Source organism: Lycium barbarum, chromosome 1, assembly GCF_019175385.1.
Source record: "Lycium barbarum isolate Lr01 chromosome 1, ASM1917538v2, whole genome shotgun sequence".
Taxonomy (NCBI): Eukaryota; Viridiplantae; Streptophyta; class Magnoliopsida; order Solanales; family Solanaceae; genus Lycium; species Lycium barbarum.
Genome location: NC_083337.1, coordinates 3,725,956 through 3,867,143, shown reverse-complemented (window position 1 = coordinate 3,867,143; position 141,188 = coordinate 3,725,956). Strand labels below are relative to the sequence as shown.

General features: G+C 34.6%; 14 protein-coding genes and 1 non-coding gene across 19 annotated transcripts; 9 read left to right on the top strand and 6 right to left on the bottom strand.

Annotated features, from left to right (window-relative positions):
- The first annotated feature begins 6,551 nt into the window (after nt 1-6,551).
- LOC132604563 (PLASMODESMATA CALLOSE-BINDING PROTEIN 1-like) lies at nt 6,552-9,899 on the top strand. The gene is made up of 5 exons (XM_060318314.1): nt 6,552-6,685; nt 7,406-7,644; nt 8,200-8,389; nt 9,199-9,229; nt 9,319-9,899. The coding sequence occupies exons 1-5, from the start codon at nt 6,586-6,588 to the stop codon at nt 9,473-9,475; spliced, it is 717 nt and encodes a 238-aa protein (XP_060174297.1). The 5' UTR covers nt 6,552-6,585; the 3' UTR covers nt 9,476-9,899.
- Nucleotides 9,900-11,221: 1,322 nt separating this feature from the next.
- LOC132629604 (uncharacterized) lies at nt 11,222-21,638 on the top strand. Of its 3 annotated transcripts, XM_060345098.1 has the most exons (10): nt 11,222-11,455; nt 12,551-12,635; nt 13,742-13,978; nt 14,410-14,830; nt 16,616-16,804; nt 17,201-17,292; nt 18,252-18,311; nt 18,414-18,483; nt 19,350-19,553; nt 21,002-21,638. In XM_060345098.1, exons 3-10 carry the CDS (start codon nt 13,782-13,784, stop codon nt 21,386-21,388), a joined length of 1,620 nt encoding a protein of 539 aa, XP_060201081.1. In that variant the 5' UTR covers nt 11,222-11,455; nt 12,551-12,635; nt 13,742-13,781; the 3' UTR covers nt 21,389-21,638. The 3 variants fall into 3 exon arrangements, with proteins under 3 accessions (XP_060201081.1, XP_060201082.1, XP_060201080.1); XM_060345099.1 differs by lacking the exon at nt 12,551-12,635 and having other exon boundaries at nt 13,756-13,978; XM_060345097.1 differs by lacking the exon at nt 12,551-12,635 and having other exon boundaries at nt 11,223-11,455.
- A 1,543-nt stretch (nt 21,639-23,181) lies between these two features.
- On the bottom strand, nt 23,182-27,645 carry LOC132629588 (uncharacterized). The gene is made up of 4 exons (XM_060345096.1): nt 27,431-27,645; nt 25,284-25,483; nt 24,193-24,668; nt 23,182-23,591 (listed from the first exon to the last, which is right to left on the bottom strand). Exons 1-4 carry the CDS (start codon nt 27,585-27,587, stop codon nt 23,552-23,554), a joined length of 873 nt encoding a protein of 290 aa, XP_060201079.1. The 5' UTR covers nt 27,588-27,645; the 3' UTR covers nt 23,182-23,551.
- A 24,790-nt stretch (nt 27,646-52,435) lies between these two features.
- On the top strand, nt 52,436-60,005 carry LOC132629572 (conserved oligomeric Golgi complex subunit 5). The gene is made up of 4 exons (XM_060345094.1): nt 52,436-53,558; nt 55,153-55,626; nt 58,041-58,440; nt 59,163-60,005. The coding sequence occupies exons 1-4, from the start codon at nt 52,491-52,493 to the stop codon at nt 59,684-59,686; spliced, it is 2,466 nt and encodes an 821-aa protein (XP_060201077.1). The 5' UTR covers nt 52,436-52,490; the 3' UTR covers nt 59,687-60,005.
- Nucleotides 60,006-62,755: 2,750 nt separating this feature from the next.
- Nucleotides 62,756-62,828, top strand: TRNAR-ACG (transfer RNA arginine (anticodon ACG)). Its single transcript has one exon. It is a non-coding gene; the product is annotated as a tRNA-Arg (tRNA).
- Nucleotides 62,829-63,266: 438 nt separating this feature from the next.
- On the bottom strand, nt 63,267-67,683 carry LOC132629546 (GDSL esterase/lipase At4g10955-like). 2 transcript variants are annotated; one of them, XM_060345092.1, is made up of 2 exons: nt 67,258-67,683; nt 63,267-64,522 (listed from the first exon to the last, which is right to left on the bottom strand). In XM_060345092.1, exons 1-2 carry the CDS (start codon nt 67,431-67,433, stop codon nt 63,523-63,525), a joined length of 1,176 nt encoding a protein of 391 aa, XP_060201075.1. In that variant the 5' UTR covers nt 67,434-67,683; the 3' UTR covers nt 63,267-63,522. The 2 variants fall into 2 exon arrangements, with proteins under 2 accessions (XP_060201075.1, XP_060201076.1); XM_060345093.1 differs by lacking the exon at nt 67,258-67,683 and adding an exon at nt 66,596-66,859.
- Nucleotides 67,684-70,410: 2,727 nt separating this feature from the next.
- LOC132603792 (heavy metal-associated isoprenylated plant protein 47-like) lies at nt 70,411-72,414 on the top strand. The gene is made up of 3 exons (XM_060317375.1): nt 70,411-70,492; nt 70,767-70,938; nt 71,748-72,414. The coding sequence occupies exons 1-3, from the start codon at nt 70,487-70,489 to the stop codon at nt 71,978-71,980; spliced, it is 411 nt and encodes a 136-aa protein (XP_060173358.1). The 5' UTR covers nt 70,411-70,486; the 3' UTR covers nt 71,981-72,414.
- Nucleotides 72,415-77,054: 4,640 nt separating this feature from the next.
- LOC132603161 (uncharacterized) lies at nt 77,055-78,894 on the top strand. The gene is made up of 3 exons (XM_060316387.1): nt 77,055-77,348; nt 77,485-77,569; nt 78,474-78,894. Exons 1-3 carry the CDS (start codon nt 77,058-77,060, stop codon nt 78,746-78,748), a joined length of 651 nt encoding a protein of 216 aa, XP_060172370.1. The 5' UTR covers nt 77,055-77,057; the 3' UTR covers nt 78,749-78,894.
- Nucleotides 78,895-85,008: 6,114 nt separating this feature from the next.
- Nucleotides 85,009-90,271, top strand: LOC132629520 (ras-related protein RABB1c-like). 2 transcript variants are annotated; one of them, XM_060345090.1, is made up of 6 exons: nt 85,009-85,156; nt 87,125-87,264; nt 87,475-87,557; nt 88,223-88,427; nt 88,550-88,618; nt 89,966-90,271. In XM_060345090.1, the coding sequence occupies exons 1-6, from the start codon at nt 85,111-85,113 to the stop codon at nt 90,056-90,058; spliced, it is 636 nt and encodes a 211-aa protein (XP_060201073.1). In that variant the 5' UTR covers nt 85,009-85,110; the 3' UTR covers nt 90,059-90,271. The 2 variants fall into 2 exon arrangements, with proteins under 2 accessions (XP_060201073.1, XP_060201074.1); XM_060345091.1 differs by lacking the exon at nt 85,009-85,156 and adding an exon at nt 85,488-85,636.
- Nucleotides 90,272-92,177: 1,906 nt separating this feature from the next.
- LOC132629504 (chlorophyll a-b binding protein 8, chloroplastic) lies at nt 92,178-94,313 on the bottom strand. The gene is made up of 3 exons (XM_060345089.1): nt 94,115-94,313; nt 93,413-93,474; nt 92,178-92,951 (listed from the first exon to the last, which is right to left on the bottom strand). The coding sequence occupies exons 1-3, from the start codon at nt 94,256-94,258 to the stop codon at nt 92,336-92,338; spliced, it is 822 nt and encodes a 273-aa protein (XP_060201072.1). The 5' UTR covers nt 94,259-94,313; the 3' UTR covers nt 92,178-92,335.
- Nucleotides 94,314-98,543: 4,230 nt separating this feature from the next.
- Nucleotides 98,544-104,077, top strand: LOC132629471 (uncharacterized). The gene is made up of 4 exons (XM_060345086.1): nt 98,544-99,028; nt 102,364-102,580; nt 102,767-103,058; nt 103,404-104,077. The coding sequence occupies exons 1-4, from the start codon at nt 98,727-98,729 to the stop codon at nt 103,886-103,888; spliced, it is 1,296 nt and encodes a 431-aa protein (XP_060201069.1). The 5' UTR covers nt 98,544-98,726; the 3' UTR covers nt 103,889-104,077.
- A 1,894-nt stretch (nt 104,078-105,971) lies between these two features.
- On the bottom strand, nt 105,972-108,767 carry LOC132629488 (probable 2-oxoglutarate-dependent dioxygenase AOP1). The gene is made up of 3 exons (XM_060345088.1): nt 108,292-108,767; nt 106,969-107,299; nt 105,972-106,358 (listed from the first exon to the last, which is right to left on the bottom strand). The coding sequence occupies exons 1-3, from the start codon at nt 108,666-108,668 to the stop codon at nt 106,107-106,109; spliced, it is 960 nt and encodes a 319-aa protein (XP_060201071.1). The 5' UTR covers nt 108,669-108,767; the 3' UTR covers nt 105,972-106,106.
- A 2,379-nt stretch (nt 108,768-111,146) lies between these two features.
- LOC132629459 (uncharacterized) lies at nt 111,147-113,349 on the bottom strand. The gene is made up of 4 exons (XM_060345083.1): nt 113,016-113,349; nt 112,443-112,479; nt 111,658-111,779; nt 111,147-111,557 (listed from the first exon to the last, which is right to left on the bottom strand). The coding sequence occupies exons 1-4, from the start codon at nt 113,265-113,267 to the stop codon at nt 111,495-111,497; spliced, it is 474 nt and encodes a 157-aa protein (XP_060201066.1). The 5' UTR covers nt 113,268-113,349; the 3' UTR covers nt 111,147-111,494.
- A 2,895-nt stretch (nt 113,350-116,244) lies between these two features.
- Nucleotides 116,245-118,550, top strand: LOC132602256 (CASP-like protein 2A1). The gene is made up of 3 exons (XM_060315428.1): nt 116,245-116,532; nt 117,126-117,243; nt 118,141-118,550. The coding sequence occupies exons 1-3, from the start codon at nt 116,345-116,347 to the stop codon at nt 118,411-118,413; spliced, it is 579 nt and encodes a 192-aa protein (XP_060171411.1). The 5' UTR covers nt 116,245-116,344; the 3' UTR covers nt 118,414-118,550.
- Nucleotides 118,551-119,382: 832 nt separating this feature from the next.
- On the bottom strand, nt 119,383-124,014 carry LOC132629446 (DNA-directed RNA polymerases II, IV and V subunit 12). Its single transcript, XM_060345080.1, has 3 exons — nt 123,856-124,014; nt 123,665-123,757; nt 119,383-119,754 (listed from the first exon to the last, which is right to left on the bottom strand). Exons 1-3 carry the CDS (start codon nt 123,896-123,898, stop codon nt 119,732-119,734), a joined length of 159 nt encoding a protein of 52 aa, XP_060201063.1. The 5' UTR covers nt 123,899-124,014; the 3' UTR covers nt 119,383-119,731.
- Nucleotides 124,015-141,188: the final 17,174 nt, after the last annotated feature.

Genomic DNA, 141,188 nt, shown 5'->3' with positions numbered 1-141,188 from the left:
CAGTTGTTTTGATTCTTAGATGGTCAAAGACACTTTAGTCTTTTGTTGGCTCAGTTAATTGCTGTACAGTTGATTGGATAAAATCAACACATCACTTGCTCTTTTAAATGATGATTATATTACATTTTCTACGTAGCAGAGATATACTCCCTTCTTCATTTTCATTTGTATTCTTGATTAGATATATAGTTTAATAGTTACATGCTAAACTGTAAGTTAACGCACTAATTTGATTGCTCAATTTTGCTATTTCAAATTAAACAAGATGGTTGATCACTAAAATTGAATAGTACGTATATATTTTCAAGTAGCTAAATTAAAATCTGTAACTTTTAGATCAAATTGAGGTGAATATCAAGTGATTTTGTCAAAAAATTCATGACCCATTCATCACTACATGTTAAATGATTACTCGAGCAGCTATTCGAATTATATTATCTGAAAAACTTCGTCGAATGTATAATTGTAGATTATTGCTTAAGCTAGCAAACTAAATGCTTCTTGAGGTGTTCATTGACAAACATAGAATAAATATGAAAAAGAAGAGAATAAACCAAGTTATTGAAGAGAATAGCTATATTGCTTTTGTTAGCACAAAAAAAAAAATCACTTTGATCGAACTTTGATCAAAAAGTATATAATTTTTATCATATTGACATGAAAATAAATGCAACTTATAGTACTTTTCAAATAGTTTCTGAGTATGCAAATGTTAATTTTAAAATATTGAGTTGATATAATCTAATTTAGGTTTAAAAATTAGTTAAATTGACTCTCAAGAAATAAAAAGTGTCACATAAATTAAAAAGAAAATAACTATATTGCTTTTGAGATTCTTCTTTTCTTCACAAAAGCCTCATAAGACATTTTGAACTAGAGGTAATATTATACAAATTGTTGGGCCCGTGCTAGCATGGGCTACTATCATCTAGTATATTACTATTATATATACAAGGGAACGACGAGATTTGGTTGTACTCACGGGGTTAGTTTCGTAATTTTGAGTTTTTCTGTAAAGTTGCCACACGTCGTCCTCACTCACTTTCTTAGGGCATTCACACCTGGCCATCAGTTAAATCTCATTAATTGTTGTGTCTTTACTTTAATAGAAAGCCAACTTTTTTAGAAAATGGAGAGAGAAAGACTTTGAAAATCGGATTTAACAAAACCAATGTCGATTTTAATCCCTTTAAAATAGTTTTAGTCTTTGTAATTAGTTATCTCTCTTTCTCAAATTATTTGTGGTGATTTCTAAAAATGGTTATTTTAATATTCGTCATTTTAAAAGTCAAGGATAAAATTAGTTATGTATTTTTTTCTCCATTTCACTCTTAATAGTAATTGTTCTTGAAGACTACAAAATACCTCAATTATGGGTATACAAGACATATATATGGTAAATATTTAATAAAGAGGGATTAATCTTAAAACATAAACAAGGGTAAAATAGTTTAAACTCCTCTTAATCAATATTTTCTTAAGAAGCGTGTAAAAGAAAATTGTATAAATATTATCTAATAATATCCTTATAAGGTTATTAAGTTAATTTAGGTAAAGAGACTAAACGAAAATTGTATAAATAATTTCTTATTATGCTTTTTTGATTAAAATTATTATATTTATTTTTTGAGTAAACCCGGGCCTTCTGCAACTAGTCTATAAAATAAGGGACAATGCAAAGATTTTGTAGTCCTTAATTGGATCTCAACCATTTAGTTGTGTGCTTGCTAGCTAAAATGATTTTTTTCTTCCAAGTCTACCTTTGTACTTGTTATTTATTGCAAGATATACTAAAGTATGTTCCAAATAAATAGACAATATCCAAGTCTACCATTCATAGTGTAGTTATAATTCAGTTAAATTGTTTCTAAATGTAGAAAAATGACATTCTTTTTTGGACAGACGAAAAAAAAAAGTGTGCCACATAAATTGTACATAGGGAATGGTAACTTTGAAGAGCTCATTTGCTATTGAGAGAGAACTCTGTAAATGATATTTTCACTTTGTAAATTTTAGGATTATAGTTAGATTCATCCTGATCTTATCTCTTAATAATCTTTTTATTTTGCAAATATAAATTAGGTATGATATTTTAACATAATTTTGTATAGTCAAGAAAATCAAAATTTATCCTTCAGAAAAATAAAAGCGAGAAGGAACAAAATTATTAGATACGTCAGTTGCATTGAGACATGATTTACTTATTAAAATTTAGTTGATATTTATTTTATTATGACTTAAATAATGGTCCTGCAAGTGGCAATATGTGCACTTGCCCCTTTCAAAACCATATATCAAATTTATGTGGGTCATTTGCACGATTGCCCTTCAAAGGCAGTGGTCTTTAATTTTTGCCCTTTGCTAATTTTTTTTTTATTTCGGATTCGAATGCCCCGCTCAGTCAAAATTCAAAAATTAAAAAAAAAATCACAAGGTAGAGTTTGGATTCGCAAGGCAGATGCAAAATCTGCCTTGTGCCTTGCGAATCCAAACCTCTGTCTTTCGATTTTTTTACTGAGCTAGCGTTAGAACCCAAAATCTCGGAGTATTAGGCGAAGGACAAAAATTAAAGACCACCAATTTGAGAAGCAAAAATTAGAGATCAGTGCCTTTGAAGGACAATCCGCACAAAAAAAAAAAGAATTTATGTTGGTGTCCTTTGAAAGGGTCGCATTTAATTTTTGGCCCGACTAATTTTAGATTCTTGCCAGATCTCTTCCTTCTTCGCATATTCTTCTTCATCATTCTTCCAATCGATCCAACATATGCTTATTTGTGGCTATGTTGGATTGGTATGATTGAAGAAATTTGAGGAACAACATTGTTGGATTTTATTTAGCGTGATTATTGAAGAAGATAAAATGGGGTCTATTGATTTTTGAGGGTTTGAGAACAATCTAATAGTTGAAAATTGCTGTGATTAGTATTAGAAAACTAGATTTCAAATTAGAGTCATTTGAAGTTGCTTTGGAACAATTTGAGTCAATTTAAGGTGAAAATATGTTACTGAAATTTCTACACAACAAGTTTATGACATATCATAATATGACAAGTTTAGTGGTCAATTTCTAGCTGATCGTCCAGACGTATGATAAGATAACCTAACAAATTCAACTGTAATCTGCCAGAATCGTCAAGATTTGGTTGTTAATTTGTGATGATCTTTCATTGGTAATATGTTTTTGTAAAACCTTTTAAAACGAGGTCAAAATTTAAATAGGAGCAATGAGAGATCTTATTTGTGCAATATCACCCTAACCATAGAAGTCTAATTCACCTTTCGGCCTATTTTTTTGACCCAAAACTCGAGACATGTGCCTTCCCACTTGGATCAAGATTTTTAATTGGGAAAAAAGAAGTGTAACGGCTTATCATTAATCATTAAACAATAGTCATTAACCACTTGGTTCAAATTTAAGTCATTTGTGGTCTCATTTACAATAATTAAAAATGTCAAGGACTCACTTTCTTGCAAAGGAGCCCCACAAAAACATTTTTTTATACATGGACCCTAAGAACTTTGAGATTGATTTATCAAAAGTACTTCCCTTTAACTAGGATTTAGGAAGATACTCATCATTAGCTCTCAATAGTTTATTTCACTGTGGGGGCAGTTGCAGACTTGAATTTTGTTTTTTTTAAGGTAAAAGTCGTAAATAGCCTTAAATTTTGACACATTTTTCTCATGGCTATCTAAATCTAATCTTGTTTCAATTTGATACCTAAGCCACTTCAAATTTATACGTATTGAATACTTTTTGCTGATGTGGCAATGTGTGTGTAATATACAAAAAAATAGGGGCGTAAAGATTATTATTTTTAATAAATATTTTTTTTGGCTCATCTTCTCCACCGGTGACTGTCATTGCCGCCGCTGCTCGTTGCTGTAAAACACACCAATCACACTTTTTAACTCAGTCTAATGCCGTTGATGTCTCCCACTAAATTCGAATAAGAAACTTTGGATTTGGGTGTCAAAAATATTTCTGATAAAACTCCATTTTTATGCCCATGCTGGTTCTGTCAGAATATGTTAATATATCTATGTAATCTAATAACAATAGATCATCAAAGTTGAAAGGATCAAAACAAAAGAAAAGAAGTTCTTCAAGAGAAGAAATCAGATCTGGATTTCTAGAAAATTTCCGGCAATATTTCAATTTTTCCGGTGACGTTCATATGGATTTGTTAATACTTCAGGTGAATCTAAAGCTAATGACAGGTGGAGGGAAAGAGGGTGGAGTGGGTGGTGGCTAATGGGAGGGGAAGAAAGTTGAACGTAGGGGTGGCTAATGGGATGGCGGGGAATGTAGGTTGAAGGTTGAAGAAGGTTGAACGTGGCTGGGTACTGGGTAGGGGCTTTCTTCAAGAATATATTTTTTATTTTTTTGTTATTATTAAATTATATTTTTTAATTAATTCAATATATTTTAAATAGTTTTTTTTTCTCTTCTTATAATTAATTTTTGAGCCAAATGCCACGTGTCATTATTTAATTCGTCACATTACCATGTCATTCGCGAGTGTAGCACACACATTCTATACTTTTGGATGATTGTCAAAAAAATATTCAATAGGTACAAATTTGAAGTGGCTTAGGTATCAAATTGGAACAAGCTTGGATTTAGATAGTCATGAGGAAAATGTGGCAAAATTTAGGGGACTATCTATGACTTTTGCCTTTTTTAAAATAAAAATATCTTCCTTGATATAGCATAAAAAGCCATAAACAGAGCCGCAACTATTGCAAAAGATCATATTTACAATTTATTATATATCTTTAAGATTGACATTTCCCTAATAACATATGTTTCAAATTAATTTAAATAGTTGTGTGCAACTTTTTCCAATGTATAGAAGAAAAATATGAGATCAGAGGCGGAACTAAGATTTTATTGTTAAGAGTTTTGTGTTCTAAAAAAGCAGTTTATTGGATTCTAAAAAAATCATTTATACATGCTACGCTAATTTTAAACACAAAAACATGGTCTAGGCTAAAGCTATTGAATTATGTCGAATCCGTAAGCAGACATGTAGCTTCGCCCCTATCTGGGACAATATTGGATGATAGGTTTAGCATGGATTTCTACAAAGATGCATATCAAATTTTAAGTTTATGAGTTCAGGACCATAACTTTTTTGTTTACTGATTCTGGATGGTTAGATATTTTATACAAATTAAGTAAAGTTCTTAATAGTTAATACTAATATAAGGTTTGGTTGAAACTGTTAGAATTCGGCCGAACTCGTAATCTCAACTGTAAATCCGTCCCTCAATAGGTTTCTTCTGTGAGAAAGCAAGAAGTGGTAGGGTGGAAATTGGACTTGAGTGTCCTAACAAGAATCCACAAGAGCAGTTATATCAGATAGCCCAGTGTTCAACAGAACAGGCTACATGTTCCATCTGAGAAAAGGAAGTAACATATGATTAACAAAGTAATATAGTGTATATATAAAAAAAAATTAAAATCTAAATGGTGTAATTTTTTTAACAAATTGACATCTCTTGGATAAGGATTTTCGCGCCACTTCTTCCTATTAAATGAACTTTGTATGATAAGATGGTCTGGCTGATGCAGGAAAAGAGAAATTTGTTTTTTTAACTCATGTTTATATATCACTTTTTTTCCCTGATAGAGATGAAGTTTAGAGGATTCATCATAGTTAACTATTTAAGTTAATCAGCAACCTATTATGATCAATAAGAATCATTCTCTTTAAAAGAAAAAGAAACAAAAGATAAGTAAGTTTAAACAAATCATAAGGTACTTAATTTGGTCCTATGAAACAGTGAAAAGCTAGTGTCCCAAAAAGAGAAGAAAAAAATGCACATATCATCATTACCATTATCACTAACTTCAATTAACAACCCCACACTTAAATTCCAATTAATTCCCTCTTTCACTTTCTTGTCTTCTCCTTATCCCACTTCCCCTTTCTCTTTTTCTGGTAATATTTATCCATATTCCACATTTACCTGAAATCATATTGAATTATGGTTAAGTAATGAAAGTGTATATAAAGACATGTGTCATTATTTTTATTAAGTTGGTGTAAATATAGGATGCGAGTAAGATTATACTTCTTTGTCTTGCTTCCCTACCCTTATAGCCCTAATTCAAGTGAAGATTGGTGATAAAGTTATTCAGTACTTAAGATTGATGTGCGAAATAACAAGTACAATATTAGATAAAATAGTTAAGATGCGCACCGGGAAGAAGGGGTTAGATTTAGGGACCTTCATCAAAAAATTATATTGTGTGAATAAGCTAAAAACAAATTCTGTTTGTTAAATATAACTATTGAATGTCCTTGACGTAAAGAAATATTTTAGTATAGTGGCAAAGAAGGATAAAAAATAACTTTATGTCCCAGATGTGACATTGCAATATTTTCTTGAATTTTCCCTTATTTGAATTTTTTATTTGTTGCTCAAGTTAATCCGAACACCACCATTATAAAAAAAAAAAAAAGATTGTATTACTTTGGATATATATACACAAAATCATCTGCTTTCCCAAGAAGGTCATCATGGTTTCTTGTTTTTTGACATGAAAATGAGTGCAGTACTTGATTAAGGAGAATATGAAGATGAAAGTTAGAATTTTTGGAACAATGAGTACAAAGATATTCAGCAATCTTATATTTATTCAACTCAGTTCTCTTTGTATTATTATCTGTTCAGGTGAATGAAACTTTGTCTCTATCATCATAATTTTCATATACCGGATCTCCTATAATGACTGCATAAGGTTCTTCTACAACAATATTCTCTGTTATATTCTTCTTTTCTTCCTCTGCTTCACTTACTTTGAAATTTTGTTTTTTTTTTGGTTTGTCGTCTGGTGTTTGATATCTGCTTGCGCTCCCTATCAAAGACGATTCTATATTCAGGGCTCGAACTCGAGACTTAAAGATGGAGAGTACTTACCACTCCACATCAACATTTGGTGGTTAAAATTTTTGTTTTAGTATTTCGTTGGTCTATTTACGATTGAATTGCTCACATGTAGATCAATTAATCAAATCATCTAAAATTGTTACGTCTCTTTTGGTATATCTGTCTTTGTTATCTTATTTTATCATTGTCTGACTTTGTTAGCTTCCATATGATACCTGATAATTTCGATCCTAACAATAACTACATGAACAGAAACTTCATCCTCATAAACTATGTTGCTGAGAGTCTTCAAAAATGTTGAGGAGTGCATCTTGGTTCTTTCAAAAGTAGTGTATTTTGGAAAGATTTAACATAGATCTAGTATCATTTTTGAAGAGTACGAGCAACATATCCCATAGGTTGTTCATTGCAAATCACTCCACTACATAAAAGGAATCTTATTTCTTTCAAGTTGTAAAATCTTGTCCCCAAGTTTGAATTTTAATGCTCATTTGCTCCTTTCAGGTTTAAATGCAACCCCAAGAGAATTCATAGTGCAGCAGAAAATGGTAAATCAAAAGGATATAACAACACCTATAACAACAGTACCAACAGGAAATCCTACCATATCAACCCCTGTGCTGAATCCAACTATCTCTGGCCCAACTAATCCAGTTTCGACACCAGCAATAACCAATTCTCCAGTGTCTTCCGGTGCGAGCTGGTGTGTTGCTAGCCGAGCTGCTTCACAAACCTCCCTGCAGGTCAGTTGCGGATCTAGACTAGATGCAATGAAGGGTGTTCATGGTTTGAATTGAGTCGATCTTTTCGAAATTAAGTCAGTTTTTCCATTATATTAGAACCAGATCAAACCAATTGCGTCGACTTTTTATTGCTTTTTTTTTTTTTGGTCGTTTATTTTAATATGTGATGAGAGTGCAAGAGACTAATATGTACCATAAAAAATTTATATGAAAATTACACATATATGTGTATAATTCGTAAAGTGCTATTTATATAGTCAAGTTTGGTTCCTTTTTTTTTATTGTTATTTTTTATTTAAAACCAAAACCAAATCAAAATTAAAAAATCAAAACCAAATCAAACAAGAAAAATAACAATTATTCCTGGTTAGATTCAATTTTCGAGTTGGTTTAGTTTTTCAGTTTCCAGTAAACACCCCTAGATGCAACAAGTTCAAAGGAATACCTGGCGTCTAGCCCGGACTCTATATATGTGTGCGTGAGTTAAAAAAAAATGGCACATATATAAAAAACGTAATATACTGACTTTAAATTTTGAATTCGCATCTGCTGCAGGTTGCTTTGGACTATGCTTGTGGCAATGGTGGCGCTGATTGCTCGGCGATTCAGCCACATGGCAGCTGCTACAACCCGAACACTCTTCGCGATCACGCTTCGTATGCATTCAACAACTATTACCAGAAAAACCCAATTCCAAATAGCTGCAATTTTGCGGGCTCTGCTATTACTACCAACACTAACCCAAGTAAGCTGCATTTGTTATTAGTCATGTTTCATGTAATATGTCCGGGGTGAATTACACCTATTGTCACTGAACTTTATCCGCCATAACAGTAAAGTTACACAACTATTTTTCGGTCATATTAAAATAACAGAACTATATCTGACTTGCTAAGATTGACATATATCCCACATTTTGTATCTCCAATTACAGTATGATGGATTTGCAAATTTTCTAGAATGAAGGACTTTTATATTGTTATCCATATTTCTTCTATTTTCTTGTTGCATTGTGGATTTTCTTAGTTGTGTTTTGTTTTATAAAATGAGGAATTTGTCAATATTTCTGATTAAATCTTCTTGTTACTAGATCCTCTATAGGATAAACTATAGGAAAAAAACTGTTATTCCTTTTCTAATTCTCGTGTCGAAACCGGAACAAGCTCTTCTTTAGCAGCCTCGCTTTGTAGACCCGATAAACTTTGATTTTCGGCTAACTCAGCACCAATTCTTCAATAGATTTCTTGCCGGAGTTCCGTCCTTTAAGCCGGGGAAAGTGCATCTACTTTAGTTGATGATTTATCACATTTTCTATCGTGGAATTTATAGAGTGACAAAGCACTAAAATAGCGAGTGACTTGTCAAACCCCAACCGAAAATTTGATCTTCCGGTTTTTTTCTTTCTGAGCAGTTCACACAGTTCAGTTATTTTGATGTGATAAAAGAAAGCTTTGTGACTTTACTGTTATAGTGGATAAAGTTCCGTGAACCATACGTGAAATTAACCTTCGTATGTAGTTGATGACATGTTATTAAATGCTTATATGTCTGCAGGTAGTGGATCATGCCAATATCCATCAACAAGGTGAACTAACAACTCCAGTGTTAGTATCTTTTTTTAACTTAACCCTGTTAGAAGCAGAAAACTTGACTAATTTATGTGACTGATTGCAGCACAAGTGCATCTATTTTGAACACAACTAATGCAGGAAGATCAAGAACATTTGGTGCTGGACCAACCACACCATCAACCTCACCAGCAGTAGCAGCAAGTAGCTCTTTAAGTTATATATTCCACATCTTAACATACCTTGTGATACTGCTGGCCTAGCTACAGACTCTATTTGACAGAGGCGGATTCAGGATTTGAAGTTTATGGATTCTACAGTGATATCGAGTTAATATACAATATAGTAACTGAGCTCACTATCAAATATTTATCGTTACATATGTAGAGTTTGGACAAAAATTACTAGGTTCACACGTAAACCTATATGTTACATGCTAGATTCGTCTCTCCTGAGTTATCGATCAATGGTTACTTTCTGTGAAGCTGCCACACGCTGCATGATCATGTTGAGAGTTTGTGATAGGAGTTTACAAGCTCAAGATTTATTATAATTTAGTGAGTGATGGCAATTAGGTTGAGTTGCTTTGTTTTTCCAAAATGGAATCTTACCTGTTAGGAGAGGAGAGGAGGATTTCCATCTATAGTTTGTAAATGGAGGAAACTGACCAATTAATCTTGGTATTGTAGGTATTGCTCGCAAGAAACTCTACTTAATGCAATTATTTGGAAAGTTAGTTTGTTAAGTGGTACCACTCAACTATTAGAACTAGGTAAATAAAGTCTTTTTTTAATCATAGAAATCACTTATCTTTTATTATTTCACTTAAAAGTCACTCAACCCGAAAACTTTTTGTTAAGTGACACTTGAGTTTTACGCCAAAAATAAAAAGCATTAAATCCATATCATTTTATCCAAAACATATCCGAATATTAAGATGTTGAATTAAGATCTGAATGTTATACATAATTAAAATTATTTATTCTCTTAAGATTTGAATATATTAAACTTGTCTTTATTTAAAAATTAATAAATATAAAATTTAAATAAAATACTAAATTAATCCAATACTATATTAGTATTCTTTAAAAAATTTGCGGAGTTTGTGGTAATAATGACTAGCCGTGGTGATTGTGAGTGCTGATTGGTGATTCTGTTGAATGATGGTTGTTGGTTGTTGATCTTGATCACGCTAGTTGGTGGTGACATTTAATAATTGTGATGGGTGATATTGATAACTAATGGTAGTGGTAATTACATGGGCGAATCTATGCATTAAAATTGGGTTACGTGAACCCATAGTCACCCGACTAAACTCGGTATATTGTGTATATAATCCTTAAAATATACTAATATTAACTGAAGGAACACATACTTAAATTGGCCTCAATGGAGCACTGGTTAAGCGTTTGGTTTAATCCCTCAAGGTTGCGGGATCGAAACCCACTAAATGCATTTTTGCGTCTTTTTTAAAACAAAAATTGGCTGAAGATGAGTTGATGACATCCTTTAGCGGTGAAAAGAGATGGAGTTGTACAAATCCTTGAATGAACATCTCATAGGGTATTAGTCTTTTTTATAAATGTTAATTATTTAGATCGGTTTATAAAATTTTAAAAACAAACACACTTATTAATAAAAATTTGAATTATTAAGATTAAACCTTCATAATTTAATACTCTCATACATTCTATATTTATAAATAATTTAACTTATAACTTCTTGTTTTATCCTTAATAAAATGATTTACAACCACACATATATGACTTGTTTTAGATCATAAGTTGATATTTCTTTTTTTCTTAAACTCCATACGACGAAGGAAATACTATTTACATATTTTATATTAATAATAAATAAATGAGGTCTGACATAACCATTTTTTGTCTTTTGTTCATAAAATAAAATTGAGTGTGAGTGTGAGTGTGAGACCCTTTGAATTGACTACTGATTTACACAGTTTATTTATTAAGTAAATAAACGGTTTAATATTTAACTGACTTCCACATGTCAGCACCCAAATACTTGGGTATCAGCAATTTGTCTAAAGCACACTGAAACACTTATTCTTTGCCACTTGCACTATGTAGAATAAGCATTTTTAAGGTTTTTATTGAAATCAAGAAACATTTTTTATCCTAACCATTTGAATCTTTGGTCTTAAGAATTCTGGAAAGTTCAAGGAACAATTGATTTTTCTTTCATTTGGGGCCAATTGGTGTTCACTGTTACTCTTACTACTTGTAAGTTTCCCTAAACGTTTATGTATTAAAAATGAAATGAGTTATGTTCAAGAAGACTGTATGTGTATTGATTACTTGGGTGATTCGAAAGAAACTTTTTTTTTTTTTTTTTTTTTTTTTTAATCCCACTGAGGTATAAATTGGTTTAGTGTTTTGATGAACTTTTTGATTGTTAAAGATTTGATGATATGAAAGAATTTCCCTTTTTGGTTCAAACAATACCCTGTACTTTCACTGTGTTACTTCCACTGAGGTCTTAGCATGAAGGAAATTGATGGTTTTTAGGAAAATAGGTGGTGTTCTTCAATTCGAGCCGTGGAAACAGCCTCTTGTAGAAATGCAAGGTAAGACTGCGTACAATAGACCCTTGTGGTCCCGCCCTTAGCGGGAGCTTAGTGCACCGGGCTGCTTTTTTTTAGGTGGTGTTCTTCAGGGCCGTCTTAACAACATTGGGGGCCTAAAGCCAGACGCCCTTTATCGTCATATATATTTTTATTTAAAGTCTACATTACTAACTTTTTTGATGCAAAGTCATTGATTATTGTTTTATAATCAATTTGTTCTAACAATTCCTTCTCAATTGATAATATAGCTAATTCATTTAATCTATCTTGAGAAATTGTTGATTTTAGATAAGATTTTATCAATTTTAATTTTGGAAAACTTCTTTAGGCAGAAGCAACAATTATATATATATATATATATATATATATATATATAAGGAAAAAATGGGGCCCCAAGCGATTGCTTTATTGGCCTTATAGTCGAGCCACCCCTGGTTTTCTTAACTTATTTGTTGGTGAATGGACAATATAGATAATAATGTCAGCAAATTGGATAGTGTTTTGATGAAATTTTTGAGTGTTAAATATTTGATGATATGAAAGAATTTTCCTTTTTTGGTTCCGTCAATACGCTATAACTTCACAGTGTTACTTCCACTGAGGTGTTTAACATGAAGGAGATTGCTGGATAAGAATTTCAGCAAATTGGATAGTGTTTTGATGTACTTTTTGAGTGTTAAAAGATTGATGATATGAAAGAATTTTCCTTTTTGGTTCTGACAATACCCTGTACCTTCGTGGTGTTATCCAGTGAGGAGTTTAGCAAGAAGGAAATTAATGGCTTTCAGGAAAATAGGTGGTGTTTTTACTGATTTGTTGGTGAATGGACAGTATAGGTAATAATTTCAGCAAATTGGGTAGTGCTTTGATGAACTCTTTGAGTGTTAAAGATTGATGATGTGAAAGAATTTTCCTTTTTGGTTCCGAAAAGACCCTGTACCTTAGCCGTGTACTTAGGCGTTTAGCATGACTGGAATTGTTTTCCATGAATTTTTTTCCTTTTTCGGAGAAAATAGGTGGTGTTCTCACTTATTTGTTGTTGGAGTGGTCAATATAGATAATAATTTTCAGCAAATTGGTTAGTGTTTTGATGAACTCTTTGAGTGTTAATGATTGATAATAATATTTAAGTATTGGTTGGAGCAAGTAATATGAAGTTAGAAATGTACATCTGAAGGAACATGACTTCCTCAAACATCATAAATGGCTTTTTCTTTAAGAAATCAAACACCAGAAAATGACTTCTTCATAGAGTCGTTATGGTCATACCCCACACAACCCTTTTTTTCTATCCTATGTTTTCATTGTTGCCTTGTAAAACATATCTACTAAGATTGTAACTTTAGATGTTAAATGCACCAATATACTTTCCTAGTGTACCACTTCAGTGGATTTCAGGACTACTACACATGAGCTTCAATATTTGACTGTTAAATGTGCAAATTAGTTCCTTACTATATACCTTTAATTTTTTGACATAATTGTACAACCTTTGTTTTTGCTCGAAACGGTTAGACAACGACCCAAGTTATTTGTTGAATGGTTTCATGAGATCATAGCACAGATCTGACCTGATCTTGGCAAAATGTTACTCCCTCAGTCCCAATTTGTATGACACTCTTTCCTTTTTAGTTGGTCCCAAAAAGAATGACACCTTTCTATATTTAGGAAAAATTCAACTTTAAAATTACCTTTTGACCTTTAGTGAAATGATTTCTAGCCACACATATTTTTGTACTTTGTTTTAGACTACAAGCTTCAAAAGTCTTCCTTTATTTCTTAAATTTCGTCAGCTCAAAGACCTTCACATAAAATGGGACGGAGGGAGTAACATTCACAATCCTCATATAATACTACTTTTTTGAGATTCTTTTTTTGTTGTCTTCCTTCATCTTGTAACCTTTTCAACAAATTTGGGTCCACCAATGGCTGATTATTTCAGGAATGCTGGCTAAGTTGAAACAGGAAAAAGGGAAAGCAACATGAGTAGTGTAACTCATGAGAGTGCAGAAACAAACAATGGTATGAAGACGAATCTAGAGAATCATAAACAGCAACTGTCCAGAGATGTCATGCTGGGTAGTGAGCTATGGACAGATGGCCTTCTTTGTGCCTTTGAATTTGTCCGTGGCAAACGTAAGAGAAATGGCTCGAGATTGACTGAATGTTATGCTGCCAGGTAGGGATGTCAAATGGGCGGGTTGGGCTGAATTTTTTGGGCGGGTCAAAATGGGCAGAGTAATAAATGGGTGGGTTGTTGACCTGCCCAAAAGTTACTTGGGATGAAATGGGCCTAAAAAGCGGGTCATAACCAAACCCATCCAATTCTTACTAAGTTTTAATTTCTGTGTTCTCTTTTAATCTTTTAGTACCTAATAAAACTATTTTTTTTCAATTATTATAGCTACATATCAAACGAAAAAAAAAAGACTTTTTGAAAATATTTTGACAAGACTTCACATCGGTCAATTTGGACGACATATCAGCCCAATTTTTTGATGGGCCGAAATGGGTTGAGTTAATGAATGAGAGGGTCAATGACCAGCCCAAACTTGGGCAGGTTACGCAGGTCATGTTATCATGGGCTAATTTTGATATCTCTACTGCCAGGAAACCTACAAAACCACCATTATCTAAATATGGAGAGAGTAATTTCTCACTCCAAGATGTTGACGAGGATCTCTTTATAGAACCTTATGGTAACACAGAAAGGTTTCCTGGTAATTACTGGATACCGATAGGCTGGGCTAGAATATCTGAGCTGCTTCAGACAGTGCATATTGATAGTGGTTGGGCGTCTCAGCCTGTTGATTTTACGGATGAGGAAGATGATGATGTCACTGTAGCAGATGTTGCGGCTCCATACTGGCAACGTGCGGTGGGACCAACTTGGTGGTGTCATGTAGCTGCAGGTCACCCTTCCGTTAATGCATGGTTGAACAATGCTCAGTGGCTACATCCCGCCATAAGTATTGCCTTGCGAGATGAAAGCAAGCTGATCAGTGAACGTATGAAGCACCTTCTCTATGAGGTACTTCTCTTCTACTCCCTCCATCCCAATATATGTGAAGGTGTTGACCGGGCACGGAGTTTAAGAATGAGAGGATGACTTTTGAAACATGTGGTCTAAAGTAAGCAATAGATATATGTGTGGCTATAAATAATCTTATTGGTAAAACGAGAAGTTTAAAACTACTACTAAATATAGAAAGGTGTCATTTTTTTGGGACTGACTAAAAAGGGAAGAGTGTTACATAAATTGGAACTTAGGGATTATAAGTTTAGACACGAGCAATTCCTTACTGCTTTAACAACTTTGGGAAGACTAAACCTACTAACCTATTGCATAACCTACCAGGTTATTGTGGTACTTTTCCTTTCTTTTAGTTTTTAGGATGTGCAAGTTTATAAGGATCTACGAATAGGCTATTGTTCCTGAAAATGACCTAAAGGATGGTTGACTCTTGGTAATTGTGAAAAGCTTCGGTAAAGACATGCAAGTAATCGTGTTTTATGTTATAAATTATTTGCCTCACCAGCTACTTACTTCTATGCCTTCTAGAAGTTGCTTAATAGAAGCAGCAAAAGATGCTAACACAAGCCCAATGTTACTGGACTTCGTTGGTTGGTCTGACATATTCCATTTAGATAATAGGTCTTCCTGAGATTGCAAAAAGGAGATAAGGGGAGGAATGAGTACAGACAGTAAGTTGAACTTTCTTGCTAAATAGCATGCTTAAGTTTCTGCAAAACCGATTTTGACAGAAAACCATTGAGGTTGCAGTTTGTCTGTTAACTTGGTGACCGGTCATTTGATCTTTTAAACTGTTTTCTCTACCGATTTTGACAGAAAACCATTGAGGTTGCAGTTTGTCTGTTAACTTGGTGACCGGTCATTTGATCTTTTAAACTGTTTTCTCTCCGCAGTTTGACCTGCGTTACTTAGCTGTTACTTCTCTCGCAAGAACATCATTTATGGTCTGTTGCCAAGCTTCTAAAATTGGCTTATTTTGAAAAGTTCTTTTCAAAAAAGTACTTTTGGTGAGAAGCAGTTTATATTTAGCTAATCAATTTGAAAATCACTTTTGAGCAACAATTAGTGTTTGGCCAAGCTTTTAAAAAGTGCTTCTAAGTGTATTTTCTCAAAAGTGTTTTTCAAAAAAGTACTTTTGGGGAGAAGTACTTTTCAGCTTCCCAAAAAGAGCTTCTGCTTCTACTTACGTTTTCTTCAGCTAAAAGCTTGGCCACCTCAACTTTGAGAAAAAAAAAATTGAGAAAAAAAAAAGCATTTTTAGCCTTGGAGAAGCTTGGCCAAACAGGCTATTAGAGCCAATGGCTTTATCAACTTATATAGCATGTTCCACAAAAGTATTTTGTGCTGTGTCCAGGGACTGCATGATTTTCTTTGATGCTTCTCAATTTTATTTTGTGAACTCTGATAAGAACACCAGAGACACAAATAGACTGTAGTTTGAACAAAAATATGAAGGAAAAGGGAGGAAAAGTCAAACTATGAGAGACTGCATTTGCTTTTTCTAAACGGTTGTTCTAACTTTTATGCATGCTCTTAGTTGAGGTCTAACTTTGGCCCTGAAAACTTTGGTGGCTTAAAAAACACTTCCTCTGCAGAGCATCATAGATCATTCTGCATCATGGATCATCTTAGGATAATGAATATTTCCTTTGTGACAAATCATCGAAGGACATAACATTAAAGAATTGTCTCTCTACTACAATGATAGTTATATTTCCGTGTGAAAACTACGTTCACAAATTTGAGTTGTATAACCTTCACTTCTTGTTGCTTTGAGTGCAGGTGCCAGTTAGAGTTGCTGGTGGATTACTGTTTGAGCTCTTGGGGCAGTCAGTAGGTGATCCTTATGTTGCAGAAGATGATATTCCAGCTGTTTTACGATCGTGGCAAGCACAGAATTTCTTGTTAACTGCATTGCATCTTAAAGGATCTGCGCCAAATATCAATGTGATCGGCATTTCAGAAGTCCAGGTTTGTCAATGATCATGTATTAAGCTATCCTACTGTCTATGCTTCATTTGACATTACTAGAGAGAGGAATACGAAGCAGCCAAGGGTGTGGTTCTCAATGGGAGGAGAACAATGAGGTCTCATATTCAAATCCAGCTAAGACAAAAATACTAGGTGATCCAGCTAAGACAAAAATACTAGGTGATTTCTTCTCATGTCTAGGCCTTGGTGGACAGAGTTACCTGGTACCTATTGTTGGTGGGATGTAGCAGGTATCCCGTGAAATTAGTCGAGGTGTGCGTAAGCTAGACTGGACACCATAATTATTTAAAAAAAAAAAAGCAATTGAGTAATAACAGTCTTGAGGCTTGGATTTTTTATGTGATAGAATCTCATAATTTAATGATGTGTTTGTAGGAATTACTCGCTGCGGGTTCTTGTAATGTCCCACGAACAATTCATGAGGTAGTAGCACTCTTAGCTTGTCGCCTGGCCCGGTGGGACGACAGGTATCAGTTTTCCCTTGTTTTCATTCGATCCATTTCTTTTATGACTGCATGTTCTAGGAAACAAATCCCATGTTTATCATTTCTTAATTTGCCAAAAACTTTTGAATTCATCCTCCTTGTCAAAAAAAAAAAAAAAACGAAAAGCTTGAAGCAGCTCGAAAAGGGTGATAATTACTGATAAGCATGTAGTGTTGACTCAACAAATTATAATTTTTCTTTATTTTCTTGGTCTATTTGTTGTTTTCCTTCCTTTCCACTTTTTATCTCTTGCTTTTGTGACTTTTGCACAGAATTATGTTACTGATAATGTTTTAGACTTTCAGTTATTACAAGTTCCTCTGGATATTAAAGAATCATCTCTTCATGTTTCCTACAATTCATGCCTTGTGATTTTTTCCATCTTTGGGAAATGATGGATTTTCTTGCTCTTTTTCTTTCTTTAGATGGTATCGATTATACTAAAGGTCATCAGGAAATTAAGTTGTTTTTAGTAATTAGAAGTTGATCAATATGTGAACTTAGTGCTTTGGTGGGAATAGGTCCCACCATCTGAGCAATCGTGTTCATACCATAACCTTAACGAGTACTTGTGTAAATTGTAGGTGGACTGCCTTAATGGACTACTAATCAGGACCATTCTTTTTGTCGTTTTCTTGTTATGATATATTAAGCTATTGTAAAAATATCATTCTTTTGCTTTCTGCTCCACCCCGTTCCAGTCTTTGACCAATCTTTACATTTCAGGCTACTTAACTTTGTCAGAAGTTGTAGCTTTGACTGTTAATTTCCAATTTCTCAATATGCCGTGAGCATGATAGAAATTTATACAATACCGATAGCTTTTGATTTGTCATTTATTGTGCACGGCTGAATTCACCTATAATTTTTGTCACTTTGGATCAATGTCGCTTGGGATTATGATTGTGAATTCAATTAATAGTATAATACACATTTTTTAGGTTATATCGGAAGAATATTTTTGGGGCAGCTGATGAAGCTGAACTGAAGTTCATGAACAGGTTTTTCGACTTATGATTTTGTGATGAAATTGAGATTCCGCTGCCTTTGGTTTGGCTAGTGACATCCATTAGAAACTTATGAAGTGTATCCCTGTTGGACAGGAGAACCCATGAAGATGTGCAGCTGTTCAGTGTAATTTTGAATCAAGAGATTAGAAGGCTGTCAACACAGGTACCTCTAGTTTTCACGGTTGCAGGAAATGATCCCTCAGAGCATAAAAACCGTGCTTATTACAGTTGACACTAAACCCAATGAGAAAAAGAGAAATGTAGGAAAGAAACTAAGAGGGTGTTTGGTGAAGCTTATAAGTACTTTTTAGCTTATCTACATGTTTGGTAGACCCCAAGTGCTTATAAGCCAAAAACAGCCAAAAGTCATAAAGCCGGTCATCCCCAACTTATGGCTTTTCAATTATTAGTGCTTTTGGTTTGACCAAGTATTTTACTATTTTATCCTTAATATTTTTTCTAATTCTCAAAATATCTTTCCCAAAACAAAACCCTAACTTCCTTTTCACTCTGTGTCTGTCGCTCCTCCTTTTCTTTAACACTGGTACTAATAAATTTATAATTTTTTACAAAAAATTGAAGGGTATTTTAGTCATTCTAACAAAAGAACAGCTCATCAGCATTTTATACCAAACACATCAACTGCGTATCAACAGTTTCAGCACTTAAAGCTTATAAGCTATTTACAATAAGCTAATCCAAACAGGCTCGAATTTCACATTCTAAGAAAGCTTATCATAAGCTGAGACTCTTCCTCCTTGGTCATATGCAAAGCATGCTGATTAATAGTGAAAACTGAAAAGTCAAGAAGACCAATTTGAACTTTTGAACAAAAGTATAACACTATTTGTCATCCAAGTAACACTATTTGTCATCCAAGTTTTACCTACTAGTTCCCTTGACTTTTGCATGATATAGGAGTATCCCTAAACTTCCTCTCATCTTTGAGAGGATTTTTCTATTTCAGGCTAGTGTTTAAAAGCATGTTATATGTCAGAGTTGAACCAGCATTCTCTCTTTTTCTGCAAGGTTATAAGAGTAAAATGGGCTTTACATGCAAGAGAAGAGATCGTATTCGAGCTTCTCCAACATCTTAGGGGAAATGCTGCAAGGAGTTTGCTTCAAGGAATAGTAAAAAGTACAAGACAAATGATTGAAGAGCAAGAAGCGGTTCGTGGCCGCTTATTTACAATTCAAGATGTCATGCAGAGTACTGTCCGTGCGACATTACAGGTGCCATAAGTTTATTCACATATGATAAATTCTATTCTGAATAAGTGATTTAAGTTAAAAACTTCCTTGTCTATATCTTTAACTAGTAAAGGCGCTTGATAAGAAGTAATTAGCTATATCAGGTATCAGTCTAACGTTCCACAGCACATCTAGGTGATCTTATTCGTGACAAAGAGTAAATATATTCTTGAACTAAAACATCTACTCCCTCCGTTGTAATTCGTTTGTCGAAGTTCGACTCAGCACAAAGTTTAAGAAAATAAAGAAAACCTTTGAATTTTGTGGTCTTAAATGCCCTTTGAATCTTGGTGCTCTTAGATATGCCATGTAGGATGTTGGAAGTAGAAAGTTACTAAATATAAAAAGTGACATTCAACAAGCTGACTAAATAGGAAAGTAATATGAACAAATTGAGACGGAGGGAGTATATGTTAACCAGTAAAACTGGTGTCACTTGGCAGGTCTCCCTCAGAAATTTGATGCTAGGGAATGAATATAACATGTCTTGGTATAAGCAAATAGAGACTATTTAAAGTTTTAAGATTTTAAAGCGAAAGCGTTTGTTTCTGCTGATTTTGCATAACAAAAGAATTAATTTTCCATGTGCTTCTATTGGGGCTCTATTCCGAAAAATTTCAAAAGTTAAGTTTGTAACCTTTAAAACAAACACTACCCTCATTCTTCATTGCTATTAGAAAAGTTTTAGCCTACCAGGAATCTGCCAAATGAGCTCATTGGACAGTGGTCTGCTTACACGTGTGACATTTCTTGCATTTATTAGGAGTTTTCATGAGAAATGACAAAAATGGTCCTTTATGTTTGAGGGTAGGTTCAAAATAGTTCCATAAGTATGTCTTTAACAGATTTGGTCCTTTAAGTTTGTCAAAACTGACACTTTTAATCTCCATAAAATATTTGCCGCATTCTATTTGTTACATTTCCCCACTTTGTGGGATCACGCTAGATATGTTGTTGTATTCTATTTGTTAGATTTGGCGGAACAGTGGAATTTTTTTAAACTACAAATACCAAAAAAGTCATCAAAATCTAGAAGATGCAACACAAAAAACTACTCTAGACACTAATAAGCTATTAAAAAAAAAAAATTACACTTTAAAAAGTTGCACCACACTATAGAAATAAATTTAAAATAGCAAAGCTACAAAATGTGTACCGCTAAATGTGAGTTCCTGCTAATTTTCTTTCGCTCATAGTTTCGTCAAATCTAGCAGATAGAGTTCGGTAAATTTTTTAGAGAGAGTAGAAGTGTTAACTTCAACAAACTTAAAGGTCCAAAACTATTAAGTGCATACTTGAGGGACTATTTTAAATCTAACTTCAAACATAAGGGACCATTTTTGTCATTTCTTCGAGTTTTCATCTTTATTTGACAGTAACTTCCATTGTCACTCCTCTTGAGCTTTTATTCCGAAAATCTTTAACTTCAGGATCGGAGCCTTCGAGTCCAACATAATCTAGGAGTTTTTGGGGGCTGTGGACTTGTTCTTTCTATTATCACCGGACTCTTTGGGATAAACGTCGATGGAATTCCTGGAAACGAGGGATCCCCATATGCATTTGCCTTTTTTTCTCTTGCCCTCGTCTTGCTAGGAGCTTGTTTAATTGCTATAGGATTGATCTATCTTGGACTGAAAAGACCATTCGTTGAGGAGCAGGTCCAGGTGAGAAAACTAGAGTTACAAGAACTCGTCAAGATGTTCCAGCACGAGGCCGAATCGCATGCTCAGGTTCGAAAGGATGGTTCAGGAGCCAAGAACCCAGTTGTTCCTGCAGGCATAATGTCAGATGGAGACAAATATGTTTTCATTAGTTGATAAAACCATAGAGATGCCAAGTCTTCCAATACTGCATTTTGTATCTTGTTACAACTGTTAGAAGGAAAAGAAAAGTAGCACAACTGTTAACTGCATGGATAGAATACTTCTGCTGCTTCATAAGTGAATGTACAGGGACATCCTTAGTTGTTCTGTTTATATGACAAAAGGCAGAAAGCAGATGTAGTTCCAGACACAAAATCCACCAAATTATTCACAAGAGGTATCAATCTTTGTGGTTCCGGATTTACTCACATTTTGCTGATGAGCTGGTTAAATATGTTCTTGCTAGTCTAGGCAATGGGAAAAAATCACTAGTTATTTTTCAGCTCGTGTAATTGGAAAAACAGTCATTGTTGAGTTCCAAATTTCACAAGTTTAACTCCAGGACATCAGTTGTGAAATTTGAACTTCCAAGACAACGGTTATTTCTTAAAGATGGGACCAGAAAATGGCCAGTGGGTGCTACTTCTACTCGAGGCAATTGCTTAAAACAAGATTAATATCTTGGAGTTTTACTTGTCAAATTTGAAACTCCAGGACAATGGTTATTTTTCAAAGATGGGTCGAAAGTGACCGATGAACGCCCTTTCCACTCGACCCAAATGCTTGAAACAAGATCGAAAAAATATTATGATAAGTCTCATCAGTTACAACTAATGCAGATTACGCCTTTTCAATATATAGGAAAGGCGTTTTATGGTTACTTGGCTATCATTAGTTTTTCTTTGATAACATTGAAGCTGCATGCTTGTCGACTATTTCACTGGTTATGGAAAGAAATCACAAAACATTTTTGACTTTAAACCTTGGTCTTTCATGGTTTTTATCCACTTTGTTGATGGATAAGTCACACCCTATTCAGTGAAGGGTATACAAGAAACTTCAGTATCTTAAACAAACAAAAGAAACTTGTATAGGATCTTAAGCAAACTTGTAATGGACACACATTCAGCTACTTTATGTGCATTTATCATGGATATCCAGAACGTGGATTCACAGACAACTAATCATACCAGGTTTCTGCATGAACTACACCGATAACGTTTATCAAGTGACAACGTTTTGCTATCCCCAACAAATTCTCAGGAAAAAACTAACCAAACTTTCATCAGTAACAGGATGAAACATGGTCAATGAGGATTCACATAGCCGACCCGAACTTGTTTGGGAGGAGTATTTGTTTTATGTAGTGTCCTCAGAGCACAACAATCGTGCTAAGTAATGTACATCATATCCAAGCTCAAGCAGATGAGGAAAATAACAAAAAATGATATTCTGTAAATCAGCAATCAGTATGATATCTTGCACATCAGCAATTGTTGAAAACTTACTGCCTGCAGACCCCTCAGATGAATGGTCGATGACAAATTGATTTCTCAGGTATAAGAACGGGGGAATATCGTGATCTTATCCTTGCAGAAGGACCTTACAACCTGGGATAATTCATTCCAAAAGAATGGAGAAAGGAATTGTAGTGCTACCTTTATCTGAAGGACAGTATTGAGAAAAAAATTTGGATAGTAAAACTATATAGAAACAAAAAAAAAAAGAAAAACCGGTACGTCCTCCGGGATACTGCTTTCTAAAAACCAGCTAAAAGCAGTACAATGCAAGGACTGTCTAAGTGAGTGAAGAAAATTGCCACATAAATTCTGCATAAGATTTTCATCTCTGTCCTCTCAAAATGTAATTAAGGGTCACATTGTTTGGGCAACATAAGCACAGCAAGCAACTGACATTATAAAATAGGTAATAGACAAGATGCATCACGGAAAATAGAGAGCCTTAACTTGTAGGAGAATAAATGCCAATAAAAGATTGAATTCAAGAATCAAAGACTGCAACTTTGTAAAAATCCAGCTACAAATTTGAACCGCCTCATAGAGCACGTAGTGAAAGGATACTTCAGATATAATTTCTTGAAAGTACAATTGGAAAAGAGAAATTTGACAGAGTTGGTACAGTGCGAAATATATTACAAATGAACATGATAAACTATCCATCAGTGAAAGAAGGCTGTTGTAATCTCCTGTTATTCACAAAGCAATCTTGTTATCTTGCAGTAATTTGGTTCTTTGAGAGAGCGCTTTAGAGGCAAAGTCCCACCACAAACAGGAACCACAAAAAAATGACACGAATTGCATACAGTGCAAATATCCTTCAATGTACACCTGCTTTTTTCTGCACTATGCTTTCGATTCTGCAAAAAGAAGTTCAAATTTGTATCAGACAAGTTTCCACACAACTAGGGGTGGCAAAATTAGCCAACACGCCCAATTTTGGGCTGGTCATTGACCCGCCCATTTCAGCCCAACCCATTTCAGCCGATTAAAAAGTCGGGATGATATGTAACCCAAATTGACCCATGAGAAATCTTGTCAAATATTTTCAAAAAGACAACTTTTATTTGATATGTTATCTATAGCCATCATAAAGAACACAAAAAGTTTTATTAGCTGCTAAAAAAATATAAAAGAGCAGCAACAACAACAACAAACCCAGTGTGGTCCCACAAGGGGGGGTTGGGGAGGGTAGGAAACAAAGAAATTATAAAAGAGCAAACAATGAAATTAAAACGTAGTAAGAATTGGGCAGGTAGGGTTATGACCGACCTTTTAGCCCATTTCAGCCTGAGTAACTTTTGGACAGATCAATAACCCACCCATTTATTAACTCAGCCCATTTCGACCCGCCCATATTCAGCCCTACCTGCCCATTTGACACCCCTACACAAAATCACCCAAAAAGTGTGGCAATGAGAAGTAAAAGGGCACTTGCTTCTGGATATGCTTATACATTACCTCCCTCTAAGCTGATGAACACCCTCAAGAACGTCCAGTGCTTGCTGTACCTTTGAGTTTTCTAGTTTCTCTTTGCTTTCAAGTATTAAGGATGAAAATCTCAAAAAGGTGACAAGTTCTACTTCAATGTCTCTAAGTTGTTGGTCTATATGTTCCAAAAACTCCTCATATGAAGATACCCCCTTTAAACTATTGATCCTGTCGGCTTCCTTGGACATGTTCCCACTTGTTGATGCCTCAAGATTTTTCAATTCATCATCAGTTACAAGGTTGGCATTACCATCATTGGGAGCTTGCGATTCTTGGCTATCATCTAATTTTATAGTTTCCTGGTTAAAGTCTTCATTTTCATCTGAACTATCTGGATTTTCATCCTTCGGAGATACGATTCGAACGGGACTTGGAGCGTCATCTGTAGTAATCTCAAGGTCTAAAGCGACATCTCCAATCAACTGCTTCTCCCTCATAGATATCGCCTGAAAATAGATGACATCATGAAAAGGGAGAAGAAAGTTATATATTTGAGTAGCTTTGACAGAAATTTTGTTCCATGATTAATGGGAGTAGCTCTTTCATCTGAACTTTTTAATTGAAAACCTATTCATCCTTTTGAAACTTGATTTATCCTCTGGAATAACACTCAACTCACTAAACATAGACTCGCTGCATTTCACATGACTGTCTCAAGTAGTTCACCTTTCTCTACACAAGCGACTTCATTAAAGATCAAAAAGCAGGTCAAATCACTAAGCTAGATTTACTTGTGTACTCTAGTTTTTCAATTTTAGGCTTCATCCACATTACTAGAGAGAGAAGAGCAAAATTGAGTTAAGATTTTACAGATCCTGTTTTCGTTCAAAATAAACACGGTACTGATTCTGTTTTAAATTTTTAATCAGACATGGTAGAACAAACAAAAGGTAGTAAGGCACCATGTTGAGCAGGAATTTGAATCCATGAAGTGTGGTGATTGAAGTAATTTAGTTTTGTTAAGTTTCATAATGATTTTAGATCTTTGATATCATATAAACTTCCTCAGCTGAAGGAAAGCAACTACCCAAAGGAGAAAACTAAAAGATAGTCAAGTATACCTCATTAAGCTTTGCTGCAAGTTCATCAAGCAATTCAATGCGACTCTTTGACTTCTCCATGGCTTGCATTATCTTCTTCTTTTGAAAAAGTAGCTCCCTGGCATCATTTTCCTTTCCAGTTCGAACATTAATGGCTGCCTGTCGCCGAAATTTCTCTGCTGCTTCAGACAATCGAAGTAGCCTCGATCTTGCATTATTCGCTGAACAGCCAGGATTCTGATCAGTAAGAATTCAAACTGTTCAATAAATATTATGCTGTCCATAGAACCAATGAGTAAATAACCAAGGAAACAGAAACAGATAAAAACAATATTGGATAAAAGTGATCCAAGACGAAGTTGTAATATAGTTTTTCAAATTTTTTCATGCGAAATAATAAGAAACATAACAGTTACAAACTTTGTAGCATCTTACATAACAGGCTTGTAAAATCTCACGTGTAAATCCTCATACAAGTAATTAGCAAAACATAAAGGCAAATTCAAACAGAATCTGCCACTAAATTTGACAAACAAACAAGAGAAATCAATCAAAGGTACAAACTTTTGCAACATCTTACACAGCAATGCTTGTAAAATCTCACATGTAAATCCTCAGATAAGTAATTTGCTAAACCTAAAGCCAAATTGAAACAGAACCCACCACAAAATTTGACACCCAATAAAAGAGAAATCAATCAAAGGTAGAAACTTTGCAGCATCTTATACATCAAGTTCGCGAAACCTCACATATAAATCCTCAAATAAGTAATTTTGCATAAGCCAAATCCAAATAGAACCATTAAAAGGGCAGAGATTTGCTTGATCATGCCAACTAACTCCATCAATCAACTTATCAAAATTCAAAACGAACACTAATATACTAAATTTGACACCCAATAAAGGAGATATCCATCAAGCCTTTGCAACATCTTACACAACATGGTAAAATCTCACATGTAAATCCTCAGCTAAGTAATTTGCAAAACATAAAGCCAAATTCAAACAGAAAACCACTAAATTTGGCACCCAATAAAGGAGAAATCAATCAAAGGTACAAACTTTGCAACATCTTATAAGCAAGTTCACAAAATCTCACAAATAAATCCTCAAATAAGTAAATTGCAACACATAAAGGCAAATTCAAACAGAACCCACCGCTAAATTTTACACCCAATGAATACGAACTTGGCAACATCTTTTACACCAAGTTCGCAAAATATACCACATAAATCCTCAGATAAGTAATTTGCAAAACATAAAGCCAAACTCAAACAGAACCCACCACTAAACTTAACACCCAATAAAGGATAAATCAATCAAAGATACAAACTTTGCAACATCTTGTACACCAAGTTCGCAAAATATGACATATAAATCCTCAAATAAGTAATTCTTGCACATAAAGCCAAATCCAAACAGACCCATGAAAAGTTCAGAGATTTACTTAGTCAATCCAACTAACTTCATTGATAAACTTATCAAAACAACAACAAAAAAAATATTAATTTACATGAACTTATCATAAATACAACAACAACAACAACCCAGTGAAATCCCACATCGTGGGGTCTGGGGAGGGTAGAGTGTACACAGACCTTACTCCTACCAAGGTAGGACGGCTGTTTCCGAAAGACCCTCGGCTCAAAACTTATCATAAATAAAGAAGAAGAAAAAAAAAACCCATTCATATAAATACCTTTGTTTTTTCTGCTTTGTGATTCTATATGGAAATATAAGTCAATTTAAACTGAACCCACCACTATATTTGAAACCTAATAAAGGATAAATCAATGAAAGGTACAAACTTTGCAACATCTTGTACTCCCTAGATAAACTTATCAAAACAACAACAAATACAGTATATAAATTTAAATGAATTTATTATTAAAAATGAAGGGGTAAAAAAAAAAAACATTTATATAATTACCTTTGTTTCTTGTGCTTTCTGAAGATGGTCAAACACAAAAAGGAGAAACCAATCAAAGGTACAAACTTTACAACATCATGTACACCATGTTCAAGAAATCTCACATATAAATCCTCAAATAAAGCCAAATCCAAAAAGACCCATGACAAACTTATTAAAACAACAACAAATACAGTATATAAATTTACATGAACTTATCATAAATAAAGAAGAAGAAAAAAAACCATTTATATAATTACCTTTGTTTCTTGTGCTTTGTGCTTCTTTGTGAAGATGGTCTAATTGTTCTCTAAGCTTCTCTGTGTTTAAATTATTAGTAGCAGAAGTAGCAAAATGTACCATTTTCTTTGGATTTTTCCATTGAACAAACACAGAAAAAGCAGAATTCAGTATCATTTTCTTCTCTTCTCTATTCTTAGAATACAGAATTTTCTTGTAATAGAATTTTCTTGTACTAAAATTAAAGGGAAAAGGTTAAAAATACCCTCAACTATGGAATATAATACCAATTTTATCCTTGCCATCTTTTTTTGTTTATCCTACCTGGTTAATAAACTTCCATCTCAATTGACGTGATATGCTTTCCTTTTTAGTTTGTCTCAAAAATAATATTATATTTTTATATTTGGAAATAATTTAATTTAATCAGATGATTTATAAGTTACATAAATATTTAAAATTTGTTTTGGATCACAAATTTCAAAAATCTTCCTTTTTTCTTAAGTTTTGTAGTAAGTCAAATGGTGCTACATAAACTAGAACAAACGGAGTAGTATTTTTTTTGGTTGACATGGAGCTTCAGGTCGGACAACCCCTCTCAACGCCAGTTATTTTTTATAAAAATATTATTTCTCAGTTGAAATTCCAGTTCTTGCTTCTCCAATATCAAAAAATAATCTAAAAAATATTGTTGAAGGGGTTACTATTTTTTCAATCAATAAGTGCTCGTTTGGTACGAGGGATAAGGGATAATTAATTAGGAGATTAGGTTTGGGATGAGTTTATTTCATGATTGGTTGGGATAAAATCCTGTAATAACTAATCTCGAGATTAATTATTCTAAGATTGTAGCATTATTTTTATCTCACATTGAGGGTAGAATAATAATTTCGGAATAACTAATTCCGGAATAACTTGTTCCCCAACCAAACGAGCCTTGAAGGTTCAGAGGGTAAAGTGGAACTTGTTCTAAAAGGTCTGTGCATGATCTGAAATCTTGATTTCTTACTTCTACATTATCAAAAAGATAATCTAAAAAAATGTTGTTCAGGGAATTATCGGTCTCGTTCAAAAGCTGGTGGTGTATTTTTTCCCAACCATTAAAGGTTAAGAGAGTAAAGTGAAACTTGCTCAAAAGCTATATGCAAGATCTAAATGATTCAAATCTTTTTAAGAGCTAATAAATGGCTGTAAAAAACAACAACATACCAAGTGTAACCTCACAAGTAGAGTCTAAGGAGAGTGAGAATGTATGCAAATCTTACCGCCGCATTTGTGAGGTAGAGAGGTTGTTTATGATAGACCCTTAACTCATAATAAATTGTTGTAGAAGTTTTAAAGAATGTACATAATACAATGACATTTAGATAGATTTATATGTATCCATTAAGTGTAAATAAATATGATCGAATATTTAGTTCCAAGTTTTCAATTTTAAATTTTATATTTCTGAACCTCTAATAGAACTTTTCCTAATATTTTAAGGCCTTAAATTAAACTATTGAAATCTTCATAATAACACATAATATTTTTAACAACAAAATCCACGATAGTATATGTAAACATATTCCTGCCATCTCATTAACTTGAATTATTTTTTCATTATAAATAAATGAGAAAAGACATCATTTAACCCTTGAACTTGGTACGAAAACTCACTTTAGCAACTAAACTTAAGTTGTATTTATATACCCCCCTTAACAACTTTCATTTCAATTATTTTCCACCCTAAAAAAATAATATCACTCTCACAATGTGAGGTGTATTAACTCGCGCCATGTCATTGCCACGTCAATGCCACCTCATTGCCACGTCGTTGCCACATTGTTGCCACGTCAAAATTACCAACACTTCATTTTTTATTTTTCTTTTATTATTTTTTCTCTTTCTCTTTCTTCTTTTTTCTCCTCATCCTCACCCTACTTTTATCAACTACTACGCCGCCGCTACCGCCGCCGCCACCGCCGCCGCTACCGCCGCCGTAAAAAAAAATCATTATTATTATCAGTCCAAATTGGACAAACTGCCATTCAAAAAAAATCATCAAATCTTCACTAATACGCCGTTGTACTTCATCGATTACGTGATTAAGTCTCCTTGAGACTTCAGCAACTTCAAATGCAGTACTGCACAAATCAATTGCATCATGTAACTCCCAACTGAAATCTGCCATGGTAGAAACACTAGGTAATACAGAGAAATAGTAACAGAGAGTTCAGAGATTTATTTGATGAAAAGGATTAAACTTACATACGGGATATTAGTATTTATAGGAGTTAAATGACGGTTAGCGGAGGGAGCTGTTATTGGAAGGAGCCCCCGGGTGGGGGGCGGCCACCACCACCACCACCATCTCCCACCAAATTTCATCAAACTTCTTCTCAAATTAGTCCCACTTAGACTCAAATTCGTCCAAATTGATTGTTTTGATTGTTATTGTTGGCCATCATTAGTTTGGACGAAATGTCGTTAAAAGAAAAAAAATCACCACCGTCATCTTTAACCCACATCCACAACCACCACCATCATCTCCCCCAACAAATTTCATCCAACTCCTTCTCAAATTAGTTCCACTTACACTTAAATTCGTCCAAATTGGTTGTTTTGGTTGTTATTGTTGGCCATTATTAGTATTATTATTAGCAAACCCATTTCTTGTATAACCATTATTCCATAACTTTATTTTTGAAAGAAAATAAAAATCAAAATCAAGAAACAAAAAAATGGTGAAAATGAAAAGAAAAGAATGATGAGAATATAGAGAGAAAGAGGGATTTGTGAAGAAGAAGAAGAAGGACGAAGGTGGTGGGGGCGGGGCTGCGGGGTGGGGTGGGGGTTGTGAAGAAGAAGAAGGTGGTGGGAGCGGGGCTGTGGGGTGAAGAAGAAGAAAGTGGTGGGGGCGGGGCTATGGGGTGAAGAAGAAGAAGCTGGGGCGGGGCTGTGGAGTGGGAAGAAGATGGTGCGTGGGGCTGTGAAATGGGAGGGAGATTGTGAAGAAGATGGTTTTTATTTTTATTTTATTTTTTAATTGTATAATGTTTATTTTATTTTTTAATTGTATAACTTTTATTTTATTTTTTAATTTATAATATATATATATATATATGAGCGGGTCCACTTTTTTTGTTTTTCACTCTTTTTTTTTTTTTGCCACGTCAGCATTTGGGGTGGAAAATAATTGAAATAAAAGTTGTTAAGGGGGGTATATAAATACAACTTAAGTTTAGTTGCTAAAGTGAGTTTTCGTGCCAAGTTCAGGGGTTAAATGATGTCTTTTCTCTAAATAAATATTACTAATAGATGTTTGGTGTAGTAGCCTAGCAAAGGAAAATGTCCGAAGGTTGCACCATACATATCAATGGTTAAACATGGTTCAAACCCTTTTCAGGATATATTGATAAAGGTTAAAGATGGTTCAAATATATAGATAAAGGAGTCCAAGCCATTTTTATTGACGATGATTATTGTGGACATATAACTAAGAACTTTACATCCATGGATAAAGACCTTCGTGCTAGCTTTGCTTCTGTTTCTCTTTCAATTCTACTTGTAATTTCACGGCGCTTGCAGCGAATGAGGCAGAATTTTTGGGTGTAGATGCTGAGCTCCAAAAGTTAGAAAGGATGATCCTTAGCTCCAAAACGGCTACACACTTACTTTACTCTATACTTTATCGCTTTATTTCATCATCTATTTTACCTGCTTTAACGACTTTACCTTAAATTCCGCAGATATCATTTATCATCGAGTCCCGGAAGACAGCCGGAGGCCTCATTAGCATTTAAAGTCTTCAAATACAACTGGAGATATTCAGCATAAACATCGCGCATTCATTCAAGTCCTGGAAGACAACCAGAGACAACATTTGGCCACACTGCTTCATTAAAAGCCACACAGCTTCATCTTCATTCCCACACTCATATTTACTATCATTTTACACTCTTTATAATTTTACACTTCCAACTTTACTACTAATTTTGACATGAATTTCAGTTTTGACAGAAAATACATACAGAGACAAAGTGCAACGTGGAACTATTTCTTCTGCAGCGAACTGGGGCAATTTGTCGGGAAGGATAATCAGACTTCCCGACACGGGTCAAAGATCTACCTCGAACACTCGTCTCTAATCACAAATATTCTTTGCATTCCAGCAATTCAATTTTCAGAATTCTCAAGTTCTATCATGATACCCAGTGTCATCATAATTCAACACTGGGATAATATTTTGCAAGATTCGCGCCAATCGGGGTTCATTAGTCATAAGGCGTCGTAGTTGTCCCAGAACTACACTTGACCTGATTCTCGTACAGCCCGAGATATGTAGGCAACTCAGAGGCCGGAGTTCGGTCATAATCCTCTCAAGTTTCCTTCAGCCGGGACAAAATAGGCTACTGAGTCAACGTCTTTGCCCGACAACTCTTTTCATCATTACCGGGCAAAGAGGGACAAGTTGTTGACACCCAATTTTGTCCCGCCTCTCCCCCGAAATACCTAGTTATGCTTCTAACATTTTTGGAAAATTAGAAAAAATATATATTATATTTTACTATAATTATTAATGCCAGCGTTTCACTATTCTATTACAATACTAATTATTATTATTATTTTTTATTATTATTATTATTATTATTATTCAAAATTTTATCATTTCGGCATTTTTGCCAGCTTACGCACACGCATCGCATTTATCTTTGCATAATTAAATAATAGTGTTTATTTACTGTGGATTTTCGAAATATTATTGACGCCATTTTTTATCTGAACACTAATAATTGCATATTTTATATTAAGTAATATTTTAACACAAGTTATTTAAATGGATCTTTTATTTAAATGTAGTAGCCCAATCAACTCATACTATTTTCGGACCAATGCACAAAACCAGTCCACATTTTAATTCACCTGGCATCATTCTAATTTACCAGCCCAATTTAATTCACCCCAACCCAAATAATTAACCAACATTTTCGGACCAGCCCATTCTTTTAATTTTTGCCCAGCCCATATTTTAGCCAATCCAGCCCATACCCGTTTAAACATGACCCGGCCCATCCATTTCAAATAAGGGAAACCCTAAAAGAGTTTCCCTTTCTTCTCCTTCGCCGCATCCCCCCCCCCCCCCCCTGTTCTCTCTCTCTCCCTTCCTCTCTTCTCCCTCTCTTTCATCCTCATCGTCATCTCGCCTCCACCTCTTCCTGTCCCCCACGCCACTGCCACCCCCACTACTTCCTGTTCCCCCACGCTCACTGTCATCTCCACGTCCCTCTGTCCCCACGCTCCTCTCTCTCTTCTTCACACGAAAACCCTAACAATCCCCTATAAATAATTGTTTACCAGTCGTTGAAGAGAGGATTTTTGGATTGAAAAAACTCCCCCCAAGAACCCGGATGATTTTTTTTTCAGTTCATGAAATTCCCCAAGAACAGATTTTTTCGGTTCATGAAATGACCCCAAGAAATAAGGGATTTTGAACGGAGAAATCCCCTGGAAAGAAAAATCTCGGAGTCGCACGAAATCCCCTGAAAATTGAGTCCTTTAGTCTTAAAATCCCATAGAAATCAAGAACAAGTGGTTTAGCCGTAGAAACCCTCCCCTAGGATTAAAGCTGAAAACCCCAATTTTTATTTTTTTTTCAAATATCAAATTCGTAGTTCTTCGTGATAGTTCAAAAATATCGAATAAAAAAAGATTCAAACAATTTTCCTTCTGTTCTATTGGTGGCTGTTGAACCTGAGTCTCGCAACCTCGGATTCGGTAATTTTCGAGGTATATCGGAGACTCGAAACTCGCACCCTAGTTCGTTGCACCCCAAAAAGGTCTGCAATTCCCCTTTCTTCTCACTTTTGCATTTTTGTTCTGTCTTTTTGGTTATTTGTGGTCGATTATGTATTAAGTTAGCATGTTTTATGTGTTGTTTAGTTTAGTTACTGCATGGCATGATTTAGATGTTATTAGTCTTAAATTTTATATAAGTACATGATTGGTTCTATTTCTGCCTATCGCTTTCTCAGGCATTTGCTATATTCCTATTACGATCCTATTAGCATATTGGTTTACTTGTGTAAGTGATTAATTTGATCATATTGTGCTAGCTTGAATATCTTGTTTAGTCAGAATCGTTGAAAATGCTTATGTAGTATGTTTGATGGTTTACCTGATCCCTTTGTAACTTGTCAGTAGCTGTTTGGTATTTGGAAGCATAAAGTAATCTTTAAGCATGCATATGTCTGGTTGCTAGTCAATATAGAGCTGTTATTTCAAATGATGTTTGGCTTTAGGAAGTTTAAATTTTGTTGTATGTTAAACCCTGATGATAAGTTGTGTACCAATTTGTATAAGTTTGCTTAGATCTAAAACTACGTTCATAGAGACTAAAAGACATGTAACTTGAGTTATTGAACTGACCAAGACCTTTGTAAACTCCTTTCCTTTGGTTTTAAGTTCCAGCATTCTGTATGTTTGTGTGTGTATAATATACTGTGTGTTTATAGGTGTATCAGTCTAGTCTTATTTAGTTGAGGTTTTAGGCTAATATGTTGATCAAACTATATATGATCTACTTAGTCCTCAGTATGGATTTCTGTTCAGTCTTGCTTATGTTTAGTTTATCACATCTGTTTATGCTTCGCTTAGTTAATGGTTTGATCAGGTGATTCACCTGTAGGATAGCTCAAACCCATTTTTATCTCTCTTCCTGTACTTGCATGTGTCTGTTTTCTCTGAAAGTGTCTGTCTCAAACACATTGTATGAAACTGGGAATATGTCATCCTCTCAGAAAGCTATCTGAATCTTATTAAACAAGGCATTTAGTTAGTTCCCCTATTTGTATGCATTTAACTGATTGCACTAAATACTTATGATCTTAACGTCAAGCGCTTGTCACAATGACACCCCCTTTGCCTCAACTTGTTTGCTGCTAGTGACTGCAACCATGTAATGAATAGGAAGCATCATCACTGATTAATTGAAACTTGGAAGATCCATTTGATTGAACCTATTAAAATTTACTTACCAAGTAAACTGTATGCGTGATAAGTACATTAGAGCATAGGCAGTAAGGTCTGTGTGACATATTGAAGATGTTTGAGGCCCTTCTTAAAATCATATGGTTCAGATATACACTTAATTACTTTCTTGGGTTACTTGTCTTAGTATCCTAATTCTGGGTTTCTCTCTTGAAGTGAATATATACTGATATACATAGAATATATGATTCATGAAGGCACTCGCATTCTATAAACCTCTGTTCGTGTTGTTGTTGTGCATAATATTTTTCTTAGTGCATTGTGCTTGCTTGACTGCTTTGCTGTTCCATCTCCTCATGCCTACTGTATTTTGAGATTGAATCTGGTATATTCTAAAGGACTGGTGGCTGCTGTTGTGTAGATAAACAATCGATGGCTACTTTGTCCTTGAGAAAAAGGGATACTAGGATTGTTGTAGTTATGAGTCAATTTACTACAGTATTCTTGGACTGCCACTTTTTTGTTATACCTGCCATAGCGGCCACTGCTTATGGCTGCTTAACAGTGTTCTTAGTTACTTCATTTTGCTGCTATCTAGCAGTTGCTTCGGGATTAAATTCACTACGTTCTTTTATACTGAATATATTCTTTCATAATATGATCCTTGTTTGTTGTTCTTTTCCTGTCATTTGGTTTAAGAGATTTCGAAATACAAGCATGAACCGGCTTAATTTATTTCACAGCTTTGCTTTTCAATTCTGTCCAAGTTTAGCATAAAAGTCTTAGTTCTATTTGTTTTTGAATTGGATACTTGGTCCTTTTCGTATTTGAAACATGATTTAGATGAGAATTGCTGGTTCTATTTCCCCTTCACTAGAATTAGGTTGAACTATTTTATTTCGATAATTAAGAGTCGATTCGTCATTTTTACCTATTTGCGGGTTTTGAAGCAAGTTATTACATTTTCAAAGAATAGAACATCTGGTCTGACCCTTCCTTTATTAAGATTCTTTGAATTATATACTAATTATTTTCTTTTGTTTCATGCATGAACATCGTATACGAGTCCGAGGGACTCGTTCCTCTTCCGCATTTGGTGCTGGGTCAAAGCCCAACAAAAATCTTCTTCTCGAGTCAGCCCTCCGCAGCCAAATAAAAAAAAAAAAAACAAATTCTGGGCCGAGGCCCATCACATTGGCAGCGAACAGCAGCAGTCCAAAAATGATTGGGCCAAAATCCAACAGTAGCTTAGTCACAACAGTCCTAAAATGGGTTGAGCCCATTTAACTTCTTTGCTCTTCTATGTTATCTTTGTGTATTTAATTTGTGTTGTATGACTAACTCTCTTGTTTGTTAATCTAGATGAACTTTAGTAAATTAGTGGAGTTTAGTTTAGTAATGGGTAGTTAATTCCATAAATTACATTCACTTCTATTTTTAAAACTATTTATAGTATCTATAACATTTATTTGAGTAATTGATTTTCAAAATAGCATGACTATACCTTTTGGCTAAGGGAATCGTGATTTATGTTTACTATCTTAGAAGTTTAAAATGTCTCAAATCTTATACTAACGTTAGCTTATTCTAAGAAATAAAAAGCAAATTAGTTTCAATGGATAACTTTTTCACTTTAGTTCCTTTCTAACACTTGAAATACATATTTGCTTAAAACAACCTTCGCACAATATATGTTAAACTAATAGTCTTTCTATGAAATTTTTAAAGTTTATTTAATGTTACATTAACTCTTTTAATTTGTGAGTCGGCATAACTCACTTTTTCCAAATACATATAAACATTATATGTTTCGCTTCTTTAGTTTATTTTAACTAAACTCTCTATGCAATTACCAATTTTACTTTAAACAACTTTATCAATAATTCACAAAAAAAAATCATTTTTCTTTCTATAATATTACATTTACATTTAGCCTAATTAAATCTTAGTCCGGTCGGTTAACCATTGTTAATGGGTCTTAAAGGATGCCTAATACCTTCCCTTTAGACTAATTGAACCCTTACCTAGAATCTTAAGTTTCGCAGACCTTAAACAGAGTTAACTTTAGAAAATAACTTTAATAAACTTTAGGTGTCTTAATTCACCATAAATAATTAGGTGGCGACTCCTTAAAATAAACAGAAAATAGGAATCACCAATATGTCGTACTTCTAATTTAACCCGGTTAAAATGGGGTATAACAATTACCAAAACTAGCTTTTACTTATAATATAAGCTTTTTACCTTAGCTTTTTATTTAATTAATTTATTTTCGAATTGAGTTAGGCCCAACATTAATTTCTTTGCAAAGTATTAGTGCAAGACACATCTCACCCAATATTGGTCCCCCATATTTAATAGCCTACGCTCCAAATTGTTTCTTGTGCATTGTGCTTCTTTGTGAAGATGGTCAAGTTGTTCTCTAAGGTTCTCCGTGTTTTAATTTTTATTAGGAGGAGAAGCAATGAAATGTAACATTTTCTTTGGATTTCTCTATTGAACAAATGCAGAAAAAGCGAAATTCAGTATCATTTTCTTGTCTACTCTGTATTTTCACAACGACCGAGTTGGATTACATAAAAAATTCCTCTAATAAAATGAAAGATACTCCCCCAGTCACAATGTAAGTGGCTTAGTTCGACTAGACACTCCCTTAGTCACAAAATAAAAAGAGCCTTTTGAATCTTGATCCTAAATTAAAGGTGTGTATAATGTAATAAAATATCATTTGAATCTTGTGGTTTTAAATTGTCATGTAAGATATTTGAATTGTCAACTTACTAAATATAGAAAAAGTCGCTCTTTTTTAAATAGACCAAGAAGAAAAATAAGACACTCAAATTGGACGGAGAGAGTATTATTTAAAGTTTTTCCTTTTCTTTTTTCACAGTTCCTCTTAAATCTAACAACCAAAATTTGTCAAATGATGACAAAACTATTTGGTTTTGATAAATTTAAAGACTAAAACTAGGGGTATTCAAAATTGAACAATGTGTTATTGGATTATTAATATCAGGTTATCAGATTAACGATTTGGGAGTGATTTATATAAATAACGTATTATTGATTCGGGAGCTGATTATCTAAATCTTATATCGGAAAACCGATAGCCCATTAAGATAGTACAGATCTATACAATAAGTTGGATTCCATGTATTGAAAAGACTTGAGCTGATAAGCTAATAAAATCTACACCATATGTATCAATTTATGTGCATCATTTGTCTAGGCACGAAGTTTAAAAAGGAAAGTAAGAATTTTGAAATTTTTGGTTCATAACAAGACTTAAATATTTGTGTGGCTGTAAATCATCTCATAAAGTTAAATTATTTTTAAATATAGAAATGTAACATTCTCTTTCAGACATATGAAAAAGAAAAATGTGCCACATAAATTGAGGCAGAGGTAGTACCATTTACTCTTATCCTTATAATAATAAACCATATATTGCTGGATTTTGATACCATCTACCTATGTTTGGATGTGCATTCTCTAGAATGTTGCCTATTTTGTCTCTGCTGTCATTAAATTGGCTGTTCACTAGGTCTTTTACATTTTGATGGAAATTTTCTACTCTCAATTTTGTCAATTGTATATGGAATGCCACCACAATAACATTGTTTTATTAGGAATTACTATTGCGGATTCGGCAAGATGGCTCAATTCTGAAAGTCTCACAATCAATATGTATCTATCAATTATCAATGGATAATCGTTTAGCCGAACCGAATTAACAGATATCTTCTTGTTTCGGTAGCGATTTAGCACATATAAAAATCCATAACCGATAAATGAAATTGTTAAGTGCAAATATCAAATCTAACCACCCGATAAGCACCCCTAGACTCTGATAAAGCTCAGTAATATATTTAAGAATTTACACTAAACTTACTCCAAGCAATTAAAAGTTTATTTCTATAATAGTTTTTCAATTGTTTAAGGAATTTTATTTTTTCTTTTAAACTTATTTTTTTAAACTGTTTAACGAAAAGCACATAAAAATAAAAATAAAACAAAAAAAATTAAAATATTTTCCAACCATAATCTAAAACGAAGTTTTTGCACGGATTTACTTCAAAGGCACTGGTTTTTAATTTTGGCCCTCATATTTATGGTCTTTAATTTTTGCCCTTGCTATTCATTTAATGAAAATATCTACAATATTTATCTTCGGAAACAGAACATTTGCCTCGCTCGGAATAAGTTATATAAGAATTAAGTTATGCGGCATAAGTTATGTAGTATTTTTCAGATTTTGTTGGAGGTGGAAAGTTTTATCGTTTCCGGCACAACTTGTGAGATCTTATGATACATATGCCCAACAAAATCTAGACTTATACCGAACGATATAAAAACTTATGGGGTAATTTGCAGGATTTCCCTTTGCTGGGGTTGGTCTTTAATGTTTGCCCTTCAAATTAGTGGTCTTTAACTTTTGGCCTTCACTAAAAATCCCTTGATTTCGGGTTCGAACCCCTGCTCAATCAAAAATTTTAAAAAAATTCGCAAGGCAGAGTTTTGCAAATTCTGCCTTATGATTTTTTTTTTAATTAAGCTGGGGTTCAAACTCACAATCTCGGAGTATTAGGCGAAGGACAAAACTTAAAGACCACCTACTTGAAGGGCAAACATTAAAGACCACCCAAATGAAGGACAATCTGCGCAAAAAAAACATGAAACTTATGCCTTGCGAAATCAAGACCGGTGCTCGAGTTTCCTTAATGGTTTTCTCTCCTGCCAGTCGTCTTTACATTTGCAGTGACCTTTCCCTCTTTGACAACAATAATGGTTTGCTGGAAAAGTTCAATATTGATGAACTTATATTATTGAAGGAACAATTGGAGAAGAAGAGAGATAAACTCGTTTCGAAGATGGAGTCGGAGTTTGTTGATTCACTGTTTGTTCATTCAGATACTTAATTGTTTAATTTTTGTGCAAATGTTAGAGCTGTAAGTGTATAAAGAATTTTGTAAATTGTTGTAAACGAGTTCAATAAAAACACAAGTATTCTTGGGATTCAAGATTTTATGGTTTATGGTTATTTTGGTTCTGGTTAGTTTGAAGTGATATTTGACAGTACCATTTTTTTTTTTCATGAGTCCAGATTGTGTATCCTGTATGAATGTATGTATGTTTAGTCATTACTTTCGTTCTTTATCCAAAGTGAGATTTCCCGACAAATCCAGATTTGTTGAGTACAAAACGGGTACAGAATAACGGGTGAAAAAAGAAGAAAAATACTAATTTTGTTTCATTGTATTAGTTCTGTATTCTTCTCTTCATAAAATTTCATGTCACCCTTTTCCATAAGACTATGAGATTACTGCAAATAAACAGATTCTCCCTTCAAGTTACACCATCTTGGGTAGAATTAGTTAAACACACACTATTAAATATTTTATTAGTGTAAGAAATTTACACTATCATTTTATTTTTACATATATTAGCACGTCTTATTTCATTATAAAGTCTGCTGTTTTAGAATTTTAAGTTCAGAATCATATACTAAAATGATTTTATATGTTGTCTCTTTGAATTTACAGAATCATCTAGAATAATGTTTGATGATTTGAGGTCATGATGTATGAAGCTCTGGTGTGCCAGATTATGAAGATGCTCCATCCCTCGACCAACATCTAGAGCAATATTGAGTCTCTTTGTCCATGATAAAGTCTTTAAGTTCAGGCTCTTTCAGCGGAAACAAATTTTTACTCAGCACAGACGGCTCAATGGAATTGGTGGCCTAAAGCCAAATCTTAATAAGAGGTCTCAAGTATCTTCGATAAAACTAGCTTTGGCGTGCATCTCGTGCACCGCACGTGCATCTGGTGCGCGACACGTGCATCCTATGTCAATTAGTAAAAATATTTTAAAAGCACAACTATTCTTCCTGAAATTCATCCAATGCCTTGCTATTGACAATCGCAGATACCATTCTCTTCATTGCAATTTGAATTTCATCTTCAATTACACCTCTGTAAACAACTCCAAAGTCACCTTGACCAAGCTCATTCTTCGGTGCAAAATTATTAGTTACCCTCCGAAGGTCCTAAGTTGAAATGACATGGTTTCCAATCTCAATCACTCGACTACCTTCTTTTCTTTTGCACCTCTACTTGTAGTTGTACCACTCTTAGCAGAGTACATCATGAGATCTTCTAAGACAATGATCTCAACAATGTTATCTTGATCGAACAGATCTTTGGGTTGGATAACAGTAGTAATCGAGTCCTTCTCTCGTTTTCTCCTGCCCTTGAAAGACACAAAAAAAAAAAGAAGCAAGAAGTTAAGACCATATAGACTGCACACACAACTATAATGATCATGGTCTTCTCTTGGTTCTCTGATGCGGTTTGCTCTTTGGTTCCATTAGGAGTAGTCTATGAGCCTGAACTTAGAACTTTTCTCCGGCATAATGTTGGCTGATTATCACCGGGTGATGGGTTTTGTAATGGTAACTCCTTGCTTGGATAAAAACTGGGCTCAGTGGGGGAAATGGGCCAATACTTGAAGGAGGAGCCTCCACAATTACATTAGCAACAAGATGAGCAGTTCCATCTGTAATGACTTTCACACCATCCCGAAATTTTGACAATAGTGGATCAAAATTGTTCCCACTTAAGTCCAACAATCTCAAGAATGTGAACTTTGTTAAGTGTGCTGGAACTGAACAGTGCAAACTATTACCTTTTAAGTGAACTTCAAGCGGTGAATCCAAGTTTGCAAGTGAAGGACTAAGTGTATCATTAAGGTTCTTGTTTCTGTAGATTAACAACCACCTTTAGGATTGCAACAGATTCAAATTAAAGGGATTCTTATCCAAAGCTAAAACTTGAACATTGCTAAGACCATTAAAGAAATCTGCTGGGATCATATAGAATTGATATTCATCAAAATATGCATATTTTAAATTAGATAATCCATTGAAAGTAGGTAATTTCCATTAAAACCATTCCTCTAAAGGTTAAGATGTTGAAGCTTATCTAGTAGTTCTGAGGTAAAGGACCCCTTAAACCCGAATTCTGAACTGAAGCTTATCTCTTTGAATTTTCGTTTAGGTCTAGTACAATAATAGACAATAGTTAAATGTGTAACTTCCAGAGTAGATAAAAAAAAATTAATTGTGCCAATTGCTTGTACAAAAGGCACCAGAATTAAAGCTAGTTGCTTTATTTTCTTAACTTGAAAGGGTATATATTTATCTTTATCCTTTAAGAATGAAATTATAAATAAAAATAGCGTGTATTGATCATTTTTTGATCGTGTTTTTCCACAAATAATGATGCTATTGGGTTTTCAAGTTATACAAGTAAAACTTCAAATTATTATCTCGGAGTTTCCTTTTGATTTTTAAATCCAGAGCAATGACTACTTTTCAATTATATGAGTTGAAAAGTGGTCATTTAAAATTTTCCCCCATTTATAAGCCAATAAATTATATAGGTCAACATGTTTTCTCCCACATGTATATATTAACTAGTGTATCTGCGCGGTGAAAAAAATATATTAAAATATCATTTAATGTTAATTTCATTTTTTTTTATAAAAGTAATTTAATATTTATTAAACAAAAATCTGTTTTTTATGCCATGACTAAGTTGAAGAAAAGTTTGAGTTACAGAAATGATAAAGAAAAGGAAAACATTTGAGAAAAAAAAGAAAGAAAAACATCTTTTAACAAATTTGAATTTGTACAAGAGTCATAATCCTCAAATTCCAACTTTTGGGAAAAATGTTTGCTACTTATGTTATAAACAAAACACTTGTCATTTAACTCTAAAGAGAAGTGTTTCTGTAAAAAACGAAAATAAGAACAATTTGTGATACAAGCAAACTATTAGTTGATGCACGAGATGACTTAATGAGATTGCTATTAGGCAAAAAGGAAGAAGCGTTTAGTTGGAATCAATGTTACCTGTCTTAAATTTTATTGTGGGAATGGGATATGACTCCTCTACATATTTGTGTATCATATTTGGAAGGAGCAAAATAGGAGATGCTTTGAAGAAATGCCTGTCTTGAGTTTAGTTGGAATTTTCCTTGTCGCTTTATTTTTCTGTGTAACATATGCAGAAAGCAACATGATCTTTCAACATTCCTATTGTCATTTTATATATTGACATTGATAATCGGAAAAATCACAAACAATACTGTTGACACCCAATTTTGTCCCGCCTTTCTTCACAAAATAGTTACCTGCGCTTCTAATATTTGATAATTTAAGAACGATTATTTATATTTTATTACAATTTAGCTTTCATTAATGTCGTTGTTTCCATTATCCAACTACAGTCATTGGTTATTATCACTATTATTACCGCCATCATTATTATTGATATTATTATTATCATCATCATCATCATCATCATCATCATTATTATTATTATTATTATTATTATTATTATTATTATTATTATTATTATTATTATTATTACGACTGTTATTATTATTATTAGCATCATTTTCATCATATTGCCCTCGCTTAATGCTATGATCGTCATGATCATTTTTAGCTTTCCTATTTAAGCATCTTACGCGAAAACGCATCACATTTATTTTTACTACTTATTTTCGGACTTTATAAATGTTATCGCACGACTATTACGATATCGTGTAATTTTATTTTTAGCACACGGTAATATATGATTAACTAAAGAATGTAGACCAGCCCATTACCAGTCAACTTATCTAATTACCCACAAATGTTTTCGGAGCAGCCCATTACCAGTCAGCCCATCTAATTACCCCAAAATATTCAACAACCCGACCCAGCCCATATTCTTTCAACTCAGCAGCCCACTAGTCCACTAACCCTTTAAACGACCCGACCCGGCCTATTACCCGAACTGACCCGGCCCAAATTGCTCTTATTCATCACCCAACCCTAACCTAATTCAATCAGCGGCCCCCTCTCTTCTCTCTCTCTCTCTCTCTCCTCAACAAAAATGGTGAAATCGCAGAGCCCTTTCGCTCCCGCAGGCCATGCACAGTTAATTCGGGAAAGATAATTAATGCTCCGTCAGGGTTCAACGTTGAAGAGGGCGTTTCTTCCTCTTTCTTGTTTTTGTTTCGATCTGAAGCCTTAATGAGTTTTGTCCATTTGTAAGATTCAAATCCTGTCTTTTATCAGTTCCTTTTGCATTTTTCATGGTACAAGTTTAATGGGTTTTGTCTCCTTCTCCCTTTTTCTGATCCGATGACATAACAAAGCCTCCTAACGTTTTGATTTGAAAGGAATTCGACTTAAAATTCCGCCCAAATTTTTGAACCCGAGCAAAACCCTAGATGTTTTCCTATAAATAATCGCTTCTTAAGTCATTTGGGGGAGTTTTTTTTTTTTAGCTGCCTCAATCCCCCTAGAAAATATTAATCTTCATCAATCTCGCCGCTTCTTGATATTGATTCGAAGTACCAAATCATTTTTATTCTCTTTTTCCCCTGTTAGTGTTTCGAATCGGAGTGCATGCAAACTCGAGATTGTAGTGTTTCGAGTGTATATCGGAGATTCGAAGCCCCTGTTCACTGCCTCCGAAAAAGGTAAAATTCTTCCCTTTAAGTATTCTTTTCTAGTATTTTATTTGCATTTTGCATGTTAAGCTACTAGTCTAGTCATGGTGTTTATTAGTTTGAATTAGACTTGTGTGTGATATGTATTAGTTTGTTTATTATGTTTTTTTCTCATTTTCTAAGTTTAGTCATGTGCTTATATGTTAGCTTAGGTCTTATTCAGTCAAGATTCAGCAGGTTGAGTAATTAGTCTAATTAATACTATGCCTACTTTAGCTCTTGTTTAGTATACTCTTAGTTTAAATCCTGTTTAGCTGCATCTTCTATTGTGTTTAATGATTCAATCCCTATTATGTTGAGAATATAGTATTAGTTGTAGTATCTTCCCTGTTAGACTCTGTTTGTGCTGTTAATCCATTAGTATAGACTATTGTTGCATGCTAAATGATCAGTATTAGTGTATCCATTGTTGGTAACCATTGTAGGTTGGATTTGTGATTGTTAAAGGGCTGTGAGCCATCATGTATCTAGCATAAGGTCTGTTTTTGGACCAGTTGATTTTATGAGATATGCCACATTTCTGTCTAATTTGAGTTTGAACTTGAAGTTTGTCAACTAGTAATGACACATGATATGTTAAACTGTAGCATGATCTTGTATGCTTAAATATTAGTTTAAAGCAAGATTTGAGTCATCTAGATTGGGTCTGATATATTTTTAGGGTGTTTATTATGAATATTTGGGTAAAGATGCTTAGATTTGGTTATGTGTTAGTATGATAAACCTGTTTCAAGCTTAGATGTGGAGTTTGTTAACTTGAGAATTTGGTGTATATGTATGAACTATGCTAAATATGGTATAATGAGCTAGCCCTCTGTATTTGAACTTGGTATCCCATCTCTGTACTTCTTAAATGTGACCATTTGCGAATATGAATGTCCTTGTTGAATGCTACTGCTTTGTGTGAATCTGTGTTGAGTCTCAAATAGTTCTGATGCTCTTAATAAACTTGGTCATCGGCTTCCTAAACATATCACATAAGGATTATTACTAGACTTTACTTGTTGTCTGAACATAGTCATTTGGCTTACATAATACTGCATCTGTCTTTCTTCATTTTGTAACTTGTTGATACTTGGCTGGACTTGATGTTTGTCTCACTAGAATAATTTAGATATTTTAGGTATATAGTCATGTTAAGTTTCATTTATGTGTCACTGCATCCTATTAGTATCTGAATCTTTAATACTGTGTATATCACTTGTATTTTTTTTTTTTAAAACTACTTCTTGTCCTTTCTAAATGTGTCGTGACATGATAAGTAGATAGAACTAGGTTTATTGTAAGTTTACATAGTTGTTTTGCTTGAATACAAGTTGTGTATACTAAAGGTATACCAAAATATATTAAGCATATACAAAAGCTCTGTATACCCGTGGTATATATGAACTTGTATATCCGGCATATATATGGCATATCCTTCGGTTATAATCAGAATTGGGTCAGATCTGTAAGGCCTGTTGTGTTTCTGCCTATTCAATCTTTATGTTTCTTATATTGCAAGTGTATTGTGTTTGATTATGTATATGTATATATATGACCAGTATACCTTAGTTAATACATTTATGGAGAGATTAGTTGGTCATTATGGATTAAGCTTGAACCCTCCCCGATGTTAGTCATGCCTGGGATTCATAGAAATCCCTTGGAACTTGTGCAATGTCGGGAAAACGGGGGCAAAAGCTTTCCAATATTAACCTTCTAAGTATCCTTATGAATGTGTATATACAAAGTATACTTAAATATACATAATGTATACATAAATCACTTGTTTGTCTCGAGTGTTGAAATTGCTCTATTAATTTGGCATGTCAAGGTTCTGCTCTTGTTTATTATTTACGTGATGTTTTTATTTTGTTTCGGCCATTTCTTTTCTTTTTATTTGAAGTATAGGTCTTGTAAATCCCCGCTGTACTAATCATTTTTCTTTCATTTTTATGCATGACCATCTCGTATGAGTCCAAGGGGCTCGTCTTCTTCCGCATTCGGTATTGGGCTAAAGCCCAACGTGATATCTCTCTTGAGTCAACCCCTATCCGCAGTGTAGGAAAAAAAGGATTTTGGGCCAAAGCCCATATGGCAGAAACAGATCGCGACAGCATAAAATGGGCCAAACCCAAACTTACATAAACAGCTACCTTTTAATAGCTTCTAACAATTTATAGCTACTTTTTCTATATTTACAAATTGTAGCTAGTTTTTGTTGTATTTGGTTGTATTTCGCGTTTTTGAAATACAGGGAAATACACGGAAATACAAAATCTGAGAGAGTTCGCATTTTTGAAATACACTGAAATACAAAATCTGGCAGAGTAAAAATAGGTTGTATTTATGGAATAAATTCTTTTCTTTCATTTTAAATGGTAAGTCAAATTAAATCAACCATGTATGATGCATAACTGTTGAAGTTCCATAACAACCCACGTTTCTCTCTCCAAATTACTCCATTCCAAACTTTTAGAAGTACTTCCAAATACAGAAAAATATACACTGAAATACAATGAAATATGGTTGATTGTTTAAGAAATATAAAATTGTAGTATATGTATGTACAATGGAATACAATGAAATATATCAGAAACTGTTTCATAAATTAGAAATACATTGAAATACAACGAAATATACTGAAATACATTGATCTGCATTTCTCTAAATAACTCCAATGCAAAGTTCATTTCACTATTTCTAACCACCATCAATCATAGCTGTCCAGCCAACATTATCCTTGGTAGAAACCAGACGAAATTCATCCATTGCCTTATTCACCAACCCATGATCAAGATAACATGATATCGTAACAGTAGAGGCAACAATATATCTTTGAGGCATTTCATCAAACACCTTCTTCGCATCATTAAAATCTCCGCATTTTTCATAAAGTTCCATTAGCTTTAACCTCACGAACCTGTCTGAAGCTTTACGATTGTGATGTTCATTATTCCAAATCCGATCAACTTGTGTGAAGGGAGCTCGATCTCAACCGATCCGGATCCGGTGAGAAGAACTCGATCTTAATCGATTGTGTAGGGTTGGAGAACTCGACAACCGTTCAGATATGAGAAGAAGCCATGGATTCTGGCATCACCGACGGCAAGAGGAGAGAGAATTTTTTTCTGGCATCACCGACGGCAAGAGCAGCCTTAGCTGCGGTGGCGCTAAGGAGATGTCGGAGCCGAGGCGGCAGTGAGGGGAAAGGGAAAGAGGAGATTTTTTTTTTTTAGGGTTTGGAGAAGATGATAAATCTTAAATGTGTAGTGAGGGAGAATAAAGAGGTACATGTATTTCAAAAGTAACTGGACTAGTTATGAAATGTAATTTTGGAAAAATAAAGCTACAAAAATTAAATAAAAAAATAAGGTAGTTATGACAGGTAAATTTTCCTTAATTATATTTGTCTCCTCTACTCTATTTTCCTTGTGTATTTGATTCGCATTGCTTGACTAACATTTTACCTTATTTTGTTTTCTTAGCTTAGATGAATCCTAGCGAAATTAGTGGGGATAGTTTTAGTGATAATGGGTAGTTAGAGTTTGAGTTTGTCTTCGAAATAACATATTTAAAGGTTTAATAATTTAGCCTATTTCATCGGTTCAAGGTTTCTTTTAATTACTCTTTTACAAGTTTAAAATGGGTTGAGTGATCCAATTAAGAATTAAGTCAGATTTCAAATTATCCACCTACTTCAAATTATAGCCTAACGTCATCTTATAAGCTTTTTTTGTTTTTTGTTTTAATTTTTATGGTTAATTCTATATATAAAGGCAATAAATGATCATTTCTAGTAGTGATTGGAGATGAATCTTTTTCCAAATTTAAGTTAAATCCTTACTTTCCAAAAAAGGCCCAACAACAACAACAACAACAACAACAAGCCCAGTATAATCCCACTATGTGGGGTCTGGGGAGGGTAGAGTGTACGCAGACCTAACCCCCACCTTGAAAGGTAGGGCGGCTGTTTCCGAAAGACCCTCGGCTCAAGAGAGGAGAGAAAGAAAGACAAGACAAGACAAAAAGTTAGATATGCTCAAGCGTATCGAAAACAATATGAAAGCAAGGAATAACAAAGCAAGAAAGTCATGGTAAAAGGAGAATTAACTGCTATAAATAACTATGAAAATGAAAACAATGAAGGTAAATAAGTCATTATAAACCAACAGATACTCGCAGATTCCAAACAAGGCCCAATTTTTCATAAAAGAGGATAGTTATAATTTTAAACTACTTTTCACATAATAGTAGGGAGCTAATTTGTTTATTGCCTTCTTGATCTTATTTTGTCACTTAATAAATTTAAGCAGTTAAAATCAATTGATACTCAATCATTGAATTGTTTCAAATGCCTATTAGCATATTGACTAATCCAGCACATTTTTTAGTATAATATGGCTAAAGTCTTTTCTATAAATTACTATCTTATTTAATTTAAATAACAGTCTTATATTCTCCATTTTTTGAAATCTTGATAATATTTACAAACTATTTTCCTAAACATTTAAAATGTTATATTTGTATTTTTTTAGTCTTAATTAAATAACCTGAGTTTTGACCGGTTAATCGTAATTAACGAATCTTAAAGGATGCCTAACCCCTTCCCTTTAGGATAACCAAGAACTCTTACCTAGAATCACATTAATTAAGCAGACCATTAACGGAGGTTTAGTTTAGCTTTACCTTAGTTAATAATTAGGTGTCCTAATTCACCGTTAAAATAGTTAGGTGGCGACTCCTTAAGTTAAATAATTTGGGAATCATCAATATGTTGTACTCCGATTTGACCCGTTTAAAATAGGGTATAACAAATACAATGAGGCTATACAATTAATCAAGTAGGAACCAATGACTCCAAATATTTAATCAACTACAATTTACACATTTCTTTAGTTATAAAGCAAACAACACGAAAATGCTGATAATGTGATAAAAAGATCAAATTTTATATTACTCTTTTTTTATACCTCTAACAATACCCTGCACTATAAAATGAGAATCATGAGTTTAATCGATTGATGGTAAAAAGTTATTGACGGTAGTTATTGTAAAATGAGGTTAAAGGCGTACCTGTGGTGTACATTAGAGCGATAAAGGACATGTATGATGGAGCTAAGACCAGGGTAAGGACGGTAGGAGGAGACTCGGAGCACTTCCTTGTTATGATGGGGTTGTACCAGGGATCAGCGCTTAGCCCGTTTTTATTCGCTCTGGTGATGGATGAATTGACGCGACAAATACAAGGTGAGGTGCCTTGGTGTATGTTGTTCGCGGATGACATAGTCGTGATTGACGAGACTCGCAACGGAGTTAACGATAAACTGGATGGCTGGAGACAGACGTTGGAGTCTAAAGGATTTAAATTGAGTAGGACCAAGACATAATACTTGGAGTGCAAGTTCAGTGGCCTACCGCGTGAGGCTGACGAGGAAGTGAGGCTTGGTACCCAGGCCATTCAAAAGAAAGGAAGTTTCAAGTATCTTGGGTCTATTATACAGGGAGATGGGGATATCGACGACGATGTTTCACATCGTATTGGTGCAGAGTGGATGAAATGGAGGCTCGCCTCCGGAGTGTTGTGTGATAATAAAGTGCCACCAAAACTTAAAGGCAAGTTCTACAAAGTGGTGGTTAGACCGACCCTATTGTACGAGGCGGAGTGTTGGCCAGTCAAGAAATTTCACGTCCAGAAGATGAAAGTCGCGGGAATGCGAATGCTGCGGTGGATGTGTGGGCACACTAGGAGGGATAGAATTAGGAATGAAGATATCCGAGACAAGGTGGGAGTGGCATCGGTGGAAGACAAGATGCGGGAAGCGAGACTGAGATGGTTTGGGCACGTGAAGAGGAGAGACACAGATGCCCCAGTGCGGAGGTGTGAGAGGTTGGCTATGGACGGTTTCAGGAGAGGCAAAGGGAGGCCAAAGAAGTATTGGGGAGAGGTGATTAGACAGAATATGACACAGTTTCAGCTCACCGAGGACATGACCTTAGATAGGAGGTTGTGGAGGACTCAGATTAGGATAGAAGGCTAGGTGGCCAATCCTTTCACCTTAGTAGTGGTAGTTTTGCTCATTTGTTTATTGCCATTTGATTTTTGCATTTGATTGCTGCTTATATTTGTTGGGTCGTTGTACTTTGGTGGCCTTAGTTATCTATAGTAGTTAATGCTCCTTTCTTTCCGGACTGTTCTAACATGACTTTCTCGCTTTTGTTATTCCTTGATTTCATATTGGTTTTCGATATGCTTGATCCTATCTAACCTTTTGTCTTGTTTTTCCTCTCTTGTTCTCCTCTCTTGAGCCGAGAGTCTTTCGGAAACAGCCGCCCTACCTTTCAAGGTGGGGGTTAGGTCTGCGTACACTCTACCTTCCCCAGACCCCACATGGTGGGATTATATTGGGCTTATTGTTGTTGTTGTTGTTGTTATTGTATTGTAAAATGAGGAAAAGTCGACAATAATTGCAACTTTTCATTACCCACTCTAATCGCAGAATAATACCGAAAGGTCAAAAACCAAATAATTGAGAGAAAAAGGCCAAAATAGAAATATTAAAGTTAAATAGTTTTTCCTTGTTTAAGAGAGATGCCACATCATCTCTTCTTATACCACATAAGAAGGCGTACGTAGCATTGAGCATAATTCGCAAGGCAGATGAGCAATAATTTAGCTTGTAAACCGGCTTTTAAATGTCGTGCTTTGGTAGTTGTTTAATTGCTAAGGGGATGCTAAGGCTATGGTAGAGATAGTGAAATTTCAAATACGATTTATATTTCAATAGACATAACCATTTTTGGCATAAGTAGAGACCTGAAAATAATCCTCAAGGAGATATCACAAAAGATGAGGCCTCCAATCATTTGAATGCAAAGAAATTATACCACAATACTTTATTCTGGAACTTAAAACTGGTAGTATATCTAATCTTTATTACAGTATATAAAAATTCTTTTTTTCATGGACTGTAAAAAGTAACTTACGGAGCGAAAACTATCTTTTCATCCATTTAGGCTGGGGTAGTTTATAAACATAACGGATCCGAAACTTTTTTAACCCAAAAAATAACTTTTGGAACCAAACTAACCCTTTAAAAAAAAAAAAAAACTAGGCTTCTCGCACAAAATCTGTGCGTGAAAGGATCAAACTGTAACTTTTTCAGTTTAGCCTTTCACGCACAAATTCTGTGCGTGAAAGAGGGTACCTTTTTTTTCTTCTTTTTTTAAGCTATTAAAATCACGTTTTTTCATACTTTGGCAAAGATTAGTCATGTTTTAAAATCCCGAAATATCAATATTTTATATAGAATTTAATATATTTTTTTGCGTACAATAACGTCGGTTCATAACATCAAGTATACCTAAATGTTCGGATCGTCGTTTTAGGGGTTGTAAAGTGCCCCGAAGTAAGTTTTGTTTGTTTGGAAATTTGTCATCTTTGTTCTTTGGAAATCAAACTCAAAATTAAGCTTTTTTCCGTACTTTAATCGAAGATTAGTTACTTTTCAAAACACCGGAATATAAATATTTTATATAGAACTTCATTTTTTTTTTTAGCGTAAAATAATATCGGCTCATTACATCAAGTATACATATATGTTTGAATCGTCGTTTTAGGAGTTATAAAATGTCTCGAACTAAGTTTGGAAACTTGTTATCTTTAAGTTTTTTTTCGTACTTTGACCGAAGATTAGTCACGTTTCAAAATGTCGGAATATAAATATTTTATATAGAACTTAATATTTTTTTTAACGTACAATAATATCGGCTCATTACATCAAATATACATATGCCTTTTCACTCACGTAAATAAAAATAAGGACAGGAGCATAGGTAGAAAACTAGTTGTAAATTATTGAAACTTTAAACGGTCATAACTTTATGCTTGAACATCCGATTTACGCGATTTTTTTTTTTTTAATTTTGGGTATTTTTTTGAGATCTAGCCGGCCAAATTGCCGAAGAATTGTTTCCCAAAATGGAACAGAGAATTACAGAGAAATATGACAAAAATGGTCCCTTAGTTTTCGTAGTAGCTTCAAAATAATTCCTTATAGCATTTTGGTCCTTTAAGTTTGCAACAAATAGCGACTTTTGGTCCTTTAGATTTGCAAAAAATAAACACATCAGATATTTGCCAAATTCTATTTCATCGGAATTCTCAAAATAAAAAATATTTAATGAAAACTCATATTTGAAAATACATATTTTGTAGTATATATTATTTTTGGTCTTTTTTAAAAGTTTGGCGAGACCTTTTAAGTTACAATTTCTGTTATTTTTTGTCTATTCTTTGAGTTTTTGGTGTAGTTTTTAAAATTGCAGTTTTTGAAATTTTGACCAGTAGTTTTGGTGTCTTTGGTTAAATTCTTCTTTTCACAGTCCCAATTAAATTTAACAGTCAGGGTTCCGTCAACAAATTTAAAGAACTAAAACAACTTAATTAATACTTTCAAAAAGACTAATTTACCCCTACTACCAAAAATATTAGATCTCTTCAATCCCATCTAATACCATTTGTTAATAAATCAAATCTTCAATTTTCACTCGCCGGAATCCATGGCTTCTCCGGCGATCCAACGCCTCTCAACCTTTAAAGACCGTTCTACCCCTACCGGAACCCTAACTCCCACCCCCACCACCCCACTATCTTCCTTCACATCCGATCCAATTTTCTCTTCATTCCTCACTTCCGATTTCGACTCCACGCGCTTCTCCTCCCACGCGCTCTCCTCCGGTTCCGCCGCGTCACGCATCGAGAAACTCCAAGAAGGTCTCAATCTCCTCAACACACAGCTCCGCACTGAAGTGCTTACACGTCATCAGGATTTACTCAATCAACTCACTTCCTTACGCGCTGCTGAACACGCGCTCTCCACGCTCCGTTCTTCTGTTACTTCACTTCAATCCTCACTTAAACGTACCCGAACCGAACTCTCCGATCCGCACCAAGTAATTTACGTAAATACCCTTAGGTTAAACAATTTACATTCCACAATTGAATTGCTTCAGTGTACAATTAGGGTTATTCGTTTATCGAAAAAGTTACGTGATTTAATCGGGTCGGGTCAGGACAACCCGGAAAAAGAATCGAAATTGGATCTTTCGAAAGCTGCACAGTTACATTTTGAGATATTGTCTGTTTATAATGAGTATAATTTAGTTGGGATTGATGTGGTTGATTTGGAGCTAAAATGGGTTGTTGAAATCGGAGGGAAATTACGTTTCGAAGGAATGAAATTGTTGGAGAAAGGACTTGAGGGTTTGAATCAAGCTGAAGTTGGTGCTGGATTACAAGTTTTTTATAATATGGGTGAGTTGAGAGGAACTGTTGATGGTTTGGTTAGTAAGTATAAGGGAATGGGAGTTAAGAGTGTAACAAACGCGTTGGATATGAAGGCGATATCTGTTGGCGGTGGGTTTGGTGGGGGGCCGGGTGGGGTGCAGAGAAGTGGGACACCGCAATTTGGAGGGAGTTGGAAAGCGAAGGACGCGTTGTGGGGAAGGATGAATGGATGTATGGATCAGTTGCATTCGATTGTTGTTGCTGTTTGGCATTTGCAAAGAGTTTTGTCGAAGAAAAGAGATCCGTTTACGCATGTTTTGTTGCTCGATGAAGTCATGCAGGTGTGTGTGTGTGTGTGTGTGAATGTATTTAGTTTCGAGCTGATATATGAATGTTTTGATGGAGTTATATTATATGATGCCTTTGTTATTATGAGTTATTTGTGAGTCTAAAATGTCATGATTGCATTGAGCTTGTTATCTGTTGTCCTGTGTTGGAAACTTAGTATTAGTAATCTAGAGATTAGTGATTCATGTATTCGTTGTTTAACCTTCTATCCGGCATAAAATAATATATTTCTATTGGATATGAATTGTTTTGAAGAAGTGATATTATGTGATGCCTCTCTTATTATGAGTTAATTGTAGTCTAAAAAATTATGATTGCATTGAGCTTGAAACAGTCGTCAGTATTGGAAAGTTAGGGGTCGTTTGGTTCGAAGACAAGTTATGCTGGGATTAGTAATGCTCGCATTGTTTCTTATCAACTGTCTTGAAGAAGTTATATTATATGGTGCCTTTCTTATTTTGAGTTATTTGTAGTAGAAAATGTCATGATTGCATTGAGCTTGAATCTGTTGCCCTTGCCCTATGTTGGAAACCTAGTATTGGTAAAACTGCATATTAAAGGGTTCGTTTGGTTGCTGGTAGAGTTATGTGGGTATTGGTTATGTAGGGATTAGTTGTACAGATGCAGTCATTCATGTATTAATTACTTAAGTTTCTATCTTGCATAAAATAATACATTTACGCATGTTTTGCTGATTGATGAGGTCATGCAGGTGTGTGAATGTATTTGAAGAAGTTATATTATATGATGCCTTTGTTATTGTTAGTTATTTGTAGTATAAAATGTCATGATTGCATTGAGCTTGAATTTGTTGCTCCGTGTTGGAAACTTAGATAGAATCATAGGAAGTACTGATAGACTGTCTTTACTACTGTGCATTATGTATTTTGTTTTGATGATGTGGATATCCTTTTGTCGTGATCCTGATCCTGTGTTTTGGGGTGAGTAATGTGGCAATTAAAAGGAAAAAAAGTCGTCAATATTAGGTTTATTAGTAGGTTGAAATGGTTTTCTGCTACCAAAGTTACAGTATGATGAGTAGCTTATAGTATGGTGACTACTACTTATTAAGGAATGGTTGAATCTGATAGCAAGTAAAGGGATAGTTTCTTCTTTTGGCTACCCCCAGGGAGTGCTTTCCCGAAGTTTCATGACCCATCGTAGCATTGACCTTCAATCTGGTGCCCCTTTTTGGAAACTTAGGTTTAGTAAAACTTGAATATAACTTTATACCTTTCTACGACAAACGAGGACCAAATTTTAGCGATTTTAAAGGGAGATTAGCTATGTCCTTTGTTTTGCTGTGCATACTCAGAGTCAGCACTAACTTAGTGATTTTCTTGTAATACCTTTAACCAATTTTAGAATTTCTTTTGAAGAGGTAAGTATTATAAATGTAAAATAATCAGCACAAACTACAAAGAGAGTGCTGCCATTACATCCAAAAGAGAGAAGGAGAAAAAACAACCCAAGGGTTTGGCATATTGCTGAAAAAACAGCTTTTCATGTTTGTTTTTTCATTCTTATAAATTGATTTGTTGATTTTTTTTTTCCTTGTGGTTGTTTACATTGCTACATTTTTATCAGGAAGGTGATCCGATATTGACAGATCGCGTTTGGGAGGCATTGGTTAAGTCTTTTGCTAACCAAATGAAGTCCACTTTCACCACATCAAGCTTTGTTAAGGAGATATTCACTATTGGGTATCCAAAACTCTTCTCTATGTTAGAAAACTTGCTTGAAAGAATTTCACGTGATACAGATGTCAAAGGAGTTCCACCAGCTCTCAGTCCAGAAGCAAAGGACCAAATGTTATCTTCCATTGATATATTCCAGACTGCTTTCCTAACCCTCTGTCTGAGTCGTCTTTCGGAACTTGTTAATACTGTATTCCCAGTGTCTAGTCGTGGAAGTGTTCCCTCAAAAGAACATATCTCAAGGATTATATCACGAATTCAAGAAGAAATAGAAGCCGTCCAGATGGATGCTCGGTTAACTCTTCTTGTCTTGCGTGAGATCAACAAAGTTCTGCTTCTGCTTTCAGAAAGAACAGAATACCAGGTACCTTTTTTCTCAAAATTTGTATGACAGAACGTTCTTTGAACTTTGAAGAAAACACTCTGTGTATAATTAAGAAGCAAAATTGTATATCATGAGCTCACTTCCTATCTTTCTTCACGATTTTTATGTGATAGTTGCAATTCGAGGTATGCTGAACATTTAAAGGAGCCATTTTACGCTTGAATAATACAATTCATTTTGTTTGTCGAGTGGTTGTGTGGAAGAGTTGCCAGTTCGGTCATGAAGAACGTAGAGATAGGTCTGCATTTCCAGAAATTTAGAATCAAGTTCATTCATACATCAACTAGAAAGTGCTGCAATCAGGGGAAAGGAGCAGGTGTTAATTTTAGACCTAGGGGTGGGAGTTCCTCTATTTAGCATGCTGATACAGGAGTATAGAGTAAGACCAGTATATTTTAGCCTAGCTGGACCCAAAAAAAAAAAAGAGTTTGCTGCTCGTTATAGGAAAAGAAAAAGATAGATAAGGGATACATTTATGCAAGTTCCTATTAAGTACTGCAGATCATTTTCCACGAACCTAGGAAGAATCTTTTAATTTTTGATCAAGAAAAAAAAGAATTTATGATGCATTCACTGGTTGCAATATTACAACGTCAGGTTGACTTCTGCAAAAAAACTTGAAGAGCCAACAAAATCAAAAACTTGAACCCCCTCCTATCAGATTGTCTTGCCTAAGGCTAGATTCATGTATCAATATCCATCTAAAGCAAGCCAATTTATTAGGATTAGTTCTCCATATCAACTTCCATGATCTTCTTTCAATCATATTACCAGTTCTCACCAACGCTTCATATCCTGTTTTGTCTTTGAACACTAATGTGAATTACCCATCTTATTTTGTCATCTCTTTGAGAATTGATATTAGCTTGTTGGTTATAAAAAAGCTTGTTCATTAGGGCCATTAGAGATTCCAACTCCCAGTCTTGACAATTACTCCTAAGTTGTATGTCCCAATAATTATTATCTCTATGTTCTCCATGTTGGCACTTGGTAATGAGTCAATCTGAGAGAGACTTGGAAATTCCTCTCTAAGGGTATTATACCAGTCCAAGGTCTTGCCACATTCTGTTTTTTTAAACATTCCCCACCTCAAACCTAATATGGTTGCTGAATATTCCCCACTGTTAGCATATATGTTTCCACGACCCTACACTGTGTTGAAACAAGATACCTTAGTGCTCCATTGAGTTAATGTTTCATGCTTGGCATTTATAACTTTCCTCTAGAAAGCCGCATTTTCACTATTGTATCTCCAGTTTGGCCATGTTTATGAATATTTACTTGATTAAAAAATTTTTACTGTGAGTCTGCCTCCAAGAGAGAGGAGTAGCTTCTTCCAAGTAGCCAACCTCCTCTCAAATCTTTCTATAACCCCTTGCCAAACATTTGTTGCTTTAAATTTCTACCTCAAATAAAAGAAAATCTTGAATAATTTGTTCTATCCTGCTAAAGTTTTCATGAACCAAACATAAAAAAATAAGATACTTATCAAAACAAAAAAAATAAAAGAAAAAAGAAATGAAGTTTATTCAAGGACCTACACAACTACCCCAATTTGAATTAGTTTAGAGTACCATTTTTTTATCTGATAACTTTCTCCTCGATTTAAATTGGATGAAATTACGACTCAAAAAAATGGAAAATAATTATTTTTGCGTTGCGGACTATTAGTTCTCAATGTTCATAATTATGGTGTGAAGGGGAAAAGTAATTTTGTATAGTGATGCTTTGAAAGGAATAGTTGAAGTTCTTGAAACTGGAAAAGTTACATAAAAGAAACTGATTGCTAACCGATAATTACGCCACCCCAAACACAAAAGGCAAAAGCTTAAGATTTAAAAATGCATACACGGACCAAGAAACTTTTACTTTTGTTTCGTTTATTTTTCTTCTTTCCATCTTGTTCTTGCTCTTTCTCGTCCTATTCTGCGTTTTAATAAAACTGTTTTTTGAGGTTCTACATTTTCTCTTTAGTCTTTTGACTCAACTCCAACTCACCTAAAAAGAAAGTATTGTAAGATTAACAGAGGAAACATCTAAATTCGAGTAGATTATCTTTGTATGCTACTGGTACTCTAAGCTTGATGTCTGGAATGAGTAGAATTCCTGCTATTACTATAACTAGAAATGCTTGGTATTCTTTTGAGTTTGTTACACTGAAATTCTGTACCAACTGGTAAATACCACCTTTGGTTGTATTCTTCTTCGTTTTGGGGGAAACATGGAAGTTTGCGCTGGTGATATTAATGATGTTTCCCATTCCCGATCAATTGGTTTTTGAGAATTATTATGTTATCATTGGAGTAATTGGATTAATGGATTAACTTAGATAAATGAATTTAGTTTCTGGATGCAAACTTTACTCGAATTTCATAGATTTACTTTGTCTACAGATATCTACTGGGCCTGAGTCACGGCAAATAACAGGTCCTGCGACTCCAGCACAGGTGAAGAACTTTGCATTATGCCAGCATCTGCAAGAAATCCATACCCGCATATCATCTATGGTGTCAGGATTACCAGCTATTGCAACCGATATTCTGTCTCCTTCACTGGGAGCTATCTATGGGGTTGCAGGTGATTCAGTAACACCACTATTCCAATCAATGCTTGATCGACTCGAGTCATGCATCTTGCAAATTCATGATCAAAATTTCGGTAGTCTCGGTATGGATGCTGCTATGGACAATAATGCATCGCCTTATATGGAAGAGTTGCAGAACAGTATTCTCCATTTCCGTAGCGAATTCCTGTCCAGGCTGTTGCCTTCTTCGTCAAGTAGCATTACTAGAGGTATGGGTGTCAAATGGGCAGGTTGGGTTTAATTTGGGCAGGTCAAAGTGGGCTGAGTTAAGCCCAAAAGTTACTTGGGCTGAAACGTGTTTGGCTAAAATGGGCTAAAAAGCAGGCATAACCCAATCCGCCCAATTCTTACTAAGCACCCGTTTGGCCATAAAAATTATTCATTTTTTTCCGGAATAATTTTTCACTTTATTTGAAAATCATTGTTTGGCCATGAAAATTCCAAAATTCAACTTGGAAGTTGTATTTCAAATATAAGTTGTTTTCAACTCATTTTTCACTTTTGAAGTTGTATATAAGTACATTCAAACATGAACATTATTCCAAATATTCTTTGCTAAAAGTATAACCAAAACACAACTCCATATTCTACTCCAAATCTGTAAATTCCAAATAAACTGAAAAATATTTGTAATCTATGGCTAAATGCCTATGTGGTTTCTTTGTTTGTTTGTTTTTTTTTTTTTTTTTTTTTTTAAAGCACCTAATAAAACTATTTTTTCTTTATTATGGCTATATATAACATATCAAGTAAAAAAATGTTATTTTGATAAGGTTTATATGGGTCAATTTGGGTTACATATAACCCATTTTTTAGATAGACGGAAATAAGTTGGGTTAAAATGGGCTGAGCTAATAAATGTCTCGCTCAAACTTGAGCGGGTTGGGCGGGTCATGTTTTCATGGGCTAATTTTGTTACCCCTAATTACAGGTTCAGAAACTATTTGTACCAGACTCGTGAGGAGCATGGCGTCTAGAGTTTTGATATTTTTCATCAGACATGCTTCACTTGTTAGACCTCTCTCGGAATCAGGCAAGTTGAGATTGGCCCGGGACATGGCTGAGCTGGAATTAGCGGTTGGCCAAAACTTGTTTCCAGTAGAACAGCTCGGTGCACCATATCGAGCACTTAGAGCATTTCGTCCTGTTATATTCCTTGAAACATCTCAACTTGCATCATCACCCCTTCGTCAAGATTTACCACCAAGTGTTATACTGCACCATCTTTACTCACGCGGGCCCGAAGAACTTCAATCACCTTTGCAAAGGAATAGACTTACTCCGATGCAGTATTCACTGTGGATGGATTCACAAGGGGAGGACCAGATATGGAAAGGGATTAAAGCTACTCTGGACGATTATGCTGCTAAGGTACGGTCAAGAGGGGATAAGGAATTTAGTCCTGTCTATCCTTTGATGCTAGAAATCGGTTCCTCTTTATCTGGGAATCGTTAAGAGGAACATTGAGAAAATGCACAGCTCGAATATTCTTTTCTTGGTATACACCTTTCGTCGCATTTTTGTTTGAATAATGTTGTTACAGATGAACTCACAGAAGACCATTTATTATGTTTCATTTCCCTTAGCCATGCTTTTAATATTTTACTTTAGTCCATTGTAATCTTTATTTTCACTTTTGTAGTATTGCCCTGATAGTAGTGCACAGATTCAAAGAGATGGATTGTAGTAGTTCAATGCCTCAGTTTGGTCAAACATGAAGAATGTTGTATTGAATCTTTTGACCATCTTAATGTTTTGAGATGCTCTTACTTTGTCTTCCTGCTCATCGGTCAATAGTCATATAATGACACTGGGTTTTAAAATTTTGGGTTTTCCCTTCGATCGTGTAATTTCTCTGTTTCTGTATTTCTGGAGTATGTGGTCGACATTTTTGCCATTTTACCAAATGCAGCTTAGATTTCGAGTGGTAATTGAAATGATCCTTGTTGATACAGAAGAGAGCTTGCACTCGGTGTTTACACGAAACTAATGAATGCAAGACACCCGTTCTGCACAAACTTTTTATCTCTTAACCATTTAACTAAAGGATAAATGACAAATATATTGAACATTTTGTTGCGTGCCTTCGCGGTTCTTCTACGTGATCCAAACATTATTGTTTTATATTAAATTTACCTTTTCACAAATATCCTTTTCTACTGAAAACTATAGAAATAGACTAACATCTACATTTAACTGCCTAATAATACTTTAAAAAGAAACTACTAATCCATGTAACTACAATTCTAGGAATATTCTTGATAAACGACTGCTCAAGAGTAGAATGGACTCTAATTTTCATACCTTAGTGTAGAATGAAACATTTTCTCAGCATCTTTTATTTAATATCCAATCACCAATCTTCTTTTGTTAATTAAATATGCATCTTAGTTTCTTTCAAGAGCCTTCAAAATTTTTCATATTAATACCTCTTAGGATCCCTTCGATAAGAGCAAAGAAAGTGAAAGCCAAAATAGTTACCTAGTTCTTAGTTCTAGGCAAGAAACATGGGGAAAAGAGCCATGAGTAGTCAAGTTTCCCAATTATCACAAAAGATAAACAAGAACAATAATATTCCTTGCAACAAGACACAACTCAACAACTTGATAAAGTTTTTGCGACCCAAAGTTTATATCACTAGTTCTTCAAATTTCAAGACCCTTGTTCAACAACTCACGGGCAAGGGATCAATTAGTCCAACTTCCATTCATCACGAGTCTGTGAAAGAATCTGAGCATCCAACTCAGAACTTTAAAGCAATGGATGAAGTGAGCCAGGATATTATGACCCCCTTTGAAAATTCTGACACGATCAATGAGGGACAAGTGTATTTTCTGACAAAATCACGTCAAGAAAGTATCAACCAAGAATTGTCAGTAGATTCATCAGAAGGAGGTATATCGTCATCTTTTATTGTGCATGAGCCTTCAATCCATAAATCGTCTGTTACAGTGTTAGATAGTTCCATCCAGAACACTATGAACCCCTTTCCAAATTCTGATACGATCAAAAAGGGACAAGTCTATTTTCTGTCAGAGTCACATCAAGAAAGTATCAACCAAGAACTGTCTGTTGATTCATGGAAAGGAAATATGTTGTCATCTTTTACTGCACATGAGCCCTCTGTTCAAAAATCATCGGTGACCGTGTTGGATAATTCCATCCAGGATATTATGTACCCCTTTGAAAATTCTGACACGACCGACGAGGGGCAAGTGTATTCACTGACAAAGTCTCATCAAGAAAGTATTAGCCAAGAATTATCCGTAGATTCATTGGAAGGGGGTACACCACCATCTTTTACTACACATGAACCTTTCATCCAAAAATCACCGATTACAGTGTTGGATAGTTCCATACCATGCCAAGAAATGGACTTTTCAGCAGAATATAGGAAAATGGAATCATGGCTATTGGAGATAGAATCATGTTCTAATCATCATCATCATCATCATCAAGAACAAATCTCTATCTGTGATAATTATGATTCTTATTCGTCCAATATTTTGTAATACTAGCATTACAGTGGCATAATTTCGACGTTGTGAGTTCTGAGTTGAGATCTAACTCCATATATAATTGTTATAGAGCTCAATGTCAACTCACCACGAACCCATTGTTAGATCCACCACTGTAATTTTAGATCCTTATATCTTTTGTATGAATCCATGAGAGGCTAAAAAAGTCTCCTGTGCATGATCAAGATTGTTCAAATCAAGCTATAAAGTTGTACATGGTTCTTGTAATCTTTATTACCTTTTCATTCTCTGTCTCTCATAAATAAACAGAAAAATTGTAATAAGTTGTAGAGTTTATAAGATTGATGGATAGTTTTGTATATAGAAGATGCAACTATTCTATTTATTAATATGTGGTAGATTTTGCTTCTAAATCAACATTTTTGTAATTTAAAAATTATCGGCCGTTTTCCTGACCCCGCGCATAGCGGAAGCTTAGTGCACCGGATTACCCTTATCTTAGTGAGCTCAACTTTAAAAAATCCATTTAGTCATTTAGCAAAACTTTTATTGCCTATTGGACACAAGTTTTAGTTGCAATGTGCACATACATTAGTTTTGCCTACCTATTGAGTAGATGGTGATCCGCCATTGCAGCGCGTCTTTATAGAGGCTAATGGAATTGGTGATCTTATGGCAAGAATGGAAGTAATCTAGTTGTTTTTGGGAGCTTAATGACTTGTCCTGCTTCACCTACTTTTTGTTGTTTCTATTTAGGAAAAGAACAGATTAGGAACTATTTTTCCTAGTCTAGTCCCAATTTGTAATGACTCTTAGTATACTTTAATAAATATCCTTATCACCACAAAACAAAAGTTACGAGGCATGACTGAAAAACAAATTTTGCTTAGTAAATTTTTCTTAAGCGGAGATCATTTTACAAAAATTATGTGAAGTAGGGCCAGAAGTTCAAGACTTCAACTTTTAGAGGTCATTCTTGCAAGTCATTGATTTATTTAGATGTCACTATAATTTTTATAATATTGTTCGTCAGCATATCAACAAGGACTCTGTGGCCCAATGGATAAGGCGCTGGTCTACGAAACCAGAGATTCTGGGTTCGATCCCCAGCAGAGTCGGTCAATTTTTTTCTTGTTTGCAACGGTCACTTGAATTTTCTCTTGAGCTTGTTATTTGTTTTATTTGGACAAACTTTAACCCAATCCCTGGTTGAGAGAAGGAAGATTATGATTTTTATGATTAAAGAGACTAAACAGATTGTGCTCTTACAAAATCTAGCTAATCATAAACTAAATTCCATAAATTGTGGTTCTTATGGCTCCTCATTTATATAAGATTTCAAAATATAAATTCTTAGGGGTGTTTAGTAGATGGTTTGGAATCATTAATTCAAGCACAAAATCTCGCATAAGATAATATAAGAAAAAAGGAATAATCGCCGTTTGGTTGACAGTATTAAATTATACATGCATTGAGATATGCTCCTATGAATTATTTTATGCGGAATACAGTGTGGAATAAGAATGCATGTATTAATAAAAAATGCGCTTTTAAAGTAAGTAAATTCATGTATAACAATCTCATCATTATTAGTCACTGCATAAACAATCCATAATCTTGTACAGAAAAAATGAACACAAACATGGTGAGTTGGGAAACAATGGGAGTGAAAATGAGTTATTTAGGGGATGGATGACTATACTGCCCGGACTCTCCAAACTTGCGCCCCACACAGTGTCGGGTCTTCCAGAAATGCACTACTTTTGAAGGATCCAACACGCACTCGATGATGAGAAGTCCCAGCAATTCCATTCATTGGCGCTTCGCTTGTGTTAGTTGAGAAGCAGGAAGAGTGTACAAGGATTTCAACTGCTGACTAATAAGTTTGCTGTTACTAATAGCCATTTGGAGTTCCAAATTATCAGACCACCATTGCTCCAATCCATGTGCCTCAAGAAACTTCTGTTTCCCTTTATTAGATGACAAGAAAAGCTTTGCACCAGCAGCAACTTGTTGACCGTTATTTCTTGGTTTTGCATTCTCCTTATCGGCCTCATTGTTGTCTTGTACACCATTATTTTCTTGATCAGTATAAGAGCAACATATATAATCACTATTGTTAATGTACAAATGAGGCACCCATTGCTTTAGACCTATCCGAAAAGGTGGTGCATTTTCCTCGTAGCTCGTTTGATCATCCGTTTTCGAAGGGATCATTGATTTTAGCCTTTTCCACGCGAATCCAGCTTTTTCGCCTATGTTTCTTAAGCTCATAGCAAGTGATACTGAGGGCGGATTGAATAAATGTGCCTCTACATGTACCCCTTCTTTCGCTAAAGCTTTTCCCACTTGGAGAGCAAATCCAGCTCCAAGTGAATGGCCTACAATACATACATTGTTGCTGCCATACTTTGTGGCAACTGATTTTAGAGAATTGAGGGCTGCACTGAATCTCACAGAACCTTTCAGACTTTCCCAAGCTAGGAAACGGAGATCGTCTTCGATATCCCTTCTCATCGTTTGGCTTTTGAGAAGCGTTCCTCTTAAGGCCACGACAGCCCTTGGCGCACCACTAGGTCTGATGAATATGAAATCTGATAATGCTGCTGATCTGTCCCATTCTAAGATTGCACCGAAAATAGATCCATCTCTTTCGTCGTTTAAAGTCTCAACTAACTTGTACTTGAAAGGTATTAACCATTTTGGAGCAAGCGCATTTTCTTCTGTCCTGTTTTCTTGTCTGTCGATTTCGAGAAGGTAAACTACTTGGACAAAGCAGGCCATGACAGTTCTTTTGTAGTTAGCATCCTTCCTGTCAATTTGAATTACGTATTTAGCATCAAAGTCAATGTCTAACAATACAGAAGAAAAGACTTATAAGTTGATGGTAGTTGCACATTGAGAATGAAAAGGGATGACTCAACTAACTTAAGGAAAAACCAGTGAGTCTTCCTCATTCTTGACACTAAACAATGGAAATTTTAGCCCAAAAACAAGATTTTCCAGTGATTGAGTTAACATATATCAATATCAAGACACCAGTGAAATACTGAAATAAACAAAAAGGCATACATCAACATCATAATATGACCTCAACCAATCCCCCACCCCACCACCACACCCCCTCGCTCCCCTTCAACTATGAGTGAGGCATTAAAGTATAAATAACATAAACAAGGTTCTTGAAATTACATGGAAAAAACAAAGAACACCAAGAAAAATTACCAATTGAGCAAGTGATAAAACTAATGCAGAGTGATTTCACATGTTGGTAGCGACTTAGGTAATATCATGTTTATTACCATAAGGAGTGCCATAAGCAGGTTGATTTCTTATTCACATTTATATATTCAGTTTCACAAAAATAATCACCATGGCAAGATTTGTATCCTGAAGAAGTTAACTTCTACCTCCTTAGGCTATAGATAGAATAGTAGAAAGTATTAGCTACACTCATTGGCTTGAACTCCCACAAAAGTTTTGCAATCTCAAAATGACAATTTGATGGAACTTATTGGGTCTTTTATCAATGCATCTACTAAAGAATCAGTCAGATTTGCTGTCGATTTACCCCAAAAGACCTATTTCACTCAACATGTCATGACTAAAACTTGAAGGAAACCAAAGTGGAATTCAACAATATCACTCGAAGGGGTGGAACTAGATATTGTAAAGCTGCAAAATAGTCTCTTGTTTCTAGTTTGCTTTTGGTGTTCCCATGAGACCCCTGTTTGTATAGAAAATTGGGTCTCCTTTTTTGAGAATCATGTTTTGATGTAGGTTCTCTGTTTTTGGTATACGGCTTTGTATACGGGGTCTTTTTCCCCCAACTGTTAATAAAATTATTACCTTATCAAAAAAAAACATTCTCCTCCAAAGGTTTGAGATAGTCAAAACTTTTGCAATGAAAAATCACCTAGAGGTCTAAAGCCAAAACAACAGATTTAAGCACCCTCCTACAGTCTACAGATGTGATAGAATTTAGACCCTAGATAAGCTGATGGAGAAATTTTAATACCTTAAAGTGTTATCCTATCAAAACTTAACCTGCCCTAATTAAGTAGTTGGAAAGAGGTGTTAGTTAGCTAGTGGAGAGAGGGGAGAACACCATTTTCCATGCTTATTTTTTGAAATCCCCAAGCACTGAAACAAGCATACAAACACTGAAACAAGAACTCTATGATCAGCTACAGGGCTAAAGCTTTGAAACTTTGAAAGCAAATTGAGAATTTCGGATCTAAAGAAAACGTACTAACATGACTAAAACAAATCTCAGCTGATAGTATCACCTGTATCGATTTTCTTTTTCGCGATGTATGCATGAATTCTAAAAGATTGTAGGTCAGGAGAAATAGTGGTCAGCTAGACGAAAAAAAAAGATTGCTCACTGTCTATAATTTCAGAGATAACAGGAGACTTGGCTGAGCAACACCAACTAACTTCAATTCTAATACCTCAAGGGTTAGTTTGGTTAGGAACAAGGATATCCTGGGATTGTAATACAATATTATAAATTTATACCGATTTTAGCAAATACATTACCAATAACCAAACATGGGATAAATCTAATACCAAATTTTATACGGAGATTATTATCCTAATCTCCAGTAACCAAACGACCCCTAAAATGTTATCCTATCTGAAAATTGAACTATCCTTCAACTGGGAGCCTAAGCCATGAATCAGTTCAGTTAAACCACAAGATGAACCAAATCAAAACCTAAAACACACAATTAAATCTAAAATCAAGAAAAGGGTCTCAAATCCACTATTCAAAATCCCCAAACACTGAAAAACACACACTCAATCATCAGCTACAAAACTAAGCTTGAAACTTTAAAATCAAATCAAGAAAATAAACATAGAGATAGAATAAAACACTAACCAACTAGAATTAATAAGATCTCTCCAATTTGGAGAAGCAACATTTCTTGGACCAGATACATGAAATGCATAAGGATGAGATTCAACAACATCACCCTCTTTAAAAGTTTCCATTTTTGTCTCTTCTTTAGCTGCCACCATTTCATTTCTCATCTCCTCCCAAATAAACACACTCTATAGTCTATATGATAAGCTACAGGATTAAATCTTGAAACTTTGAAAGCAAATTGAGAAGATGAACACCAACCAACTAGAATTAGCTTTAGTTAGTTCAGTTAAACCACAAGATGAACCAAATCAAAACCTAATAAAACAATGAAGTATGAAATCAAGCAAGGGGCTTCAAATCCACTGTTCAAAATCCCCAAACACTGAAAAAAGCACACTACAACATACCCAGTGTATTCATACAAGTGGAGTCTGGGGAGGGTAGGGTGTACGCAGACCTTACCCCTACCTTTGTGAGGTCGGGAGGCTGTTTCCGGTAGATTTCAGTTAAACCTTAAAAATAATGAAATTTGAAATCAAGAAAGGGTCTCAAATTCAAAATCCACAAGCACTGAAACAAGCAAATTCTATATGATCAGCTACAGGACTAATTAAAGCTTGAAACTTTGAAAGCAAATCAAGAAAATAAACATAGAGATAGAATAAAACACTAACCAACTGGAATTAATAAGATCTCTCCAATTTGGAGAAGCAACATTTCTTGGACCAGATACATGAAATGCATAAGGATGAGATTCAACAACATCACCCTCTTTTAAATTCTCCATTTTTATCTCTCCTTCAGCTCCCATTAATTCATTTTTCATCTCATCCGAACCCCTTTTCGCCATTTATAAAACAACCCCACTTCTTCAATCGAACAAGGTAACGAGTCTAAGCGAAAAAAAAATTGAACTTTAAATTAATAGCCCTTTTTTTTTCACCTGAAAAAAATGGAAGTTTTGAGGATGAAGAAGTGAAGTGTGTTTGCCTTTTTTTTTTTTTCTTTTCCTTTTTTGATTTGTACTACATGGTATTGGATTTTGTTGACATTAATGAGGAATCCAATTCTTGGATTAGATAGTAGTAATGATTATTAATGGTAAAATTTGAATTATGTCTGGCTTTTGTTTTAAGGTGTTTCTAACGGTCATATTTTTCATATCTTTGGATTCCCTCTCTGTTTCAAAGGGTCACTAAATATTTTATTGGGAAAATAATACTCTATGTCTATTTGGTGAAAATATTTACCCGAAATAGCCTTTTTACACATTATTATATACTTTTATATAAGGTTTATACGTTATCTACAGTAAGTTTATAATTTTGTATAATGTTGTAAGCTGGCTATGCGGATGTAAATTAAAAATATAGCTACATGAATGTAATATTTTATACTGAGTTGTATATAATTGAAATTATCCCTTTATTGGGGAAGTTACACATTAGATATATCCATTAAAAATATTTATATGCGCTAATTAATACTTCATTTTTACTTGTCATGTATTAATTTGGCAAGCCCCTAAAGAATCCATAAATAGAATGACAATTTTATTATATGATCCTTAATTATTACTTAGTCATTTAATGGTTGTCTTATCTGTGTATTGCAATGTGTTACTCCATTTATTTTCTATCTTGATATTTTATTGTTCTATTTTTCTTACAATCCTACATTGACTATGTTTCTTTTTGAGTCGAGGGTTTATCGGAAACAGGCTCTCTACCCCACAAAGGTTGAGGTAAGGTCTGCGTACATCTTATTTTCCCCTGACCCCACTTTGTGGGATTACACTGGGTTGTTGTTGTTGTTAGTAATTTAATGATTGAAATCAATCAAACACACTATAAAAGTTGTGCAAACATTAATAATTCTTTGAAATTTCCAACTCAATAATTAATAATAAGGGTAAAATAGGTATGAAACAGTAAATTAAATTATCTCTTGATTTTTCAAACTGGACAAGTAAAAATGGAGGAGGGAGTATATAAAAATACACAGTAATTAAACATATATTATATATTTATCGACTATTTTTTTGAGTCGGTAGTTATTTAAGTTAATTTTTCTTTTCTTTTATTGGCCATATTGAAAGCTGAAATGATTGAGCAATGTCGAGTGTTGGTCAAACTTATTTGCATAGAATATTTACACAAAATCATATCAATTTTCATAGTTAACTGAATTATTGAAGTGAAAATACATATGATTATAGTTAAGCAAAATAAATGTATTTGTAAACACAGGTCATTCGTTTACCGGTTTACTATAAATTCCTAATAAAATTTAACGTAAGGTATTTTATGTGCATCAGGTTGTTAAGTGAGTAAATATTTGGCTATAGTTGCTGACTTGGAAAGGCCCCTTTGCATTTTAGCTGATTTGGAATGCCTACTTGGCTTTTTGGTTAGATTTAATCAATTTTCTGACTAGATTTGTGATTTTGAAGTGACAAAACTTAATTTAGTGTTTCTTCTAGGAAAAATCGCAAGATGAATAACCATTTCATAAAGAGTTTTAATACCTAAAACCCCCCTTAAATTACTCACATTTTGTAATTTAATTATTTAAACTATGAGGTATTGATGTTAATATCTCCCTGAACTATAACATTTTCATCTAAAAACTTCTTGCAGTGTTAAGTGGGATGAAGAGTGACTTCACTCTCTTTGTAATGTGTAGGCCAAAAAAGAGTCATTATAGTGTTTTACGTCCATTTTCCTAGAATTAAATTATTGTTTTTTGTATCCACAAAATCATACAAGAACAGAAAAAATTGGACTTTGAAATCTTCTAAGTTGGTTGTGGAATCTGCATCATTTTCCAATGCCAATTCAGCAATTAAATCAACAAGTTTGTACGTAGTTTAAGGATTTAATTCTGAAGAAAATAGCCTTCAGAAGCAACAAATGAGAGAACTATACAGAGTTATATACATTATATATGAAAATTTGTTTTAGTAAATATCCACAAACATACAAATATATTTGAGTCAAACGTCTGAACCGGTCCAAATAAATAGAGAACCCTCAGTTTACGTTCTTCGACTATTCAAGTCATGGATAAATAGAACTACCATCAAGGGGTATGATGAGGATATTGGGTGAATAAGATTCATTCACCTTACTAAAAAATTTGGATTCGAGCATTGCGAATGAAAAAAATTCTGATAGAGAGTGTTTTTCCTCTGAATAGTCTTACATGGTGCTAATCCAAATTAATCGGGAATATCGGTTGTAAACCAAAAAAATAGGAAAGGACAACTATTGGATTCTGCCGACTCCGTATGAAGAGCTGTAGCTCCGTCCTTGAGAGCGGTGAAGAGATCCTAAGTTCAAGTTCCACTGTCACCCATTATCAAGAAAAGAATATTCACATGCTTAAACTCAAGAAAAATAATCAGGCTCTCGCATAAAGGGCCATATTAAAGACATTAAGTAAATAAAAGTATGAGATCTCTAATAACTTAATTCATTTACTTAAGATGATCACATTTAACCCTTATGCTATGCAGTGGCGGAGCCAGAATTTTTGCCTAGGGGTTCAAATATATGAAGCAAATACACGAAGAAGCCAAGGTGGTTCAACATCTACTATATATACATGAAAAAATATTCTTAACCTTATATATACAGCGTAATTTTTCACCGAAAGGATTCGAATGAACCCCTCGAAAGCTACCTAGCTCCGCCCTCGATGATACGTTAAGCTTGCTCTTGGATGGTGACCTTTCTTCTTTGATGTAATTGTTGTGACAACAGTAATAGATTTTTCCACATGATTTTAGAATATAAAAACTACAAGAAGGTCACTCAAAATTGTAATCACAATCTCCAAAACATGAAGTTTTAAGAATATTATTATCATAGATTGGTCCATCCTATCCATTGAAGAAGAATAATGACGGTACGTATAACATTCAAACCTTTCTATAATAACCATCTTTTATAATAACATTTCATTGTAACAGTTAAGTTTTTTTTTTCTTTTTCTTTTGAAAGCTACTTCATGTTATGTTATATTATATGTTTTTTATAACAATATTTGGTTTAAAAAATGGAACAAATGACGCTGTCATATAGAGGTTTGACTGTATAATTTTTTGGTAGCATCAAACAAATGTGCAATAAACTCATTTCTAATTAATTTTGCTGATTTCTTTTTAGTGGTATTAATGCAGAAAAAAATTGTCATTAGGGTGTGTATTACTGGAAACCCTCCTCCCACACTGAAGAAGTTTGTTGTGGATTTTGTGAAGTTAAAGTACTTTGTAAAATGTTGGGGGTACAAATCCCAATGTTCTATCTCCAAAAATCAGAGCAAGCTGTTGTCAATTGCAGCAAAAATACCAGGTAATAATAATATTGTCTTCTGATTCATAAGCCTTACTAATTATAGAATGTCTCCTTTAGGCAAAGTTTTGTCAACATGAAAAGAAAAGTAAAGCAAAATTATTAGTACTTGCTTAATTATTTTTAAATTTCAATATTTTTATTTTGCCCTTAATGGCACTCTCCTTTATAGGAATGACATGACTTGTTTAAACCCACATGATTCAAAGGCTATTTTTGATATGTTATATACACCTTTAACTTAAAACTACAAGATAAAGTCTTCTTTTACGTTCTTAAATTTTGTGTTTAGTCAATTGAATCTCTTTCGGCTGAAAATTATAGTGTAGAAAAGGTTAATACTAGAATTCTTTCAATGTGTAAACTATTAATAAATCCTGTTGATATGAGGAAATATTCCAGAATACTGGTAAAGGTAGTTCAAAAATTTGAATCTCATTTATAATTAGTATTTTTTTTAACCAATCTAACATAAATTCTTGATTCCGCCACTAATTAAAGAGACATATTACATATCAACAAAGTTTGTACACAAATTGGTACGAAAGAAAGAATCAGATAAAACGCCATCTGTTAAGGCGTGTGGTGGGACGGATAAGGTACTTCTACCTTTAATCAGAGGTTTCGAGTTGGAGCCATGAAAATAGAGAAACTCCTAATCGGGACCGCTTCCTTCTTTATGACCTACACAACAAAAATCTATATTAATCGAGCTAATGAATTCTGAATACCAAATGATTATTAAAAAAACGATCCCTACTACTAGTAATTACTATAGACTAACTTTTTGTATGATTAACATTTTGCAGGGGTAGAGAAAGTAGCTATAGAAGGGGAGGAAAAGAATGAGCTAATGGTGATTGGTGAGGGAATTGATGCAGCAGAGTTGGTCACTATACTAAGGAAGAAAGTGGGCGTTGCTGATGTTGTGAGTGTTGGCCCAGTGGATAAGAAGAAAGAAGAAAAAAACCCTATAGTATCATGGGTCTATGGCAATTATCAAATACCCTCTCTTCAATTTTGGGAAGTTAAAGATCCCTAGTACTACTCTCTTTGGTGATTTGCTTAATGGGGGTTCAAGAATACTGAACTTTGGGCAATAATAACAAAAGTAGCGGAAGATTATGCAATAGTATTTTCAGTTATTTGTGGTAAATATAGATTCAAGCAGTGGCGGAGCCAGGATTTATGCCAAGAGGGTTCAAAAATATAAAGAAGCCATAAATGAAGAAGCTAAGGGGTTCAACGTCTACTATATATACAAAAACAAAAAAATCACCTTGTATATACAATGCAATTTTTCGCCGAAGGGGATTCGGGATTCCGAACCCTCTGGGCTCTTACTAGGTCCGCCACTGGATTCAAGCGTTATCAGTAGATCCACAACAAATAAGAAGCATTGAACTTAATTGCTTTTGCAATTAATTTTATGTTAGGAACTCGCATTTATCAAAACAAGACAGATGTAAATAATCGAGAAAGAAATCTGAAAATGCAATAGATGACACAGACATTTAACGTGGAAAAACCCAAGTCGGGAAAAAAATCAAGGGCAACGACGAGCAAAATTCACTATATAGAAGGTTGAGTACAGTCAAGTCCTCAAGAACTTGAAAATGCAGGAAATAGGACAAAAAGAAACCTCAGTATATTCCTACTATATTTCTACTTCCAAGCAGTAGAAAAAGTATATAAGCATAAAAGAAAATGCCCCTGAAAAATAGGCTCCACTTTTAGAAAAACAGTTGGCCAGTAAGCTGCACAATCTTCACCATGATCTCCTTAACTGTCCTAAAATTATGCAAGTGCCAAGAAGAGCTGATCAAGCCTTAAATAAAGAACTGGAGCATGAAACACTTGGACCGGACTGGAATATGTTGACTTAACGGGGCAGAATAAACAGTAAGAAATTTGAGGCAACCTTAACATTTTAATTTCGATATTAATCCGATTTACAATAGTATCATTGGTCTATGGCAATTATGAAATACCCCCTCTTCAATTTTGGGAAGTTAGAGATCCCTACTACTTCTCTGTTTGGTGATTTGTGCTTAATGAGCTCAAGAAAATTGAACTTTGACTAATATCAACAAAAGCAATGGAATATTCTACGGTAGTATATTCGGTTGTTCGTGATGAAACAGATTCAACCATCTGGACTAGTAGATTCATAATAAGTAAGAAGCATTGACTTAGTTGCTTTTGCAATTTATTTTAATTCTGATATTAATCTGATATATAATAGTACCATTGGTCTATGGCAATTATGAAATACCACCTATTCAATTTAGGGAAGTTAGAGATCCCTACTACTTCTCTGTTTGGTGATTCATGCTTAATGGGCTCAAGAAAATTGAACTTTAGCCAATAACAAAAAAGGCAACGGAATATCCTATAGTAATATATTCGTTTGTTCGTCTAGACTCAAGCATCCGGAATAGTAGATTCACAATAAATAAGAAGCATTGACTTAATTGCTTTTGCAATTTATTTTAATCTTGGTATTGATCTGATATATAATAGCCCATTGGTCTATGACAATTATGAAATACCGACTACTCAATTTTAGGAAGTTAGAGATCCCTACTACTTCTTTGTTTGGTGATTTGTGCTTAACAGGCTCAAGAAAATTGAACTTTGACCAATAGCAACAAAGGCAACGGAATATCCTATAGTATTATATTCGTTTGTTCGTGGTGAAATAGATTCAAGCATCTGGACCAGTAAATTCACAATAAATAAGAAGCATTGACTTAGTTGCTTTTACAATTTATTTTAATCCTGATATTGATCCAATATATAATAGTACCATTCATCCATGGCAATTATGAAATACCTCCTATTCAATTTTGGGAAGTTAGAGATCCCTATTACTTCTCTGTTTGGTGATTTGTGCTTCATGGGCTCAAGAAAATTGAACTTTGACCAATAAAAACAAAAGCAACGGAATATCCTACAGTAGTACATTCATTTGTTCGTGGTGAAATAAATTCAAGCATCTGGACCAATAGATTCACAATAAATAAGAAGCCTCAACTTAGTTGCTTTTGCAATTTATTTTAATTCTGATATTGATCCTATAGATAATAGTACCAATTTTGGGAACTTAGAGATCCCTACTACTACTTTGTTTGGTGATGTTGTGCTTAATAGGTCTCAAGAATATTGAACTTTGAGCAATAATAATAAAAATAGCGGAAGATCCTACAGTAGTATATTCGGTTGTTCGTGGTGGAATAGATTTGAGCGCTTGAACTAGTAGATTCGCAGCAAATAGGGTTTCACTTTTTCACTTAGTTGAATATGCAGTTTTTTTTTAATCCCAATGTTAATCCGATATATCATAGTACCATTGGTCTATGACAATTATGAAATGCCCCCTCTTCAATTTTGGGAAGTTAAGAGTCATAGAGATCCCTACCACTACTTCTTTGTTTGGTGATGTGTGCCAGATGGGGCTCTTGAATATTGAACTTTGAGCAATATCAACATAAGTAGCAGAAGATCCAGCAGTAGAATGTTCGATTGTTTGGGGTACAAAAGATTTGAAGTTCGGGCCAATAGAGCCATAAATAAATAGGCGTTGATTTAGTTGGCTTTAACTTTTATACTTTATTTTAATTTGATACTCTCTCCGGATCCCGCGCATAGCGGGAGCTTAGTGCACCGGGTTGTCCTTTTACTCTCTCCGGATCAAAAAAAGAGTCCACTTAGCCATTTGCACACCCCTTAAGAAAATACTAACTTGTAGACAAAAATAGGTAATTTGACTAAACTACCCCTAATTAAATAGGTATTGGGATTTGATCATATAACGCTTAATAGGGGCAAATATGGAAAAACAAAGTTAATTCTTTCTTGATTTGCTAAATGAATTTTTTTTTTAGTCAAGAAAAAAAGGATATATGGACTCTTTTTTTTATCGGGAGGGAGTATTATCTTTGCGCAAAGGACTAGAACGACTGCGATGGGAATGTAGGGCCTTAAAAGTTGGAATTCTCTCTCTTTAGATTTCAAGCTCTCATACATATCTCAATTCACAGTCTTGTGTTGGTTCAACGAAAGTGATAGAGTTGAATTGACCAAATAATCAATTAAAACAAATGAAATATTTTGAGTAATACTCCCTCCGTCTCAAATTATCAATCGTTTTTTTGTTATACATGTCCCCTTAAATGTTAATTAGAAGGGGTATTTGACTACTTTTACCCTTGTTTATGTCTAAGTTATAATATTTCTTCATTTAATGTTTACTCTAGGGTAAAATGGGAAAAAAATAATTAATTGTGTTTTGAACCTCTAAAAGGATAAATAATTAGAGACAACTATTTTTAGTAACCGCGACAGATAATTTGAGATGAAGGGAGTAAAAGCTTAATCTTAGGCCAAGGAAAAGAAATATTTTCATGGTTGGGACTTGAGATAATAGTTGAAGAGGATAAGTTGTACAAATTCAGATTTTTGTTCCACTCCGTATCCTCTAAACTTAAATCATGGATTATAAGCTATATATGCAATCAATCATATTAAATAGCAATTATCTTTTAAGTGATTTGATTGTGTACAAGTCAGAAAAAAGTTTAGCACTTTGTTTCTGTGGAAATTCAACTAGCAAACTGATATGGTCTGTATTAAAAGTTTGACCGATTCTAACGCCACTGAATGTTTCTCTGGAATGTCGGACTTTTGACATTTCTATGTCCTAACTAGTACGACACAGGACATACACTCTTTGACTTACGAGACTTTTCATGTAAAACAACGGCAAACTTTGTGATTTAGAAAAGATATATGTCTCGCTAAAAAAAGGTGCACATATGTATTTGCCGTTATATAAATATATCCTTTAATTTTGTGATTTAGAGCAGATATATGTCTCGCTAAAAAAATTGTGCGTGTATATCTCTGCCGTTACACAAATGGTGCAGATATACTATTTTCGCTGATGGAATTTTTTTTAAAAAAAATCATTTAACTTATTTTTAATTAAAAAAATGTCACATGACTTTTTAAAAAATAAGTTTACCCATTTTTTTAGTAGATTTTTTTTTTAAAGCCGTGTGACTTTTTTCTAGTGGGTTTTTTGGTTCATTTAAAATAATATCTTTGTGGCTTTAAAAAAAATGACCCATTTTTTTAAACGAACGAGACCCGACCCACCAGAAAAAATTACCACGTGGCTTTAAAAACACAAGTAGACCTAATTTTTTTAAGCCATGTGGCCTTTTTTAATAAAAAAAAGAAAAGCTAAATTATTTGATTTAAAAAATTTCCGTCATTGAAAAGGGTATATTTACCCCATTAGTGTAACGGCAGGGGTATACATGTGTCATTTTTTTAAAGAGGGATATATTTGCTCTAAATTGCAAATTTGAGGAGCATATTTGCACCTTTTCCCAAAAAACAATCAATTGATATGATGAGATTGATTGATCTCTCCACCTTTAATTAAAGGTTTCGGGATATTATATGGAACACAAATTTGGACTAATCAACCCACCCCCACCCCCTAAATAGATACTGAAAACCGGATGGTTAAACTAATTAGACTTATGTTCCATAAGTATAAGACTTTTAACATTTTCAAAATAATAATATAATTTTAAACATATTAAATATAAAGATAACATATTAGAATTGCTTCAAACTCTAAAGAAAAAAGTGCAAAATTTTGATTTATAAACAATTAGGTATAGTAATACATAAATATTACCAACGTTCTAAGTTCCGTTTGGTACCAATAGTGGTGCTTGGAGAGTGATTTTCAAAATATTATGACCGAAACCGACTCCAAACTATCTGTGTCTTTTTTGTTTCCCACCTGATGATCGGTATCCGCATTGGAGCAAGACTAAATTCAAATTTTCTCTGTGTAGGACTCATTCGGGGGAAGCGCTCCCTATTAAGTATTTTTTCATATACTAAATTTAGATTTGCGCAGCGTAGGGCTCATTGGAGGAAGCGCTCACTACCAAAGATTTTTCCATACGCAAAGCTCGAATTCGAGACCTTTATTTAAGGAAAGAGCAGTCTCATCCACTACACCACATCCTTTGGTAGTTTCACTATCTATGTTAATAGAAGTAAGAAGCTCTCCCGTGAAGATTCTTAAAGTTGGCATGTTGACCCTTTCTTCTTTTTCTAACCTAGTACTGCAAAGACTCTTTCTTTACTTGGTGATTGCTTTGCAGTTCTTGTTGACCTTATTGGACCGAATAAATGTTCACCCTGATAATTATGTGTACAGGAGTAAATCACTGAATTTCCTTGTGGACAACATGGCCGTCTATAAGTACCTGGAAATTAGAAAATCTAATTCGTTGGCATTGGAAAGTTCACAACATTTCAAAAAAGTTATAAACACATTAAGTGGTCTCTCTTTTACAAAGCAATTATCCATTAATATGAAGGTATGTACCTCTGTATTTAAAAAAAAAGGTTCCTGGACTCTTTGCTTATATGTATAATTGTTTACTACTAATATTTACTAACTCTTTGTTTTAGTTTCTAATACATAATTAATGTTTTTTTTTCTGAGTTATGCAGCAAAAGGTGGTTATTCAATTATCCATGAATGGGAATGATCATAAATCTCGTTCCAAGGCCTTCAAGATTGCGGTTTCTCAGCCAGGTGCTTGTCTCTCTCTCTCTTCTCTTTTTTTTTTTTTTTTCTGGAATTTTGGCAACTTCAGTCTCATTTTTATTTGAAGGTGATAGATTATGTAAATATTAATTAGAATATTTTGTGGTCTACTATTTTAGGTTAGCATATTTTGTATATTGTGTAATCTGTTAGATTATTATTCTCCTATTTTGTATATAAATTAATTCAAGTAATGAAAGGATTCAAGGAAAATATTTCTTACAGAAGGCATTTGACTGGACATAGAATTTAAAAATTAAAGAAGACTTTAAACATATAAACCAAAGTTATTCTTTAATTAAATGGCGGTGAGAGTTTTGCGTGTCTTTTCATTTTCTCCCTCTCCTTATGGAATAATGTACATACTAATTTATACATGCTTGTGCTAACAAGTTAAGTCTTCAAGGATTTTACGAAAAATGCTAAATTTATATGGTTTCCGAAAACGAAAAGACATCATACTTCTTGGAAATGACTAAAACGAAAGATATATCACATAAAATGAAAATGGGGAAGAGTATTTGGGATCTAGGAAGAGAAAAAGAGACAGGTAAAAATTGAACTCACAATATTTGTGTTTGAGATAGACTTCCACCAGTAATAATAAACTTGTCTGCCTGCCTTGGGTGGATGTTGTGTTCAGAACTCATGATGTTGATAGAGGCGGATGTAGCATTTGAGTTTTGAGTTCATTCGAACTTAGCAGTTTTAGCTCAAGTTTTATATATACGTTAAAAAGTTCAATAAATAAGTACAAGTAGTATATGTTGAATGGTTGAACCCAGTAAGTTAAATAAATTGAGGTAGAATTTGAACTCAATTCCATAAAATTCAACACTTGAATCCGCATATTTTTTTCTTCTGATGTTAATCTTCTTGAATTTTCCTTTAGGGGTAGAATCAGCAGCCATACAAGGACAAGAAAATAACCAATTAGAAGTTGTGGGTGAGCAGATTGATGCAGTGGTACTGACCAATTTGCTTAGAAAAAAACTTGGCCTGGCTGAGATTGTCACATTTGGCCCTGTTGCTGTTGGTGACAAAAATAAGAGCCAAGATTTAATGGTGCAGTGGCAACCTTATAATTACCAGTCTCATTATGTAGTCCCTCAATATCCTGTTTATGAAGTTAGAGATTCATATCAACAGGGCTGCTCTATTATGTGAATGTTAAAAAATGCACAATAGACTTAGGCGCTATTGCTATTTCTGTAATTGTGTATCATGTAATTTTCAAATTTCATATGGAATGGTGTGGATACACGCACGCTTAGTGTAATTTAATGTCTCTAACAAGTTAAACACCATCTCTTTGAATCTAGAGTTGTTTGTTGTTTAAAATCCAACTCGAACTATGCATTTCTCAAGACAAGAAAAAGAACTGTTTGACGTATTATTTAAATAAAAACTCATTAAGTTCAAGTTGCATCTTTATTTTCTATAAAAGAAGTATCAAAGAGAGCTTTGTTATATAAAAAAATGTTGAAGAAGAAAAAATACATTGGAGATGAACCTGTTCCTGTATTATGGTAAAAAATTCTGGACAATATTAAGCTAGCTAGAGCAGCCTGTACGTAATTCCTGAATGTACCAAATCAAGGCTAAATAATTTAGGTTACCAATTCATAGTTTCATACTTACTTAAAGACACATTTGCCATTGGCTCTTAATTAAGTAACACGAGTCTATAAATTAGTTTTACATTCTAAGTGAATAAAACTAAAACTCTATAATTTACCAAAGGGAAAAAAGGATGCAACCTTCCAAAATAGTTTCGCCATCATTCTGTTAATTCACCACAAAATAAATGTGCAACTTTACATTCCCCTTCCCCGCATGCCTAGAGTTGTCAACTGGTGCGTTGACAATATATGGGAGCTCAATATTAGGTAAACCAAGAATTGAAATAGGTCTAACTCTGATACCATGTCAAGAAATTGACCTTATGCGGTTATGCCTAACTCAAACCTAAAAGCTAACTAAATGAGAATTATCAAATTCATATAAGGAGATCAAATTCATATCTCACGACCAATATGGAACAACTTAACAATGAGTCTGCCTGACTCCTCAGATGCCAACTAGAAAGAGTATCAATTTTGACACTGCTCTTCTTAGATGGCATCCAGGGAGCCAGGCAGAACATTTCATCGTCAACTGCAAACAACACTCTTCATATCCCCTAGCTTTAGCCCTACAAAATCCAAACAAAAGGAGATGAAATGGAAACAAGTATATTGTCATTAAAAGAGATATTCTAATTTGAAAAAATTATACTTGGATGCAAGGCGAAGCTAGGAGGACAAAAGGAGTTTATCAGAATCCCTTTTGCCGGAAACACACTACATATATAAAGTTAACTCTTTTTATGTATATAATATAGTTGATGTTAAATTCTCTCGTTAAAAATCCTGCCGGATGTAGTCATGAAATTTAGTAGCCCTGGCTGTAGCTTCTCTTGAAGTTCTCCACACTTCTTACCTGCTCTTCCTATCAATAAATTCTTTAAGTCTTTATTTGAGTGAGAAAAACAACATACTAGGATGGCAATTTAAAGGGGCAGTGTAAAAGAAATACAACATAAAGTCCAAATATAAGTGTCTTTAGACAACAGACGGCAGATCATTGCTTTAAAAACACACCAGCAACCATTACTATTTAATTTGTTGATTGATATCGGGTGATGAAACCAAAACAAGTTCTGTGTAATTTTGTGAATTTTAAGAGATTTGCATTTTTGCTTCTTCCATTGATTTGGAAAGGCCATTTACTTCCCCCTATCAATTTCTTTATATTGGAAAAAATGTAGATATCTTTACTTTTCATAAGTTATATGACTTAAATCTGTCAAGAGAAGAAACTTCATTTACTTGAGCATAACTTCCCAGATTAACAAATTTTCTTCATGGTTGTGTCCTTCGTTCGTCAAAAGATCGCACATTAATTTGCCTCTCTCCAGATATGTTGAATAGTGGTCTTGGTAGCTGCTAACAAATATTTTCAATAAAATTGTAAGCGGGTGACACTATTTGGTTCCATTTCTAACAAATGTCCTCCTTTTATTTGTGATAAGTCTGCAACAAGCTGAGTAAACAATTTCATTCCATTTCTAATTCTTTATTTCTCATTTCTTTTGCCGATTATAACCCTTTTTATTGGTCCAATCAATGATTAAACTAAAATATAGAAGTTCAATATTATATTATGCTCTTTAGGTACGTATTAGATATTTAGAAACTACATAAGTGATATTACTTAGGAGTCTATTTAGTCTTGTCTAAGACATTTCTGATAGTACGTAGACAATGTAGAGAACATTTGAAAATGTACAGAACATTTCTGTTCCAAAGAAACCATTCTTTTCAATAATATTAAATGAAGATAGACATAAATTGAACAATATGAACAATGAGGATTTATATAGGAACCCTGATTTGCTTGGATTAAAACATAGTTATTGTTATTAATGTTTGCATTTAGTATATTTTTTTATTCTTTTGTGTTGTTATTTATTGGAATTTAATATTTATGTTCAGGGCCGAAAGAGGAAGGACCAAGGGGGTTCATCCAAAACCCTTTTGGCGGAAAATGACACTGTTTATACACGGTTAAAATTATTTTTTATATATATAGTAGACGTTGAACTCCCTTTATCTTCTTCGTGTGTTTACTTTTTCATATTTTGAACTCTTTAGTTAAATTCTGACTTCGCCACTATTTATGATAGTAAGATAACTTGAGTACGACTTTTGACAAAGTTAAAGCCAGTAAGCCACTGCATGGAACAAATGCAGCCTTGATTTAGGCATATGACGGATTTTTTCATGCCCATTAATCATTGACATAAAACAGAACGTGCACTAAAAACTAATTGTATATTTAACAATAATAAGCTTTTATCTTATTTGTGTGTAAACTAATATATGATTCATGAACTCTTAACTTGGATATCGATCTCTCCGTGATAGTTGGATGCATCTAGGGAAGGACGTTTAGGTAGTTTAGATTGGATATGAAATTTTCTATTTAAGTTTTTGATTTTTAAATTCAAAAAATTACTGTTCTAAATCTAATTAATTCAACAAAGTTTGCATTGGATCGTTTTTCTAGTTCGGTTTCAAAATAATTGATTTGATTGTTTTGAAGTTTTAGCTTCCAACCCATAATTGAGCTACTTCTTCTTCTTACAAAGATGAATATCCAAATAAAGTGTTCATGCCAAATTTTAATAATTCATTATTCCCACCGTAAACTTTCAAAAAAAAAAAAAAATCATACAAGTAATGAAACCATTATTAAGGAAATAAATTTATAGCAACATAAGTATGAAAGTTTAGGATTAACAAGTTCAAAGATCGTTAAACATGTCCAAATATATAGAAGCTAATTTGACAACAAAGAAGCGGTCATATTGAAAATTAACAAGTCTAAACATAGTAAAATCATGTCTAAATAAATCATACTACTAGTAGTTCACATAATCAACAACTGCTCAATCCTTATAGACTATGTGTGATTTAAACAACAACAATTTAATATGCTTTCTTAAAGACCTAGTGTCACAATTCTTCAAATGACAACGGAAATACAGCCATAGTGAATGCAAACAGAGATCCACCGTCATTAGCCTACTAGGGTATATTAATTAATGTAGTAAGGTATAAAGATTTGGGATTCCGATATCTGAAAATTCATTCAAAATCGGCAATCCAAACCGAATTTTAAAAATCAAATACGATCCAATTAGTAATTAGAAAATTCAATCGAAATGTCTAAAGTTCGAATTCCAATTTTGCCAAAAGTATGGCTACCTGTGGATGCATTATTGAAAGTGTATGATCCTTTGCCGACCTCCAGATGCATTATTGAAAGTGAATGATCATATGTATCTTTCAATCACTAAAGTACTTAAGTTATATGTCCCGACAAAGTAAGATATTTTATATATTAATATATCGTAAATGGTTATAACATATTTCTTACTATTTTTACTAAGTAAACAATTAATATTATCATGAGATTTACAATTTACCTCATAAGTAATCTGATGGTACAAATATTTTAGTACAAAAATTTAAACTCCTTATTCAAGTAAGTTTTGATTGCTCGAAGTTATATATTAGAAAAGAGTTTAAGTTATGTACACTATATGTAAAAAAAGTTACACTATTAGATCATCCAAATAATATGTACCAGTAAACCTCCTTATATTCTTTAAAATATGATAACGATGTAAAAAAATTTTACACTATTGTGTACAAATTTAAACTCATTATAAAATACTTGTACCTCGTGATTACAGCAAACCAAATAATTTAATTTAAAAAATATATATAAATCACTTAACTAGATAAAAGCTTATATGCATATATTAAATACATAATGTGCATTCATTTCCTTAAAATATTTAATGGCTTAATTTTGTGTTGATTTTAAAGCCTTTGCAAATTCCTGTCTTTATCGTTCTCCTCTCCTGTGTATCGGTGTGACCATAGGGAAGAAGGAAAAATTTTAGAGACTCTACAATATCTTCATACAGCCAATTACATCTCTTAACCTTCAAATTGTTAGGAGTATTTATATTTGTATATCATTATTATCCTTGTCATTATGAGTCAAGGGTCCATCGGAAACAACATCTCTATCCCACAAAGGTATTAATAAGGTCTGCATACACAGAGGCGGATCCAAGATTTGACATGTATGGGTTCAGAATTTTAGTTTCTTAGAGTTTCTGAGTTTAAAATTTAATAATTTGTATATGTTCAATGGGTTTTTTAATACAAATATAAGGGTTGGACCAAAGTTCTGGGTTCGGCTGAACCCGCACCCAATGAGCTAACTCCGCCCCTATGCATACATCCCATCCTCCTCAGACCCAACCTGTGGAATTACACTAGGTATGTTGTTGTATTATTATCCTTGTCGTTTTCTCCAGCTCACATACAAAACTTTCAACTTCTCTCTTTCAAATTTCTTAAGCTACAGTGTGCACAATTTAAAAATACTAGTTAAAAACTTGATCAAACACTAATTGCTCTTTAAAAGTATTTTTCAAGTTCATTAGTCAAATAAACATTGCTTTTCACCGTTTTAGAAACATGGTCAAACAAGCTATTGAACTCATTAGAAAATACTTTAATCATACCTTGATGTTTCATCAAACCAAATAATTTAACCATAACACTTAAAAATTAAACTGAAAAATATATCACTTAACCAAATAAAATTTATATACTAAATAACCTATTATGCATTCATTTGCTTGATAAAAATATTAGTGTGAATTAATAAATATTTCCTTAATATATCTAGTGGTTTGATTTTGTGTTGATTTTAAAGCAAATGAAAGAAGGAAAAAATATAGAGAAACTCTACAAAATATTCATATAGCCAATTATTAGGAAGAACTATATTTGTATACTATCATTATCCTTGTCGTTTTGTCCAGCTCACATACAAAAATTTCAAATTTCTCTCTTTCTATATTCAAAACACAAATATCCTCCTTTTCCCTCCTTTTTACTACAACAATAATCATTTTTATAGAATATGAGCTCGTTTGGATCGGCTTATAAGTCATTTTTAATTTTTTTTTTTAGATATTTGACAGAATTGAAAAGTGCTTAAAATAAGTTAACAATAAGAAGTTGAGACCCCCCCCCCCCTCCCTCCCCTTTTTTTTTTAGTTTAAAAGTCATTTTGATTTGACTAACGATTTTACTATTTTATCTCTTATACTTTTTTCTAATTCCAATATTACCCTTACTACTAAAAACCCTAAACTATCATCTTCCCCTTTCAACAACTTATTTTCAACTTCAGCATGTTTATCCTAACACGTAACTGTTTATTTATAAAATAACTTTCAATACTTGAAAACTGAAAAGTACTTTAAGCACTTGTACTTAAAAATTATTTTTTTTCCAGCTAATCAAAACAGGCTATATATTCTTTGTAAAATTATTCTTACACCACCTATTTTCTTATAATATACTCCCCGATCCTAATTTATTTGACGTTTTTCACTTTTTGAGAGTCAAACTTCATAATTTTAACCGTACGTAGCAAATTGTGTTATCATAATATCATTAACAATTCATTGAAGCTTCCAATCCAATAATTAATAATAAATATAGTCCATAATAAATTATCCTTTCCAAACTAGACAAGTATTAGGCTCCGTTTGTCCATAGATTTTTTTTTGGAATTTTGGAATTGGAGTTGTGTTTGGTCATAGTTTTTAAAATTGTAATTTTTGGTGAAATATAATTGCAAAAAAGTGAATTTTAAAAAAAATATAAGTTTTTGGGTTTTTGGTATCCTGGAATATAACTTCAAGTTGTATTCGGAATTGTCATGACCAAATGCTGATTTCGAAGAAAAGTGAAAAAAAATTCGGAATAAAGTGAATAATTCTTATTATTATTATCCTTGTCGTTTTGTCCAGCTCATATACTATTTATTCAACTTGTATTAATCTCTTTATATTCAGATCTCCTTTTTTTTTTCTCTGTAATCGGTGAAACATGTCATACGCTTATCTCTTCAAGTATATTATCATCGGCGATACCGGTAATCTTTTTTTATTTTTATTTTATTCATTAACTTTTGTTTTGCAAGTATTTTTTACATGATTTTTGCATCTGATTAATAGTTTTTTACTTTTGTGTAATTTTGGTTACCGGTAATGCTAATTTGAATGATTTTCACTTCCCGTAATATATATATATATATATATATATATATATATATATATATTTTTTTTTTTTTCAAGTATATTATTATAGGCGATACCGGTAATATATATATATTTTTTTTAGTTTTCTTTTATGAACTTTTGTTTTTGAAGGTATTTGAAGTTTTATTTAATTATTTATCATCTTTCATGATTTTGCATCTGATTAATAGTTTTATCTGTACTTTAGTTACCGGTGATGCTAATTTGATTGATTTTCACTTCGCGTAATTTTTTTTTTTTTTTTTTTTTTTTTTTGCGTTGTAGTTAGTAGGTTATATAAGTTCTCTTCAAGTATATTATCATCGGCGATACCGGTATTTTTTATTTTATTTAATTTGATTCGTTAACTTCCTTTTATTCTTCGATGAATTTGAAGGTTTTTTTTTGTTATTATTAATAGTTTTTTTTTTCTATCCGATTAATAGTTTTTTTTTTCCTGTAATTTTGGTTACTTGCAAGGCTAATTTAACTGCTTTTCACTTCGGTAATTTTTTTTATTGTCCTGATTCTGTTTTTTTTGTTTGATTTGATTCATTAACTTCCTTTTGTTTGTCGACGAGTTTGAAGTTTTTTTTTTTTTTTTTACTCCTTCTATTTCAATTTGTTTGAACTTATTTTCTTTTTAATCCGAGTCAAAATGAATGACCGCTTTCCTAATTTGGAAACAAATTCACTTTATGAATGATTTACAGTCACACAAATTTTCAAGGCTTATTTTGAACCACAAGTTTCAAAAGTCTTCCCTCTATCTTAAATGTCGTGCCCAGTCAAATGGGCTCATATAAATTAAAACGGAGGGAGTATTATTTTACCTGATTTTGCATTTGATTAATAGTTTTTCTGTAATTTGATTTATTTTCATTTCCTGTAATTGTTTTCTATATTTTGCATCTGATTAGTTGGTTCTCTGTATTTCGTAAGATATTAGTTTAATTGTTTTGGTACTTGTTGTAATTATTTACATGATTTTGCATCTGACTAATAGGTTCCTGTACAATTTTGAGGCGTTATTATAACGGATTTGTGAGTGTTGTGTTCTTCTGAAATACGTGACCGGTTGAGAATATATGCTGCTACTTAAGTCAGCAGCAACCACATACCCAGTGTAATCCCATAAGTGGGTTTTGGGGAGGGTAGGATGTACGCAGAGGCTGTTTCCGATAGACCCTTGGCTAAAAAGAAACAGGATAGTAAGGAAAATAAGAGAACAAGATATTTTTTTACAAGGATTTGCTACATACAAGCCCTCGTAGATAATAAGTAGAGAGAAAGCGATTTAACAGTGGAAGACTAAGAGTTGCAAAATAACCAAAAGAAAAAAAAGAGAGCTGAAAAATAGTTTCAAAAAGCAAGTGTGATTTTAGCTTGTGCAGAAGTGACAATAACCAACCTCTGAATGCTTGTTCGTAAGTTGAATGGTTTAAGAGTTGAGTTAGACATAGTTTTGTGCCTTCATGGCGAAATCAATTAGTCAAGAGAATTGCCATCCTTTTCGAGGAAATGCCATGTACATACATATTGGTTTAGAGACTCTCAAACTCTGTGTGTATTGTTCTAAACTTTTGATTGTTTATCTGATAGTTATTTTCTATGCTTCTTATGTTTTATTGATATTTCTAGATTTACAGAATGCCTCTTTTTAGTTTTTGTTGTGCCATGTAAGAATGAAAACCTCCCATCCCCGTCTTTGAAAATTCATTTCTTAGAATGCATTAGATTCTACTGTGTGTTTTACATGCATACTTTACCTAAAAGTCTTGTGTGAGACCTCACTTATAGAGATATAATATTTCTCTGTACAGGAGTTGGAAAGTCATGTCTTCTTTTGCAATTTACTGACAAACGGTTTCAACCAGTCCATGACCTGACCATTGGGGTTGAGTTTGGGGCTCGAATGATCACAATCGACAACAAGCCAATAAAACTACAGATCTGGGACACGGTTAGTGACACAAATTTTCTTTTCCTTTGTTTTCTCTTAATATGGTATGTAGAATGTCCGAATAAATGCCTATAGAAGTCCATAATTCAGTTTATCAACATTTTCTGATCATTTGGAGTTTAATCGGCCAAGTCCTCCTCCTAGTTTTCATCTCTGGATGTACTATCACTAAAGTCTAAAAGCATGTTCTAATGAATGTTCTCGTTTCAGGCTGGTCAAGAGTCATTCAGATCCATCACAAGGTCATATTACAGAGGTGCTGCTGGCGCATTACTTGTTTATGATATTACAAGGTAGAACAAATCTTTGTCACTTTGGATAAGGGAATTTGACACTTTCATAATGCATGTAACCCTAGGTTGCTAGGCATAAAATTTCTCTCCCATATTTTATAGGAGGTGTACTTCTTTATGTGTAATTTAATGTTGATTAGAAATTCCTGTACAGTAAATTGCTCCCCAAAGATCTCATTTCAAGTGGCTGCATATCAAATATACTGTTGTCTTTAGCTAAACTAATTATGGAACATCACATTTTAGTCTTTGACTTGTCATTACGAAAACATATTTGATGGTGTTCTGATCACGAAAGCTAATATATCGTGGACCAAGGAGAGGAACAAAACAGTTGCTAAAGATGGTAATAGAAGTGCAAAAGATAATGGATGAGCATTGAACTTCCAGAGCAGCATCTCTGTCAGTTAGTGAGCTAGCTGTACTCTTAGTTTTCAAAGCTTTTTGATTCCTGAAATTTTGTAATTGACTAAAAATTCTTCTCTGTACAATTGAAACCTTATGTGAGAGTAATGTTACACATCTGTTTTACTAAGTCTACTTCCATTATTGAATATAAACAATGAGCAAAATATGGTATATATGAAATAAGGGAGCCTGATTTGCATGTCTATTACATCTGCTCATATTATTTAGTTGGTCACAATGTTTTTAATGTTTTATAGGAGGGAAACATTTAATCACCTTGCTAGTTGGTTGGAAGATGCAAGGCAGCATGCAAATGCAAACATGAGCATAATGCTGATAGGAAACAAGTGTGATCTGGCTCATAGAAGGGCTGTAAGCACAGAAGAAGGTGAGCAGTTTGCCAAGGAAAATGGCTTGATATTTATGGAGGCCTCTGCTAAAACAGCTCAGAATGTTGAAGAGGTAAGGAATCTCTCTGATCTGACAGCTCTTTTGAGGTTTTAAGTCCCAACCATGTAAGTTTATCTCTATTCAAATTTAAATTTTGGTTGTTTACTGGATTATCTGTTTTCTGCATTATTCAGGCTTTCATCAAAACAGCCTCAACAATCTATAAGAAAGTACAGGATGGAGTGTTTGATGTATCGAATGAGGTATGCGCCACCTTGATTGCTGATTGTGATATGCTCAATACGTTTTGTGATGATCATGACTAGTGGATGTTGTTACATGTGTGAGAAGAAGTACTTTTACAATTGTCTATTTATACCTAAAAGAAAGGCACCTCTGTAAGAGTAATATGGAAATGGTAGAGACAAACAGTGATTGGCATCCCATTTAGTCTACACATGATATTTGGTTCTTTCTGGTCCTGTTACTAATTGTTATTTTTATATCCAACAAATCCCTAAGGCCCAGCGGCGCATGGTTCAGAACTCGGTGGATAATGAGCCCACCCTCTGCCCTTCTCCACTTAAGTACCAAACTTTGTTGTTACCAAATATTATTATCTTCATCAGCTTAAAGAACATATTAGAAACAGTATGGAGGATCTTCTTTCCATTCAAGAATATTAGAGGATTCTATCCAAAACTAATTGGGTGAACTGGCCAACATTGCACATGAAACAAGATCAACCATCTGGGGACACCCTCCTCCAATGCATGGTGGGTCTGGTTCAAGGGCATATCTGTCCTGCACTCCTGGCTGTGGGCCAGCTTATTGCAGCTTCTACAATCCCATTTTTCCCTGAAATTTTCGTGAAATATAAAATGGCATGGCCTAGTGTGGCCATGAAGTGGGTTGAGCACCATGAGGTCTCAAGTACAAATACCAGCTAAGACAAAAATTAGGTGATGTTCCTAGCGACCCAAGCCTTGTGGACAGAGTTAGTTACCCGATGCCTATTCTTGTGAAAGGTAGCATGTGCAACGTGGAATTAGTTGAGGTGCGCGCAAGCCGGCCCGAACACCATGGTTATCAAAATAAGGAAAAAAACATAAAAAAGGAAATATCCAGCCCCAGATGAGCCCAGATCATATTACATCATAGAATGTTCACACACAATAATGCAAGTACTCTTTCACTCATTCAACTTTTGATCCCCCACAAATAATTTAGACTGAGAGTGGATGGTAAACTGGTGCTTGATTGAGAACCAGAAGTGACGTGCTATATTAGAATGTTAAAGAAAGTAGATTTGATGGAAGAGTAAGGATGTGGGTTTACTAACCATAACAAAGAACACTGCTTGATGAAATTAATCTGCATTTTTATATTCTAAGTAGCTCTTAAGATCCAATCATGATACTGGTAAATGGGCATATCTTGGTCCTTGTTTAATGATCAGTTTGATAGCGCCGCCAACCATTGATGACTGAATTCATTGTTTTGAGAATAAATAAACAGAGGTTGCTGCTTTGTAAATGTTTTTGTGCCAATGAGTATTTTTTTTTTTCATCGTCTATAATTCTCCTGTATTCTTGGATACTTTTTTACAGTCCCATGGAATAAAAGTTGGATATGGAGGCATTCCTGGGCCATCAGGTGGAAGAGATGGAGCTGCTTCTCAAGGAGGGGGTTGTTGCACTTGAAAGTGGAAAATCATTCTTCAAATTTAATTGTGTTCTTATCGTCTATATGCCATCTTCACGGGTCTTTCATTCTTATCTTTGCGAGGTTTATTTGATTTGTTTTAGTGATGCTATATGTACAAAAATAAGCAAAATTCAGTAAACAGTGGACAGTCATATTTGTACTCCCCGTGTATAATATTCCACATTAGCAAATGTGAATAGAATTCCGTATATCTTGTGTGCTTGTGTGAATGAGAGGATATTGAGCTCTGCTTGCCCGTCCTTCTCCTCTGCTCCAAGCGTTGGTGCCAATGTTTTCTAGCTGTACAATACCTTAAAATAAGATACATGCAACGCCACGTTCATTGCCGGAGTAATTGGCACGAAATAGCCGCATCTGATCAATGGAGGAAGAGACCTTGTGTTTGATGGAGTCTTTTTGAGAATGAAGAAAAAGAGCTAGTACTTTAAAGAGCATTATAGCATTTCAGACACTTTTTGCTTTAACCTTCTCTATCACGTTTAATTGTATGTTTGGTATCCCACAGAGCCTTGATAATCGCTTGAAACTCTTGATTATATTCGATCACCCCTTCCTTTTTTAGATAATATATGTCATGCCCCTGGTTTCGTCTTTCCATTTGGTGTTTCATGGACAATGGCTGCTTGTAAATTAGTGTTTGTGTTGGAGTTAGATAAATATAAATTCATTTCTTTCAGTCAAAGCTCAATGTATTGTTTTTGCTCCTTGAGCAGAGTGTTGATTATCATCACTTATATCTCTCTTTTTATTTTGTTCTTGTCAAGAATAGTTAAGGTGACTCAACAATGAAGGTTTACAGTGAAATGAAATGAAAGATAGACACTCACAGTAGACTGTACTAGATGCCGTGGACTTGGTTTTGAGTTATATGGCACACTGGCACTGTTTTCCAGCATTACGTTTTCAATCTATTGTGAAGAGTACCTTCTGATAGAAATAAATATATTCAATGTATACTTAGAAATTCAAACAATGAGCATGGGTTTGTAGAAACTTGATGCTTGCGTACTACCCTGTGAGTGAATCTTATCAACTGAACTTCTTCGGATTTGCACAAGTACAGAAAAATACAAGAGCCACCTATTGGAAAGGTGGTTTGAGGCTAAAACAAATAGTTTTGCCTATCTAGATATATAGACTGTTTGAGCCCTCTAGATATATGAAAATTTTTAGTGTAGCGAGTAAAGGGGTTCAAAAATTACTTTTAAGACATAAGTTCAATTCCAAATTGTGTCATTCATGTACTCCCTCCATCCATTTTTACTTAACTTGTATTGATTTTTACACACCCCTTAAGCCTTAAGGAGCCATAAATACAATGATAATTTTATTATATCACCTCTAATTATTAATAAGTCATCTAGTGATTGAAATCAATCGAACATACTTTAAAAGTTGTGCAACTACTAATAATTCATTGAAGTTTTCAACCCAATAATTAATGGAGTAGTAAGGGTAAAACAGGTATGAAATGATAAATTATCTCTTGATTTTCCAACCCGGATAAGTAAAAATGAATATCTATTTTAGTATAGAGAATAGGAAAAATTGGATGGAGAGAGGTTTTTTTTTTTTTTTTAATCCCTTATAGAATCCACCATTGTATTCCGGATTTTGTGAAACAGTAGCAACAGTAATAACTATGTTTGCCCAAGCTAATTGAATTGGCTATATGAATTTCACACCATCAAATCATCTTTACCTATTGTAGCAAAGATGTAGCAGGTAACCTGTTTTATTATTAAAATTACAAATTTCATATTGAATTGGCAATATGAATTTCATACCATCAAATCATCTTTACCTATTATAGCAGAGGTGTAGCAGATAACCTATTTTATTATTAAAATAACAAATTTCATATTTCGAGGAGGTTACTTATAGATATCTGATAAGTCAAACTCTATCAACAATAGCATACCAGAAGAGTTAATCAGAGTGCTAACTTTGCTCTTTACTTGCAGACTCTGCTGAAAAACTTTATGTTTATTGCTGTAGGATTCTTTTTTTTCTTTTTTTTCCCTTTCTAGTGCTGCCTTTCTATTCGAAATATCCTTCATAAATGCAACTGATATATGATTTCAGCAGGACTCATTGCTAAAAACTCTAAAAATATATATCAAGCCTTTTAAAATCACATGTCCCTTTTTTAGCATTACAGATGACATGAAAAATATTATCTGCACATAATGTTACATTACACATAAGAGAAGGGGGGAAAGTTGGAAGAAAGAGTGGATTTGCTACTTAGTTTAGTGGAACTTGAGACTGGTCAAGATATTGTTGTTTACTGGATCAGCCAAATGATCAAGAAGGTTTTGGTAAGGCCCAACACCAGTAACCAGACCTTGAATAAAATAGCCCAAAATAGCCAACATAGCAAGCCTTCCATTTTTAACTTCCTTGAGCTTCAATTCCTTCATGGACTTCTCATCTTTACCGAATCCAAGTGGGTTAAAGAATGGGCCACCAGGGTATGCTGGTTCACCTGACCCACCCAAGCCCTTTTCAAGGCCCAAGAAGTATTGTTTTCCCATTGAACCAGGCTTGGCCCAATCTTGGAATCTCCTATGTTCAGCAAAGCCCATTAATGCCATTTCAAGCACAAACAATGTGTAATTGTCAGCCCAATAGTTGTATGTTCCAGCTGGTGGGATGACACCAGTTTGGAACCATGGAAGTGCTGTTTCTGGGGGGATGAGACCAGCTTTTCCAAGAATCTCTGGTGCTATTGCTCCTGCTGCTCCTAACATGGCGAACCGCCCGTTGATGATCTCGCCGTATGCTAGCCATTTCGGCTCGATGAAACCTCCAGTACCCTCGGGGTCCGAGAGTCCCAAGGGATCAAAACCAAAGTCACCAGGAAGACTGGATCAAAACAAGTTTAAGTTAGCGGACTTAGAGATAGCATTTCCATGTTATGTTGCTCGTATTCTTTAAAAATACCATCAGCTGCGTGTTGGGTCCTCTTGCGTGTTAGATCCTTCAAGAGGACCCAACACGGGTTCGACAATATTTCTGCAAGAGTCCGAGCAACATAGTTTCTAGGTTGAGTTCAAGTTATATAAACGGACAAGTATGAATAGTTTTTATTCTATATGTGCAATTTGACTGATTATAGGAAGCCATTATCAATCTATTTAATTTCTAGGATATTATATTAGGACTGAGATGGAGCGCTACCTATATTTGCTGTAAGTCAACTTAGCCTTCTTTACACTGTCAGTGCACAGAACATAGACTCTAGTCTATTACATTATATGTGCAACAACTCATCAAAGGCTATTGAAAGAGATGGATAAAGTCACATCAAGTCTCATAGATCTTACCTGCCATCCAAGTATGAAAGGCTTTGCTTGGATGCAAACCAGAGTTGCCTATTTGCTCCTTGCTGTAAAACAGAATTAAGCTGAATCAATACTTGTGTGTTGTTTTAATACTGAATATCCATCAGTAGTATTAGTCTAAACAAAATTGTATAGTCTTTAAGAATCCATATTCAATTGCTTCCTCTCTTCCATTTTATATAACACATTTCGTTCTTATGGTTCGTTCCATAAATAATACTAACATCTTTCTATACTTGAAAAACCTTTAACTTTAAATTCTCATTTTATGCTTAATGGCGTGCTCTTATAAACATAAAAACGTCATATGACATATTTAGAACCACAAGTTCCAAGAGATCCTTTAATAAGTATCCAAAAAGGTCTCTCTCTTCTTAAACTATGTATACATGAGTCAAAAAACCGTCATACAATAACTACTTAATTGTTAAACATCAATGTTATATTTTCTATAATCAACCACTACTTTAATACTTCAATTTCTGCCTATACAAAAGTCAATATAACATCTTAAGCTTTGTTTCTAGTTAAACTATATAGCTCGGACTCTCCAAAAATATTACAGGTGTCGGATTTTTCAAAAATGCCAAACTTTGAAGGATCCGACACATACTCGATTATATTTTTGAAAAGTCCAACATCGTCATATAAAAATGAAGGAGATAAGGAGTACTTATTACTTACCTTAACAGGTGGAGTGGAAGCAGCTCTTACAACAAGGGAAGCTTTTCTAGTAGGAGTTTGTGAACTTCTTGATCCAAGAATCTGTCTGGCAGCCTCAGCTGAAGTGCTAATTGATGATGAAGAGATCAACGCTTGAGTTGCCATAATTTTTTTCTGGTTTTTTTTTTTTTGGATGCTATGGAGGAAGAATAATAAACACTTAGCTCCCCAAGAATAAATTAAATACAAAGGTGGCAAATAAGGGACAAAGTATTTTGTGGGGCTAGGTGAAAAGAATGAAATTGTGGTGGATATAGCAAGTTATGAGTGTGAAGATAAAGTTGTGATCTTGTTGACAAATGAGAAGAGAACATGTGGATTAATTAAATCAGATAAGAGATATTACACTCCTAGTGGCAGAAATGAAATCTTAGATACTCTTGTTGGCTGTTGACATCTGCCTTCTCTTAGATTTACTGGTGTATAAATCTTTTTCTTTGACATTCATGGTGTTTGGAAATTGAAAACTCAAGGAAAAGGAAATTTATGTTTTATCGGCTTAATTAAAGGGTTAATAGCATTTTTGATCCGTCAGTTATTGATAAAATTTAATTTTAGTCCTAGTAACATCTAATTAAATATATTTAACCTTTAATTGATTAAAATATGCACTTCTGATCCCTTTGCTTGTGAATATTCAGCAGTTTTTCATAATTATTAGCTACTACTTTATCAGTTAATTACACTTATGTTATGTAAGCTTGTAAATTTTACTCTATATTTGATAGTAATATACAATTTTTAAAATATACCAAATTTAACATATTTCTTACGTAAAAGGACTGAAAATACATGTTCTAATTAATTAGGGATTAAATGTACTGAGTCGTATATCATAAGGATCCGAATAAATAATTATCAATAAGTGAGGGATGAAAAGTGCTATTACCTCTTTTATTCATGAAATAAGAGAAGGAGAAAAAATAAATTTGAGGCAAAGGGGAAATAAATTCGAGGAAACAGGCAAATAATAATTGAGAATTTTATTTTGCTGACCATGATTCAATTTCCCATCTTGTAATGCTCCTGTATCCCCTTCTCATCTCTCTTAATACATATATAATATAATAAAATAAAATAAAAGCAAATTATTGTTGCCAAATGAAAGAGAACACGTTGATTCAATACTCCCAAAATGAAATGTCAGAGACTCGCAGATTTTTTTTCCCACCCGATATTCGGTACCCGCATTGAAACCCGATTATATTCAGATTCGCGTCGCGGAGGGTCCCATTGGGAGGGAAGCGCTCCCTACCAAAAAAATTTCCATACCCAGGACTCGAACTCGGAGCAGCCTCATCCACTGCACCACGTCCTTTGGTGGTATTCCCAGATACCCTAGTTGTCACGAGTAGCATTTCGATTATTCATATCAATCCAAGACTAATAGACTATGATAATTATATATTCATTCATAATTAGATAAATTAATTTGATTTGATGTAACTATTAATTACATATAAATTTTTGCCACTTCTCTTCTTTAGACTATTAGTTCGTTATAAAAATTATCTAATACATTTTAATTAAAAATGCATATTGTTGGTACAACTTTTAAATACACTCTCCAACCTTTTCTACTTTAGAGTATTACTTCAATATTATTTATCTATATTGGTCTTTAATATTTTTATTTTGCAAAACATTCATCTTTTTGACCAACCATTCATTAGCAGTTACTTCTGAAGGACATGTTTGGGGTTGGGGAAGGAATAATGAAGGCCAGCTTGGCCTTAGTAGTACTAACTTTTGAGATCACCCAAAATTAAAGCAGAGCAAAACACAAAAAATAACATAAACGGCTTGGAACCAATAATCCACTTTGCTGGTCATGTCTTTTTTTTTTTTTTTTTTTGTGTCAAATAAACAGAAACTCAAGTTATGGAGGAAATGAACATAGAAGTATGAAGGACAATTCTGAGAAAATTAATTTGGTTGAGAGGAAAAGAGAGAAGTTGGGCCGTTTGATACAAGATTCAAGAATTATATAGTCTTGGTCCATGACGCAAGGAGGGTGCTAATTTAGCTTAGGGAAAACAACACCAAATACCCCTAAAATATAAATATTTACCTATCCCATGCCCCCCTTAAAGTAATTGCTCTTCTATCCCAGCCGGCCGAAAATATTTATCCTACGTACCCCTCGTCCAAACCTCTTCCTCTGTGATACCATCGTAGTATATTTATATATCATGATAGTATCATGGAGGACTAAGAGAACGACTGAAGCAATCCTCTATGATACCGTCTCAGTATATTTATATACCACGATCGTATCATGGTCTTAAGGTGTGTCTCAATGAAGGACTGAAGCAATCTTTCATGATATCATCACATTATAATATATGTATATAAGACGATGGTATAATAGAGATTTTTTTTTAGAAAAGTTGTCTTTTGAATAAATGAACATAATTATCCATAATATTATCTCAGTATATTTATATACTATGATATCATGGAGGACTAAGAGAAGGACTGAAGCAGTCTTCCATGATAACATCTCAGTATATTTATAAATGATGTTGGTATCATAATTGGGGACATCTCGAGTAAATTCTTTTGATTTTTTGGGGGTACGAAAATAATGGGAGTATGAGCGGGTAATTATTTTGATTTGAAGGGGCACGCGCGTTCTTTTCCCTTTAGCTTATGGATGAGTCAAGATTCAAGAATCATTGGTGGATAATTTGTGTGACAATTGGGATAGTATTGGGTTTGGTTAGTGAAGTGGCATGCCACATAATATACACCTCATTAAAATATTATTGTCGCGTGGGATTAAGCTCCACCTTAGACAATCTTAACGGTAGAAAAAGTATATTTAAGCTCAGAGTATAACATTAGGGGTATATTCGGATCCAAAATATAATGCAAGTATATTTGACCCAAATTATATTGTCTTGGTCCATGACGTAAGGAGGGTGCTACTTTAGCTTAGGGATGAGTCAAGAGTCATTGGAGGATAATTTGTGTGACAATTGGGCTAAGATTGGGTTTGGTCAATGAACACATGGTGATTGCCTCATTAAAGGTACATAGTATATTTGAGCACATAGTACCCTTTCTGTTTCAATTTATGTGAATTTATTTTCTTATTAGTTCGTACAAAAAAGAATGACCTCTTTTTATATTTGAAAACAATTTATCTTTATGCAATGAATTATAGCCACACAAAATATATGAAACTCATTTAACACAGTAAGTTTAAAAGTTTTTTCTACTTTCTTAAATTTCGTGCCCAATTAAATGCGTTCACATAAATTAAAACAGAGGGAATATAACATCATTTTTTTGCGCGGATTGCCCTTCTTTTGGGGTGGTCTTTAAATTTTGCCCCTCATATTTGTGGTCTTTAAATTATGCCCCTCATATTGCTGGTCTTTAATTTTTGCCCTTCGCGTTGCAACCCTAAGCGTTCACGCAGAATTCATGAGGTTCTGGGTTCGAACCCCTACTCAAGCATAAATTAAAAAAATAAATTGCAAGACAATGTTTGGGTCGCGTGTATGTCGGGCCCGACATACACTTATTAAGGAATTACCAAAGTTATGCCGGACCCGGCATACTCATGCCTTATGGGAAGACTGGGCATAAGTATGCCGGGTCCAGCATAACTTTGGCAAATCCTTAACAAGTTTATGCCGAGTCCGGTATACTTATGAGCAAACTTTTAGTTAAGCCTTAACTAAAAGTCTTTTTCTAGTTATGCCTTATGGGGCAGACTTTTAGTTAAGGCACAACTAAAAGTATGCCCTATAAGGCATAACTAAAAGTATGCTCCATAAGGCGGAACTTTTCCTTAAGGCATAACTAAAAATTTGTCTTATAAGACAAAGTCTATGTCTTAAGGAAAAGTTATGCCTTATGGGGCATACTTTTAGTTATGTCATAACTAAAAGTATGCCCCATAAGGCGTAACTAGGAAAAAACTTTTAGTTAAGACTTAACTAAAAGTTTGTCCATTAAAAGTTTGCCCATAAGTATGCCGGACCCGACATAAACTTGTGAAGGAATTACCAAAGTTATGCCAGACCCGGCATACTTATGCCAAGTCTGCCCATAAGGTATAAGTATGCCGGGTCCGGCATAACTTTGGTAATTCCTTCACAAGTGTATGCCGGTGGGGCATAACGAAATTTAAACTCTGCCTTGCGAATTTTTTTAAAATTTTTGACTGAGTGGGGTTCGAACCTGGAACACATGAGTTTTAGCCGAAGGACAAAATTTAAAGATTTCAAATATTAGAGGCAAAATTTAAAGACCACCCCAAAAGAAGGGCAATTGCGAATTGCCCATATAACATTAGGGGTATATTTGAAATCAAAGGATAACGAGAGTATATTTGGCCCTTATTCCGTAGTACAATGATATAGTTGATCCTTTTTCATTAATTTAATGGGGAAAACTTTGTAAAAATTTAGAAATTTCAGGCTCTGACGTCTTTAAAATGTGCACTTCGGCTGAATCACAGTGAATCTAGATGAGGAGGATCCGACCCGGTTTGTGACCCACATAACACGCAAACACTTGAAAGAAACCGAACAACCCTTCACAATCGAACCACAAAATAATGCTACAATTACTAAAGCACAGGAGAATTACGGTGGGTCGCTTCCATCACCGATGGATGAGCAGCAAATCAACGGTGATGAGCTTTGGTGATGGAAGTCACGGAGCATTGGGCCTACCTGGGCCCATTATTGGTATGGGCTCTGATGCTTACGAGCCCACTCCAATTCCGGGCCTGCCGCCCGATATTGTTACTATAGCCCCCGGTCATTTTCATTCCTTAGCAGTTACTTCTCAAGGACATGTTTGGGGTTGGGGACGGAATAATGAAGGACAACTCGGCCGTCATCCTCTTTCTCCTAGGTAATCTGCTTTGATACAGAGGATAAGGATAAATAATTTCGACATTAAATTTGAAATGAGTTTATCACACGTTTTGTTAAGATAAAGAGCCTGTTTGGATGGGCTTAAAATAAGCAGGAACAACTTATAAGTAAAAAAAAAAAAATAAGTTGGGATTGACTAACTTATTTTTTTGGCTTATAAGCTGTTTTCGGCTTATAAGCTGCTTTAGATAAGCTAAGCCAAAAGGGCCTAATTATTTTTTTGGGCTTATTCTATACATAAAATGACTTTAAGCTGGCCAGTCAAACATTCAAAAAAGCTGAAAACAGCTTATAGGCAACTTATAAGCCAATCCAAACGGGCTCAAAGTCATGGTATAACTAACCTGTGAGAGTGTGGAATAACTAATTTCGGGATAACTTAATCCAGAATAAGTAATCCTGGGATAACTATTTCCCAACCAAACGACCCCTATGTGTTTGTATATGTATGTCTACTTATGGGTAGCTGTCTTTGTTTCATACTCCCTCCGTCTCATATTACATTATTACTTGTCCACTTTTTTTTTTTTACACGTCTTTTAAGAACTCATAAATAATAGTGTATTTTTACTATATTACCCTTATCTCTCTTTTTAAATAATTGTACTTTAATCAATATTGATTACTTTAAAGAACAATTGATACTAAGGGTAAAGGAAGGAAAACTTAATTAATTCTATGTTGATTTTGTAAATGGACAAGTATTTTGGGATGGATATATTTATAAAAATGTGGCCAACTAATATGGGACGGAGGGAGTATTAAGAAAGTAGGAGAAAATTGATGATAAAAACTTACACCCCCGTTTGGATGGTTGTTTCCCGTGGTTCATTATTGTATTGTTTTCTATGAAAATCCATGTTTGTTTTCGTTGTTCTTAAAATTATGTTGTATGGTGTTGTAAACCCGTTGTAAATCCGTGTTTATATAGCCATGGAAAAACCCAATTTTTATAACTACGGATTTGGTGGTTTTTGCGTGGTTACATATTTCATTTTCTCATTATACCCCACACTACCCACCCACCTCCATGACACCCAAACCCAGCCTCACCCTCACCCTCACCCTCACCCTCTGCCACCCTACCACCACCCACCACCCACCACTTACTTATTTTTTAAAGTTTCTATGTTATATATAAACTAGTTTGTAATAAAAGATAAAGATATCTTAGTAAATTTACATGTTATTATACAATACCATACACTCAAACCAAACAATAAAAATGTTATTAAACCACAAGAAACGATACAGTCTACCCAAACATTGTATTCATTAATACAATACAATACAATACAATACAGTACATTATGAAACCACGGGTAACGACCATCCAAATAGAGTGTCAGGGGTAGGGGTCGTTTGATAGTTGTTTAGAGTTATGCAGTAATCAGTAATACATAGATTAGATATGAGGGATGCTAGTTATTCATGTAATAGTTCTTCCATCTTCTTTCCTGCATAAAATAATACATAAATTAGTTTTTCCCTCATAACTTGTACTCCATCCGTCCAAATTTATATGGCACCTTTTGGATTTCGAGATTAAACGAGTTTTTCTTCGACCACATTTTTTCATGTCTTTTAAATATTTTGAATTGTTAATTATTGTGACTTATTGTACTTTTTGCGTAGTTTTCAAATATGTAAATTTTATCTCAAAAAACTTAAAGATTCTTTGTCTCGAAATCCGAATTGTGCCACATAAATTGGGACAGAGGGATTACATGTATAAGTTATGGTGCGGATTTCTGGATTGCAAAATGTGTTTTGTATTTTATACATAGCAAAAGAATGCTACCAAACATGATAGTACTTATGCAGGATTTAATACCTGAATAACTTAGCTCCTAACCAGCTACCAAACGACCTCTTAGTGTTTACACCAGGCCAATGAATCGATGCATGACATGTGTTTGCACATATAGCTTTAGTGTTTAATCATGGTTAATTAACATGCATTATCACCTCATTAAATCATTTAACTATAGTAAGTTTATACGGTTTGGTGTAAACCCCCAGTGCCGGTAAGTATTTATCGAATATTGACAGTGTTTATGTGCCAACATGCTTGCTTTCTCTGTGTATTTAGTAGTAAATGTGTGGAGTAAGAGGTCGTTTGAGCTGAAGATTCACATATCTGCAATGGACTTATGCCATTTGCTTGCCTACAAATTTTTTCAGTCCACATCCATGTTTCCACTCTCATTGGTAAGGAAGATAATCAGTAAAGTAATTTCAACATAAACAAGTCAACTGAGTGGAATTGTAACAGATGAAAGATAGTTCCGGAAGGTGGCTATCCATATATGAGTATTCAGATGTCATATAGAAGTCCTTATTCTCACTGATTCGATGATTTTAGATAATTTCTGAAGTGTTATACTAAGGTAATTTCCTTGCTTTTGTTTCTTGAGGAGACTCGAAAACTCTGATGACTTGCTGCTTCTTATATAAATGACTGACATTCCAAGAAAAACTTAATCTGGCCAAAGGATGATCCTGACAATCTGATGTATGGAATCCATTAAGTTCCTTCGAACTCTGGCAACAGAACATTGTAAGCCATGGACAAGTTATTTTATTCAACCAGAAAACCTCAGCCTAGTTCCTTAGGTGCACCGTACCTGTAAAGAACATCACCATGATAATGCTAACAAAAGTAGATTTCTTCACTCTGAAAAGAGCTATTTTTCACCATCTTTGTTTCTTAGCTCCTTTGTACTAATGTGTGCTAGAGTTTCAAAGACAGCAACAACAACAACATACCCAGTGTATTCCCACAAGTGGGGTCTGGGGAGGGTAGGATGTACGCAGACCTTACCCCTACCTTTGTGGGGTAGGGAGCCTATTTCCGATAGACCCTCGGCTCGAGAGAAAAAAGTAGAGTTTCAAAGACATCCTGGCTTATCTTTATTTGTTTGTATATGGCTCTTCATAGTGGCGGAGCCAGGATTTTGATAATGGGAGTCAAAATATAAAGAAGTAAAACACACGAAGAAGCTGAGGGGATTAACCATATAGTATAGACAAAGGTGGCTCCACCACTGGCTCTTCGTATCTGTGAATTAGAAAGATCCTAGAATTAGGTTTGTCGCCTCTGATAGCTGTCTCTATTCTAATGGTAGTAAACTAAACAATGAAGTGACCTTTTTTTTTAATTGCATACTTCTGTTTTCCGAGGAAACTCATATGTTTCCTCCTCTGTCCTGTTTTCACCCTGTCTTGCTTTCTTCTTTTACTTAGTGTTGGGTGGGAGTTGTAGCGTGTTTATATTATTAACATGAGGATCTTTTTGTTGAGCTTGTTCAGAGAAACATGGAATGAACCAAAAAGAGTAGAAGGACTAAATAAAGTGAGAGTTCAAGCCGCATTTGCATCAGGTGTCATTTCTGCCGCCTTAGGAGACGACGGATCTCTGTGGGTTTGGGGAAGTTCTAAGCATGGGCAGCTTGGTCTTGGCAAAGGAATCACCAAGGCTGCATTACCTTCCAAAGTTGAAACATTTTCTGGAGAAGAGATAGTTAAGGTGGTCATCCAATCATGCTTAAGGTAGAAGAAGTTTTACTTGTCAAAAAAAAAAAAAAAAAAAAAAAAGGTAGAAGAAACTTAACTGAGAATACATAAAGATATGATGCTGAATAACAATAATAACCAAGTAGATGGTGAATATTATTCAACTGTTTAATTAATTTATTTATTTTTTGTTTGGCAGGTCTCATTAGGTTGGGGGCATGCTCTCGCGCTGGCTAAGAATGGGAATTTGTTCGGCTGGGGATACTATGCAGATGGTAGAATCGGCAAGATTGGAAGAGAGTTGGAGATCTCTCCTCTGGAATCAAGACAAGAATTTTCTGGAATTGAAGCTGCTGAGAAGTCAGTTATGGAAGCTATTGAGAAGGAAAAGGATATGCCAATAATTTGGGAGCCCGGTTCGATTGAGGAGCTACATGAGTTAAAAGTTGCAGATGTAGCTTGTGGCCTTGATCACTCTCTAGTCCTTTGCTGTAAGTCACATTTACTGATCTCGGGTTCCACACCCCCCCCCCCCCCCCGCCCCCCGCGGGCGTTCCAATTTGTTTGCCTTACTTTCATAGTCTGTTTTAAAAAGAATGTTTTTTTTCCTAATTTGACAACTCTCTAATTCTAACATCCCACATCACTTGTTTAAGACCACAAGATTAAAGGTCATTTTGGTACATTGTACATATCTTTAGTTTAAGACCACCATATTCAAAAGTCTTCTTTACTTTTTTAAACTCCGTGCTCAGTCAAACTGACTGAAACGGAGGGAGTACGTGAAATGTGAATGAATGTGTTTTATAGGGTTGATTGTATTTTCTGATGTTTAGGTGATGGGACACTATTTAGTGGTGGAAGCAATGCGTATGGCCAGTTAGGAAGAGCGAACAAAGACTTGGGATTGCGACCAGTTGATATACGCTTCCGTCCTCTCGCTATAGCTTCGGGTTTAGGGCATTCTTTGGCAGTTTGCCACGACCCTTCATCAGAAGCAACAGGAGAGGCAACAAGTGTTGTATCATGGGGATGGAACCAAAGTTCTCAACTCGGGAGAGAAGGACCAGATAACATTCCTCAGGTTGTTGAAGGGCTTGCTGGTGAGACACCTGTTTCTGTATCGGGGGGTCGGGCACATTCCCTTGCTCTCACAGCTAAGAAAGAGGTCTGGGCTTGGGGCACTGGGAGGAACGGGAGGCTTGGATTGGGCAGCTCTGTTGACGAAGCGGAACCTATGTTGGTTGAATATTTGGAAGGTTCTGTAGTTGTTCAAGCTGTTGCAGGGTTGGATCATAGTCTTGTTCTAGTTGCTGAATAATGCAGTGAGAAATTTATACATATTTGTATATCTTCCTCTGATTTATTTTTCTGTTTGTTTTAGCTTAACTTGCTCTGTTTAGATAAAGTGGTAGAACTACTTGGGTTTACCATCCAACATCAGATGAAGTTGTCAAATTGTTTGATCATGAGAACATTTCTGGTTTCCCCAGTGGGGTAACTTGCCCTATCATATTTCCTTCATGGTCCATCATACATATTTCTTATTACTGCTTTGTTATCTGAAAGATACATCCACCAAGCTGAAGATTTTAATCTAAAAATTTTTAAGAACACCATCAAGAAATAAATGTTTGCTTTTAAAGATTAGAGAAGTAATGGTTGGGAAATTGTTCTCAACTATTAGTATCCTTGGCTTTGAATGGCAAAAAGGATCCCGCTAATGGGACAGATGGTTTGATCCTACAAAACGGGTGCCTTGTCTCATTATCCCCCGGACAGGTTGATGAACTTTTGGACCATTCTGTATGAGCGGATTTCACCATCTATATCTGTAATGGCTCGTCCTTAGTGCCTTCGAACTAACTGAAAGGGACACTGACAAGCTCAATGATACTGTCCCTCAAGACTGATAAGCCACATTGAGAAGATTCAAATTGCTGACCATAACAGACCTGATACTTGTTTATGGACTCTCAACAGTGATGGAATGTTTACCAGTGCTTCTGCCAGAGAACTCATCAGACAGAAAAGGGACAAGAATGGCACATATAGGAAGTTGTGGTACAAAGGCATACCTTTTAAGATAGCTTTCCTCAACTGGAGAATATTGCAGAAGAAATTACCTCTGGAAGATATACTCCCCAAGTTCGGACGGAGTATAGTTTCCAGAAGCAATTGCTGCAATAACCCTCAATCTGAGACTATACCACATGTCTTTGTGAAAGGAGATATTGCTAAGAAAGTCTGAAAATACTATGCTGATCCTCTGGATGTTAGAATGCAAAATGGGACTCTGAGACAACTTATGTGGAGCTGGTGGGCTTATGATAGTTCCAATGCTTTGCAAAGAACTTGCTCTAATATTTTGTCTGGCGTCATCAACTCGGAATTATGGAAGAGGAGTACTAGCAGGTATGGACAAAGCTCATATTCTGTGCATAAACTAATCTACCAAATTAACTATCAGGCTAAGATTTTATTATACAAGCACTTTACACAGATTAACCTTCACTTGTCTTGGAGAGATATTTGTGTCATTGCAGACAACTACTCAACTCCTATTACCAGTTTCCAAGTATGCTGGGACAGACCTGCACAGAAATTCAAGATCAATACAGATTGTAGCTCCTTAGAAAGGGAGAAGAACGTTGGAGCAGGTGGAATTATAGAGATCAAGATGGGAAAATGGTTCAAGCTTACACTGAATCTCTAGATTTTTGTAGCAACAACATGGTAGAAGTTAAAGCTTCCATAATTGGTTAGCGACATAGCTCTTCTGTGGGTTTGAGCAATGTTATTTTAGAGATGGACTCCAAGCTCACCGTGGACATGATCAGTGGAACTAACCATTCTTCATGGAGATTTCAGGACCTGATAGAACTCATTCAAGACCAGCTAAGCAAGCTTCTAGGCTTTGCCAGACATTGCTACACAGAGGCTAATACAATTGCAGATATACTGTCTAAACAAGGGTTCTTTTTTTGGCAAAACTGGTGTATACCCAAAATCCTCAAAGCTTGGCTAAGGATGCTATTGGATCCTACAGGTTGGACAGATGTGGGATGGCTAGTTAAGAACAAATGATAAATCTGGTAGAAGTCATCAGATTCAACATTGTTCATAATATTTTTGAAAGCTTAACTTGTATAGGAGGAGACCCCTCTAACTTGCGAAGGAATGGCTGGCATGTCATTCCTCTTTTGATGGAGGGTTGTATAGGAGGAGACCCCTCTATGTACTTCTGTTTGCTTATAATAGAATTATAATTTAATTAGAAAAAGAAGAAGAGCATTACTAAAAGCATTAAATACTTACTATAAGTCATAACAAATATTAAATACCCAAAATTTAAGACAGATATTAATATGAATGACTTAAGAGCATGAGTTACCCACATAAAATATATGAATCTGAAACTGAAACTGAAAATTACAGCAATTCAAACATCACAAAGAAAACCCCAAAAAATCCCTTGAATGAGCAATGAGTTTACCTACATAAAATATAGAAAGTTGAAACTTAAGAAATGCAACAATTCAAACGCCACAATAATCCTTGAAAGCATCAGCACCAGCTTTTCTACCAGGTCCTCTAGTAATATACTCAAACAATTCAAGAATTTCAAAGGGCTTAAAGAGTAAAGGATGTTCTTCATCCACAAGTTCTTTTGGGGCCTCTATGGTGTAACCTGGTTTTGGTGCTGAAAATAATGGAATGGAAAATCTATCACTGTCTCCGGCCATTGTTACCCTATGGGCAGGCGAATGTAATCGACCATTTGTCCATGCCTGTAAAAGTTTGTACGAAAAAAAAAAACTGTGTTAGTTAAAAGTAATACTTACTCTTTAAATTTTAAATAAATATAAGAATACAAGCAAAATGAAATAATTTCCTCCAGAAAAAACTAAAGATTCTAAATCCCAAGGAAACAATGTCAATTGGAAATATATTGTAATGATACTATGAGTAATGCATATCAAAATTCACTTTTATATACACCATCTCTCTAGGAATTTTTACATCATATCACTTTTGTCTGTTTAGCAGGTGGTCTTATTTTCAAAATTACAAATTTCATATTTTAAGAAAACATACTTGCAACTATCCTTTATATATGACCTGATACTGTAAGAACGTGCAGGTAACTTAAACTCTTTCTTCTTTTTGCTCTTTCCTTTCTAAAACAAAGTATGTTCAAACCTCTCTATAATAGCGTCGTCTGTTCTGATATTTTTTTAGCTGCTATAGCAAAATGTTGTTATAGAGAATATACAATATAATACTATAACATAACATAACATGAAAAATCGGTTCCACAGAAAATATGATTGTTATAGTGAAATGTTATTATAGAGGACGACTGTTACAGAGAGGTCTGAGGCTAAAAGTAACACTTACCACGAAGGAATCCCCAGACAAAACAAAGAAGGAATTTGGTGCAATGTCGACATCAATCCACACTCCATCTTTGGTGAGAACTTCTAAACCATTTACACTATTTTGTGCTATCATGGTCAAGAAACCACTATCAGTGTGGATACTCAATCCTAGTTTATTCAAAGCATCTTCATTTTGAGCTGCCTTCTTGTAATGAGAAAACCGGGAATTGTAAACATTGTTATCCAATAATTCATCAATATAATCATTTAGCTCCAAACTCTCCAAAACCATCCTTTTTATCATTTCATCCAATTCCACAAGTGGCTTTGCGTAGGAATCATACACCTTGCTGCCAAAGTTAGTCAAGGTATTTGTTAAAAATAAACATACAATTTGTAGAATTAGTAATACTATGTGACAGTAGCAACAACAACACACCCAGTTTATCCCACAAGTGGGGTCTGGGAGGATAGAGTGTACGCAGACCTTCCTCCTATTTTAGGAGGTAGAGAGGTTGTTTCCGATAGACCCATGACTCAGGATAAAGCAAAAACAAAGCATGTCAAATAGGAAAATGAACAGTAACTACAACAGAACAGTAGGCTAAGCGAAAATACCATATGATAATAAGATGCATTAAAAAAAATTTAAAACCTAGGCTTTTCAAAATCGACCAAAGCATGACTTAGGATAAAGCAAAAACAAAGCATGTCAAATAGGAAAATGAACAGTAACTACAACAGAACAGTACGCTAAGCGAAAATACCATCTAATAATAAGATGCATTAAAAAAAAAAATTAAAACCTAGGCTTTTCAAAATCGACAAATGTGTTGGGTATGAAAAATGTCTTCTAGTATAAATATTCTCCTAAAAAAGTATAAATCTGGTGTTTGGTTAGTGAATGAAATATTTTAATATATTTGATATTAATAATAAGATTCAATAAATCAAATTGTATTTTGATAAATTTTCGAGTATTAAGATCGATAATATATAATGTCTATCGATTAATTGAAGCAAGTAATATCTAATTAAAGTAAAATTTAAGATTGATGTAAAGAAGAAATGATCTTTAAGTGAGAGAAGATACTTTCTTTAACTATAACCAGAAATTAAAATGACACTTTCATGGAAATTAATTTTTCCAAAAATGACTTATGACATGCCAACTGGTTTAAAAAAAAAAAAACAGTTTGATGCACAAAGCTCCCGCTATATGCTCGGGATTCAGAAAAAGGCCGGATCACAAGGTTTTATTGTACGCAACTTAACTCTGCATTTCTATGAGAGGTTATTTTCACGGCTCAGAAAAAAAAAATGTTAAAAGAAGTAAACATACAAAAAGTCAGGATTTCCACGAGGCCAGAAGATATTGGCAAAAGTTTCAACACTTTGGGGTTTGACCAAGTCAGCAATACATAGACTTTCATACAATGGCAATTGTGGAAACTGTCCTTTGTATCCATCCAATGGATTCTTTGTTGAGAAGTTTTTCATTTTTGTTTCCAATGGAAATTCAAAGATTTCTTTTGATTTATCAAATATGGCTTCTCTAGTTTCCTTTGAAACCTTATCATATATTGCTAAAAAGCAACCATACTCTTTCAAAGCTTGGACAACTTGACTTCTTGTGGACACCCATTGTGCACTACCTGATTTTAGCTCTAGCTTGCAGAAATCAATAGTGGGAATCTTCATTTCCTTTGATATTGTCATTGATGAATGTAAAAATTAGAGGAAATTCAATGTTTGGGAGTCAACTATACAAGGAATAAGAAGACAGAGTTTTGTTTAATATGATTCCCTAGATGGCTATGGAAGTTGTGCTTAATGAAGTTGGAATTTATTTATATAAAATTAAACACGCGAGAAAAGAGGAAAATAATGCTCATAATTTAAGTATATACTACTTCCTTCGTCCCATTTTAACTATCGCTTAGCTCAAAAAATTTGTCTCAAAATAATTGTCACTTTAAAAATTCAAAACTAAAGTTGACAAGTGTGTTCAACTATATACTCTTAACATTAAAGAAGCTCTTTGTAATACTTTTCATTTCTAAAAAAAAATCTAATAAATAGTGTGTAACTTAGTAAATTATACCTTATATTTATTGTTTTTCTTAATGAGCATAAAAAGAGTTAAAATGAGTAGATGACAGTTATAATAGGGGAGGGAGTAAATAATTGTTATATCATTGGATCACTTTCACCTATTGTAACAAGTATACATCTTAATTTTAAAATTTTAAATCTCACGTTTAAAGAGGTTTACGTATGAATATTATTCAAATGACATAATAGTTTAAAAAGCAAGTAGCTGCCAGTAGCTTAAAAAACAACTTAGTTTATTCGGACAATCATTGACGTGAATCACACCAGCATCTTTTCCTCTTTTTTAAAAAAGAAATTATTTATGGCCAATACGATGTGACCATGTAATTCGAGAAACCCTTTTTGCATTTTGCACCCTTAATATCGGCTTTCATTTTTTTATTTATGCCCAAACATATTATTTGTAATGATTTGCAACCTAACCTCTTTACTTTCTTGCAAACAACAAAAATATACCTTTTCTTGAATCATTCATGAGGGCAAAACAGGAAAAATACACCAAAAATAGTGCAGAACGTACGAAAGCTTCTTGGGTTTAGCTTGTTATCGTAGAAATTAGACGGGAACCACTCACCTAGATGCATATTGTAACAGTGGCGTAGTCGAGAATTTTACTAAGGGGATTCAAAAATATAAAAAAATAAACATGAGTAGAAGTCCAGAGGGTCCAACATTTATTATATATACATAAAAATTAATTTTAACATTTTATATGCAGTGTAATTTTTTGCTAAAGGGGATGAACCCCCTTGCCCCATATTGGCTCCGCCACTGTATGGTACTCCCTCCGTCTCAATTTAGGTGTATTAGTTTGACTAGGCACGGAGTTTAACCAACAAAGAGAGACTTTTGAATCTTGTGATTCTAAATTAAAGATGTATATAATGTATTAAAATGTTCTTTGAATCTTGTGGTTATAAACTTTCCATGTAAAATGTTTGGATTGTCAACTTACTAAATATAGAAAGAGACACTCTTTTTTGGACATACAAAATAAAAGTAAGACACTTGAATTGGGACACACTTATTTCTAAAAGATTTGATGCCCCATCCCCACACACATATACATGTGTGTGTGTGTTTGTATAGATTCCTAAAATCACAAGATAAATTTGATTTCAATCCATGCACATTTGGCATAAAACAGAGTAAAGTTGAATCATAAAGTACCTCATAGACAAACACAACAAACGTGGATTCGTACTCTTAAAGTAGGTTTGGTATTTAACAAGAGTACTTTAAATTTGTTTACAGTTTATATGACAAGAGACATGTAGGAGATTTAGAGAATCGGACCCAAAAAAGTAATGGAGATTTAGAGAATACTTAATTTTAGAAAATTGTAGGATAAAATATTGCTTAGGGGATTAATCAGGTACGAATGAATTAATGTATACGAAATTTCGTATAGTCAACTAGCTCTATTTTGATAGTTATTTTATGCACTTGAAAGTTTTGTTTCCTCAAGTTTGTCAAAAGCTAACACTTTTAGTCTTAGTCACATATTTATTGAATTTTGTCTGTTAGATTTAACGGTGACTATGAAAATAGGAAATTCATATCTAGAGGTACAATTTTTGTAGTATATGTAATTTTTAATTTATTTTTAGAGACGGGTGTAGCTTTTTGAGGTGTAATTATGCTATTTTTATATCTTTTTAATGTCTAGTGTAGTTTTCTTGTGTGGTACATTTTAAGATTTGATAGAATTTTCTTGGCGTTTATAGCTACATCTTTTTAGATAAAGTGCTAGAACTATTTGGGTTTGCCATCCAACATTTAGATGATGTTGTCAAATTGTTTGATCATAAAGAGAAATTGCTTGACTTATTTTGGGCAATTTGCAAGATTGCCCTTCGCTGGGAGTGGTCTTTAACTTTTGCTTTTAAGGCCCAAATTCTGCCTTAAGCATGGGCAGTTTTGCAAATTTTGCCTTACAATTTTTTTTTTTCTCAGCTGAGGTTCGAACCTACAACCTCGGGGTATTAGGCGAAGGACAAAACTTAAAAGACTATCAATTTGAAGGGCAAAAATTAAAGACAACCCAAATGAAGGGTAATCCGCGCAAAAAAAAAGACTTACTTATGCCTTTAACATTTCTGCTCTTCCCAATTGGGGTGTAATATTCCCTCCATTGTCCATCATATGATTTTAATCTTAAAAATCTAAAAGCACCATCAAAAAATAAATGTCTGCTTTCAAAAGATAAAGAACTAATGCTTGGGAAATTGTTCTCAACTATTAGTATCTTTGGCTTTGAATGACAAATGGATCCTACAAAACGAGTGCCTCGTTTCATCACCCCTCGGACAGGTTGATGAGATTTTAGACCATTGGATATGAACGGACATCATCATCTATTCATCTGTATCCGTAATGGCTCGTCCTTAGTGCCTTTGAACGAACTGAAAGGCTTCTCTTCATCGAGTCTCAAAAGTTTGCTGGGCTATCATCTAATTGTTTACCATCTTCTATATCCACCTCCAAGATTTCCTAAAAAGAAAAGACGTTTCAAAGAAAAGCATGCTACTACTCAAAAAGTAACTCACAGAGATGAAAGAAAGAAATTAACACTAATTTTTAAAATACTCACAGGGATTCTTTGCTTCAAGTAATTACCAAGTCTTGCAACGACAGTAGAACGTTTATGCCAAAACTTGCCACTTAGTCTAAGCTTCACATAAGGTCCATCCACTTCTGCAAGTTCTGCTTTCCCTGTACATTTTATTTCCTCTTGTTAACACAAAAAGAAAAGACTTAAATTCCATATTGCACTCAAAGGTGTAGTTTAGCGATTAATTACGTGAGTGAAAATTATGAGATATTAAGGTACAAATTCTAATAGAGATAGAAAAACGTTAGACGGTTTCTTCCTATCTGCCTAAGCCTTTGTAGGCAGTATTATCCAACATTTGTGCTAGTGAAAGATAACACAGACAAAATATATTAGACGATTGTTTTCTATCGGTCTAAACCTCTATGGATAGAGTTATCCAACATTTGTGCTAGTGAAAGTTAAGGGGCACATTCATCTCTAACAAAGACATTAGACGATTTCTTCCTATCTGTCCAAAATCTTTGGAGGTAGAGCTATTCAATAGTTGTGCTAGTAAAATGTAGTGATTACGTCCAACAGAGACAACGTCAGACGATTATTTATCTTTCTAAATCTTTGTTGGCAGAGTTATCAAACATTTGTGCTAGTGAAAGGTAACGGGTACATTCAACCTCCAACAAAGATAAAAGATGTTAGATGATTTCTGTTCCTATCCAACATTTGTGTTGGTGAAATATAGCGAGTACGCTCAATCTGGTCCGGACACTACTACTATTGAAAAAAGGGACTTATATTCAATTATTCCTTTGATGAGAAATCACCTGTTATCCCAACTGAAGTATCAAAAAGCTGTGCCAACTGCAGAAACCAAAAATGAGAAAAGAAATAAGTAAAGAAGACCAATAAAACCAGGCTCAAGAACTGAATCCTCATTATACCCAGCTCAATATTCAAGGAAAACTTGCTTGATAAAAATATTCCAAAGAAAACTACCCAATTGAAACAAAAATAATACTCGGTGATTTTTTCCATTTATCATGACAAATTTACCTGATACCTGTATTGGTGAGAGCTAATAAATACCCCATGAAAATATTGAACTGCACACAAGTTGACAAAAACACCGCCGTTACTACTCCGTCCATTTCAATTTACGTGTCTTACTTCTTTTTTCGTATATTTAAAAAAGAATGTCACTTGCTATATTTAATAGCTCCGTAAATTCAACATCCGCTTGACATATTTAAGATTATAATATTTTTTGTATTTTGATAAATTATACACATCTTATATTTAAGAGAATAAGATTCAAAAATCTTAGTATTTGCTTTTATAAATTCCCTGTGCAATCAAACTAAAACACATATTTTGAAACGGATGAAGTAGTTATATACCTCAGCCTTGGCATCTTCTAAGACTTGAACGATGTTTTCTTCAGTCAAATCAAGAGGTGAAAGTGAAGCTGATATTGTAGACAATATAGTTCTCCTTTTTCTGATTCTTGATGATAGTCTTAGATTTTTTACACTTGTAATGCCTCCATTTTTTAACTTTGAGACAGACAAAGTCTGAAAATTTGGTAGCAACAGAGAAGCTGAGGTGAATTTAGTTGGTGATGAAGATATACATTGATGCTGCAGTGCCATCTTTTCTCTTCTTTTTGCAGTTGTTATCCTTGCTTTTTTCTTGAAGAGGGAATTTGTGGCTAATAGCTATTCACTAAAGAAAAGCCTTCCCCCCCCCCCCCCCCACCCCGCACCCCCCAACCAAAAAAAAAAATGCCCTTGTCCTTGTTTAGATATAAGGGCTATTTTGTTTCTTAACTTTTACTCTTAGGGCTCATTTGGTCGGGGAACAAGTTATTCCGGGATTATTATCTCCACCCTCTATGTAGGATAAAAAAATACTACAATTTCGAGATAACTTATTTTGGGATTAGTTGCTCCGCGATTTTATCCCAACCAAATGTGGGATAAGGCAGTACTAAATTTTTATCCCAGAACTATTTTTGCTTATCCATCATACCAAACGACCCCTTAGGATATGTTGTAATTTAGGTTCAACTTTAGACTCGGTGATTTGCAAGAATGAACCGTGTGAGTGGTGGTCTTGAATTTTTGGATCTATCTTTTTCTAAAACATAAATTAAAAATAATATCCCCTTAAAAAGTTTGGTCGGCAAATTTTTGTTGCCCATTTGGCATAGTTAAGTTTTGTTATGAGACAGGAATTGGGGATATTTCAATAAGCGAGAGATGATGAATCTGCTCAATTAGCCACAAGTTCTACTTTATAGGTGAAAGTTGCATGTGTTAGTCGATTATGCACAAGTCAATACAACTAAAATCAATACAACTAAAAGCCTTGCCAACAGGCACCACATTATACTATTTCCATTGTCTATAACTCCTTGAAATGTCGATCTCTACCTCAAAGGCAAAACTAACTTATGTCCACACTACAACTAAATTTTATACCTCATGGGCAACAAATTTTATTTTTAATTTTTTGTAAGTAGGGCCACTAAAACTTATACCTTATGGGCAAACAACAACAACAACAACAACCCAGTAAAATCCCACATCGTAGGGTCTGGGGAGGGTAGAGTGTACGCAGACCTGACTCCTACCAAGGTAGGACGGCTGTTTCCGAAAGACCCCCGGCTCAATAAAAGCATAAAAAGAAGTCAGATAAGGTTAGATAAGGTTAAGAGATTCGGATACGAGATTTAAAGCGATATGGAAATGAAATAATGCAAGCGACACAGATAATACAGGATAATCAGAGCACAGAAAATAACCGATAATAGCAAAAATCGGAGCAGATGACACAGGATAACCAAAGCACAGGAAATAACAGATAATAACAGATAATAGCAGAAATCGGAGCACAAGAAATTATATTGCAATAATGCGACTACTAATAAGAACGGATAACGAGACTATCTACTAGCCTTCTACCCTAATTTGGGTCCTCCAAACCCTCCTATCTAAGGTCATGTCCTCGGTAAGCTGTAATTGCGCCATGTCGTGTCTAATTACCTCTCTCCAATACTTCTTCGGCCTACCCCTACCTCGTCTGAAACCATCCATGGCCAACCTCTCACACCTCCGCACTGGGGCATCTGTATCTCTCCTCTTCACATGCCCAAACCATCTCAATCTCGCTTTTCGCATCTTGTCTTCCACCGAGGCCACCCCCACCTTATCCCGAATATCCTCATTCCTAATCCTGTCACTCCTGGTGTGGCCACACATCCATCTCAACATTCTCATCTCGGCAACTTTCATCTTTTGAACGTGAGAGATCTTAACTGGCCAACACTCCGCCCCATACAGCATAGTCGGTCTAACCACCACTTTGTAGAACTTGCCCTTAAGTTTTGGTGGCACCTTTTTGTCACATAGCACTCCGGAAGCAAGCCTCCATTTCATCCACCCTGCCCCAATACGATGTGTGACATCATCGTCAATCTCCCCGCTGCCTTGCACAATAGACCCAAGGTACTTGAAACTACTTTTCTTCTGGATGGCCTGGGTACCAAGCCTTACTTCCAAGTCAGCCTCCTGAGTTGCTTCACTGAACTTACACTCCAAGTACTCTGTCTTGGTCCTACTCAGCGTAAACCCTTTAGACTCCAGAGTATGTCTCCAACACTCCAGCTTAGCATTAACTCCGCTACGAGTCTCGTCAATCAGGACTATGTCGTCCGCGAAAAGCATACACCATGGTACGTCACCTTGAATTTGCCGTGTCAATCCATCCATTACCAAGGCAAATAAAAACGGACTAAGAGCTGATCCTTGATGCAACCCCATCACAACTGGAAAGTGCTCTGAGTCTCCTCCTACTGTCCTCACCCTGGTTTTGGCTCCCTCATACATGTCCTTGATCACCCTAATGTACGCCACAGGTACACTTTTAGCCTCCAAGCATTTCCATAGGATCTGTCTTGGAACTTTGTCATAAAAACTTATACCTTATGGGCAACAAGTTTTATTTTTTATAAGAATTATTAAGTAGCCAAAAAATTCAAGATCACTCCTTTTGATATCTTATTTCTACCAATCTTTCCCTATTCTATCACGTCTATCTTCATCCAAGGAGAAAATTTAGTCAAGTATTGGAAATTATAGCGATTCTATGAAAATACCTTTAAGAAAAAAAGATTTTTATGTTCGCACATGAGAGTATGATCTAGTAATTGATAAAGCGAGTTGAGAATCATAAAATTTAAAATCAAATTCCAGGAGAGGTGAAAAAACCATGTGATTTCTTTTCATATGTCCAAGCTTCTGTGAAGGTAACTCGTAAAACTAATCGAAGTGCGTGCAAGTTGATCAGACACCATCAATATTAGAAAAACAAAACAAAACCTTTTGTTTTCTCCGTACTGTATCAGTTATATCATTAGGTGATCTAAAGGCAAACTTGCTCATATATGTTGCCAGTATGCAAAGAAGAATTCTTTTTCTATATATGTTGTCCATAATGCATAGTTATCAAGGTGCCTTAATTAATTTGTTGCATAGAAATGTGTGGCAAGCTTTGAAGTGCATTAAATTGCCAAACCACCCAACTTCTCATCTAAGCTCATTAATAAATAGTAGTGATCATCTCTCCAATCTCCCTCTCACTTCATTTCTTTTCTCCGTTGTCACAAACTTAGGCCAAGTGTGTGGCAAAGTGAAAGAAAAGAAGAAAAAAAAAGGAAGTTCCAATTATGGGTGATTTGACACAAAAAGGTGCTTTAGAGGATGAAAATTATGGAAGCAGTAGCAATCGCAGGGCTGAGACAATGCTGAGATTGCTGCCTATGGCTCTATGTATAGTGGCACTTGTCATCATGCTCAAGGATTCCCAAACCAATGACTTCGGTTCACTTTCTTACTCTGACCTTGGAACCTTTAGGTAACTATTTTTCAGTCAGTTTAAGTTTTATGCACTAATGGTATAAGATATTTTCGCAGTTAGATCATTGTAAAGTATAAACAGATAAATCTCTATGATAAAATTTTGATAATGGTGGGTGGTGGGCGCTAGAAATCGCGTGCGCCTTTTTGGCTGCCAGACAGCTTACAGTACAAAGGCCATAATTTTTGTAGGGTTGTCTAAATGATTAATGGTTTGAAGAGTTGGAGACTAGATTCAAAGATCTTTAATATAATATCTTATCCACAGCCTAATTCAATATATATTGGGGGTAGTGATCGTTTGAAGTTAGGCCTTGTACGCACTCATTTGGAACTCTAGTCCGTCGTGCAGATTCCAACATTGTTTGGTTCTAAGGCTCTCCCAAGACTCATTTATACTTATTACTTCCAATAATCATGTATACATATTATCACGTTCAAGTGATATTGAACTAGTATTTAGCCCCTTACAATACGGTATGCAAAACGATATGATATATATATTCAATATCGCACTTTTAACGCCTTCAAACTTAACAAAAATTTCAAAATCGCTATATCTAACCTATTATAATTGGTGATCTGATGCAGGTACCTAGTACATGCAAATGGAATTTGTGCTGCTTATTCCCTTGTATCAGCTATAGTTGCAGCTCTTCCTCGTCCTACTACCATGCCTAGAGCCTGGATATTCTTTCTCCTCGATCAGGTTATTTTCCCATTTATTTCTACAGCATCCATCTTAATCCAAGTTTAAGATAATAAAAAGTGTTCTGTATCTGGTTCTGCAATAAGCATATTCTTTTCGAGTTTAACTAAAAGCTTTAATACACGGGAAGTGTAAGAACTCTTACCGTTTTACACCATCATGTAACTTAAAAGATAGTGATCGACTAGGGGTGGTTAGAGGCGGATCTATAATTGGAAGTTTATGGCTTTCTACAACGACATTAAGTTAATATACCATAGTAACTGAGTTCATAATCAAATACTTACAGATATTTTGGTGAATTTCTTAATACATATACATAGTTTAGACAAATGTTATTGAGTTCACATGAACTCACAAGTGACATTGTGGATCCGCCCATGACTAGGGCACTATTGATAAATGAAAGAAATCATTCTTCTTTTTGTATTTCATACTATAATCAGACACCTTTGATTCATCGACATTGGCCTCGGTGTCTCAACATAACCCCATCCCACCGGCCCTTTATGGAGTTAGCAGATCAAGAGATATAATCCCCCAATATAATGAAGAAAGGAAGAAATGTGTAAGGCCCTGTTAAAACGTAAAGCACTAAAGACTTATATAACATGATAAAAATGATTATCTTCTAGCACAAGATTCAAAGTTGGTTAAGTACCCATAATAAGTGGAATTAATAACTTAAAAAGTAATCCAGACAACCAGAGTGGCTAAGCCACCTTGCTCAATTGACACCCCTTGCTAATACATTGAATCTCTCTGACTTTTCTGTGTATTTACTTCTTTATATTTTTGACACCCCTTAGTGAAATAGGTTAAATTATACATATGTTGAATAGTAGATATTTTACACTCACTAATAAAATTCTAAGTACTACTTAAAATTACTTGCAGATCTTGACATACATAATAATGGCTGCCGGAGCTGCATCAACAGAAGTGGTATATTTGGCATATAAAGGGGATACTGCTGTTACATGGAGTGAAACATGTGGTTCATTTGGAGGTTTCTGCAAAAAGGCCACTGCATCTGTTGCCATCACATTCATTGTGAGCCTTTGCTATGTTGGGATTTCTTTGCTTTCATCTTACAGGCTTTTCAGCAAATATGATGCACCAGTTGGGCACTATAATAACAAGGGAGGTATAGAGATAGCTAACTATTGAAATGAATGAATAAATGGTCATTGTATCAAGATGTCCATGTCTGGCTACTAGTTTTTTGGTTTCACTAGCCTATGTACACTACAGAATGTAATAAATTCTACTTCCCCTATTTCATTATATATTGAGATATTTGACTAGCTCAAAGTTCAAGAAAAAAAGAAAACGGCAATATGTCTCGAGATCCCACGATAGTGTCCTGATTATCCTCTAGATGCCTTCTGAAGGCCAACTATTTAGGGTGTGTGAGGTTGATAAAAAAATCAGCAAAATCAACTTTCAAGTGGAGTATCCACTATCCACGTAGTCATATACAATGGTTTATTTGTTCCAACGGTGTATTGCTTCTTTTTTCGGACCAAACATGTAAAAACAAATTGAGTGAAATTCTATTGTGTTGCCAAATAAGAAAATTTAGCCTAAATAATGGAGTTACAAACATATTTCTTACAAATCTAGCCTATAAGTATGACACAAAAAATTAATGAATTTATAAAGGTAAAACAATGCAGTAAGTTTTATTGTTAGAAAATGCCACATGAACAAAAACATGCACATGACAGTGAGTGCATCACTCTCGAATTCATGTCGTCCAGTGGAATGAAAGCTAACCCAATAGTCAGGCTCAAAGAGTAATTAACTGAAATTAATTTAGATATAAATTGAACAAAAGGTGTCAAATTTAGGAAAGTCCCAAAAGTATTATGCCAAAGAAAAACTATTAGTAACACATATAGGAACTTAGGAAGTACCGATAAAGCTTGCTCGATTTATGCTAATTTTTTAAAAACTAGCTTATTAGCAATCCAAAACCCTATTAGTGGACTAAACTAAATAAAGAACTGACAATAAATTTCAAAGTCTAAACACTTCCACCTCCCAATCTGACTCAGATCACAATAATACAACACGAATGACCAAGATATTAGTGTTAAAACTTAAACTCCAAAGAAAGAGGGATTTTTTAAAGCATTTACACAACAAACTTGAGATGGCAATTAAATTGCATCTAATATGAATTCCATGCGTAATTTCGCAAGAGATGAAAAATAACATTATCAAGGAAGCAACACGAGTCATGAAGATTTTAACATAAACAGATTCTCCACAAGACCTTGTTTTTTTAAAATCTTCTACAATACTAACCACACTGAGTTTGAGTTGAACTTGCCATATAGACTAACAACACACGATGGCCATGCTGAAAAGCACAAGTTTTAACAGTGGCTATTACGTTCTTAACATCTACTTCCACAGGAGCAGCACACTATAGCTGCTTTTCAAAATCAATTGCATATTGACACAGAGATGGCTTCACGCATCAGCGAGCTTCATACTGCACAACTGCACCAAAACAATGTATCATTAGTACACACTGGCACTTGTGAAAATGAACAAGGATCAAGAAGAAAAAGCACAGAGAAAAAGATACTGTAAGTTGTGCTTCAGTCCTAATGGCAAAAAGTGGAGAGACGTTTCAAGGTAGTGTTTACATCCTGATTTGTAAAACTGTTAATAAGATTCTTGTCCTTTTTTTTTTTTTTTTTTTAAATCAAGAACTGTTAATAAGATTCTTGTCCTTGAAACCTTGTAACAGGCAAAGCAATTATATGCATAATGATAAAATCATCTTAGGGTTGCAACTCGTTATTTATCTTTCTGTTCTTCCATCCTATCACAGTTGCTATCAGCCAAAAAACTTTGCAAACATAACAGGCCAGTGGCAGACTTGGTGCATAAGCGGCATATCCAGGGTCGCCTGCTAGTACGTATATGTTTATACTAAATTCAAATCTTTTTTTTTTGATTAAGCACCGGGTGTCCGGGTCTCTTTGAGCCCCGACTAATCCCGGGGGTGCACAGGCCCTCGGCAAGGAGTTTCCCGCAAGTGCACCACGGGTAATTCAGGGTTTTACCCCAGTCCGATGGCCCTCAGAAATTGTTTGCACTCAGTGGGTTTCGAACTTGAGACCTTGAAAGGGAGCAAACCCCAAAGCTCAAGCCAATTACCACCAGGCCAACCCCTGAGGGTTTATACTAAATTCAAATCTATTGCCACAAAAGAGTAGTAGGTGCAATAATATTCAACTTCCTCTAATAACATATTCGCCTGTGAACAACCTTTATCAGTTTAACATTGAAAAAATAATAATTAATGAGACTCTGATGTTGACAGCAGATTAAACAAACAAATCATATCTTCCACCAGATTCAGCTGGAAATTCACCTAAAATGCCCAAAAAGAAAAAGCTAAATCACCAATAACACGATTCGTGCACAGTTTGCAATAAACGTAGATACAATTTTATCCAAAAATATTCTTTTGCTGCTTAAATTTGTCCTTTCTGTCTAATTTCAACCACATATAGTCAATCAGTGAATCAGGACAACTACAACACTATAATACACTAACATATTAGGGACACATATGAGGCAAGAACTTAATATACTATTTAATTGTTGACAAGTTCCATTTTGTCCTTCAGCATTTAGCAAGCATTTACATAATAAACACACAGAAAGAAAAAACTACAATTCTAAGATTGTTGTATTTAAACCTTTTCTGAGAGTTCTCTTTAACAAGAGATACCACATTAAATGACTTCGATAACTCACTAGAAGCAAATCAATTCCCTCCTGTGCCAGCCCCAGTAGGCTAATCGGAAAGAGAGTAACGCTTGAAATTTCAAGTAACAATATTACCACACCTACTCAATTTCACTCATCCAAATTATAGGACTTTCTGAACATTCCATCTTCCTAAGAACAACCAATCCAGTCCAACACTCCTTTTAGATCTCACTTGAATAACCTAACTGAGTTAGAACAAAGTTAGATTAGAACAAACAGAAACACAAGCCTTAAGTTACTAATCCATTCTTAAGAAAAATTCCCTAATGGAATTGAACCAATACAAGGTATTCAAAAGTTTTTTTTTTTAATTCCTACAATTGAAATATAGTTGTCTGAGTCAACTTGCTCGAGTCCTTGAATCGACTGATTTTTCTAATGATGTGATGTCCAAACAAATCATCCAATTTACAGCACTTCCTGAACATTCCATCTTTCTAACATCAACCAATTTAGTCAAACAATCCTTTTAGTCTCAAATGAATAACTTAACCGAGTTAGCACAAACAGAACCACAAGCCTTAAGCTACTAATCTATTCTTAAGAACAAATTCCCTTTGGAACTGAACCACTACAACATCAAAAGGGGCAGTTTCCTACAATATCAAAAAGGGCTCTTTCCTACAATTGAAACTTAGCTGTCTGTGTCAACTTGCTCGAACCCAAACAAATCATCCAAATTACAGCACTTCCTGAGCATTCCATCTTTCTAACATCAACCAATTTAGTCCAACAATCCTTTTAGTCTCAAATGAATAACTTAACCGAGTTAGAACAAACGGAACCACAAGCCTTAAGCTACTAATCTATTCTTAAGGAAAAATTCCCTTTGGAACAGAATCGCTACAACATCAAAAGGGGCCGTTTCCTACAATTGAAACTTAGCTGTCTGTGTCAACTTGCTCGAATCCTTGAATCAACTGATTTTCCTTATAACGTGATGTCCAAACAAATCATCCAAATTACAGCACTTTATGAACATTCCATCTTTCTAAGTCAACCAATTTAATCCCAACATTCCTTTTAGTATCAATTGAATAACCTAACCAAGTTAAAACAAACAGAACCACAAGCTCTTAAGCTACTAATCTATACTTGAAAAGAATCCCCATTGCAACTAAACAACTGCAATATCACAAGGGGTAATTTTTTACAATATCAAAAGGGGTTCTTTATGAACATGGTGTCTGAGCAAGCTTAACTCTATCCACCAAGGCTTGGACATGGAAAGAGATCACCTGTTTTTTTTTTATTTTTTATTTTTTGCGCTATTTGAACCAAGACCACATGGGTCACAACCCTAATCATTGACAACTCAACCACACCCTTGGGTGCTCAAAAGGGGTTGCCTACAATCGAATAGCTATCTAGGTCAACTTGCTCAAATTCTTGAGTCAAGTGATTTTTCTTATAATGAACAAGCTTACCAAAATCCCTAAATTAAGTAATTGTTTATTCATAACCTAGTGTCTAACCAAAGCTCCCACAAATACCAAAATCGAGCGAATACCAACACACAAAATCAGAAAAATAAATTTAAGAGTAACAAAGCGTAAGAGAAAAAAAACACTTCTGGCTTTCAACCCACTTCAACGTTGGCTGCTCAAAAGGGGTTGTTTCCTACAATCTAAATATAGCTATCTATAGGTCAACTTGCTCGAACCCTAGAATCAACTGATTTTCTTATTACCTAATGTCAAACAAGCTTACCCAAATCCCTAAATCAAGTAAATCATTTTTTTTTTCATAACCTAATGTCCGGCCAAATCTTCCAAGAACACCAAAATCAAGCTAACATTACAACAACAACAACATACCCAGTGTAATCCTACATGTGGAGTCTGGGAAGGGTAGAGTATACGGAGAGCCAACTACACACCAACAAAGAACTCGACCTTATCAAGATTTCTTATCATTAAGTTCTTCACTTGTAATAGTTAGGTTCTAGTTGTGGTTCCATCTACTTAACTTTGCAATAATAGGTAGAGAGGTTATTTCCAATAGACCCTATGCTAAAGGAAAAAATCTAGCTAATACCAACACATAATAAATCCAAAAAAAAAGGTATTTAAAGGGTAACGAAGCATTGAAAGAAAAGTAATTACTTCTGTGAGTTCGCTTCTTGTAAACGGTTACACTGTATCACATCACCAGACTTTAGGGTATTTTCCTAATTTAAGTAAATTGTTTTTCTTGATAACCTAAAGTCTAGCCAAAGCTTCCAAGAATACCAAAAATCAAGCTAATATTACAACAACAACATACCCAGTGTATTCCTACAAAGTGGGATCTGAGAAGGGTAGAGTATACGCAAATCTTACTCTTACATCGTAGACAGGGTCGGATCTACTTGGGGGGCAGGATGTTCCACCCTCGGCAAAAAAAAAAAAATTACATGTATATATAGGGTAAATTTTCTGTGTTTATGTGCATATATTAATTTTTCGAACACCCTCAGCAAAAAATTACAGCTTATATTTAGTTTTTTTTTTCCGAACACCCTGAATGAAAATCCTGAATCCGCCACTGCTCGTAGAGATAGGGAGGCTGTTTCCGATAAAAAAAATTACCAAAAACAAAATATTAAAAGGGTAACACAAAGCATTAAAAGAAAGTTAATTACTTCTGCGAGTACGCTTCTTGTAGAGAATACGATAACCACATTCACGACACTGTATCACATCACCAGGTTTTAGCGTATTCTCCTGTCCACAATCTGCAAAAAAAAAAAAAAAAATCGTTAAACCAAAATTGAACAAAGAAAAAGAAACAGTGCAAAGAAGAAATTAGGGAAGAATTAATAGTAAGTAGTACCTCCACAGATGTAACTGACAGGTTCAACAGGTTGAGAATCCATTGATAATAAACCCTTTTGTGTTGACTTGGAAGGTGACAATTTGAGTAATTTTTGTGGGGTTTTAGGTTATTATATAGAGGGTGTTTGTAAGAGGATTAGTAGAACTTGTTTGGGCTGGGCCAAGTTATGATCTATAGTCCACTTACTTGAAGGGGTTGGGCCATGAGGTGATAATACTTTTTTTTTTTTGCGCGGATTGTTCTTTTTTTGCGAAAAGTTTGTCTTACAAGGCAAAGTCTGTTGTCTTCGGTATAAGTTCTATGTAACTTTTTCCAAATAGGCATAGGTTCATAGAAAACTTATGTCTTGCGAAATTATTATTATTTTCGACTCTGTTGGGTTTCGAACCCAGAACCTCGGAATATTTTCGGTCACTTTTTTAAGGGAAGGACAAAAATTAAAGACCAGTGAATTCAGGGTCAAAAATTAAAGGCCAGTTCGTATGAAGGGAAGTCGTGCAAATTTCCCGTGATAATATTTTTTTTTGTGTGGATTGTCCTTCAAAGGCACTGGTCTTTAATTTTTGGCCTTCTCCTAATGCCATGAGGTTTGGGGTTCGAATCTCAGTTCAGTTAAAAAAAAAATCGCAAGGCAGAGTTTCGTAGCAAAATTAGGCCCATTCGGGCAAAAGTTAGGTCTTAAGGCAGAGTTTTACAAAACTCTACCTCTACCTTAAGGTAGAGTTTTGCCTTATGCCTGAAGGCAAAACTATGCCTTAAGATAGAGCTTGTCTTATGCCTAAAGGCAAAACTCTGCCTTAAGTAGAGTTTGCAGTCAAACTCTGCCTGATAAGGTAGACTTTGCAGCCAAACTCTGCTTTGTAATTCTTTTTTCTAATTTTTGACTGAGCGAGAATTCGAACCCGGAACCCAGGAGTTTTATGCGAAGGACAAAAATTAAAGACCAGAAATTTGAGGGGGGAAATTAAAGACCACCCCCAAATAAGGGCAATCGTGTAAATTTCCCATGAAGAGAAGCTAGGGGTCTGGCCCTAGCTCATGACCCCTAAGCACTTCACTCAATTGGTAAAAATGGAGCGGTTAGCTAGCCACTTTTTTTATCTAATTTTTAATGTTTAGCCACGTCTGAGACATGGCGGAACTATGTGCAATTTAGTGGTGCTCCAGCACGCGTTAAGCCCGATGTAGACTAGGTATAGTTATATAAGAAATATATAAAATTTGGGTATAAACGTTACAAAAACACCCTGGAAACCAATAACACAACTAGGTGCTTTGGTTTCCAAGTGGAACTTAGAGGCTTGGGCGGCAGGGGACTTGTAGGGGTGTCAAAAAAATATGAAAAACCGACCGAACAGACTGAACCTAACCATACCGAACCGATTTATAGGATTTTTTAAATAAAACCGCGGATTTTTATTCAAGCTTATAACCGTCCCGAACAATTAGGGTGGTATTTTTAATTTATAAAAAAATCCGAAAAAATCCCGAACCGAACCGAATAGCCTTACATTGAGAAATATATTTTATATATTATAAATAATTGAATATATAAAATATATTTTATAAGTTATGTTTCAATTATAAAAGTGAATTTGGCCACTACTGGACTTTGGGCTTTTAGTACTTGATGGGTTTAGTTCAAAAGGATATTTGGCAAACAAAATTTCATTTCAACAGAAAGAGAGAAAATGATTCTTGGATGTCACATAGGGAAGATGAACATGTACTCGTTGGTGGAATAATATTGTGACTCTATGTAATTACTTGTGCTTATACAGTGACCAAAGATGCTAGAAAGTGAAAAGAAAATTTCTCAACCAAACGAATAAGTCACCTTGACCATCAAAGGACTGACAAGCTTTTAACTGAAAAATGAAATTTGTTTCATTTGAGATGTTTCTAGCTGCTATACGGTATTTCATTTCTGAGAAAGCACATAAACCGAGTTCATGGATTATCCAGTTTGAGGATCTGCTTGGCTGAAATTACACTTATTTTTTCTTATCTACATGGTTTAAAAACTTAAAAAATTAATAGATTCAAGTCACTACAACACACTGTATCTATAGCTACGAAATCTAAGCTACGAATTTAAAAATCGTAGCTATTACCTAGTAATAGCCACAAAAATTTGAATTCCATAGCTATCTACAAATTCATAAAATTTCTTAGCCACAAAAATCAAATTGACATAACTAATTCTTCAATTTTGCTATAAATGCCAACAATCGTGGTAATAATTACCTAAATAGCTACAAATCTATTGCTACAATAAAATTTTGTAGCTAATCACAAGTTTTTGCCATGCGACAAAACTTATCGTAGCAATAGTAACCTTTTAACCACAGTAAATATTTGAAACAAAATGTTGTAGCTAAATAGAATTTTTTGCTTCAAGTTATAAAAATTCGTGGCAATAGTTAAGTGATATAGCCACGAAATTTTTGCTATAACAAATTTCGTAGCTATTTATCAATTTTTGCCACGAGTTAAAACTTATTGTAGCAATAGCAACCTTTTAGCCACAATAAATCATTTGAAACAAAAGTTGTAGCTATATAAATATGTTTGCTTCAAGCTATAAAAAAAATTTATGGCAATAGTTAAATGATATAGACACAGATTATTTGCTATAACAAAATTTCATAGCTAATTATTTATTTTTGCCACGAGTTAACTTAATGTAGCAATAGTAACCTTTTAATCATAAAAAATTATTTAAAATAAAATATTGTAGCTAAATAAATATTTTTACTTTGAGTACTAAAAAATTATGGCAATAATTTGCTTAATAGCTACAAGTAATCTATCATGACGATTATAGCCACAAAATTATTGTTATGACAACATTCGTAGTTGATCATTATTCTAAATCACTAGTTGAAATATGTTATAGCAATAGTAATCCTCGAGCTTTGAGAGAGAAACCAAATTTCAGAGAAAAAGGGATAAGGGATTTTTTGATACGATATTTTATCAAAACAAAGAGAGGTTTAGTTGAACTTATGGGGGTTTGTGGAAAAAAAAACACTTATGGGGGTTATACGTCCAGCTCTAAGGAATGCACCTGTATATGTCAAAGTTGCACAGCGTACACTTTGGTCCCCAATATGTTATATATGTTTATATGTTGTTACATACTAATATATGTAATTTTCTTTGTTTCAAATTCTATTCCTGCCAATTAATTAAATAATATATCAATATAGAAAATAAAAATGACAGGTAGAATAAAATTTATTATGAATCTAATAAGTGTTTTAAAAGATGCGGGCACAAGGTGAGGCGTTTTTTCTAATACGGGGTAAGGCGTAAGCCTTAAGGGGCTTCATTTTCCATTGCAAATTGTTATTTGACTCGAACAACATATTGAACAATACCTTTATCGAGCTAGTGTAATTAGAGGTGTTCATCTTTCTATTCAATTCAATTTTACAAGATCTTAATTTTAAGTTTTAAATAAAATTTAAATAAATAGGAGGTTATATCTAATTAACTTTGATTATTAATTAAATCAAATGTAAATAAAATTAATCTCAATATTCCTAACTCAAACTTCATCCTGATCAAGTACTTCAAGAATTGTTATTAATTCGAACCTATTGTATCTAAACATTGCATTTAGTGTAATTACAGTGGTTCATTGTTCGATTCGATTCAATTTTACAAACATACTTGTAAGTTTCAAATATAATTTGAATAAATAGTGATTATATCTAATAATAACCTTTGATTAGGTAATTATATCTAATTTAAAGTACAAAAATTCACTAAGTCTTACTCAAGTTCATCTTAATCAAGTGCTTCGAGAATTATTAGTTGACTCGATCTTATTTGATCGGGACAATACCTTTATTAATCTAGTCTAAATATGTTTTGATTGTTTTTCTTAATTAAATTTTACTTGGTCTTACTTGTAAGTCTCAAATATAATTTAAATAAACAGTTAAATTATATCTAATTAAATTTAATTGACTACTTATAATGGATTTAAACAAAACTTCCACTATAACATTATACCTACAATCAAACATCTCTATAATTTTCAGTCGTTATAACAACATTTCGATATAACGGTCTGATTTCTCCAGCACCAATTTTTCATATTATATTTTACTTATCTATAACAATTAATAACATTCTACCTATAACAACAATTGTCACACCCCATTTTTAACCCCGGAGTTAAATTTAGAGGTACGACATATTGGTGATTCCTGTTTTTTGTTGTTTGTTTGTTTAAGGAGTCGCCACCTAATTACTTATGGTGAATTAGGACACCTAAATTTATTAAAGTTATTTTTTAAAGTTAGCTCTGTTTAAGGTCTGCGAAACTTAAGGTTCTAGGTAAGGGTTCAATTAGTCTAAAGGGAAGGTATTAGGCATCCTTTAAGACCCATTAACAATGGTTAACCGACCGGACTTATGATTAGTTAGGCTAAGTGTAAATATGGTATTATAGAAAAAGGAAAGCAGTTTTGTAAGTGTGGCTAAAGCCATAAATAGATATGTAAAAATAGAACTTGTAAAACAATAATAATAATTTGTATAAAAGAGTATTTTTAATGCTGTTTTGACGAAGGTATAATAGCGTTGTTTAAAATAATACTTGTAGAAAATAGCAATTGCATAAAAGAGTTTAGTCAAAAATAAACTAAAAGAAAACGGGACATGTATGTTTATATGTGAAAGAAATGACTAAAATTTAAAGAGTTATTTAGTAAAAGCTTTGAAGGTTGTTCTAGACAAATACATATTTCTAAGTGTTGGAAAGAAACTAAAGTGAAAGAATTATTCGTTGAGTTAGTTTGCTTTTTATTTTTTCTTAGAATACGCTAATGTAGTGTGAGATTTGTGACACTTCTAAATAGTAAAACATAAATTATGATTCCTTTGACTCAAAATATGAATTTGCTATTGAAAATCAATTATACCAAAAGTAAATATTATAGATTCTATAAATAATTAAAAATGAAACTTCATGGAATTGATTATTATTAGTTTCCTTAAATTGACTACCCATTATTCATCTAAACTCCACTAATTTGCTAAAGTTCATCTAGATTAACAAACAAAAGAATTAGTCATACAACAAAGATTAAATACACAACGATAAAATAGAAGAGCAAAGAAATTAAAGGGGCTCGATCCATTTTTAGGACTGCCGCGACTAAACTACTGTTTGGCTCAATCCTTTTGGACTGCTGCTATTCGCTGCCAATGTGATGGGCTTTGGCCCAGAATTATCCCCTTTTTTTAGAGTGGGTTGACTCGAGAGGAGGTAGCATGATTGTTCGATCTTGCAGCAAAGTTGAGTCTCATTCGAGACTCCTCACAATCCCCGATGTCATGCAAAAGAAAGGAGAAGAAATTAGTGCGAGGGTATAATTCCTATAATGTACAAAAATCATCATATCTGGGAAACTTAAGAGATGATTAACATGTGCCAAGATATATTCAGCCTAAAATATAAGAACTTGCAACTGGAACTAAGTGACATGTGAAGAAATGGGCAAATAAGCGATACACAACGACCACTAGCGTAATTCCAAACGTAGCAATTAGCACAGCTATAAGTAGCAGCAAAAACATCAACTGTTTTATCGAACGTAAGTAATATCCACATAGCGGCCAAGTATAACCACATCTTTCTCGACACAGGTACTGGATTAACACACAGATGCAATAGCTATTTGTAGTATAGCAACAGTCAAGAAAATGGCAACAGCAGCTGGCTAAAAGTAATGACCAAAGTATCGTTGTTTATACCAAAGTTCAGCAGTAGCTATTTTATCAAATGTGGCTCACAAACCCAACAATAAAGCAGCAGCCAAAAGGGACAGAGGTGTTTGGTTTTGATAACTCAAAGGGAAACAATCCCTTTGCAGGTTCATACAATGTATTTAAGGCAGCAAGCAAGGATTTTCTGAAGAAGAAACGTATGCAGATACAGGGGAAAGGGAAAGGGATCAAACATCGTACACTTGGATTTTATTTTATTTTTTTCATTCTGGGCAAGACATATGCAGCATGTTTGCATATCATTTTCCACAATATATATGCATATTTAACACTAATGAGGATGAGACAAAGGTCATATGCAATGAAAGGTTTAAGTCCTCTAAATCCGAGACACAAACAATGTTAGCAGGTATATAACGCAAGCAAGTTGGTCATAAACTTTGAATAATATGACTAATATTCTTTAAGTCTACTCAATTTGTTGCAGCCTCAAACTTGTTCCTTTGCTAATTTCAACAACATACCTTTCATACATTACTTAATAGCACAAGACGGATTTGAGCTATTCAAACAAACAGCACAACCATATCGTCATATATTTCAGTCTGTAGCATTCTTGTTAACAGATTATACCACCAGGATTGGGCTTAAATAACCATATATCATTGTATTCTCTCTAAACTGCTAAGACAAGAGTTGAAGCTTAATGAATTATTTGTAACATATTCCTTTGGTCCCAACTGCTTAGCATACACCAGGATAATAATTTATGCTTAAAACTCAGGTCTATACTGCTGTTATTAAACAAACAAAAGAGAATCAGATTATCCACGAGAACAGCATATGCATACTAGAACTTAACCAAACATGGATTGAACCAATAACCAACATCAATTCATACCAAAACAGCTGCATCAACAGGGATATTCATATTTGTAAATGGGTATATTCAGCATGAATCCTATCAATTTAAACGAATTCTAAAGGGATGTAGAAAAATGCAGGCCTTTGAAACTAGTATTGCAGCAATGACATGGTAAACTAACTGAAATCCCAAACTGGTCGTTTCGACATTAATCCTATCATTTTAAACAGGCGACCATGATCTTGCAGACCAAATAAAATCAACAACGAATACCGATATGTCGTATAATCATTTCGTCACATCTAAACCCAGGTAAATTACATTCATGACCGAATACATTATCTCGAATAAAATAGAGCAAAAGAGGGACAGCGCTACATACGTGAATTCATGATATCTATTTGTATCGCCTTTTAACCCTTACACATAAATCAGACTCCCAGATTAAATTAAATCATCCAACAACTATAACAGCTACACGAAATAAGAAATGCAAACAGGTTTTTTTTTTAATCACGACTGGTCATAACAAGGCATTAAAACATGATTTCTCTATGTTAACAGAAATTTAACAAGACAATAAATCTGAACAGCAGCAGAATATACACAATTTCAAGTCCAAACATGACTTCAACACAACATTATCAGCTAAAGAAACTAAACAGAAGACGTCATTACCTTTTTGTGGTACAGTGAAGTGGGGATCGACGAGGTCTCGAATTTACACTCGAACGCGACGAACTCGAAATCGATTAAAGAAACTTAAAGTTTTAAACAGAAAATGAAAGGAAAATAGAGTAATTGTTCGCTGGCTTTGTTGATTAAAACTTGTGTTTTGTGAGGTTTTCGTTTTCAGCCCCCTCCCTAAACGATTCAACTCCCCTGTTTTTTTATAGAATGGGGAGAGAGAGGAGCGGTGTGAGGTAAGGAATGATGAAGGAAGGGAATCGGGGAAAGGGCACGGCGTGGTCGGAAAAAGGGAGGATGAGCGGCGGTGGTGGGGTGAGTGAGACGAGGGAGATGAGGCGGAGAAAAGGGAGAGAAAAGTGGGGGACAAGGGCGAGTGGGGAGCGGAGAAGAAGGAGGGAAAGGGGGGTGAGTGGGAGCGGCGGCGAGGGAGCGGGAAAGGAGGAGAAGGGGAGAGGGAGATGAGCGGCGGAGGAGGAATGAGGGGAAAATGAAGGGGAAACCCTAAAAGGGTTTCCCTTATTTTGCTGAAAATGAATTGGACCCGGTCCATTTGTGAACCGGGTCAAATTTTAGACTGGGTGTTTAAAAGAATGGACTAGTAAATTAAACATGGACTGATCTAAAAAATTGAGATAAAAATATGGTGTAGTCCAAAAGTATTAGGAATTAATCGAACTTTGATTTGGGGTCCGGTAAGTCAAAATACGGACTGAGTGCAAGAAATAGTTTGGCTTCTAAATTTGAATAAGAGACACATTTTGATTAACGATGTACTAAGGGTGCCAGAATATCACCTGGTACGAAAAATGTGTAATTGTAAAAGACCCGGATAATAAAGTTATATCATGTTGCAATGACCGCGCAATAAAAAACGCTATCATTTAAATGTGCGAAATAAATGCGATGTGTATGCGGAAGTTGGTAGAACGTTGAGAAATGCAAGTTTCAATAATACTAAATAATAGTAGCAAATAAATAGCGGTAGTAATACTGCTAAATAGCAATGATAATGGTAATAATGATAATGTTGATGATAATGGTGATAATAGATATAATAATAATGGTAAATAACAAACATTGATAATTAAAAAAATGATAATAATTAATAATAATAATAATAAAGATGATAGAAATTAATAAATAAAAATAATAACGATAAATAACAATTATTGATTATAACAAAATGATAATAAATTAATAATAATAACAATAATGGGATAATAATAAAATAATAATGATAATAATAATAAGAAATGATAATGATGATTAATAATTGATAACAAATAACGCTGATAATAATGATTAGTAATTAATAATAATAATGATAATGATAATGATAATGGAAATAACAAGAAATAATAATTAACGACAAAAAATGATAATTTAAGAATAATAATAATAATAATAACAATAATAATAATAATGATAATAATAATAAACTGCAGAAGAATAAATAAAATGTGGGTGTTAATAAAAGACTAATAATTATAGTAAAACTTAAATGCATATTTTTAATTTCTCGAAATACCAGAAGTATAAATAGGTATTTCGGAGGAGATGCGGGACAAAATTGGGTGTCAACAGATGCCCCTCTTCGACCGGAGGTGATGTAAGAATCTTCGGGCGAAGAAGTTGACGTAGTAGCCAATTTTGTTTGGACCGACGAGTATGAGTTTGTAAGAAAGTATGATTTAGGAAAAATTGATTGAAAATATTATGAGGGCCGAAGGAATTATGGAAAATTATGGCCGAATCTCAGTTTCGAGTTGCCTACATATCTCGGGTTGCACGAGAATTAGGCCATGTGTAGTTCGAAAGTTTTTGTGGATTCACAATCTTGCAGGGGGTTGTAGACAAGTGACGAGACGTTCAAGAATGGAACACGTGTTTATAGCCTCCTAATTATAAATGTGATGCACAACACACCCATAAGTAGGACTCTACTAGACACGGTGTAAATTCTTCAAAGATGCCCCAGTGTTGAGTTATGGAAACACTGGGGATGTAGAAAGGAATATGAGATGGTGAGAAGAGTAGATTTAGTAGAGTTTTAGCGGAGGATGTGAAAGAGAAATTAACCTACGTATCACGTGTTTGTGGACATAGGCGGAATTGACTTCGAGAGTAGATTCGTGACCTTTGCTTGTGAGTTTGGTATTCCTCTTTAGCAAATTTGCCCCAGTTCACTGCGTAAGATAAAGTTCCACGTTGTGTTGCATCTCTGCTGGTTGTATTTTCTGCCAAAACTGAAATTCATGTTAGAATTAGTAATAGAGTTAAAAAATGTAAAACTATAAAGAGTGTAAATGATAGTAAATATGATTGGGGGAATGAAAAATGAAGCCGTGTGGCCAATTTTCTCTCTGGTTGTCTTCAGGGACTTGAATGAATGTGTGATGCGTATGCTGAGGATGTAATAAGGTCTCTAGTTGCGGTTGGAGATGATAGTAGTAAGGCCTCCGACTGTCTTCCGGGACTCGATGATGTCTGCGAAATTTAAGGTAAATTCGTTAAAGTAGGTAAAGTAGATGATGAAATAAAGAAATAAAGTAAGGAGTAAAGCAAGTGTATAGCCGCTTGGCTTCATGCAGGTGAGGCCGTGTAGCCATGCGATGTCTCCGATGGTTGTCGGGACTCAATGATATGCTGATGAGGCTGTATAGCCAAACGATGTCTCCGGTTGTCTTCGGAGGCTCAATGATGATTCCTGTAAAGTTCAGGGTAAAATTGTTAAAGTTGGTAAAGTAAATGATAAAGTAGAGAGTAAAGTCAAAGTGTAGCCGTCTGGCTTATGCGTATGAGGCCGTGTGGCCATGCGATGTCTCTGGTTGTCTTCAGAGATTTGATGATGATTCCCGTAAAGTCCAGGATAAGGTTGTAAAGTGGATGATGTCTCCGGTTGTCTTCGGAGGCTCCAATGATAATTCCTGTAAAGTTCAGGGTAAAGTCGTTAAAGTTGGTAAAGTGAATGATAAAGTAGAGAGTAAAGTCATAGTGTAGCCGTCTGGCTTATGCATATGAGGCTGTATAGCCGAATGATTCCCCCGGTTGTCTTCAGAGACTTGATGCTAATCCCTGCAAAGTTCAGGATAAAGCCGTTAAAGTTGGTAAAGTAAATGATGAAGTAATGGATAAAGTAGGGGTAAAGTAAGAGTGTAGCCGTCTGGCTTATGCATATGAGGCTGTATAGCCGAATGATTCCCCCGGTTGTCTTCGGAGGCTTAATGATAATCCCTGCAAAGTTCAGGATAAAGTCGTTAAAGTCGGTAAAGTAAATGATAAAGTAATTGGTAAAGTAAAGTGATGGTGTAGCCGTTTAGCTAATGCGGAAGAGGCTGAATAGCCAAATGATGCCTCCGGTTGTCTGCGGAGATTAATGTTGATTCCTGTAAAGTTCAGGGTAAAGTGGTTAAAGTAGGTAAAGTAAATAATAAATAATTGACAAAGTATGGAGTAAAGTGATAGCATAGCCGTTTGGCTGATGATGTTGACGGTATCGTGACAGGCCAAACTAATGACACGTAATCTTGATTTAATTCATCTTCAATCTCGACAACCTGCAAAATAGGTATATTTATTAATAAAGTCATAAAGTTATTGTGATAAAAATAAAATTAAAGATAAAGTTAGAAATAAAGCCGTTTGGCTTTTGAGGGAGGCCATAATGAACCAAATGATGCTTTTGGCCTTGATTGATAGACTTGACTTTTGATCTCGCGATTTTAGGTTCCTGCACTCAAAGAAAAATTCTTAGTTTGGGAGGGGGAAGTTGATTCGTGTTGACTCGAAGCTTGACGTTGTTGGCGCTCCATTTGTCTTGTTTGTTTGGATCTTGTGATCTCCGTTCAAGCCTCGGTCGATGAACAGTGGTGAAATAATTGAAAGAAAGTATTTCATTTGAAAGGTAGGTATGTAAGTATATGTATAAGGAAATATAATTATACGTATATAAGTTGTGAAATATGTATATGTAAACGTATATATGTAAGGAAAGATATATATATGTAAATGTACATATATGTAAGTTGTAAAATATTCTGCCAACTTCGGATTGTGACACTTCTAAAGTAATTGGTCTATAATAACTTCATGTCTGGTGGCCTCAATATTGTCGATGTCCAACCGTTCTTTCGTCTATATTTTTCAAAATATGCCCCAGTTTTGGGTTCAGAAAGGGTATGCTAAACTTATGTTGTGGTGTGACCGAACCTTATATAGGTTGCCTACGTATCCCTCCAAGGGAATCAGGTCAGAACGTAGTTCGTAAGGTATATAAGAATGGTTTAAAATTTTCTAATAAGGGACCGAACCCGATCTGGATTGCCTACGTATCCCGCCATGGGAATCAGGTCAGCGTAGTTCTGTTATATCTAGGGTAAAGGGTTTGTTGGATTTTATCTAGGGGTGACGGGTCTGTATGTTGATAGTCTTTGTGTAAGGATTTTTTTTTTAATTTTCTGTTATAGCGCAACCGAACCCTATGTGGGCTGCCTACGTATCTCACCATGAGAATCAGGTCAGAACGTAGTTCGTATGCATAAGATATTTTGGACTTTTGTTCTAAATGCAACCGAACCCTATGTGGGCTGCCTACGTATCCCCCATGGGAATCAGGTCGGAACGTAGTTCGTATGCATAAGATATTTTGGACTTTTGTTCTAAATGCAACCGAACCCTATGTGGGCTGCCTACGTATCCCCCATGGGAATCAGGTCGGAACGTAGTTCGTAACTAAAGGAAAGGTTGCAAACTAGGTTGTCTAACCTAATGTCGTACTTTGATTTCTTCTTGAATTGCTAGCTTTTAGGCTTATGTTATCACCTATCGGCTATTTCAATTCTTGTGAGTGGAATCTTGTCTTGTCCCCCTAGTTTCTTTGTTACTCTCTCGGAATATGTGTTGTCTATTCGTACATTTCATGTCACAATCGTAGAGTTGACAGTTTTGATAAATAAAGTAGAAAATAGATGATTAAGAAAAATCAGAAATGCATTCATAGTTTTGCAATTCAAGCTTCCACAAGGTGAAGCAAAACAAACAAAATTTTGAGTACGGTTCAAGCATCAATAAAAGAAAACAAGTTCACTACATGTTCATGCTACCAAGGCTCCCGACGGATCGAGGACGGAGTACAAGTCCAATTCTTCAGAGTCTTTCCTGGTTCGGCGCCCCATATTGTCAGTGCCTTGGTGTTGCGAGTAGTTGTATTGGATTGTTCCCACGAGAGCGACAAAGTTGTTGATCTGACTCTTTCCGCACTGGACTCCTCTAAATCTTGGTATTTCCGTGAGCAGGCAAAGGATTGTTGACCACATTGGGCTTAGCTTCAGCGAGCTGAATTACTCCTTCCTTAATCAGGGCTTCGATTTTGTTTTTAAGCCCATAGCAATCTTCAGTGGCGTGCCCAACAACTCCAGAGTGGTATGCGCAGCTTTTGGAACCATCAAACCATTTTGGGATAGGCTCGGGAATTTTTTCTTCAATCGGTTGTATTATGCCTGCTGCTTTCATTCTTTCGAACAATTGAGCCAAGGGTTCAGCGATCTGAGTGTAATTACGGGTGTTTTTGGTGTCAGGGTTTGGACGGGCTCTAGGTATAGTATGTGGTCGATTTTGGTAAGTTGGAGCTTGGTTGGGTTGATACGGGCGTGGGTTTTGATGCAGAGGCGCTCGGGGTTGGTAGTAGTTTGCTTGGGTGTTGTAAACGGGGTAAGGAGGTAGTGGAGCTTGGTAGGGTTCAGGGTAGTGGTAAGGGTGGAAAGTTTTTTGTGGGTGGTTAAAGTATGGAATGGCTTGGCTCGGCTCATGTCCTTGAGCGTTCATGACTGCAGCGACATCTTCCTTCTTCTTTTTAATCCCGTTGATAGAACCAGATTGTATAGCTTTGTTCATTGCTTGTAAAGCAATAAGATCCTGAATTTTCCCCGATTTGATTCCTTCTTCCAAGGCTTCTCCCATTCGAACAACTTCTGTGAATTTTTGTCCCATCATACCTATCATTTTCTCGTAAAATATGCCAGCCTGGCATTCAATGAAGGTAGCAGTCATTTCCCTATCATTCATCGGAGGTTGAACCCTGGCCGCTTCTGACCTCCAACGTAACGCATATTCGCGGAACGTCTCAGTTGACTTCCTGGTTAACTTAGTCATGTAAACTCTATCAGGTGTGATATCAGTGTTAAAACTGAACCTGTCCATAAAGTCTTGCGCCATGTCACTCCAACCACGCCATTTACGGACGTCCTGTTGTGTATACCAAGTAAGTGCTTCGCCAGATAAGCTTCTTATGAAGAGCTTCATCCTTATGTTCTGGTCTCTACCTACTCCAACCAGTTTGTCACAATAAGCCCTTAAGTGTGTATGAGGGTCGCCTGTTCCATTGAATGTATCAAATTTTGGCGGTTTGTAGCCTACGGGTAAATCGACGTCAGGTTGGACACAGAGATCCTCATATTCTACACTCTTAGTTCCTCTAGCAACTTGAAGGTTCCTCATTGCTTCTTTGAGACTGTGGATCTCTTTTAGCAATATGTTATCTGCCCCTGCCTTTGCATCCTTTTCCATTTCTTCGTATTGATCTACTTCGGGTTGGAACCTGACCGTTATTGGATTGGTAAAGGTTTGTGTTTCTGCGGCATATACCGGAGGAACGCATTGTGCATTAGGGGTGACAAAGTGTGCCCCGTGTATATGCTGGGTTGGATAAGTTTGGGCGATGGGGGTGTTCTAGACCGGTGGTGGTGTGTTATAAGTAGTGTTTATAGGTGGTTGATTTGGTGGGTTTAGATGAATGGTTGTGGGTAGTGGATTGGTGTTGGTGGGTAAAGGAGCATAGGGAGTGCGAACTGGCGATTGACTTGGGGGGTTGACGGGTGGTGGATTATGAGTAGCGTAGGTAGCGTAGGTGGGTGGTTGATTTTGTGGAAGAGTATAGGCGGATGATGGATTTGGTGGATTTGCGGGGGTGATCGGAGGTAAGTTGTTGTTAGTAGGTGCATTGTTTTGGGGAGGAAAATGCTCAGGAACTGGGGATTCGAGTGATGGGAAACGAGGTGGTTCTGGTGCAGTATTGCTAGGTTCAGAAGGTGAATTTTGGAGTGTGATGGATAAATTGGTCAAGTCCCTAACCCGATTTAGTTCTCCACGTAGATTCTCAATTTCTTGAGTCAGGCGGGCGATATGTTCATCCCGTTGAATAGCAGTTCCATGTTCGGAAGTTTCAGGCGGATTGCTAGCGATCACGAGGTTTTCTACACCAGTTGGAATAGATGCGGCCGGATCGGGCATAGTAATTTCATTTCCTTGAACAACCCAACTACGTTCAGGTAACGATGATGTCTTTGATCTCGTGACGTAAGGATGATCGGCCATCGAATGTCAACACGAATCAACTCTCTGTTCGGGAATAAGATAAAATAGACATACAGTATAAACGATGTTAATCTCATGAACATATCTAGGTAAAGTCATGGTCACGTAAAGTCGAGTAAGGCATGTAGCGAATAATTTATCAAGTAGAGTCAAACAAGTTGTCAAACAAATGTAAACGATTATATCAAAACAACTAGCACGTCCTAATATGCATGTGACCTCTTTGCGCCAGAGGTGGGCCTAACGTTGTTTAAAGGATAAAATGTGCCATAATATGTCATCCCGTTGCTTTGATTAATTAAACAGATTCTATTCCTCAAAATAAAGTACAAGATAATGTAATATTTATTACATGTCAAATGAATACAACATAAAGTGTTTCCTAATCTAAATAAAGTAAATACAATCTTGCTATATCTAAATTTCAGCTCCGTTTTGTGATGTCATTGATCTTTGTCATTTGTTGTACTCCAATGCAAATCCATACCTGTCATAGAAATGTTAATCATTCCCTCCTTCCTAAAGTTTAATTAATTAGAGCAAGTAGTCAATATTTAGGCACAGTTATCCTTCAAACATGCACATAAAGTATGATTGGTGTCACTCGGGGTCGTGAACCCGCTTGGACGTTTGGGTAAAGTCATCTAATGGATTTAATGCACCAAGGGTATTAAACCTCCTAGGTCATGAAATGTATGCTCTTAATAAAGGGTGTTGGTTTAGCTCTATCTTAAGCTGACTAAGAGTTGGCTTCCTATGACACAAGGTTCTCCCAAGCGGACAACTTGGGAGTGGAAAGTCCGTGGCCGTCGACTGCACCGCTGATCGACTAAATCCACAAGATCAATCCAACTAAAGGGGTAATTTAGTAGTGAACGGGCGCGAACCGCGAAGCCGTTTTAAGTGTGTGAATATGTGTGAGTTTTCCAGAAGTGGAGGAAATATGAACGGAATGACAGTTTATCAAAGCAGTAACACATAAACAGTTTATATCAAACAAACAGTTTATATCAAACAAACAATTAATAGCATGTAAAAACAGTTAACAAGTAATAAAAATAAACACACAACCTATTTAAACTAAGTCCGTTATGGTTAGAACCTAGGTATGAATCCCCAGCAGAGTCGCCAAGCTGTCACACCCCATTTTTAACCCCGGAGTTAAATTTAGAGGTACGACATATTGGTGATTCCTGTTTTTTGTTGTTTGTTTGTTTAAGGAGTCGCCACCTAATTACTTATGGTGAATTAGGACACCTAAATTTATTAAAGTTATTTTTTAAAGTTAGCTCTGTTTAAGGTCTGCGAAACTTAAGGTTCTAGGTAAGGGTTCAATTAGTCTAAAGGGAAGGTATTAGGCATCCTTTAAGACCCATTAACAATGGTTAACCGACCGGACTTATGATTAGTTAGGCTAAGTGTAAATATGGTATTATAGAAAAAGGAAAGCAGTTTTGTAAGTGTGGCTAAAGCCATAAATAGATATGTAAAAATAGAACTTGTAAAACAATAATAATAATTTGTATAAAAGAGTATTTTTAATGCTGTTTTGACGAAGGTATAATAGCGTTGTTTAAAATAATACTTGTAGAAAATAGCAATTGCATAAAAGAGTTTAGTCAAAAATAAACTAAAAGAAAACGGGACATGTATGTTTATATGTGAAAGAAATGACTAAAATTTAAAGAGTTATTTAGTAAAAGCTTTGAAGGTTGTTCTAGACAAATACATATTTCTAAGTGTTGGAAAGAAACTAAAGTGAAAGAATTATTCGTTGAGTTAGTTTGCTTTTTATTTTTTCTTAGAATACGCTAATGTAGTGTGAGATTTGTGACACTTCTAAATAGTAAAACATAAATTATGATTCCTTTGACTCAAAATATGAATTTGCTATTGAAAATCAATTATACCAAAAGTAAATATTATAGATTCTATAAATAATTAAAAATGAAACTTCATGGAATTGATTATTATTAGTTTCCTTAAATTGACTACCCATTATTCATCTAAACTCCACTAATTTGCTAAAGTTCATCTAGATTAACAAACAAAAGAATTAGTCATACAACAAAGATTAAATACACAACGATAAAATAGAAGAGCAAAGAAATTAAAGGGGCTCGATCCATTTTTAGGACTGCCGCGACTAAACTACTGTTTGGCTCAATCCTTTTGGACTGCTGCTATTCGCTGCCAATGTGATGGGCTTTGGCCCAGAATTATCCCCTTTTTTTAGAGTGGGTTGACTCGAGAGGAGGTAGCATGATTGTTCGATCTTGCAGCAAAGTTGAGTCTCATTCGAGACTCCTCACAATCCCCGATGTCATGCAAAAGAAAGGAGAAGAAATTAGTGCGAGGGTATAATTCCTATAATGTACAAAAATCATCATATCTGGGAAACTTAAGAGATGATTAACATGTGCCAAGATATATTCAGCCTAAAATATAAGAACTTGCAACTGGAACTAAGTGACATGTGAAGAAATGGGCAAATAAGCGATACACAACGACCACTAGCGTAATTCCAAACGTAGCAATTAGCACAGCTATAAGTAGCAGCAAAAACATCAACTGTTTTATCGAACGTAAGTAATATCCACATAGCGGCCAAGTATAACCACATCTTTCTCGACACAGGTACTGGATTAACACACAGATG

What these genes read in the sequence shown, in the direction of transcription:
- LOC132629471 (XM_060345086.1), top strand. Translation starts at nt 98,727, where the DNA reads ATGCTACAATTACTAAAGCACAGGAGAATTACGGTGGGTCGCTTCCAT. An exon ending in CGTCATCCTCTTTCTCCTAG is followed by an intron (nt 99,029 to 102,363) that starts GTAATCTGCTTT and finishes GAGCTTGTTCAG; the next exon opens with AGAAACATGGAATGAACCAA. An exon ending in TCACTCTCTAGTCCTTTGCT is followed by an intron (nt 103,059 to 103,403) that starts GTAAGTCACATT and finishes TCTGATGTTTAG; the next exon opens with GTGATGGGACACTATTTAGT.
- LOC132629504 (XM_060345089.1), bottom strand. Translation starts at nt 94,258, where the DNA reads ATGGCAACTCAAGCGTTGATCTCTTCATCATCAATTAGCACTTCAGCT. An exon ending in CTTCCACTCCACCTGTTAAG is followed by an intron (nt 93,475 to 94,114) that starts GTAAGTAATAAG and finishes TCTGTTTTACAG; the next exon opens with CAAGGAGCAAATAGGCAACT. An exon ending in CTTTCATACTTGGATGGCAG is followed by an intron (nt 92,952 to 93,412) that starts GTAAGATCTATG and finishes GTTTTGATCCAG; the next exon opens with TCTTCCTGGTGACTTTGGTT.
- LOC132629546 (XM_060345092.1), bottom strand. Translation starts at nt 67,433, where the DNA reads ATGGCGAAAAGGGGTTCGGATGAGATGAAAAATGAATTAATGGGAGCT. An exon ending in GATCTTATTAATTCCAGTTG is followed by an intron (nt 64,523 to 67,257) that starts GTTAGTGTTTTA and finishes TCAAATTGACAG; the next exon opens with GAAGGATGCTAACTACAAAA.
- LOC132629520 (XM_060345090.1), top strand. Translation starts at nt 85,111, where the DNA reads ATGTCATACGCTTATCTCTTCAAGTATATTATCATCGGCGATACCG. An exon ending in CAGCTCAGAATGTTGAAGAG is followed by an intron (nt 88,428 to 88,549) that starts GTAAGGAATCTC and finishes TGCATTATTCAG; the next exon opens with GCTTTCATCAAAACAGCCTC. An exon ending in TGTTTGATGTATCGAATGAG is followed by an intron (nt 88,619 to 89,965) that starts GTATGCGCCACC and finishes ACTTTTTTACAG; the next exon opens with TCCCATGGAATAAAAGTTGG.
- LOC132603161 (XM_060316387.1), top strand. Translation starts at nt 77,058, where the DNA reads ATGTTGACCCTTTCTTCTTTTTCTAACCTAGTACTGCAAAGACTCTTT. An exon ending in AATTATCCATTAATATGAAG is followed by an intron (nt 77,349 to 77,484) that starts GTATGTACCTCT and finishes TGAGTTATGCAG; the next exon opens with CAAAAGGTGGTTATTCAATT. An exon ending in GATTGCGGTTTCTCAGCCAG is followed by an intron (nt 77,570 to 78,473) that starts GTGCTTGTCTCT and finishes ATTTTCCTTTAG; the next exon opens with GGGTAGAATCAGCAGCCATA.
- LOC132604563 (XM_060318314.1), top strand. Translation starts at nt 6,586, where the DNA reads ATGAAGATGAAAGTTAGAATTTTTGGAACAATGAGTACAAAGATATTC. An exon ending in TACTACCAACACTAACCCAA is followed by an intron (nt 8,390 to 9,198) that starts GTAAGCTGCATT and finishes ATATGTCTGCAG; the next exon opens with GTAGTGGATCATGCCAATAT. An exon ending in TGCCAATATCCATCAACAAG is followed by an intron (nt 9,230 to 9,318) that starts GTGAACTAACAA and finishes GACTGATTGCAG; the next exon opens with CACAAGTGCATCTATTTTGA.
- LOC132603792 (XM_060317375.1), top strand. An exon ending in AATTGCAGCAAAAATACCAG is followed by an intron (nt 70,939 to 71,747) that starts GTAATAATAATA and finishes AACATTTTGCAG; the next exon opens with GGGTAGAGAAAGTAGCTATA.
- LOC132629488 (XM_060345088.1), bottom strand. Translation starts at nt 108,668, where the DNA reads ATGACAATATCAAAGGAAATGAAGATTCCCACTATTGATTTCTGCAAG. An exon ending in CGTGGAAATCCTGACTTTTT is followed by an intron (nt 107,300 to 108,291) that starts GTATGTTTACTT and finishes TAACTTTGGCAG; the next exon opens with CAAGGTGTATGATTCCTACG. An exon ending in TGTCTGGGGATTCCTTCGTG is followed by an intron (nt 106,359 to 106,968) that starts GTAAGTGTTACT and finishes AAACTTTTACAG; the next exon opens with GCATGGACAAATGGTCGATT.
- LOC132629459 (XM_060345083.1), bottom strand. Translation starts at nt 113,267, where the DNA reads ATGGCACTGCAGCATCAATGTATATCTTCATCACCAACTAAATTCACC. An exon ending in TAGAAGATGCCAAGGCTGAG is followed by an intron (nt 112,480 to 113,015) that starts GTATATAACTAC and finishes TGGTTTCTGCAG; the next exon opens with TTGGCACAGCTTTTTGATAC. An exon ending in TACTTCAGTTGGGATAACAG is followed by an intron (nt 111,780 to 112,442) that starts GTGATTTCTCAT and finishes TAAAATGTACAG; the next exon opens with GGAAAGCAGAACTTGCAGAA.
- LOC132629446 (XM_060345080.1), bottom strand. Translation starts at nt 123,898, where the DNA reads ATGGATTCTCAACCTGTTGAACCTGTCAGTTACATCTGTGGAG. An exon ending in TGTCAGTTACATCTGTGGAG is followed by an intron (nt 123,758 to 123,855) that starts GTACTACTTACT and finishes TTTTTTTTGCAG; the next exon opens with ATTGTGGACAGGAGAATACG. An exon ending in CAAGAAGCGTACTCGCAGAA is followed by an intron (nt 119,755 to 123,664) that starts GTAATTAACTTT and finishes GTTTTGGTGCAG; the next exon opens with TTGTGCAGTATGAAGCTCGC.
- LOC132629604 (XM_060345099.1), top strand. Translation starts at nt 13,782, where the DNA reads ATGAGTAGTGTAACTCATGAGAGTGCAGAAACAAACAATGGTATGAAG. An exon ending in ACTGAATGTTATGCTGCCAG is followed by an intron (nt 13,979 to 14,409) that starts GTAGGGATGTCA and finishes CTCTACTGCCAG; the next exon opens with GAAACCTACAAAACCACCAT. An exon ending in CTGTCCGTGCGACATTACAG is followed by an intron (nt 19,554 to 21,001) that starts GTGCCATAAGTT and finishes CTTTAACTTCAG; the next exon opens with GATCGGAGCCTTCGAGTCCA.
- LOC132602256 (XM_060315428.1), top strand. Translation starts at nt 116,345, where the DNA reads ATGGGTGATTTGACACAAAAAGGTGCTTTAGAGGATGAAAATTATGGA. An exon ending in TCTGACCTTGGAACCTTTAG is followed by an intron (nt 116,533 to 117,125) that starts GTAACTATTTTT and finishes GATCTGATGCAG; the next exon opens with GTACCTAGTACATGCAAATG. An exon ending in TATTCTTTCTCCTCGATCAG is followed by an intron (nt 117,244 to 118,140) that starts GTTATTTTCCCA and finishes AATTACTTGCAG; the next exon opens with ATCTTGACATACATAATAAT.
- LOC132629572 (XM_060345094.1), top strand. Translation starts at nt 52,491, where the DNA reads ATGGCTTCTCCGGCGATCCAACGCCTCTCAACCTTTAAAGACCGTTCT. An exon ending in TGCTCGATGAAGTCATGCAG is followed by an intron (nt 53,559 to 55,152) that starts GTGTGTGTGTGT and finishes CATTTTTATCAG; the next exon opens with GAAGGTGATCCGATATTGAC. An exon ending in CAGAAAGAACAGAATACCAG is followed by an intron (nt 55,627 to 58,040) that starts GTACCTTTTTTC and finishes CTTTGTCTACAG; the next exon opens with ATATCTACTGGGCCTGAGTC.
- LOC132629588 (XM_060345096.1), bottom strand. Translation starts at nt 27,587, where the DNA reads ATGATACTGAATTCTGCTTTTTCTGTGTTTGTTCAATGGAAAAATCCA. An exon ending in TTGCAGCAAAGCTTAATGAG is followed by an intron (nt 24,669 to 25,283) that starts GTATACTTGACT and finishes ATCTATTTTCAG; the next exon opens with GCGATATCTATGAGGGAGAA. An exon ending in GTTCATCAGCTTAGAGGGAG is followed by an intron (nt 23,592 to 24,192) that starts GTAATGTATAAG and finishes TTCTTTTTGCAG; the next exon opens with AATCGAAAGCATAGTGCAGA.